Here is a 144,179-nt window from a genome sequence, read left to right on the forward strand (position 1 = left end):
AGTAGCTAAAGTTCATTTTAGTTGCAGTCTGGCTCCCTTTATGGTACAAGATTTTGCTCAGATCCAGGATTTTCTCTTGACTGAAATTTTATCACACCAAGTATTTTCAGGTAGTGGCATATCAATTGCCATTTCTTTTGAAGTACATTGAAGTACATTTGAAGTACATTGATCTTTTGATCAATTTGGTTCTGTTTTGATTTTTTTCATTGCTAGGTTTCCATCGCTTAGTCTAGCCAGAGGCTCTGCACTAGAACACTGAGAGTTGGAAAAGGTACTACCTACAGAGGCTGCATGCTCCTTTTTCTTTCTCTCACCTCTTTCCCCCCTAACTTTGTGCTTAACACATCAGTCATTTTGCTGTATTTTTTTTTTCAGTCATTGGGAAAGGAAGAAAAATGGCTGCTTAGAATATCTGTTCCTTGTGGTAACAGAGAAAACTGTATTCTTTTTTCCCCCCTCCAGCCTCCTTATAAGCTGCCTGGTTTTTCCCTTTCAAGTGGATGAGAATTAGCAATGACAGCACACCAGTAGCAGGCTATCTCAAGCAGCTGAAGTACATCATAGGTTGGTAGTGAGATGCTGAGCACAGGATTTTGATGACTGTCTCAACACAAAACCCCAAAGAACATTCCTGCTTATTGTGTGTAAAAATCTAATTTCTTGAGAGACTTAGGACACTTATTGAGAACTGCTAAATTGGAGGAACCCTTTGAATTTGTCTTACAGGAATCTTCCATGCAGTGGTAAATACGTGCCTAGTTGCAGTATATTCATTGTTCCCCAAAAAAGTAAGAGATGCTATGAATCAAGTCAGTGATGTTATCGTCTTTGTTCCTTCAGTTCATTGATATCAACCTCAGGAGATCTGGAAGGAAGCTGTTATGTATGGGAAGGGAACATAGAGCATTTCCATAACTCTCCAGGTGCACTCAGCCTAATGCAAGTGCTGAACACAAGAAGATTGGCTAATTATTTTCTTCTGGTAACACCTTCTATTAAGTTGGATTTCTATGGGATAACATTGCTATTCCCCAAATTCAAAGGCTTGAACAGTGATTTTAAATGTCTCTCTTCTCAATCCTTTGTAAACATGAAATCATTCCATGGATGACTGTCTTATAATTTTGTCTCTTTCCACTTTAATTGTGAATGGTTTAAAAAAAGTTGCTGTTTTTCAATTTTTTTTATGATATTAAATTTTTATGAGTGCATTATTAAAAAAAAAGAAAGAAAGCATGCCAAAATCAGTGGTTATAAAACTTTCCTTTCCATAAACCTGGAGTATACTTTCCCATACATAAATATGCAGTGTGCATGGGAAGAGTGGGCAGTAGTAGCAAGGCACAGGTAAAGGGAAAGTGGCAAAGGCAACTCATAACTCCTGTAACTGCAAGACCTAAAACCCTAAGAGTCCTAAGTGGGTCCCTTGGGTGCAGAGTTGGCTGCCAAGTGTCCCGTTTCTCAAAGCTGCTTCCTCCCTTGGGTGACTGTACCCATGTTTGTCTTGAGTACATCTCTGTTTCCAGCTGGATATAATGTCTCCTACTGGTTGAGAAGCCCCCTTTCAAAGTTACATGGAAGGTTGAGGGGCAGAGAAAAGAATCCACCAGGTCTTATTCCACATCTGCTCTGGGATTTGCCTGTTTTCTTCTCTCCAGAGCTTAGCTATTTAAAGCTTCCATAGGTGTATCATTAATTTGCTTGCTTTACTAACCATAATGTTCTTACTAACAGAGAAAGGTCTTCACCACCATGAAGGGGTCAATGGGTGTATATACCTCCTTGTTTCTCTTATCTGATTTTAATTTTTTTTATAATTACACCGACCGAGGGGAAGGGATCCTCCTCCTTTACACATATTAATTCTGTTTTTGTATTCTATGGTCCAATCAAACTGGTTTTCCTGTTCCTCACACATGATAATCCATCTCTCATCTCTGTGCCTTGATACTGGAATGCTCTTCCTCATGATTTGTTTTTTAGGATTCTTTACTTGAGCACCATGTTCTACAGGAAAGGATTTTTGGTCTCCCAGCTACTAGTGCTCTCCCTCCCAAAATTACCTTGAATTTTTTTTTTATATGAGGACTACATATACTTATTCTGTGTTATCTCCCTTTGTCGAGTATAAGTCCTTTTTGTGAAGGTCCTGTTTCATTTCTGTTTTTGCATTCCCAGCACTTAGCAAGTTGCTGGAATTTAATAATATGTTTGTAATTCATGGGAGAGAATTTCCAAATCAATGAGATCACAGACACATTTTGAGTATTTAAGAGATTTGCCTCCTTAGTTCTAACATCTACAAACTTCACTGAACCAAATTTATGAAACAAGTCACAAAAAGGATGCTGTATGCATTTGAAAAAAGATATGAGAAAAGAGACATTTTCTTACACTGCAAAACAATTGCAGAGTTCAAAAACTCAAAGTGAACTCCAAGTGGTGTGAAAGAAGTTTATTCTCAATTTCTGCCTCTCTGTTGCCACATAGTTCACTCAGGGTTTAACAGGGTCAGTGTCTTACATGTAGATGTTCAAATGTTTGATGGATGAATAATGACGGTTCTGAGACAGTTATATAAATCAAGTGACTAGTTATGGCAATTTGTGGAAAAACTGGGAGTGGCATATAATTTTAAATAATTTTTAACTATAAACCGGCAGCTAGGTGGCACAGAGGGGAGAGTGCTAGGCCTTGAGTCAGGAAAACTTATCTTCCTTAGTTCAAATCCTGCCTCAGACACTTACTAGCTGTGTGACCTTGGGCAAGTCCCACCTAATCTATTTTTTTTATTATTTTATTAATTTATTTTGATTTATCAATAATCACTTCCACATGCTTTTGAGTTTAAAATTTTTCTTCCCCTTCCTCCTCACCACCCTCCCCAAGATGGCACACAATCTGATATAGACTATACATTTACATTCATATTAAACATTTTCACGTTAGTGATGTTGTAAGTAAAAATTAAAACCAATAGGAGGAACCATCAGAAAGAGGAAACAAAACTCAACAGAAGAGAAAAAAAAATAGCAATTTGGCTTCCATAGTTCTTTCTTTGGGTGTGGATAGCATTTTTCATCACAAGGCCTCAGGAGATGTCTTAGATCCTTGTGTTGCCAAGAAGGGTTAAGTTTATCAATATTAGTCATCACACAACATGGCTGTTATTGTGTACAACGTTCTCTTGGTTCTGCTCATTTCACTCGGTATCAGACCATACAAGTCTTTCCAGGTTTTTCTGAAGTCAGCCTGTTCATCATTTCTTATAGCACAATAGTATTCCATCACGTTCATATACCACAACTTGCTCAGCCACTCCCCAATTGATGGGCATCCTCTCAATTTCCAATTCTTTGCCACCACAAAAAGAGCTACTATGAATATTTTTGTACATGTAGGTCCTTTTCCCGTTTGCGTGATCTCTTTGGGATATAGCCCTGGAAGTGCTATTGCTGGGTCAAAGGGTATGCACATTTTTATAGCCCTTTGGGCATAGTTCCAAATTGCTCTCCAAAATGGTTGGATCATTTCACAACGCCACCAACAATGCATCACCTAATCTATTTCAAATGATACTTCATAATGTTACTTTTGGATCAAAGATCTGCAATGCCTCCCTGTTGATTCCTATACCAGGTCCACATTATCCTTCCTGACTTTAAGGCCATTCATAATTTGGCCTCGGCCTATCAGTACCAATTTATTTTCCAATTAACATTGGAAACTACTAATCTAATCAGTTTTAGTATAATATGCTTACAAATTCTTTTCCCTCTCATCTAGAATGCCTTCTAATCCCATCTGCCTATCCATACATTAACCATCCTTAACCACCTTCTTCAAGAAGCTTTTCCTCACTTTCCTCTAGCTATACCATTTGCTAATCTGAAGTTGGTTATATTGTATGTTGGTTATTTCTTCCTAAGACTCTAGCTGCAAATATAGTCAGAAGGTGTATGGAGGTGTCAGCCTGGGTCTAGTAAGCCCAAAGGTCAAATTTATTTTAGAGCAAGGGTATTCAAGTTGGGGTCTGTGAACTTAAACAAAAATGTATTTCAATATATTTGTATTTCAATATAATTGTTTTTCTTTGTAATATTAGGTATTTTATGCATTATTTAAAAACATTATTCTGAGGTGTCCATAGGCTTCACCAGTTTGACAAGAGGATCTATGGCACAAAAAAGTTTAAGAACCTCTGCTTTAGAGGTAGGTAACTGTTATCTTAAAGGATTATCTTTATCTAGCCAATCATCCCTTTTCTATCAACATTTCCCACCTGGCTGCTCTTCTAGACTTCATCATGGTCTCCAGAAAGCTGTCATCCTTCAATAGAACACCAACTCTGAAAATCACATGTGGTCAGTACCTCTACTCTTGGAGTCCCCCCTCCATGCCTCTGATCGGAGAGGGTAGACATTAGAGAGCCCCCTTATTTGGGGTTTTCTTGGCAAAGATACTGGAGTGGTTTGCCATTTCCTTCTTCCTTGTACAGATGAGGAAACTGAGATTAGCAAAGATGAATCTTCCTGACTTCAGGCCCAGCACTCTATCCACTGCACCACCCAGCCTCTTACTTGGTCAGCTCTCCCCATCCCACATGCTCCATTATGTAGCAATACTAGCCCAGCTGCTGTTCTGAACACACAGTGTTTCATCTCCCATCCTTTGCACTGGCTGTTCCTCATGCCAGGGCGTTGCCTCTTGGAATCCCTGATTTCTTTCAAGGCTCAGGTTAATACACATCATACATAATGTATATATAATATATAATACATATCACACAGTTTGTATATAATACATGATACATATCACACATGCTGTGTATATAATATATATCACAGTATTTATATAAAATATAATACATCTCACACTGTATATATAATACAAATCACATACAGTGTGTGTGTGTAACATTTCAACAGTGTGTATATGTAATATGTAACATATTACATAGTGTGTGTATATAATATGTAATACATATCACACACAGTATATGTATGTATACACACACACACACATACATACACATAAACTATACAACGTGTGGGGCAGCTAGGTGGCAGTGGATAGAGTGCTGGCCCTGAAATCAGGAGGACCTGAGTTCAGATCCAGTTTCAGACATTTCCTAGCTGTGAGACCCTGGGATGTTACTTTACCCTGTTTGCCTCACTTTTTTCATCTGTAAAATGAGCTGGAAAAAGGAAATGGCAAACCACTCCAATATCATTGCCAAGAAGATCCCAAATGGAGTCACAAAGAATTGGATGCAACTGAAATGACTAAACAACAGCAATTACCAGGGGCAATACCTCATAGAAGCAAGCCAACATATATCAATCATTAAATGAACCTGTACCAGAGAATATGTCATTTGTGGGAAACTATTTTACTTCTTGTAACCAAAACTTAAATAATTATCTTAAGTTTTTAGTCTTTCTTGCTCAGTAGTTCTCACCAAACTACCCTATGACTGCCACAATTCATTTCATAATGTTAGATTTGCGGTTGTTTAATATTATCATTCTTTGATGTGAATAAGGATATGTTTGCTGCTTAAAATTTTTGTAACTGTAACTGTTGGCTTTCTTCTAGGAGTGCAAGTTAATTGATATTGTTGCTAGAAACTGTATATATGCATACAAGTGTGTGTGTATGTATGTATTGTCAGGATCCCCATGCCAAAACCATTCCTCTCTTTTTACTATTAGAAGACACCCTGTTTTCCAGAGCTAAGGCCCAGCAAGCAAGCTGTGCCCTGAGCTTTGCACTCATTCTCTGGATGAACTAAGCCACAGAAAAATCCCAGAATTGTTTCCATACCAGCTCCGGGTGGTCCCTCAACTTGGACTAGCACCTGTAAGATGCATGTCATCAAGGCCTGCTATGAATCAAACTTGTCTCCTCGTTACTGCTACCCCTCAGGGTCAGGGCTAGAGCTCACTGTGTAGCAATTGCTATATGTATTAAGATTGGGCCTCACTAAAGCGGGTCTCCTCCTGGAGGAGGTCCTGGCACATGTGTCTAGTTTCCCTTCTCCAAAGGAATAAAAGCTTTTTGCCTATAACCTCTGTGAGCTCTTTGTTTTTATTTTATTTCTTAGAGTTAAACTGCAGTTGTGATAACTTGTGTGAGCTCTTTAGTATTTTTAGAGTTGACAGTAGTTGTATAAACTCTGTGACTTTTTGGTCATTTGTTTTCAGACTTGACAATGCATAAGAGCAACCTTTTTACCCATGTTGAGATCTTTGTGTATTTAAAATTTATCCTTACCCACGAAATCTATGTTGGCATTTATATGTATAATCTCAAGAGAAATATTCTAAGTACCTTTATCAAAGGAACTTAGATTTCTTACTTGAGAGAAGAACCCAAGATCATCCATGTGGCAGTAGCCAGGCAATTTAGGCCAGTACTAATTGACTTCTACACTGTATATAGTTTTAATTGATTTTCATCGTCCTTTACTTTAACCCCTAAAACCAGCCAATGAAGTATCCTCCTGTTTCTTTAACTGTAACTTCATAGATAAGTGCGTCCACCTGAATCCAACAGGTCCCATAGCACTGAAATCACAGACAGTATTTTTCATTTCCCCTACATTTTGTTTGTCTAGAGCAGATCTCCAGTAGAAAGAGGACATTCCAACCTTATTCTCCCAAACCAATGTTCAAAGATCCAACAGTGTAGATTTGGAAGCTGGGGTATGAGAAGAACTTGCTTTTCCATTGATCATCCCTCTGGAGCTCCTGAAAAATGAAAGATCTCCTTGGGATACCAACCTAGTGGTAGTATTACTGGGCCAAAGGGTATGCATAGCTTTATATAGCCCTTTGGGCATAGTTCCAAATTGTTCTGCAAAATGTTGGACCAGTTCACAACTCCACCAATAGAACATTAGTGTCCCAATTTTTCTATGTCCCCTCGAACATTTGTCATTTTCTTTTTCTGTCATGTCAGCCAATCTGATAGGTGTGAGGTGGTACTTCAGAGTTGTTTTAATTTGGATTTCTCTAATCAATAGTGCCCTAATACTTGGTCAATTTTTGTGAAGATACCATGTACCACTAAGAAAAAAAGTACATTCCTTTCCATTCCCATTCCATTTTCTCCAGAGGTCTATCTTATCTAACTTTTCAAAATTCTATTCAATAGATAGCCTTTTAAGAGTTATTTTGTGAGTGGGAAGTCAGATATAGGATGATAGCCTGAGAAGATGGTAGAGTTTAGAGATGTTGTTTTCAGGATGAGGGAGAAGCGTATGTTTGAAAATTAGGGAGGGGGATGATTTAGGGGGCAAACTTCTGGACGAAGAGGGAAGTGATGGGATCAAAGGTACTTGTAGAAAGATTGACCTGGGAGAGGAGGAAAATAGGAAGGAAACAAGCATTTATTAAGTATCTACTGAGAAAGCTGATTCATTGAGGACCCCCATTCAAACTTAGTTCATTATGTTTCTATAAGGGGTAATGATTATTAGTAATTATTTAAAAATATTTATCTAGTAATACATATTTAGTTATCTAATAATAGATAAATGAATAGTGTATTAATCCATATTTCGTAAAAGTTACATAGGAATATATTCTAATAGAAGGGCCCTATAATAGGCCTCAAACTCTAATAAGTTTAGTAAGTTCACTACTTGTTTATCAGCTATGGAGCTCACTTGTGCAACCACAAGAATGCTAACAAAGATATCTCCATCCTGTTTTGTTCAAATTCCAAGACCAAACCAAGCATGGGTGGTGACATGGTATGGAAAGGCCCCCCAATATGTTCTTGGAGCATAAATATAGCTTGTACCATCTCCTCCTGCTTAACCTAAGGAGGAGCCCATCCATCTTGTGACCACCTAGTCAGTGGAGATATTTCTTGTTTCACCCAACAATCTTGGCCATTGCACTTGATTTATGGGTAAATACAAGCTCCACATAGGTGAGTGGGGTGACCAGTCCCTCTTACTTTCGAGATCTCATTAGTAAATCACTGCTCTCCTTAGTATGAAAATAACTCCATGAACACAGTTACCTGCCCTTATTTCCACTTTTATTTAATGATACCCACAAGGGTCCATAGCCAGTGTTAGGGTGAGATGTGACTGCCTTTGGCCTCCTTATATGTGATAGTTGCATTTCACAGGATACATTTCTTTCCAGTCTGTCATTACACACCGGTGTGTGATACCATGTCTGAGAAAACAGGTAATAAAGCAGGTATGATACCATATGCCTCTGGTCCCTACTGCTGGGGAGGCTTGAGGCTGGTGGATTGCTTGAGTTTGGGAGTTCTGAGCTGCAGCAGGGCTAATAGCAGATTCGCACCAAGCCTGTTACCAATAGGGTGCCTCACAGGGCAGAGGGTCACCACACTGCCTAAGGAGGGGTAAACTAACCTAGGCCAGAAAAATGGAGCAGGTTAAAGGCTTCCATGGCAATCAGTAATTGGGATCAGGTCCAAGAGCAGTTCTATACTTCCAGCCCAGGTGAGACAGAAAGTCCTAATCTTAAAAACAAAAACAAAAAACTAGATAGTACTGGTCTAATCGGCCATCTCCATTATTTAATATTCACTCAGAGTTGCTTTCTCTGAACTTCATGCCTTGATCTCTACCTTGTTCTAACTGGTGAGGAAAGGAGGAACCATCCCTCATCCCTAAAGACTTCTCAGTCTTCAGTTTGGGATCCTTTGGCATTTTCAATTGCGCTGAATCTTGCTTATGGGAACATTCCTTGACAAATAGTCAAGGTCTATATAATCTTGTCAAAACATTTTATAAGAGGGGGTCTCTTTCAGAAATATCAGGAATATGAGTGCCAAGCAAGCAAAACTTTTACAGATATATCATTTACACATATTTCTTTTGCTGAAGGTTGAGGGAATTTCCCAAGTTAGGATTTTGCCTTTGCAGCTATATTAGACACAGCAAAACTTTCTTAAGTCTTGTGGTGAAGTGGAGTATTTATGTAAAGCAAGTGTTTACAGCGTAGTAGCAATGCAAAACCAATCTGGTTAGCAGGTAAATTGTTCAGTGTAGAGTGAACTGTCACTCTTAATAAAGCCATTTAATGAAGCTGCAGCTGTGAGATTCATTTTCTTTTCAGCATAATAGATCTCAAAATAATGGCATATTTATGCAGACATATGGGACCTACATCATGGATGGGAAATAATCAGGCTTTAGTAATGTCAGGACACATTTGGCACTGACCTCGGGGGTTCAAAATCCTGGGAGCTGGCATTGAGCATGATTTGGAACAAGATTATACAATTTGGCTGCCCAGATAAAATAAGAACACATGGAAATGAATGGGCAAGATAGTCATTTCCAAAAAAGAGGAACTCATCTCTCTAGAGACAATATCTATGGAAACCCAAGAAAGAGATAGTCAATGGCCTTGGGTACCCAAGAAATCCCATTCTGCCAGTTTTGCAAGTTTTCACCTATTGAAAGATCTTTTTTTTCCTTCTTTATGCCTTTGTGGTTGCATTAGACACAGCAAATCTCTCCCAGTTGGGAAGATTATCCTCAGTAAAAGAAACATATGTAAGTGAAATATGTATATAAATATTTTGTTTGCTTGGCAGTTATATTTTTGTAATTCTTGAAAGAGACCCTTCCTATAACATAAAAAGTTTTGACAAGACTATATAGACTTTGGTTATTTGTCAAGGAACATTTCCATAAGCAAGCCACAAATCAAATAGGCAGGCCCTTCCCTTCTAACACAGGAAACCACTTTGTGCATTGAATTAAGAACATTTTATAACATCAAGCAATAAATATAAAGGGGAGGTGGGCACAAAAAGATTTTAGGAATGGAAATGAAATTTTCCCACCACAATAGGAACCCTCAAGAAGGATTTCGTGAATTGGGGGGATAACCTGTAGCTAGGTTGAGTTATTTAAACTTTCCATAACTCTCTGTCAATCTGTCGGTTACCTTCTGAGCCTTCATCAGTCATCCTAACGTGACCACTCTCTCAGTTCTGAAGCTAACTGTATTATCATGTAGTCTCTACTTCTCCCTTTCACTGTCGTGCCTCCCTTGTGAAAAGAAGATCCTTTATTGCACTACACTGTAGGTTTTAAATCATTCCATTTATTGTTCATCTGGGTAATTTTTTCTAGGGATTGAAAACAGAGTAAGGAACCAGAAAAACAATATACATGATAAAAATAAAATAAAAATGGAAACGATCAATACGAACCAAACAATCGCCACTGAATGCTATGAAATTAAAATAATCAAGTTTGGCTTCAAAGAATAGAGATCAGACTCTACCTCCCCTCACGCCGCCCCCCCCCCCGTTTTACAGATCATAGAACCCTAGATTTAGAGAATTAGAAGTAAGATCATCTAGTTCAATCCCTTTATTTAAAAGATGAGGAAATGAAGGCTGAGAGAAGTTGCTGGTGACTTGCCCAAGGTCAAAGAGACAGTAATGTCTGAGGAGGGATTTTGAACCCAGATCTCCCTGTCCACCTCACTGGACTACATAGGACTACGAGTGTGGAGCACTGAATATAAGGTCAAACTTTTTTGATGCGCTGCTTAATTTAGTTGCACTTTCCCCCTCTCCCCCCCTTCTAAATTCTCTGTTATTGAGATGGATCTCTGGAAGGAGGGAGGCATGCATTGAGAAGCGTAGGTGATGTGCAAACAAACAAACAAAAATCAATAAAATGTGTTAAAAGGAAGGCACGGGGACTGGACTTGTTATTTTATTTGTATAGGAGACTGCCTCTACCAATACAGCTCAGCACCTTCTCTGCATCTTAGTCTAAAAGGTCGCATAGAATACTGAGAGATTAAGTAACCTCCTGAGTGTCATTTAACCAGCATGAAGAGTGGAACCCTGAGCCCAGCTCTTCCTGGCTCTGAGGTGAGCTGTCTACAGCATACTGTCTCACTTAAAAAAAAAAAAGAAAAAAGAAAATTGAGAGTAAGCTCAAATGATACCATTTTGACATGCATCTTTAGGCTGGATCTGCCCATAACTGTCAACATTGTTTATCCAATTTTAGTAAATACCATGTGGCCGTGAAGTAGTACAACCTGGACAGAGATACCCATAAACATCCTTTTTCCACCATAAAATAAAGAAGAAAGACTCAGGAGCAAACATCAAGCACCAGAGCTGAACCACTACTCCCATTCTCAATTTCTCCCTCACTATCATTCTTGCTGCACTGTTTCTCATAATATAGGCTAGAATATATATCAATGTAGAGAGGTTGTACGGCATATCGGGTAAGAGTGGACTGAGAGTCAGGAAGACCTGGGTTAAAATCCTGCCTCAAGACACTTTCTGGTTGTGTAATACTGGGCAAGTTACTTAACCTGTCTCTGCCTCAGTTTCTTCACCTAAAAAAAAGAGGGTTGGACATTATGGCCTTTAACTTCCCTCCCAGCACTAAGTCTATGATGCTATCAGCTTCTTTCCCATTATATGGCTTCTCTAAATATCCTAGTGGAAGGAGAACATTGCACACAGTAACAGCAATATTGTAAGATGATCAACTATGAATGACTTAGCTATTCTCAGAAATCCAGGACAATTCCAAAGTACTCATGACGAAAAATGCTATCCATCTCCAGAGAGAAAACTGATAAAGGCTGAATGCAGATTGAAGTATACTTTTTTTAACTTCCTTTATTTTTTTCAGTTTTTTTCCCCCCATTTTGGTCTGTGTCTTCTTTCATAATACTACTAATATGGAAATATGTATTGCATGATTGCATATGCATAACCTATATCTGATTGCTTACTATCTCAGGGAAGGGGGAGACGAGATAGAAGAAAATTTGAAACTCTAAAAAAAAAGAATGTTAAAAATTATCTTTACATGTAATTGGAGAAAAAATATTATTTAAAAAAATTATCTTTGTGGAAATATTGGTGCACTTATTTGAGCTATTCATTGCAACCTGGCATTTTGGAAGCTCTCTAGGAATCTCTCATACTGAATACAAGATGCCACCTCTGCCCTCTTCCATCTCTGTTCCCCACAGTACCCCAATCTTCCTGACATTTAGTAGCATTGGTAGTTTATGTTCAGATCACTATTTCATCTAGGAATAAAGCTCTTTATCCCCAAATAGGGTGGGGACTATTTAACATACTTTGTATAGTGTATAGGTGGCACAGTGGATAGAGCACTGGGTCTGGAATCAGGAAGACCTGAGTTCAAATTGGACCTTTTACATGTACTCACTAGCTGCATGACCCTGGTTATGCTTAGATCTATTTGCTTCAGTTTCATCTTCTGTAAAATGAGCTGGAGCAGGAAATGGCAAACCACTTAGCATCCTTGCCAAGAAAACTCCAAATGGGATCACGAAGAGTTGGACACAACTGAACAACATAATACTATACAAAAGCATTTAGCAAATGCTTTAATGATTCATTATAAAATGAAACTCATTTTCAAATAGTTTCTCCAGTTGAAAAATAAGGTTCTCCTTACATAGTCAAGGATCCATTAATGAGTGACATGAAGTTCAAAACAATAGCACAATCCTTACGTGCAGGTGGGGCAGGGCTTTTCCAACTTACAGAAGTTTCCTACACAAGGAACTGGGAGTGGAAAGTTAAATAACAATATAGTATTCACATATTTGGCCAAAATAGTTTTGAAGAAAGAGCTCCCTCTTCCTTCCCTTGAGTGGGATGGAAATAGGCACTAGTACCTAAGAGATAAGAGAAGATGGATATTATAAGCATGACTCTAAAGTCAGCATCCTCTTAGCTCAGGTTTGATGCTGGGATGAAGTAAGGCACTCATGAGCCCCTGAACACTAACTGCCCTTGGGGAGCAAGGCAGTATCAGCCAGGCACTCACAGAACCCTCACCCCCACCCCACCCCACCCCTCCGTATTTGTGGGGCTCTTATCCCAACTCCACCATCTTGTGAGTCAAGAGTCCATCTCATTCCAGCCTATTGATCATGCCAAATGCTCTAAAGTCAGCACCCTCCTAGTTCAGGTTCCGTATTGGAAGGAAATGAGACACTCGTGAATCACTGAACAAAGCAGGTTTACTTTGCCCAAATCCAGCAAAGATATACAACAAGGATACAGCAGCCCCCCTCCCCTCCATCTAGAAATGAGTCTGGTCAGTCCTTAGGTAGGCTTCATGGTTTGTGCACTTTATTTGCCCTAGGCCTGGAAGTGTGTCACAGAAGCTGGAGCCAATCAGGTTTCCTGAAGGCAGGAAGCTTCACTAGGGAAGCTGGGGCTGAAGGGAGTTGGGGGGAGGTGAGAGAAGTGTGTGGGATGAAATCTATGTCAGGGTAAGAAGGGGGGGCAACTGCCCTAGCACAATAGTTTCCAAGGCCAGGGTCATCAATCCTGAGGAGCACTAAGCCGGCTTGCTGAAAGGGATTATGTGGTTGAGAATGTAAAACCCTGGAAACTTTGGAGACTATAGATTAAAAGTGAGTTGGAGCATTCTTCCCAGCAACAGCAGTAACAGCACCAGGGGAACAAGCAAACCTGAGGGAAACAGGTGACAAACAAGAACCCTCATCTTAGTGCTTTCCTCCTGAGACTACCACAAATTTATCCTGTATATAGTTTGTTTGTACAAAACTGTTTGCATGTTCTATCTCTGACCCACGTAGATTAGGAGCTCCTTGAGAGCAGGGATTGTTTTTTGCCTCTCTTTGTGACCCTGGCGGGCTCGAGGAACTTAGTAAATGCTAGTAGACTGACTGACTGATAATGCTACTCCTTCACTGAGATCCTCGGTCTATTCACTAAGTGGTGGACCATGAGTTTTCAGGGCTGGCACTGAACCCAGGGGTGGAGAGCTTATTAGAAGAGGGCTATTTCTATTGACTTTCCTGTGTTGTCATGATTTTTAACAAGCCTCTGTTGTGCTGAATGTTTGCTATCCTCAGCCCCTCCTGGGACAGTCCTTAGAATGACTTAAGTCCAATTCTGATGTTCCTAGGGGCTTAGAGCTGAGATCAGGTAGGGGATAAGCCACCAAAATTAAGAGAGCATCTCCTGAGATTCAGCCATACCTACCTCAGTTTAGAGCTGAGATGATAAGCCATGAGTTACTATTAAGGCTGGCATTCCAACATAAAAATTAGCGATTACTATTATCACATAATCATCTGTTTCAGGATGGATTATTTTCCTCCTTTGTTAGGCAGTAGCTGCAGCTTTTATCAGTAAGTTATTTTTCATACAGGTTGTTCAGAAGTTAAAACAATGAGGGGCAGCTAGGTGGCGCAGTGGATAGCGCACTGGCCCTGGATTCAGGAGGACCTGAGTTCAAATCCAGCCTCAGACACATAACACTTACTAGCTGTATGACCCTGGGCAAGTCACTTAACCCCACTGCCTAGCCCCCCCCCCCCCAAAAAAAGAAGTTAAAACAATTATACAAACTGAAGCTGTATTTTTCAAGATTGGCAAATTGACAAGGCCAAACTGGGGAAGCTTGGCACGATGTATAACAGTCACAACACAGTCCTAAGACAGTCCTAAATCACCAAACACTGAAATAAGGGGGAAAAAAGGAAAATTTAAATCAAATCTAATACTTCTAAAAAATGGCACATTTATTAAAAATAAAGACTAACAGTACTGTGCTATCATAATGGTATCAATTTCAACAAAAGTAATCACAAAAAAATCTTTCACAATGCATATTCCTCACAGAGGCAGGAGGTTCTACAGAAGTAATGAGATAATTTCAGAGGTAGCTCCCTTACAATGAGTATTCACTACAAAATGTAGTTTGATAAAACTATTTACAACTGAACCAAAATTTATGAAGGTTGTATGATGTCAACACAGCAGTATGAGACCAAAGAAGTCTGCTTAACATTTCTTAAACAGTGTCAAAGAGAAAAAAACTTCATGCTTTCTTTCAGTTGCTAGCTTTTTCACCGAGGTCAAACTCATTCTTAGTAAGCAGAGTTTTCATATCTATTCAGTACCAGAAGTCTTTGATGTCTTTTTGTGCCTGTTTATTAGCAAATGGGAAATCGTAACCGTATTCTGAAGTTCATGCTCTCACATGCCAATGTCTCTCTTCAACATGATCTTCATATGCTGTCCAACTTCTTTAAAATATAGGGTGCTATGAAGGGTGGGGAAGAAAAAGCAAAAATGAAGAATGAGATATTAAGAGTACAAGTTCCTTCATCTGATTCAGTTATTTATTCTAAGTGCTTTATGAGCAAAATATCATTGCAAGTAGACCAGGTTCATACATGTGGCATTTTTAAAAAATTAACATTTCAAAACTCCATTTAAATAAAAGTCAATGAACCTTTGTCTGAAAAGTACTCTGGCCAAAAGAGCTACCAGAATCATTTTTTCCCCTATGTTGATTAAAAATTCAACTATGCTAAATTTATCATATGCTAATAGTAAAGAAACATTTCTTAATATATTAACCATAAGATCAAGAATGATACCTACTGCTCAAAATGGGCAAAGACAGAGCAAAAGGTCAAGATTTTTTCATTCTACATACTTTAGATATTAGTCAATAATGTATCAGCTGGGAGAGCTAGGTGGCACACTGGATAAAGGCCTGAAGTCAGGAAGAACTGAGTTCAAAACTGGTCTCAGACACTTCCTAGCTATATGATCCTGGGTAAGTCAATCTGTTTGCCTCAGTTTTCCTCATCTGTAAAATGGGGATAATAACAGCACCTACCTCCCAAGGTCCTTGTGAAGATCAAATGAGATAATAATTGTAAAGCATTTATTAGCACAGTGCTTGGCACACTGTAAGCGTTATGGAAATGTTAGCTATTATTATCAGCAAGAGTTTACTAAGTGACAGCTATGAATTACACTATATGCTAAGGGATACAAAGATGAAAATGGTCCCTGCCCTCGAGGTTCTTACATTCTATCAGAGGAGACTGCATTTGCATACATAAGCATATACAAAATAAATAGAGAATAACTTCTGGGGAAGGGGAGATTCTAGTGAGGGGGCTCAGGAAAGGTTTAATGTAGAAAATGGTGCTTGGGATGAGTCTTGAAGGAAACTAGGGATTCTAGGAAGTAGAAATGATGATAGACTATGACCAGTGCAAAGGTAAAGAGATAGGTGACTGAGTGTCCAGTGGAAGGAACAGAGAGACCAAACTGGCTGGAGTGCAGAGGAGGAGAGTATTATATCACACGCCCAGTTTTGAAGGGCTGTTAATGCCAATCAGAGAAGTTTATTGGATTCTTCAAGTAACAAGAAGCCACTGGAGTTTATTTAGTAGGAAAGTTACATGGTTCTGAAAATCATTTTGGCAGCTCTGTGTGGGATGGATTGTTAAAGGGAGAAATATGAGGTAGAAGACCAATTAAGAGGCTACTGCAGTAGTCCAGGCAGCAAACGATGAGGGCTTGAACTAAGGTGGTGGCTGTGTGAATGGAGACAAGAGGAAAAATGGAACAGATGTTATAAAGGTCAAAACTACAAGATTTGGCAACTGAAAAGATAATTAAGGTGACACAGGGTTAGGAGTCAAGAATGTGCACCTGGATTACTGGAAGGATGGTGGGACTCTTAACAGAAATAGAGAAATTTGGAAGGTGTGGCTTTCGAGTGAAAGCCAATGAGTTCAATTTTACACATGTTGATTCTGAGATACCTGTCCAGTCTGAAATATCTAACAGGCAGTTGAGGACGGCGGCTGACTAGGATTGTATAAAACAATCCTATAAACAATTGTATAAACAAGAGGATCAGGGAGCTACCTGAAAGGAGATGATAATTAAATTCAAGGACATTGATGAGGCTCCTACCTGAGAGAGTGTAGAGAGAAAAGGGTCCAGGACTGAGCCATAGAGGATACCCACCAGATCAGGAAATAAGACTAAGAGAAAAAAGTCAGATGGGTAGGGGGAGAAACGAGAGATTTGTGTCATGAAATCCCAGAGTGGAAAGAGTATCCAAGAAGAGCTGGTTGGTCAAGTGTCAAATGTGGCACAGAGGTCAGGCTAATTTAGATTTAACAATTAAGAGATCAATGATAACTCTGGAGAGAGCAGTTTCAGTTGTCTGGAGGTCAGAAGCTGGATTACAAAGGGCTGATAGCTGGGTAAAGAGAGGAAGAAGAGGCAAAGCATGTAGACAGCTTTTTCTGAGTTTGGTTTTAAAAGGGGGAATGACATCGGTCAATCACTTTAGGGGTCGGTGAACCCCCCAAATAGGGGAGTTTGGGGGGATACTTTGACATGTCTGTGGGCAGCATGGAAGGAGCCAGTAGATGAGGAGGAGTGGAAGATTTAAGAGAAGTGGAGATGATCTGGGGAGGCAATCTACGGGAAAGGACAGAAGAGGATGAGATCAAGGGTACATGTATCAAAGGATTTCATTATCCTAAAAACAACACTGAGAGGTGCTATTATTTTACTACCTCCACTGCACAGATGAGGAAACTGAGGCAGACCGAGATTAAATGATTTGCTATTATTACCTACATTTTACAAATGAGAGGGAACTGAGACGAAGTTAACTTGCCATTAGTATTACCTCTATTTTACAAGGGAGGAAACTGTGAAAGAAGTTAAATGACTTGCCATTATTACCTCCATTTTACACATGAGGAAACTAAGGCAGAGGGAAAGTGACTTGCCCAAAGTCACACAGGTAAGTAAGTGACTGAGACAGCATTTAAACTCAAGTCTTTTTGACTGCCACGATCAGTATTCTCCCCAATATTAAAACAAAATAAGTATATGGACCCCAGAAATGGAAGGATTTGAAAAGGATCATGTGATCTAAACTGTGGGGTCGTGGACAGAGCCCTGGCCGTGGAACCAGACCCGCACGCCCTCGAGGAAGGGAACGAACGTCTCAGGGGCTCGGGGGGGGGGGGGGGGGCGGCATGTCACAAAAGAAACTGAGGCCCAGAAGCGACAAGAGAGCTGAACAGGTGGAGGAGCAGGGGGTGAGGGAGGGGTGCAGCGCTCTTCTCCGCTGCTGGGACCCCAAGGCCCCCCGCCGCGCGCCGAGATTCACACCGCCCCTCGCCGCGCTGCTCCTCCTGCCCCCGCCTCCCGCGGCGGCTCGCTCGTCTCGTGCTGCCCTGACCCTGACCCTGACCCCCGACCCCGCAGGCCCGCGCAGGTGGGAAAGGTCACTCACTGACGCGCAGCAGGGCCACGTAGAGGAGAAAGTTGCGGACCGAGGAGACCACATCCTCACGCATCTTGCGCTTGAGCTCCTCGGGGTCTAGCTTCGGCCCCATGTTCTCAAGCCGGAACATGCTGAGTTCGATCTGTCGGTTGCGGACAGCGTAAACCCGATCTCCGCGGCAGCTCACGCAGTCTGCCGGCTCTCCGGAAATCGCGCCCAACCCCCTTCCGGGCATTTGGACCACGCGCTGAGCTACGGGGCGGCGGCGGGGACAATACAGGTTCGGGCGATTGGAAATAACGTCATCCTGCGAATCCCAGGATGGGTGGGGTGTGCACCAAGGTGACTCGAAGTACAAGTGCAGTGTGCTTGGCGGCAGGAGCTCATGATGAAAATGCCATCTATACATATATACGTATATGTATATATGTATGTAATGATGAGGTCAAGCTAGAAGAGATCCAGCCCAACCTTGTTTTATTGTTTTAAAATTTTTGTTTATTTTTATTCTAATCCTAATAAACTACAAATAAAATGGGCGTTTCCTTATACTTAGAACAGAAAAAAAGAAACATACACAAAACTATCGATCTCTATTATATACACGTGTTTTTCTTTTAAAATATGTAACAAAGTATATAATTATATACATAATATAAATAATATATTTAACCTGTAGCTTTTAAAGCTGTTCTGCATGCCTCTGATTCTGGTTCTGTTCATTTTTCAAAAAAAGATGGCTTGCCTTCCTTTCTTCCTTCCCTCCTTCCCTCCCTCTATCCTCACTCTCTTCCTCTCGTTCTTCCCCACTGGGGGAAAAAAAAGAAGAAAGCCCTTGTACCAACTATGCATAGTCAAGCAAAACATTTCCACATTAGCCTTTTCTCAAAATGTAGGTCTTATTCTGCATCTTGAATCCATCACTCCTCTGCAAGAGGGGCAACCGTCTCATTTTGGAGAGGAAAAAATTGGAAACCTAGAAAAAGGAAATAACTTGACCAACTTCACAAGTTAGTAGGTGGCGGGTCTTGGGTTCAAATCATGCCTTTTCATCCAAATAAGTTCTCCTTCTTCTACATCACACTAAATAAAATTAATTAAGATTTATATGGCACTTTAATATATATAAAGGTTCTCAAAACCATATTATAAAAAAGGATTTTCCCCTCCAAAACTTAAATGATCTGTGATATAAGTGTAGATCAAACAGGTTTCCATAGCCATTTTAAAAACACACCAGCAAATATAATTACGTTTTATTTTCCTAAAGCAGTTTAGTGGAAGTTCATTCCTGTACATTGAAAATGACATCCCAATCATTCTGGAAGTGTGCTATCCACAGGATTACCTAATAGCAATGGTTTTGTCCCTGGTCCTATTTTTCTGCGATTTTTTTTCAGTGCCTTCAGAAGAGCTGTCTCTGCAGTACTAAGGATGCTGGGGATGGATACATATTAGTTTGGAAAAGAAATCATCCCACAATTCAGTTAATCAACAAGTATTTATGGAGTGCTGATCAGGCACTGTGCTAGGTCTTAAATTATTCTCAGGTGTGAGAGGGAATGATTGTCCTTCTGAACTACAAATCCCAGGAAACCAGTCAGTTCTTAGTTTTGATATTACTTTAGTGACTCTCTTCCTGATTTTTAAGCACATTTTTGATAGCCTCCCTCTCCTCCTGTCAAAACTGGGGGTGGGGGATCGGGAAGGAAAAGCAAAACCCTTGTAACAAACATATATATATAGACAAGCAAGGCAAATCCACTTATTGGCGTGTCTGAAAATTTATTTCTCATTCTCTACCTTGAGACCATTTTGTCATGTCTCTGTTAACAGGTGGATAGCATGCTTTATCCTAGTACCTCTGGAGCCATAATCTTTTTTTTTTTTTTTTTTGGTTAGGCAATGGGATTAAGTGACTTGCCCAGAGTCACACAGCTAGTAAGTGTTATGTGTCTGAGGCTGGATTTGAACTCAGGTCTTCCTGAATCCAGGGCTGGTGCTCTATCCACCATAATCATTTCATTGATTAAATTGCTTAAATCTTCACAATTTGTTTTTCTTTACAATGTGGTTGGTTTTGCATAAATACTTCTGGTTTTGCTCCCTTCATTCTGCATCATTTCATACAAATCTTCCCAGGTTTCCCTAAAATCATCTCTTTCATGATTAAAAAAATTCAATTGTTTTTCTTCTGAACTTAAAACACCAAACAAGAAGAGCATTTGCATTTGCAAAGCAGATCAGAAAAAGAAGATTGCATATATAACTGTATGTATTCACTACATGCAGCTTGTTTCTCCCTCTGCCTATACAACATCAATGTATATTTAAAGTTATCCTACTGTTTCCTACTGACTTTTATATTCCCTTCTCCATTAAAAAAACTGTTTCTGTATAACCTATGTCAAATTGCTTGCCTTCTTAATTAGAGGGAAAGGGAAGGAGGGAGAGAACTTGGAACTCAATATTTGAAAAAAGAATACTAAAATTGTTTTTACGTGTAATTGAGAAAAATAAAATATTAAATTGTGAAAAAATGTTTCAATGACTCTGTTTTTGTTGTTAATAGTTTTCTTGGGGCAACTAGGTGGTGCAGTGAATAAAGCTCTGACCTTGGAGTCAGGAAGACCTGAGTTCAAATCCAGCATCAGACATTTAACACTTACTAGTGTGACCCTGGGCAAGTCACTTAACCCCAATCACCACACCAAAAAGGAAAAAAAAAGTTTTCTTGGTTCTACTTTTCATCAGTTTATACAAATCTTCCCAGGTTTCTCTGCAACTTTTTGTCATTTCTATCAGTCTTAAAACAAATTGTTCAGCCATTCCCCAATTGATGAGCACCACTTTAGCTTCCAGAGTTTTGCTACAACAAATGTAACTGCTATAAATATTTTTGTATTTATGAGTCCTTTTCCCTTTTTCTTTGATTTCTTTTGGGATGTAGGTCTAGCAGTTGCATTTTCTGGGTCAAAAGGTATGCATAGTTGAATGACTGTTTGGGTATAGTTCCAAATTGTTTCCCAGAATGGTTGGACCAATTCAAAGCTTCACAACAGTGCATTAGTATGCTTGTCTTAAAGTAGCCCCTCCAACAATGATCATTTTCTTTTCTCTGCCATCTTCAATGGTTATAAAGCAGAATCTCAGAATTGTTTTAGATGTTTAATTTGCATTTTTCTTATTATTAGTGATTTGGAACATTTTTTTTTCACACGGTTATTGATAGCTTGGCTTTTCCCCCTCAAGAATTGCTTATTTATATTCGTCGGTGATTTATATCTCGAAGAATGACTATTCTTATTTATTTGTATCAATTATCAATATATATTACATCAGACCTTTATCGGAGAAATTTGATGCAAAGATTTTTACCTCCAGTTTACTATTTCCTTTCTAATTCTTACTTCACTGATTTTGTTTTTGCAAAAACATTTTAACTCTATGTAATTGAAATTGTCCATTTTATCTCCAGTGACCCTCTCCACCCTCCATTGATAAAGAATTCTTCCCTTAGCTATAGGTGTGAAAGAATTTCTTCCTTGCTCCTCCAGTTTATCTGTGATGTGATTATATTTAGGTCATGTATACATTTGGTGCTTATTATGCTATAAAATGTGATATGTTGATTCAAAACCAGTTTCAGCCAGATTGCTTTTTAGTTTCCCTGGGATCCTTGGATTTATACTTGTTGTTCAGTCATGTCTGACTCTTCGTGGCAAAGATACTGCAATGGTTTGCCATTTACTTCTCAGTGGATTAAGGAAAACAGAGGTTGAGTTAGATTTGAATTCAGGTCTTCCTGATTCCAGGCCCAGAGCTCTATCCACTAAGCCACCTAGCTGCCTCCACTATGTTCAATTGTTTTCAGACTGTATACCTACTCTGTTACATTGATCAACTTTTTTTTTTTTTTCAACCAGGACCAAGTAGTTTTGTTAATTGCTACTTTGTAGTATAGTTTGAGATATGATACTCCCAGGCTCCCCATCTTCCCAATTTTTTCATTAGTTTCCTTAAAATTTTTGACCTTTTCTTTCTCCAATGAATTCTGTTATTTTTTTCTAGATCTATAAAGAAAATCTGGTAATTTGATTATGGAACTAGTTTTAATATGGAACTTAATCTGAAAATTAACTTAGATATTCATGTCATTTTTACTATATTGGTATAGCTCAACTATGAGCAATTATGTCTCTCTAATTTTTGTTTATTTTTATTTCTATAGAGTGTTTTGTAGCTATGTTCATACATGTAATTTCTGTGAGAGTGCATGTGACTTGGTAGGTGGATTGCAAGATATATTACACATTCTATAGTTATTTTTAAAGGAATTTCTTTTGTGTGGCATCTTTCTTATGGTTTTTGATAGTAATATACAGAAAGATGGATGATTTTGGGGGGTTTATTTTATATTCCATTATTTTGCTGGATTACTTTTTTCAGTTAATTTTTATTTAAATCTTTAGAATTCTGTAAGCAAACCATTTTATCATCTATAAAAAGCAATGAACTTGTTTCCTTTTTGCCTATGCTTCTTCCTTCAATTTTATTTTGATGTGTTATTGCTATAGTAAGTATGTCTAGAGCTATTTCAAATATCGGCATGACGAACAACATCAAATAATAATAAACACAGTGGACATCTTCAACTTACTCCTAATCTTACTGGAAAGCCCTCTAGTAGTTTTCCATTGCAGATAATACTTGAGCTTGGTTATAGATATGAACTATTTATCATATTAAGGAATGATACATTAATTCCTGTGCTTTTAAATATTTTTAGTATACAGAATTATTGTATTTTATATTTAAAAACTTTTTATTGTTTTTATTGTTTTTCTATGAGTATTTGTGTATTAAATTTATAATTTTCTTAATACTGAACCAAGACTGCATTGTTGTTATAAATCTAATCTGGTTATAGTTTTTAATATATTGTTATAGTTTCTTTGCTAATATTTTATTCAATATATTTGTTAGTATTGATTAGGGATATTGGTTTATAGTTTCCTTTCTTTGCTTTGTCTCTCTCTGGTTTAATTATAAAGACCATATATGTTTCATAGAAAGAATTTGATAGGATACTTTCTAATTTCTCTAAACAATTTATATAATATTGGAATTAACTGTTTTTGAATGTATAATAAAATTCATTTGTAAATCCATTTGGTCCTGGAATTTTGTTTTTTTGTATTTCCTTAGGGAATTCCTTTGTGGCTTATTCATTTTCTCTGAGATTGGGTTATTTATATTCTCTGTTTCTTGTTCTATTAACTTGAGTATTTTATATATTTGTAAATATTCATCCATTTCACTTATCAGTTTTGCTGGACGTATAATTGGACAAATAATTGGGCAAAATAATTTCTAATAGTTTCCCTTATTTATTTTTTATTTGTTGTGAAGTCTTTTTCACTTTATTAGCAATTTGGTTTTCCTCTCTTTTTTGAGGAGGGGAGGCATCATTTAGCTAATAGTTTATTTATTGCATAAGTTTTTTTAAAGTGACTCCCAGCTTTATTAATTAAATGTTTCTCTCTCTCTCTCTCTCTCTCTCTCTCTCTCCAGTAACTTCTTTGATTCTCAGAATTTCATTTTTGGTGTTTAGTTGAGTTTTTCATTTTGTTGCTTTTCTAGAATTGTGTGTATGTGTTTCTGTGAGTGTGTAAAAGCTCCATGTTCAGTTTCTTGATCTATTCCTTTGCTTTTATTGATTTCCCCTAATGACTGCTTTGGCAGCATGCTGAAAATTTTGGTATAATGTCATTTCCTTTGATGAAATTATCTATTTCTATGATTTATTCTTTGAGCCAATTGTTCTTTAGGATTAAATTAATTAGTTTTAGGCCTGAATCCATTCTTTAGATGTCTTTTCTTGATTATAATTTTTATTGTTATATGTTCCATAAAAGCTGTGTTTAATGTTTCTACTCTCCTGCATTTGTTTATAAGGTTTTGTGCCCTAACTCACAATCAGTTTTATGAAGGTACCACTCATAGCTTAGAAATACATGTAAATGAATGTACACATGCCCACACACACACACATACACATACACACATATCCATGAAGTAATTACCAGAGATATCACATTCAACTTTTCTAAATTCTATTCACATCATTGACTTTTCTTATAATTTCATTTAGATTTGTCTAGGTCTGAAACATAGATATTGAGGTCTCTATTAATAGTTTTTCTGTCTATTTCTTCTTGTAATTTGATTAATTGTTCCTTTAAATAGTTAGATACTATGCTATTTGGTGTATGTATATTAAGTATTGCTATTAATTCATTATACATGGTGATCTTAAGCATAATATAATTTCCTTGCTTATCTTTTTTAACCATTTCTATTTTTACTGTTGCCTTGTTTGAGATTTCCTGAAGCATAATACATTCTGCTCTAGCCACTCATTTTAGCTCTGTGTGAATCCTTTTGTTTCAAGTTTAGGGTTTCTCATAAAAAATCTATTGTTGAGATCCACTTTCTTATCCATTTTATTACCATTCTCCATTTTATCAGTACCCTCATCCCAATCACACTCACAGTTTGATTGTTAATTGTATATTTTCTTCTAGTATATTACCTTATACTTTACCTTTTTTCCCCTTCCTACCTCTTTCTTTGTAAAGAAGTGTACAAAAAAAAAAAGAATATGATCAATTCTAGTGTAGTGGGAACAATATCTTAACTCACCTGCTCACATGCGAGGTAGGCTAGTTTTTCCTTAAAAAGGTATTGAGAGGCAGCTAGGTGGTGCAGTGGATAGAACACCAGCCCTGGAGTCAGGAGGATCTGAGTTCAAATTTGGCCTCAGACACTTGACATTTACTAGCTGTGTAACCCTGGAAAAGTCACTTAACCCAATTACCTAGCCAAAAAAAAAAATCAATAGAAAAGGTATTGAGATCATCCATGAGACTTAATTAGCTCAGTAGACCAAAGGCTTGCAAAGTTAAAAAAAAAATTTTATATGTAAATATATGTATAAATATATATATGTGTGTATGTATGTATATATATTCATATTTATATATATTTTAACTTAGGAAGCCTTTGATCTGCTGAGCTGATATATATATATATATATATATATATACACACACACACACATATATGTATACATAAACATACTCTTGTGTGTGTGTGTGTGTGTGTGTGTATTTCAAAGTTCACTATTGACATCCCTTCCTGTTCACTTGAATACAAAATGAGGAGCTTCAGCCAATCTCTGAAGTTTGTCTGATAGACCACTATGGATAACTCAGAAGGGAACTTTGCTCAGCTGAATCAACTCACAATGTCTTCAGTGCATAACATTACTGAATATCCTTCTCCTGCCATGGCTAAGTAAAATTCTTTTTTCTAATTGTTGAATGGCATACAAATGTCTTATTTCAGTTAAGGATTAAATACTATAACATATGTAAAGTGCTTTGCAAACCTTAAAGTACTATATAAATGCTAGCTATTACTATTATTATTTCATTCCAATGTCAAACCTAAAGCACCAGGGGATTGGTTTTCGTCAAGCCTTGCCTGTAACAACTCATCTATAATTGAAAGGGTCTGTTTCTACTCCTCTTCTCCACCTTTCTTCACCAAACTTAGACTTTCATCTCTGGTTCTTGTACTTTTTTCTCTCTTTTATGATCCACTCTGTGAAGCTGAATTTTAGTTTTGCTTATAATCATTTCCTCCCAATTCTGTCTCTTAAACTTTCCACCTGCTCCCTGTACCTGTCTGTTTTCCTATTGGGTTTGATATAGCTTCATCCACATGTGGCCTTGAGGCCACAGGTTCCCCACCCCTGGATTAATACATTAAACAACAGCAGAGTCTTGTATGATCTGATTATGATTTCTTGATACTTTTTTTGTGGTTGCTTGCAGAATTTTTTCTTTGACCTGGAGGCTCTGGTTTCTGGTTATGTCATTCCTGATTTTCAGGGTTTTTTCTTGTTTTGTTTTGTTTTGTTTTTTTCCAGATGATTGGTGGATTCTTTTTATTTGTACTTTACCCTTTTGTTCTAATAAATCTGGGCAATTTTATTTTATGACTTCTTGAAATGTGGTATAATAGTCTAGGCCTGACATGCTGGTCCCCTGCTATCAGTATGAAATTGAAATGAAATGAGACAATCCAGCTAATCACTAACAAAAAGATGTTTTCTTAGCTATTGCAGAAGGAGGATATTCAGAGCATGGAAAGGATGTTAATCTGGGATAAAGCATTGATTAAGTACAGCTTCTAGTGTTTTTCATTCTGCTAGTCTACGGTATAGGACAGGTAGATGGTACAGTGGAGAGAGTGCTGGTCTTGGAGTCAGGAAGACTCATCTTCCTGAGTTCAAATCTGGCCTCAGACACTTACTAGCTGTGTGACCCTGGGCAAATCACTTAACCCTGTTGGCCTCAGTTTCCTCATCTCTAAAATGACCTGGAGAAGGACATGGCAAACCATTCCAACATCTCTCCCAAGCAAACCCTAAATTGGGTCAAGAAGAATTAGACATGACTGAAAATGACTGAAAAAGGCAACAAGTCTATGGTCCACGTGTTTTATACCTAGGTGACTAAGAAGGAAAGAAATATGCATTTATTAAATGTCTACTGAGTGGCAGGTATTATGCTAAGTGCTTTACAAATATCATCTCATTTGATCCTCACAACAATCCTGAGAGGTAGGTACTTTTATTATCCTCATTTTGCAGTTGAGGAAACTGAGTCAGGCAGACATAAATTGACTTGCCCATTGTCACACAGCCAGGAAGTACAAAGATGGGATTTATACTAAGGTCTTCCTGACCTGATGCCCAGTGCTCCTATCCACTGTGCCACTTAGTTACATTTCCAGCTATGTCAGAGGTCCAAGCCTCAGTCCCTTGAGCCAGTCAACTTTGAAAGATACTTTACAGGAAAATTTGCAGGGGATGGTGGTAACGGTGGTAGTGTAGAATATTGATCCTACCCCATAAGGTATCTAGGTTTTTGGTTAGGCCATGCTTTTCTGGGAATCTGACGATTCTTAAAATATCTCTCCTTGCCCAGTTTCCCAGGTCAGTAGTTTTGAAACAGTAGATAACTTGCATTTTTTAAAAAAATTTTAAATCTTTTAACTTTGTTCTACTATTTATTGTTGTTGTGTGGAGTTATTGAATTCTGATTGTTCCACTCAATTTTTCAGGGAATCTATTATTTGGGTAAACTAGATATTTTCTTTCCATTTTTTCCTCTAAGAGTTTTAATTTCATTTTTAATTTCTTGCTTCATTTCTTTTAGCCATTCTTGTAGTCCTTGCGGCTGAGCCATTTCTTTTTTCCAAGTCTTTCCTTGTCCTTGTTGTGGAATTACTCTCCTCTCCTGGGTTTACCTGTTGGGCCTCTCTTAAAGCACAGTATTTCTTCACTGTATTCAGCATTTTGTTCGTTTACTCCTACTTCTAGCCTCAGTTCTTGGATTGAGACTTTGTGCCAGGACCAGGTTAAATTCATTCTGGCGTTCTTAGATGAATCAGGTAGTTCATGAGGCTTCCTATCCCATCTCTAGTTTGGACATCAATGCCACTGACGTTCTGGATGGGCTTTCTGTTCCTGGTGCTGGCATCTGTATTAGGCTTCTGGTGGTCCGCTGTGGGTCTTGGCCTTGGCCCTTCTCTTTCCCCTTCTCCTTGCACAAACTCCTGTTAAGATCTGGCTCCAATCTTTGCTGTAGCCCTAAAAGGCTCCAGTGAGTCATGAAATCATGAAGTCAGGTTTCCTACAAACCCTTTTACCTCCTCTCCCCTTCTATGAGCACCCAGGTGCTTAATGGCTCTGTCTTACTTTGTGCTTCCGAGTCTCTGAGGAAGGCATAGAAAGGCCCTGTACCTCTATGCAGTCACCTATGGGGCAGTTTCTCTCCCCTGCGTCTATTCTGACAGTCCAGGGCATCAGGTCCATGACGACCAGAGCTTGTGTGGCTTGCAGTCTTACCAGGGTGTGCCCGGGGACCAGAGCTTATGTAGGGTTCCCTGGTATGATCTTTCTCCCAGTCTCGGCTGACTTTCAGCCTAGTTATCAGGGCTTGTACTGGCTTCCCTAACCTGACCTCTCTCTCACCACTTACGTGCCTGTTTACCAGGGTAACCCTTACATCAGAATCTCAGGCTTTAGGCTTTTTTATCTGAGTTAGCACTGGCTTCTCTGTTGCTATCCTCTTTCTAACAACAACAACAGCAACACCTAACATTTATATAGCACTAACTATTTAATTCCCTGACTCAATGCAAAGAAGACCTTCCACTCCACCTTCAGTGGCTTTGGAAGAACAATTATTATTATTATTATTATTATTATTATTATTTTGCAAGGTAATTGGGGTTCAGTAACTTGCCCAGAATCACACAGGTAGTAAGTGTATAACAATCATTTTTTATAATTTTTATATCTTTTATTTTAATATCACCTTGATTTCTGAATATATCTTTCTCTCTGCACGAGAAAAGGGAAAAAAGCAGTTTGATAAAACTGATCAACATATCAACCAAGTTTGATGGTATACACAATGTTCTATACCCATAGTCTCCCATGAATATACAGAATTCTCTCCTTTCTTCTTCAGGGCTAAGCTTGATGATTGTAATTATATTGCATTCGGGTAAAGAAGAACTTCTAATTAGAGCTGTTCAAAAATAGAGTAGAACTATCTTTTTCAGAAAGGCATCACTGGATGCATTCAGGAAGATGTTGTGGAGGTGATTCCTGCATCAGGTAGGAAGTTGATACAGATACCGCTGGGTATCTGGAACTCTGTTACAGTACATTTTGGGAGATGTACATTTATAAAAGCTGTGATCTTAAGGGAGGACAAGAGTTGGAGATGAGGAGGGAAAGTATCCCAGGCATAGGTGACAGTCAATAAAAATGTATGGAGTTGGGGGTTTGAATGTCTTCTTCAAGGAACATTGTTCAAGGAATATTGTTCATTCATGTCCAACTCTTTGTGACCCTGTGCACCATAGAAAACCATGGGGTTTTCTTGGCAAAGATACCAGAGTAGGTTTGCTATTTCCATTTCCAGTGGATTAAGTCAAACAGAGGTTAAGTGACTTGCTCAGGATCACACAGTAAGTGTCTGAGGCTACACTTGAACTCAAGTCTTCCTGACTCCAAGCCCAGTACTTTATCCACTGAGCTACCTATCTGCCTAGGGGGTGAATACAATGTAAGATTGGAAAGGCAGAAGGGACCCATGTTATGAAGGACTTTGAATGCGAAATATAGGATTTTATATTTGATCTTGGAGGTAATGGGAAACTATTGGAGTTTACTGAATATAAGGGGTGACATGATCAGACCTGTATCAATTTGATGGCTGAACGAAGGACGGACTGGAGGTGGGAAAGACCTGAAGCAAGGAAACCTATTAGTTCAGAGATGAAGGGATGAAGGGATGAAAGCCTGCACCAGAGTGGAGATATTGTCAGAAAAGAGAAGAGTGTATATACAACAGATGTGAAGAAGATAAAATTGACAGATGTTAGCTTTAGCTTGGATATGGGTGGTAAGAGAGAGTAAAGAGTAAACCTGAGTGAATGGAAGGGTGGTGGTATCCTTGACAGTAACAGAAATTAAGAAGAGGAGAGAACTAGGGAGGGAAGATAATGAGTTCAGTTTGGGACATGTTGAATTTAAGATGTCTATGGTATATTCAGTTCCAGATATCTAATAATTAGTTGTAGATGTCAGTCTAGAGGCTAGGAGAGAGGTAAGGGCTAGATAAGTAGGTGTGAGATTCCTTAACCTAGGAGCAGCTAGGTGGCACAGTGGATAAAGCACCGGCCCTGGAGTCAGAAGGACCTGAGTCCAAATCTGGCCTCAGACACTTGACACTTACTAGCTGTGTGACCTTCGGCAAGTCACTTAACCCCATTGGCTGAAAAAAAAAAGAAAAAGAAAAGAGATTTCTTAGCCTAAAGATAGCAATCAAATCCATTGGAGTTGATGAGATCACCAAGCAAAATAGTATACGAAGAGAAGAGGGACCAGGCCAGAGCCCTGGGAGATGTCTGCCATTAGTGGGCATAACCTGAAGGTCTAGCAAACCAGACTGAGAAAGAAGGACCAACCAGGTAGGAGATAAATCAAGATAGCCTAATTTCACAGAAACCTAGAGGAAAGAATATCAGGGAGAAGAGAATGGTTGACAGTGTCAAAGGCTGTAGAGAAATGAAGTAGAAAGAAAATTGAGAAAAGCTCAGATTTGACAATTAAGATATCATCAGTAATTTTGAAGAGAGCCATTGAAGTTGAATACTGAAGGTAGAAGCTATACTGCAGAGAATGAAGAAGAAAGTGAGAAGAAAGGAAGTGGAGACATTAACTATAGTTGGACTTCTCAAGGAGTCTGGCCATAAAAGGGAGAAGAGATATGGGATAGCAGGGATGGACAGATTGGGTGATGGCATTTTGAAGATGAGGGAGACATGGGGGCATATTTGTAGGCAATAGGGATAGAGATTGAAGATAAAGGAGAGAATAGGGCTGATGGAAGGAGTAATAAGCTGGAGAAGTTGGGATGGAAAGGGATCACTCGGGTTTGCCTTGCTAAGGAGAAGGGCCACCTCTTCATGTGAGACAGGGATGAAGGAGAATATAGCAGCAAAAAGGGATCTGAGTGATCTGAGAAGAGGAGAAGGAAAGAGAAGAGAAGGCTCAGTGAACATCCTCAATTTTTTCAGGGAAATGTGAGACAAGGTTCTCAGCCAAGAAGGTGAGAGGAGAGGGAGCTATGAGAGATTTGAGGAGAGAAGAAAAAGTTTGAAAGGGCTGTTGTGAAGATTAGGATAGTGAGTTGATAAATGAGGTATAGTAGGGTAGCCTAGTAGCAGTGAGGGTCCAGTTGAGGTTGTATAAATTTGTAGTGGACCAAATTTGAATGCTTGAGTGATTTTCTCCACCTTTGCTCAGCAGCACATATGTTTAGGAACAAAGGCTGCAAATAGTGGGAGAGGTCCAAGGCTGAGGTTTAGCTGGGCTAAGCGGGCTAGGGATTCAAAAGAGGAGAACAGTGTAGAGCATAACTGGCTCACCAAGGTGCCAAAATGGGGAAGGAAGAAAGTGTAGACACTGTAGGAGTGATGGCCTGGGAAGGAATCAAAGCACTGAGGCATTGGAGGTCATGGTAGGGTGAAGAACAGGCAGAGGGAGAGGTAGAATGCCCCAGGCAACTCACTAGGACTCTGAGTTGAAGAACATGCACCAATTAGTATTGAAAGAGGGAGTTTCTCACTAGAAGTTCCCCACATTGTGATGAAATTAATGCCCAGTTTTTTGGGGTTTTTTTAGGCAATTGGGGTTAAGTGACTTGCCCAGGGTCACACGGCTAGTAATGCCCAGTTTTTTTTAAAAAATCATGCATAATTTTTATATGTGGAACTAATGAGAAACCTACTTCATTCAAAATAGAGTTTTTCTTTTCCAGATACAATCCACTTAGGATAAGGCTGTTTAATTCATTTTAGCCTCACATCTTATCACTTAGTAGAAAATTGTAAGCAATGAGTAAGTCTCCAGGAAAGCATCCTTCCATTTCTTCATCAGAGTGTAGAGGTCTTGGTTTCATAAAGGCTATGACAGTGGACCACAAACTCTGGCAGGAACAGCCTTCAGATGTGGGGCCATTGATGGGCTCTGTGTCTGTCATCTGATGGACAGCCTGGCTGAATTGGAGAAAGACTTGTCACAAGAGAGTTGGCTGGGGTGGTGGTGAGAGTGTAGGGTGTTTTGGCCACAGCAGTTAGTGAAACCATAGAATAACTAGGAGCAAATACAAATTCCTCTCTGCTTCAACCTTCTTTTTTTTTAATTAAAAAAAAAATTTTTTTTTTTAGGCAATTGGGGTTAAGTGACTTGCCCAGGGTCACACAGCTAGTAAGGGTCAAGTGTTTGATCTGAGGTCAGATTTCAACTCAGGTCCTCCCAACTTCAGGGCCGATGCTCTATCCACTGTGCCACCTAGCTGCCCCGCCTTTTCAACCTTCTTGCATATTATTTCCCTTCATGCACTCCAGCCAATCAAGCCATTCTTCTTGTGTGGGAACACAATCTTCCATCTCCCATCCCCCATCTCTGTGCTTTTGCACAGACTGAACCCTCTGCCTGGAACGTATTTCCTCCTCCCCTCCGCCTTTTAGAACCCCTGATTTCCTATAAAGCTTAGCTCAGATGTCATTCTGCTACATGAGATGTTTTCTGATCCTTCAGCTGCTAGTGCCTCCCTGCCTTCAAATTATTTTGCATTTGTTTTGTATATCTGACCACCAGGGGGAGGTCGTGAGCTAGTTAGTTCAGGAACTGGTACCTTTACTATGTTGCTATGGCAGGGTTGTTATAGTAACTGCACAGGTGCAGCGATACCCTCTCTTCCCCTCCTTCCCAGCCTTGGGACTTAGGTTTTGGAAAATGTTTGAAACAGCCCTAAGTCTCTCACTGAAGCTGCCAGGGCGGCTTCCCTCACTTCCCCTCCCCATAGCACTTTTCTTTATGACTTGTATTTTCCCAAAAGCAAAGGGAAAAAAGTCCAGGGTTCTGTCTTTCTATATTTTGGCCTCATTCAGTCTTCAGAATTTGTGGAAAACATCACTGACTCTGATCAGAAGTGTGCTGATTGTTACATTTTCAGTGTATTTATTCCTCAGAAATTTACAAACGTTATAAATCAGAGCTTGATTTATTGTTTTAATGATTATCTAGACTTAAAGTAATGAAGAAAAAGTTAATAATGCAGACTAAATTTAGAAGTGTGTTAAGAACAAATTTTTTCTTACAGAAATCTGGTTGTTAAATATTTACCAGCACACCCCTGCTAGCTCTGCTCCTTTGTGGCTCCAGCCCCAAGTTCAATTTTTACTAAGCAAAGAAAATATCTCTTGTCTTTGAAAGATGAAATCCTTTTTCTCTCTTTGACAAACTGCACACAAAAACCGACATCAATTTTAATGGACATCAGGATTTATAGATGCTTTTTTTTAAAGATAACTCAGACAATCAAAGTACACCTATTAGAGAAATCAAAACCTTCTCTCTTTCCTCCTCTGCCTCACCCTCTCCCCATTGCTGTGGTTCATCTGATCTCCTCAGGGAGTAAAGGTCAAAATGGAAAATTTAAGAGTTTAGTGGCAGCTCCTTCTTAAATGAACAGAAAGGGAGCAGGACAGAATTAGCCAGGCTGTGATCTCACTGGGCATTCAGCCCAATTCTTCCGCCTGCCTGCAGTTAGTTATGCCGGTCTCTGCTCCGACCAGTTTCCATTGATCTGTCAAAGCTCCTTTTGCTGAGCCTCAGCAAACAGTCCCATAGGCCAGTCTCCTCCATTCCCCCAACCAGTCCAGGATGGCCTCCCCAGCAGATACTCACAGTGGTTTTCTGGTATCCTTCCCTTTCCAGTCCAAGGTCAAGGGAAGAACCTGGAACTTGGAAATGCAAGATAACTGACTTAACCATTGAGGGTGGGGAAGTTTCCTTTCCCAAGTCTATAGAGTTACTGTTCCTCTGTGAGAGGAAACAAAGATTGGTCATATATTTTGTATATGTTTGTGTACCCATGATTGTCTGGATCCTATTGCCTGAGAGCCAGCTGTGTTATATTTTTTTTTACCTCTCCCCCAGTGTTCTCCTGTACCCTTAAGGGGGTAGGAGATGTCTGGTCTCTGCCATTGGCTCAAGCCTCCATTGATTGTGTTTGTATTGTACTGTACTGAATACAGTACAATATCCATTGATTGTATTTGCCTAATTTAAACCATGTAACAGTCGCGTTAGCTTTTTTTTTAATTAATTTATTTTAAACTTAAATACAAAAACTTACACAATGAGAAAAGAAAAAGAGATATAAATTTAAATACAAAATAGGAAAAGAAAAAAAGCATTGCCATGTGCGCAGCAGAACTTGAGAAGATTCAAAATATATAGCAACAAGTTTCCATTTCAAGAAAACCTATATAATAAATGCTATTCATTTTGTTAACAGTTGTCCATCTTTTCTTTGTTTCCTTGTAAGTTTTCTTTTGTTCTCTGCTGTACACTTTCTACTTGGTTCTTTTTTCCCTCTCCCTCCTCTCCACCCCCGCCTCCCCCAAGAAGGTACAGTTAAGCTCTGATATATATGTATATACACACATGTATACATACATATACATACACACATATGCACATAAAGATATATACATGTATATGCACATACATACATACATTTGTATACATATAGATATCCATAATCATACTCATATATAGACAAATAAATTCATATGCATCTATGCAAAACCATACTATACTTATTTGTCCTTTGTTTCTCTGAGGGTAGATAACCTCTTCCTTCACAAGTCTGAGTCTTTCCATATTTCTCTTAGTCTACCAATTCATGATTTTCTATACCATAGCAATATTCCATCCTTATACTATCTAGTTATTTCAAATAGTCTAAAACAAATATTGATCACTATGGCTGATATATAGTGCAGTTTCCCTATTTTTCTCTTGTGATTATTTTAGCTTTAACTTTGTCTAAGATCATGATTACTATCCCTGTTTTTTCTTCCCTAATAAATTCTACTCCTGATCTTTATGTTTGTGTGTATCTCTTATTTCCTATCCCTCTAGACTCCTCTACTTTACTTCTATCCGCTACCCTGCCCTCCTATTACTTAACCTACCCCCACTCCAAGGATCCCTCCCATATCCTCCCATTCCCATTAATCTAAACACCCTTCTATTACCCTCCCCCATCCTAATCCCTCACCCTCCCCTCCTTAAATCCCTCCTTTATCCTCTCCCCCTCCCTATCCCCTTAGCATTTTATCTCTTTCTGAATTTAGAAGACTTTTATATTCCTCTACCCTCTTAAACCCATTTCTGATAAAAGTAGGGTTCCAGAACTACCAGCCCTCCTCCCCCATCTAATTCCTCTGTGTCAGTTCTTCCTCTCAGAACTCATTTGTATTAAATAGTTACTACAATAATGTCTTATACATGGTAGGCATTTTATATATGTTGATTGGGTTGAATTGAATCATTTTTGTTTGTTGTTCAGTTGTGTCTACTCTTTGTCACCCCATTTGGGGTTTTCTTGGCAGAAATACTGGAGTGGTTTGCCATTTCCTACTCCAGCTTATTTTACAGATGAGGAAACTGAGGCAAATAGGGTTAAGTGACTTGACCAGGGTCACATGGCTAGTAAGTGTCTGAGGCCAGATTTGAACTCAGGAAGATGAGTCTTCTCATATAGCTGCCCTGTTGAATCATTAGGAGAGATGATTTTGCAGAACCCCAGTGCTTGTCTACCTGCAAGACACTAAGAGGGCAAAAGCTCAGAATGATGAGGTTTTAAATGGAGGTAGAGTCAGGAAGGGAGGGCATGTGTCACCCATCTCTCTGGCCATGACCTCTATTTGTGTACCTGTTCTAGCTGTTCTTTCAGAAAAAAAAAATACAGAAGGATTTGTGATAGAGAAGAAGAAAGCAAGGCTTTTTTTCTCTTCTATCTCTCTCACTTCTATCTATTGCCTTCAACTCTCTTGTTCTCCTTTTATAGTCTGAAATGTTTAGCAAGAGAAACATATACACCCTGTGACCTATTTGTCTTGGAAGGTAACAGCAAATTATGAGGAAATGTGTAAATATGTGAAGAATCCATGATTTCATCAGTGTGGGGAACTCCCAATGTGGGAGTGGAGTTCTTCCAACTATGGAACAGAGACATCAATGACTTAGCAATAAATGAATGAAAAAGCATTTATTATATGCCAAACACCAGGGATAGAAGTGAGACAGTATCTGTCCTCAAAGAGTTTACATTCTAACAGAAGACATAACACATAATGAGGGGAAGGATGTATTGGTATAGAAAGCCACAGGAATGGTGAGTGGAACCATAGGGCAGTTGATTGGCATTCTCTTTCAAATAGAAATGACACTATTTGTTTTATGAGGCAAATAGGTAGCATAGTGGATAGACCATTGGACTTGGGAGTCAGAAAGACCTGAGTTTGAATCCTGACTCAGATATTTATTAGTTGTGGGACCCTGGACAATTTAAATTCTATCAGCCTTAGTTTCTTCATCTATAAAAATAGGAATAAGGGCAGTATTTACCTCCTAGGATTGTAGTGAGGATCAAATGACATTATAACTATCTATCTATCTATCTATCTATCTAGAAATATATATGGGTATCTATATATAGATATCAATATCTATATCTATATAAAGTATATATACGTATATATTTTACTAAACTTAAAGTGATATATAAATGCCAGCTACCATTATTGTTATCATTAATATCATTATCATCATTATTATGGTTCCTAGCTCAATCAATGAAGAGGGTTGGCAGCCACCAGATGATGGTTAGACTATGAGGAGGAGAAAAGGACTGGTATGCTTGTGTTAGGCTAGATATGGTGAGCTCAGTAAATTTGTGTTCATGTACATACTAACCAATCAATACAATACCTGCTCCAGGGCTGGAATTCAGAGCAAGAAGACAGATAGGAAATTGCCTGAGGCACTGAAAATCATCAGTTTAGAGTTAGAAAGAACCTTATAAGTCATCTAATTCAACTTTCCTCATTTTACCAATGAGGTAACAGGTTCATAGATGGACAGTGATTTGCCCAAAGTCACATAGGTAATAATTGTCAGAAGTGGGATTTGAACCCAGACCCTCTGATTCTGTAGTACTTTTCTTACCTTCACTCAAATGACTTGCCAAGGGTCACACTAGTAGTAAATCAGAGTCAAGACTTAAATCCAGGTCTTCCTGACTCCAATCCAGCATTTTATCTGCAGTGCCTTTCTGAGTCTCTATAGAAAAAAAAAATCATGTATAATGTAATATTGGTGATCAGGTTATTTAGTTTCTCATTCTGGAAATAGCAACGGGTGTTATAACCTGTTTTGTTCTCTTGCAGTCCCAAAAGGGAGACTGGTAGCCCTTCTCTTCATCTCAACTTCCCACAATACTAATAAACACTAAAGGAGACAAACTTTGAAGTACATAATGATACAAAAAATGTTAACCTAGTAGACTTAGTTAATGTGATTCTAATCACTGAGGAATAATCTGTGTTTTCTAGGTCACAGATTCACAGGTAATTCACAGTCCAGGCTCAGAAAGAAGCTCACAGGAAAATTCCAATTCCTAATTCTCTCTTTTTGGCTTGTTTTGGAGCTAGTGTTGTTTATGAAACATAAAGGAGAGGAAGCTGGAGGAGAGAGCTAGGCCTAATGGGAGTAAGATTCAGATGAAACCCAACCCTTAGAGTTGACAGAGAGGCATTCTGGGTGAACATGATTATTAGCCTTTAAGTCCAACCCTTCGAGCTGATGGAATGGCATGCTGTTTAGCTGCAGTTTGGGAGTGACAGGAGGGGTGAGTGCTCTCCAGACAATGTGCGCTGGGACAGTCCTTCTTTCGATATTTCTTCACCCACCTCCAGTTGTTAATTTGGACTCAGTTGCTACCTAGCCCCACCTCTCTCCTTCATCTGTTCAATAGAAGATGAATACATGATACAGGCTCCAGATTAAGTCTCTATTTGGGCTTCATGTAGGACAAGAGACGATTGAGGCAAAGGTTAAAAAGGACAAGAAAGATCAGGAAGTGCCATCCCTTGGGATTCACACACCAGAAACCTTTCTTAAGAAAGAAAAAAAAGTCCATCTTATAATAAAGAAAGTTATTTTGTTTTCTATACCTAGTTTAGAGTGAAATAGACTGACAAAGCTCTCATTTTTAGAAAAAAAAAGTGGGAGTGGTTTGTTTTTTGTTTTTAAAGAGGATTTAAAAAATGTGGTCTCATTGACTCCAGCTTTTGCCACAATGAACTTTATCAAAGCATGTCATTTTCTGAACTGCCTGTTTTTGAATCTCTTAAAAAATTGTTTTGTGAAGAGACTTCTGGGAGCCAAGATGGCCAGAGTGAGCAGTAAATCACTGTAACTCTCCCATATTCACCACAAAACAACCATAAAATAGAGCCCCCAAACAAATCCTGGGACAACAGAACCAGCAAAAAGATGAGGTGAAACAATCTTTTAGCCCAAGAAACTTGGAAGATCAGCAAGAAAGACACATCTCACTCAGGTAAAAGGGAGCTCATTCCAGGGCAGGAAGTGTCCCAGCAAGCCAGCAGTAAGCCCCACCTCAGCAAAGCAGCGGGAGATCCTAAGCCCCAATACAGTGGAGCAGGCAAACACCAGCACCAGGACCCCCCACATGCCTCAGCATAGCCAGCGGAATGGGCAGACTTCCCGGTGGCCAGACTTCCAGTGTAGCCCTGGGGAAACGCAGAAACACTCCATTCCTTAGGGGAATTTTGATACTTGCAAGTGGCCAGAAAGAAACAATTTAAATATTGGGGGACCACAATTAGGATTACACAGGACTTAACAGCTGCAATATTAAAGGATCAGAGGTCAAGGAGCATGATATTCTGGAGGGCAAAGGAGCTTGGGCTACAACCAAGAATCACTTACCCAGCAAAATTAAACATAATACTTTAAGGGAAAAAATAGTCATTTAATGAAATAGAAGGATTTCAAGCTTACATAAGGAGAAGACCAGAAGAGAATAAAAAATTTGATCCCCAATATCAAGACCCAAGAGAAACCTAAAAAGGGAAAAGGGAAAAGAAAATATAAGGGATTCAATAGAGCTAAACTGTTTACATCCTTACATGGGAAGATGATACTTGTAACTTCTAAAAATTGAATCACTAGGAGTACAGCTAGAAGGAATATACATAGACAGAGGCTATGGGTATGAGGTGAATTTAAGGGAATGACATAAAAAATCAAGGGATGAGAAAGAGGAGTACACTGGGTACAGAAGGAAGGGAGAGGTAGAATAAAGTAAATTATTCCACATGAAGAGGTAAGAAAGACCTATTACAGTGGAGGGAAAGATGGGAGGGTGGGTGATGGGCATCAATTGAACCTTACTCTTATCAGTATTGGCTCAAAGAGGGAATAATATATATAATCAGTTGAATATAGAAATCTATCTTGCTTAACAGGAAAAGTAGGAGAGGAAGAGATTAAGTAAAGGTGTGTGTGTGGTAGGGAACTGACTGAAGAGAAGGCAGATGGAGGGAGAAGGTAGACAGAAACAAAGCACTGTCAAGAAGGGAAAGGGTGAAAGGAGAGAGAGGACAAACAGGAGGGAAAATCGGATGGGGAGAAATACACCATTAGTAATCATAACTGTGAATGTGAATGGGATGAACTCTCCCATAAAATGGAAGCATATAGCAGAGTGGGTCAAAAATCAGAATCCCACAATAGGTCATTTACAAGAAACACACTTGAAGCAGAGAGACACACACAGAGTAAAGGTAAGGGATTAGAGCAGAATCTATTATGTTTCAGCTGAAGTAAAAAAAAAGCAGGGATAGCAATCCTGATCTCAGACAAAGCAAAAGCAAAAATAGACCTAATTAAAAGATATAAAGAAGGAAACTACAATCTTGCTAAAAGGTACCATAGGCAATGAAATAATATCAATACTAAACATATATGCACAAAGCAGTATAGCATCCAAATTCTTAAAGGAAAAGTTAAGTGAATTACAGGTTCATGACCAAACAAGAGATAGAGAGCATTACAAAATGCAAAATAATTTTGATTATATTAAATTAAAAAGTTTTGGGGCAAACAAAATCAATGCAACCATTGATTGATTGGAAGGAAAGCAGAAAGATGGGAAACTTTACAGCAAGTGTCTTTGATAAAGGCCTCATTTTTCAAATATGTAAAGAACTGAGTCAAGTTTATAAGAATGTAAGTCATTCCCCAAGTAATAAATGGTCAAAAGATATGAACAGGCAGTTTTCAGATGAAGAAATCGAAGCCATCGATAGGCGTATGAAGAAGTGCTATAAATCACTTTTGATTAGAGAAATGCAAATTAAAACAACTCTGAAATACCACCTCACACCTACTAGATTGGCTAATGTTACAAAAAAGGAAAATGATAAATGTTGGCAAGAATGTGGAAAAATTGGGACACTAATGCATTGTTGGTGGAGTTGTGAACTGATCCAACCATTCGGGAGAGCAATTTGGAGCCATGCCCAAAGGGCAACCAAACTATTTTGATCAAACCCTTTGATCCAGCAATACCACTACTAGGTCTGAATCCCAAAGTGATCATTAAAAAGGGAAAAGGACCTAAATGTGCAAAAATATTTATTGCAGCCCTTTTTGTGGTAGCAAAATAACAGAAAGTGAGGGGATGCCCATCAGTTGGGGAGTGGCTGAACAAGCTGTGGAATATGAATGTAATGGGATACTATAGTGCAATAAGAATAGGCAGATTTCAGAAAAACCTGGAAAGACTTGTACAAACTGATGCAAAGTGAAATGAGCAGAACTAGGAAAACATTGTATACAGTGTCTGCCACATTGTATGATGATAAACTCTGAATTACTTAGCTCTCCTCAACAATGCAATGATCCAAGACAAGTACAAAGGACTCATGAAGGAAAATGCTATCCACATCCATATAAAAGAATTGATGGAAACTGAATGCATATTGAAGCATAACTTTTTCACATGCTTTATTCTTTTTCCTGTTTTTTCTTTTGATCTGTTTCTTCTTTCACAATTATGACTAATATGGAAATATGTATTACATGATAGCACATGTGTAACCTATATCAAATTGCCTATGATTTTCAGAAGAAAGGAGGGGAAGGAGGGGAAGGAGGGAGGGAGAATAAAAATGTCTCCATATAGAAAAGTGTCGGGTTAGTAGAGCTAGGTGTGGTGACTTGAGTGATCTTCAGACATCCACAAAGCCAGAGAGGTCCCAACTCCACATGGATAGGATTTTTTATGCTCTTAGATGACCAGGAAGCCACATCATGGGAAGCAGGAGTCAGTGAAGTCCTAGGGATAGTTTTGTCATGTTTTAGGGAAAACTGATGCCTGTTGCATCCTTGTTGCTGGAGGAGGAGGGAGCCCTGAGAGATATTGGTTCTATCATACTCTCTATCTTATGAAACATCTATTAGTGCATAAGCTGCAATAATCTTCTTGGTATTTATTATTGTTTTTGTTGTTTGCTTATGTTCATGGCACTGCAAGGTGGAATGACTAAGTATCCCACAAATTTATGTTTCTCATCGCCTTTGGACGCACCATGAAACCAACTCCACCTTCAGGTTTATTAGCCTTGACTAGGAAAACCTGTGAGCCATCCTTCTCTTAGGCTGCACCTAAGGATGAGAGAGATGAAGTAGCTCCCGTTTCATTTACAGTGAGAATGTCAGCATTGATATGATCCAGCTATTTCAATAGTCTATCAGCTTATTGGTTATTAGACTAGAGTCTCATGCCTAGTAATTAAATTATTATTTATATAAGGTCTAAAAACTATATGATTCTTAGTACCTTTGGTCCTCTTTTTCATCACTCTGCTACCACCATTACAGAAATAGAAGGACGATACACAAGAGTGGGGGGCATTTTGTATCTCCCTTTGTTTCATAGACTGCCATAACCAAAGAATTCATCACTTAGTTACCAGGCCACTGGTGAAAGCCTTTCTATGCTTAACTAAGCTGGTCCTTGAAAAGCTGTTACAGAATGTCACCAAGACTCTACTCAAAACCTTGCCAACATGGTAGGACTTCTCAGAATTTATGCTCCACTTTCGTTATCTTTGAGAGTCAAAGGTCATGCTAGGCATAGTGGTCCATGACTATAATTCCAGCTACCAAGGAGGCTAAGAATGATAGATTTCTTGAGCCTAGGAGTTCTAAGTTGAAATAGGGCTAAGTGGATTGGGTATCTGTACAGCTTGTCACAAGTATGATGAACAGGGTATCACCAGGTTGCTTAAGAAGGAATTAACTGGCCCAGTTTGGAAATTGAGTTCCAATATCAATAATAATGGGCCCATGAGTATCCCTTGTACTTCTAGCCTGGGAAATATAGGGATACCCAGGCAGAAAGAATGAGAAAGACAGAGAAAGATAGAGACAGGGAGATAGAGACTTAGATAGAGACTGAGAGACAAAATCAGAGACAAAGAGATAGAATCAAGGGTCTCCATACTGCAAAGAGGAATCAGAGCAAGACTTACATGAAGAGATTTTGCTATAAAACATTGAATTAGTAAGAATTAAATTATGATTTACACACTTCATTGCTTCAGTTTTAAAAATCCAATTGGTACGGGTTTTCTCTCCACTTGTGCAGATTGCAATTTGTCCAGACAAATTCTGTATTTTCTTTGTCCGTTTCTTTCTTAAGTCTATCATAGAGGCTCTCCTCAATGTGTGGAAGGCTGTCTTCTGTTAAAAAAAAAAATCTCAAGCTATGAAAGTGACATTTAAGCTGTCGGTTTGTTTTCCTTTGCTCTTATGATGTGACTGACTCAAATCCTTCTTCTGCCGTACAGAAATTGACATTGATGATGTCAATGAAATAGGCACTGCCTATAGAGTAAGACCTAAGTTCAAATCCCAACACTGCCACTTACTGTGGGATATTGGGCAATTCACTTGAATTTTCTGGGTCTCCATTTCCTCATCTGTGAACTTAGAGATTTGGACCAGATGACTTTTAGCATTCAGGGTTGTAGTTATAATAGTAGCCGCCAGATTCTTACTTCTAATTGCTAACATTTATTTAGCAAAAAAAAATTTGCAAAAATCTTTACATATGTTATCTAATTTGATAAGATTTTATCAACTTTTAGAGTGTATGATATTACTATGCTATGTCACTTGTCATGAGTTAGTTATCATTGGTAATACGTTAACCTAAAATCTGTCTTCTTTTTATAATCAATACTTTTTTTGATGTTGGGTTGGTCATTAGACACTATGAACATTCATATCTTTTTTAAAAAGTATTGGTTTAGTAGGGGACTAGTCCATAAGGGCTTAGTCCTAGGGGCATGTATGTTTAGGGACGCTTATGAAAGTACAAGAGGACATGAAATTGAAAGGCCAGGTTGACCATTCATTCAGTAAACATTTATCAAGCGCCTATTATGTACCAGGCATCATGTCAGGTCATACAAAAGTATTCGGTTTCCTGTCCTTTCCTTGTGGTGAAGGAAGGGCTTTCCTATTGGTTGGTGAACCAGAACAGAATTCTTTTGTACAGACAAAAGACTTCAAGAAGAGTAACTTAATCTCTTTCCTTCCTGAGTGGCAAGGTTGTTGGGGGCCTGAGTGTGGGGTGAGGGAGGGATCTCAGATGCTTTCCCCTCTGGAGCCTGCATGAAGCCACAAGCATAGCACTCTGGTATTGCTCCTGTCTCTATTCTATCTTATAAAGGAGTCTCAGAGATAGTCATGATCTTGTGAGCTTCAAAAGATTTGAAATCCTTGCTAGAATTTGTCAGCACCTGAGCCTAGTGAGGTGCTAGTGAAGACCAAGCCACCTGAGGTCTGAGGTTGGGAGTCCATGACAGAATTTGCTGGGAGTTGAGCCCAGCAAAGCATGACCTATTTGACCCAGTGAATCCTAAATTGTCAAGAGGGAGCAACTCATCCACTTGCCATGGAGAATCCAGAAGGGTCCTTGGTACAGTAAATACTTTGTAGCAACTACTTTAAGCTTGAGCCCACTTTCCCCAAGTATAGAGGTGATAGAGGGAAGAATGTGTCAATTAATCAATATTTATTAAGCACCTACTAAGTGCCAGGCACTGTGCTAAATGCTAGGGATGCAAAAAGAGGCAAAAGACAATTCCTGTCCTCAAGGAACTTCCAATCTAATGAGAGAGACAACATGCTAAAAATATATGCAAAGCAAACTATATGCAGGATAAATAGGAAATAATTAACGGAGGGAAGGCATTGAAATTAGAGGTTGGGGAAGGCTTCCTGTAGAAGGTGAGATTTTAGTTGGGATTTAAAGGAAGACAAGGAGGTTAATAGACTGAGAAGAGGAGGGAGAACATTCCAGAAAGAAAAGCCTAGAGCCAAGAGATGGAGTGCCTTGTTCATGGAACAGCCGGGAGGCCAGTATCACTGGATTGAAGAGTACTTGTCTGGGAACAAGCTGTAGGAAAACTGGAAAGGTAGGAGGGGGCTAGGTTATGAAGGGCTTTAAATACAAACAGAGCATCTTGTATTTGCTCCCAGAGGCAATAGGAAGCCACTGGAGTTTACTGGGGAGGGTGTTCATGTGTATGACATGATCAGACCTGTGCTTTAGGAAAATCACTTTAGTGGTTGAATAGAAGATGGATTGGAGTGGGGCCATTTATAAGAAATGTCCCAAAGGTGAAATTGACAACACCTTGGATACGGGGCTGAGAGATAGTGAGGAATCCAGGATGACTCCTAGGTTTTGTGCCTGAGGGACTGGAGGATGATGTTGTCCTCTGTGGTAAAAGGGAAAGGGGCAGGGGGAGGATTTAGGGGGAAGGATAATGAGTTCTGTTTTGGATATTTTGAATTTAAGATGTCTACTGGACATTCAATTTGAGATGTCTGAAAGGCAGCTGGAAATGTGAGATTGGAGGTCAGTGGAGAGATTGGGACAGGATGTGTAGATTTGAGAATCATCAGTACAGAGATGATAACTAAATCCATGGGAGATGATGAGATCACCAAGGGAAGTAACAAAGAGGGAGAAGAGAAGAAGGTCCAGGACAGAAGCCTGAGTGATACCTGTGGTTAGAGGGTGTGATCTGGAATCCAGAATCCAGAATCCAGAAGATTCAGAAAAGGAGATAGAGAAGGAATGGTCAGATAGGTAGGAAGAAAACCAGGAGAGAGTGGTTGTCCTCACACTTGTCTTTCAGCAGAACTGGCTTTCCCCTTTGTCATCTTGACTGCTAGCATGCATCTGCTTCTTCCCCTCAGATACCAGGCATAGGGGTCCCAGAGGCAGGGGGTACTGGGGAGGTGTGACTTTCAGAATTGACAGAATCTTGAAGAATGATGAGTTTCTGGAAACTATAATGTAGTCCAGGAATGCAGTTGGGTGAAAAATTATAAGATGACTGCCCCAGGCACCCTCCTTTCTATAGACAGTTGGAGGACACATTTCATGGAGAGATCAGGGTTGCCAGAGCTCTGGTTGTTTGTGGATTATCTAGGCATAAATGCTGGCACTGAAAATTCAACAACTGGCTCTCAGACCAGTATGAGTCAACTCCAGCACACCATTGGGTGGAGGGATAGGGTCAGGGACTGCCTTGGGAGCCCAAAAGAGTTTTAACTACAGCTCTTTGGATCACTTGCAATTTTGACTTTCCTGACGTCCTGGTATTGTATGATTCATAGCCAAATAGCAACATTAAAAATATACAGGTGTTTAAAAAGATGGTCTTTTGTATTTTTTCAGCAATGAACATAGTCATTTCTGTGCAGTTTTCTAAAGGCAGTTCAGTCCATTGTTCTCCTCTTATTTGAACAAATATTATTGCCCATCTGTAGGGCCTGCCTAAAGAGTGTGTGTGTGTGTGTATACATATATAAATACATACACATATATATATAAATGTACACTGAGGTGCTTGTACAGGTGCATGTCATAAACTGGTCAATATTTGTTCTTCCATTTTTTTCCATGTGGATGGTTGGATACTTGTTGTTTTTGTTGTTTTGAATGACTAGATCTCATGGAAGATGTCTTGTAATGTTCTTAGGCTGGATGCAGTTGGTACAATGTCATTTCGAAACAGATGTATCCTGAGGAAAATCTCTTCATAAATAGAGAATCCCTCTTCTATTTGGACTTTGCACAAGACATTCTCCGTGTTACTGATGAGCACTTTTTGTTAGTGTTTCCCTCTTGGGTACTTCATTTGATGATGATATGCCAAGAATCCTTGAACCAAGTTATCTCCAGGATTGACACCTTTCATGGAATCTTGTATGATTTAACATATACGTGGTAAATCCCATGTTGGAAGAAAATCTCAAAGGCTGAATTTTGCTCTCTTCTGTCAAATGCTTTTTTGTAATCAAGAAATAGTAGATATAATTGAATCTTATATTCTCTTACCTTCTCAGTTAATTATGTGACTTTAAAGGTATTTAATATAAAAAATTATCTATGAAAGTTTGCTTCCCCCCCCCTCTCTTTCTCTCTTCTTATCTCTTGCTGAGTCTCCCTAGCCTAAAAGTGCATTGGCCATTCGTGGGCCCAATCCCACAGCTGATGGGCAAGGAAGTTCTTTAGGCAGCCTGGTGGACTTCCATTCCCAGGAGCTTCTCATATTGGTACTAGACTAAGTAAGGACACTCAAACTTCAGCCTTCTTACAGCTCAGAACTCCCTTGGTCAAGCAATCCACCAAGCTCAGACTCCCCAGTAGTAGGGACTACACAGCTGTGCCACTAACTGGCACACCTATTTCCTTTTGCCATTTTAATCAAGGATACCCTCAATGCATGCATAAATTATTAAAGATTTTATAGAAACAAACAAGTAGGCATGTGAGTCAGCATATCAGTTATGAAAATAATGCTCATCCCCTGAAGCCCTACTCCATTGTCTCTTTGCATAATGGATGTCTTTATCAGCAGAGATCGAGGTCTGGAAGGACTTATCAAGCCAGAAATGCTTCATGTATGGGCCTTTTGATGGATGGTGAGCCTGTCATCTAAGAATCATCCTCGCTGAGGCTCAGAGAGGCTCACTACCAGAAGCGTGCCTAATAGGTGATTTTTTTTTCCCAAAAGCAACTCATGAAGATGTGTTATAAATGGCAACAGCAGACAGAGTCAGAGGAAGAAGTATCTACACTAAAGAAACTTCAGTGAAGTGACCATAGACTTTAATCTCTCTGGACTCCAGCTTCCTCATCTTGAGAAAGAAGATGATCTCCAAGGTCCATTATAACTCTGAAATTACATGATGCCATGAGTCTAATTCAGCTAAAATATAGTTTAATAGCACAACTACAGATCATTTAATCCTTTCAGTAAAGAACTATATCTTCACCATCGGTGATCGCAGGGTCACAGAAGCCAGAGGAGTGAACTTCTAATGTTCCTCAAAGGCCAGAGCTTTAAGATTTGCTCAATTCTCCAATGACTCTTTTGAGCAAATATTTATTCTATAGCCATAAGTGGAAGCTGATGCTAGTGTCCATTTCACTCCCAGTTCTTTGAGTACTAACCAGAAATATATTGTTGTTGTTGTTCAGTTGTTTTTGTAACATCCCATTCTTTGTGACCCCATTTGGGGTTTTCATGGCAAAGATACTGGAGTGGTTTGTCATTTCCTTCTCCAGCTCATTTTGCAGATGAGGAAACTGAGGCAAACAGGCTTAAGTGACTTGCCCAGGGTCTTACAAGTAGTAAGTGTCTGAGGCTGGGTTTGAACTCATGAAGAGGAGTCTTCTTGACTCCAGGCCTAGCATTCTATCCACTGCACACCTAGCTGCTCCATGAAAACACAAATACTATTGGATTTGAGAATTCTAGTAAATTTCTTGCCCTCAGGATATAGAATTGAAACCATATGAAACTAGGACCAATTCTTTACAAATTATTCTCAAAAATTGAGAAAGAATGCACCCTACAAGAATCCTCTTATGAAAGAAATATAGTCCTAATACCTAAGACAGGGAAAGCTAAAATACAGAAAGAAAACTATAGGCCAATATCATTAATGAATATTGACTCAAAATTTTTAGACAATCCTGTCAAATAGGCCACAATAATTTATCCACGAAATCATTCATTATGACCAAGTGGGAATTATACCAGGGCTGCAAATGTGGTTTAACACTGGGGAAACAATCAACAAACAATCAAAACAAAAACCAAAATATTGTCTCAATAGATATAGAAAAAACTTTCGACAAAGTGCATCTCTTTTTCTACTAAAAGATCCTACAAAATAAAGGTAAAGAGCGACTTTTTTAATATAATAAAAGAATCTATCTAAAACCTAAAGCAAGCATAATATATAATAGGTATACACTAGAACACTTCCCAATAAGTGTGGAAGTGAAGCAAGGATGTCCACTCTCTCCACTATTATTTGATATAGTTCTGGAAATGCTAGCAACAGTAATGACAAGAGAAAGAAAATGAAGATATAGATAGGTAAAAAGGAGATAAAATGATCCCTATTTGCTAATTATATGATAGTATACTTGGAAAATCCTAAGGAATCAGTGAAAATAATGATTGAGGCAATTAATAGCTTCAGCATAGTTGCAGGTTACAAAATAAACCCCTCAAAAATCAACAGCATTTCTAAATAATCATTAATAATAATAATGATAACAAAACCCAAGAAGCAAAAATAGAAAGGGAAATCCCACTCCAAAGAACTACAAAATTAATAAAATATCTGGGGGTCAACCTCCCAAAGCACACAAAAGACTTGTATAGATTCAATTACAAAGCACTCTTTAAAGAAATAAAGAACAACTTAAATAGTTGGAAGAATATTCAGTGCTCATGGTGAGGCTATGCCAAATAATAAAAATGAAATACTTCCAAAATTAACTTACAGTTTTAATGCCTTACCAATAGAATTACAAAGGGATACTTTATAGAACTTGATAAAATAATAACAAAATTCATTTGGAAAAATTAAAAAAAATGTAGAATATCAAGAGAAATGACAAAAAGAAGTAGAGATGAGGGGGGAATAGCACTTCCAGAGCTCAAACTATTATAAAACCACAATCATCAAAACCATTTGGTATCGGTTAGAAAAATAGATCAATGGAACAGAACAGACAAAGGAGAATTAAAAACAATGGAAACCAGTAACCCAGTGCTTGATAAAGTAGAAAACATAAATTATTGGATAAAAACTGCTAGGAAAGCAGTCTGACTTTCCATTTTAAGCCTAGACCAACATCTTATACCACACTCCACAATATATTTTATTTTTTAAAATAATATTTTATTTTTTCCCAATTACATGTAAAGACAATTTTAACAATCTTTTTTAAAATTTTGAGTCCCAAATTTTCTCCCTCCTTCTTTCATCTCCCCCCTTTCTGAGATAGTAAGCAATTTGATATAGGTTATACATGTTCAGTCATGTAAAACATATTTCTATATTAGTCATGTTGTGAAAGAAGACAGAGACGCAAAGGGGAAAAAAAGCCCATAAAAAAATAAAGTGAAAACCAGTATGCTTCGATCTGCATTCAGACTCCATCAGTCCTTTCTCTGGAGATGAATAGCGTTTTTCATCATGAGTCCTTTAGAATTGTCTTGGATTATTGTTCCACAATATATTCTAAATGGATACATTACTTTGATATTAGTGATCACACCATAAAAAAAATTAGAAGAGGCACAGATCATATACGTCTCACAGCTATGGCTAGGAGAGGTATTCTTAATCAAACAAGAGATAGAGGCAATAACAAAAGATAAAAATACATAACTTTTTTTTTACATGAAACAGAAAAGCTTTCACACAGATAAATGCACCAAGCATAAAGAGGGAAGTGATCTAATGGGGGAAAAAAATCTTTGCATCAAATTTCTGTGATTAAGTTTTGGCATCCAAGAGATAGAAACAATGTGTGTGTGTGTGTGTGTGTGTGTGTGTGTGTAATTAATAACCATTCTCCAAAAGGTAAGTGGTCAAAGGATATGAACAGACAGTTCTCAAAAGAATTGCAAAGTGTTCACAACCACGTGAAAAAAAATGCTCCACATCACTAACAATAAGACAAATACAAATCAAAACAGCCCTGAGGTTTCACCTCACACCCTGGAAATTGGCAAAGATGACAAAAAATGTAATACTTAGTGTTGGAAGGGTTGTGGGATGGTAAAATGGTATAACCATTTTGGAAAGCAATTTGGAATTATGTAATATGTATTATTACATACGGAAATATGTAATAAAGTGATTAAAATGTTCAACGCTTTGACTCAAAGACCCCTTTATTGGGCTTATACCCCAAGAAGACCTCTGATAGGAAGAAAATCACCATGTACTCTGAAATAATTATAGCAGCACTTTTTGTGGCAACAAAGAATTGGAAATAATATAGATGTCCATTGATTGGGGAATAGCCAAACAAAATATAGTACAGCTATGGTGTAAAAAATGATGTGTGATAGATACAGAGAAGCATGGAAAGATTTACATGAACTGATACAGAGTAAAGTAAGCAGAGTCACAAAAGCAATATTCATAATAATTACAACAACGTAACTGGAAAGATCAACCACATGGTAAAAAAAAATAAAAAATGACTATAATAAAATTATAAAGCTCACAAAGGACTCAAATGAAGAGATATGAAAAAACACTCCTAATCCATCCCTTCATAGAGATGGGAGGTCCACAGGTGTTGCATACCGCACATTTTCAGACTTTTTCAGTGTATTGACCAGCTGGGCTGATTTTTTTTCCTCTTTAATAAAATACCATTTGTTATATAAGATGTCTCTCTGAGAGCAAAAGGGAAGCATACACAGGATAACCAATGATGTAAGAAACAGATGACACTGATACAGACTTATTTTAAAATTTAAAAATACTTTGCAAACCTTTAAAAAAAATTATATGATATGATATGATATGATATGATCCATATTTTTATGACTTTTTGGCATTGCCAAGATATAAAATAAAATATATGAGAAAAGAAGTTAATAACCTCTAGAAGGGTATATTGATCTCACATCCTACTCTGTAACCTCTGTCTGTTTCTCAACATGGCAGGATGGGGAGGCATGCAACTACAAGCTCACCTGAAGCTAGCGTCTATTCCTAAGCTCTATTTAAAGCTTTTGAATCACATGGCACTCAATACACAGCAGCGTTAGAACCTTAGGCAGGTAACTTGCTTTTTCAGTTCAAGAGAGCCCTCCAGGCTTCTGAAACATCCAGAGAGGGTGTGGCTTCTGCTTAGGTTGAAAGCCAACTGGGGCAAAGACTGAAAGAACCGGTTGGAAAGGGACTGGCTGGATAGGAAGATGACTCTCCATTTTGGCATTAGCCAGGTGCCCTAGGACAACAGGAAGAGGAGGCTGGAGAGCACATGGAGTGGCGTGAGAAGAATGACTGGCAATTCTAGACTAGAAGCAGTCATCTGCAAAAGCAGCCTACATAGCATAAAGATGTTTAGAAATAATCCTTGGAGTTAAAGAAATCTGAGAAAGAGAAACTGCCCTCTTATGCCTCAAGAATTTGGAAAAGACCTATCAGAAGGGACGTTTTTCCTCCCCAAGAATCTTTAAGGTAATTGATACCTTATTTCATTCACCTGTGAAAAGTCTGTGTACTTTATTTCTGTGAAGCACTTATTTTTGGCTTTGGACTGAGACTACTCAAGGGTGTGTGTGTGTGTGTGTGTGTGTGTGTGTGTGTGTGTGCACGCGTGTGTGTGTTGTAGATGAAATAACAACGCTGAGGATTGGTTGGCTAGGGGAACCATCACATGAGTTGTTCTTTTTCAACTGGATAAATGAGATTCTTTGGAGTTTGAGCAATAGGTTTATATCAGTGATTATGCGTAGAAATTTAAGATCGCCTAAATCTGAATAAAATCAGTCAGGATTCCTTTTGCAGTTTATTAATCTTGAACAAACGGTAGGAGTTCTTGTCATAGTATTGAGGGAAGTCCAATGAAAAAATGTATTTATTTTTCTTTGCGTACAACTGAACATATGTCATTTGTGATCATTATCAATCATTGAAATTCCTAGTTTCCGAAGAGATCTGGAAGCATAAAGAGATGAAAAAAATAATACTCCGGTGAAGATACTGATTATGGTATGATTATGGTATATGAAGATGTTAAAGTTTCTGAGAGGCAGGTGGAAGAAAGCTTCTGCTCTTCTTCCTGGTGGAATTGGGAAAATATGGGTACAAACTGTGTCATATAGATGATTAAGATTGTGGAGTTTTGTCCATAGATTTTTTTGTCTTTGATTTGGTCATCTTTCTTTTTTTGAACTAGAGTTAACCTTCCTTTCTAGGTAGGTAACACAGTGTTCTGTGCTTGGAGTCAGGAAGATGAGTTCAAATCCAGCCTCAGGCACTCACTAGCTGTATAACCCTGGGCAAGTCACATCATCTTTGTCTGCCTCTATCTATTATACCATCTAGTAGCGTCCTAGAGTTGAGTAGGGAATACATCCATCTGGAAACTTTTTGTTGTATTAGATAGAAAAATGATGTAGAGGAAAGATTAATGGGTTTCTAGTCAGAGGACTTAGCACATTTTAGCTCTTTCATTTACTCCCTGGGTAACATTGGGTGAGTCATTACACTTCTCTGGGTCTCAGTTTCCTTATCTGTAAAATGATGGTAGCGGAATGTAGTTTGTGTTACAGTCCTTTTTCAATCATGAGGTTTTCTTGGCAAAGATAGTGGACTAGTTTGCCATTTCCTTCTCCAGCTCATTTAAGAGATGAGGAAACAAAGGCAAACAGGGTTAAGTGACTTGCCCAGGGTCATACACCTATTAAGTGTCTGAGGCTGGATTTGAACTCGTGGAGATATGTCTTCCTGACTTCAGGCCCGGTGCTCTAGCCATTGTCCCACCAGTATCTGCCCCATGGCATAGATGCATCTAAAGAGTGGAATAGATGCATCTAACATCCCTTCTAGCTCTAAATTTATGATTCTATGATCCATAAAATACCAATGACTGAATTCCAGCAAGGAGTGAATTAGCATGACTTTTGCTGGCAGTAGTACAAAAAATGGGAAGACTCATATCTTTTCTTCTCAGATGATAATGAAGCTTTAATACAAAAGACATTAGTTTGTTAGTGGTTTGGAACAGATGAGGTGATATATAAGGACAAAAATGATAGAATATGGGGACAGGATTTGTCCATGCAAAACAAAAGAAATATTGATGTCAGGTTGGTTGCTTGCCCGGGGATAGCATGCAATCATCTGCCCGTTTCAGGAGAGCAAGAAAAGGATTCTTTCCTGAAGATATTAATAATAAAAACACTCTAGTGTTTTAAAGTTTACAAGGTAGATAGAGGTAGATAGAGATTATAACATCATTTCCATTAAACCAATGATAGGAAACTGAGCCTAGGACAGGTGAAATGATTTGCCCAAGATCACAGAGATAAAAGATATATAACTAACATGGAGTGAATGGGGCTTTGCCTAAAGGACACTGAAATTTGGTGGGAGTATGCTTCTTCCCCAGGAAGGTAAGATCCTTCCTTGTAGTGACCATCATCCGTGTGCTTCACCTAAAGTTCCTTTGCTGATACATGTTGGCCAAGTAGTGCAACAACCCTCAGCATCTCACCACTGCAGCACCCTCCAGCAGGGCTTGCATGCCCCCAATTCCTCAGGGTGGGGTAAGAGATGGACTATTTCTTCAATTGGGCTATACTTCATTTTGTCTCCCAGGACAAAAAAAAATTTTTTTTGTCCCAGGTGAAAACATTCCAAGTCTGCATTAAGAATCTCTTGATTCCAAGTCAGAATAATGCTTTTTATACCTTAAAGTAGGAGCACCTAGGTGGTATAGTAGCTAGAATGCCGGGTCTGGAGTCAGGAAGACTCTTCTTCCTGAATTCACATCTAGCCTTAGACACTTACTAACTGTGTGACCCTGTGCAAGTCACTTAACCATTTGCCTCAGTTTCCTCATCTGTAAAAGGAACTGGAGAAGGAAATGGCAAGCCATTCTAATGTCTTTGCAAGTACACCCCAAATGGAGTCACAAAGAGTCAGACACAACTGAAAAAAGGCTTAACTGAATACCTTAAAGTATTATATAAATGTCAAGTATTATTATCAATGTTGTTATTAAATACAATACTCTATAACATACCATGCTTTTTTTGGATGATGATGGTGATTCTAGGACAGGTAACTGTTAGCCCAGTATTGCTTGGTTGAGGCCACAGAGACTGTTGACCTTTAACAATCCTTATCCTTTTTCTGTCCTCATAGTTTCCCTTGAGTAATTGTTGTGGGGTTGTCTGTACAGCTAAGTCATATTTAACTCGAGTTCAAATAATGTGAAATTCAGTTTTGTGCAAATTTTAAACTGATCCTAGGTTTAGTTCATGAGAACCAAAATTCAATCAATGAAACCCATGCAAGCTAGGAAAGTGTTTTCACATGCTACTATGTCGTCAGTCTACACTTGCCTGTGAGGGCAGCTAGATGGCTCAGTGGATAGAGTGCTAGTCCTGGAGTCAGGAAGACTCTTCTTATTGAGTTCAAATCTAGTCTTAGATACTTATTAGCTTTGTGACCCTGTGCAAGGCACTTAACCCTGTTTGCCTCAGTTTCCTCATCTGTAAAATGTACTGGAGAAGGAAATGAAAAACCACTGCAGTATCTTTGCCAAAGGGAATCACAAAGAATTGGACATGACTGAAAAACAACTAAAGAACACTATAACTCACCTATTATTTCATATGGATGCGATATTCTTCTGTGTGCTATATATCACCAACAGTTGTGTTCATTTTTTTTAAAAGCCACTCGGTCCGTAAGACTAGCTATGTTCCTGGTAACCCTTTTTAAAAATTGAAACAATCTTTAAGCAGTCTTTAAAGGCAGCTTTGAGTAGTGTGTATGACCTCTGGAAGTAGAAAGGACAGTCTACTGTGGATTCAAGAGATAGTTAGCCGTGGCAGTAGGGAGTTGAGTTTCCAGAGGTCTAGGGAATCTAATTGAGCAAATTATCCAGGAGAGACGTTGTGATTGGTGGGGTAGCAGAATAAGGACTCTCCAAGAAATCAAAAGGGGGCCCTGAAATGCGGGAGGTGTAAACTGCCTTGGTCACATGCGTTTCATGTGTGTATGCCTCTCTACAGATGTGTATGTATTCTCTATATCTGGCCACTCTTCCCACTGATATTGTGGAGAATATAGGACAATGTGGTGACATTGTGGACATAGTCGTAGAGTATGCTCTAGATTTACAATGGTATGTTTTGTCACCTTTTGCTTTGTGTTTCTTTGCTTAAGGGTAATCACGCTGGTGGCAATTCCTGAGCTATGTTTTTAGGAGTGTGGACCCACAAAATATCTTTAATCAATGGTAGCTCTCCCCCAGGAATTCAAAATGCAAGTGTGAGTTAGGGGTGGGGGACAAGCCAGTGGGAGTTATATATGTGTAATCAATTTTGATCACTAAGTCTGGACCCCTTAAGGAAAATTCTTCTGTTTTTCCTAGTGGTAATGACCTGATCCTGATTTGCCATCAACATTCTTCCATTCCTACAAATAAATGTACATGACTCAGATGTTTATTTGAAATTCCTTTATTCTCATATCATTGATTGGGTTCACACAGATGTTGTCCACCTTATTTTTTATACATTCTTAGATTTTAGCCATTTCTTAGGCTTTCTCAACAACTTTTGGTTTTATCCAAAGAAAGCCAATGGTTTGTAGTTATTATCTGCTTTTACTGTTGCTCCGTAAAAGATTGTCTGCTTGCTGCAAGAAGTATTTCTGCAGTTTTTTTTTTTTACCTTTTATCGTGTGATTTTAGAAAGTCAATCAATCTTCCTCCTTTTTCAGAAGTGCTAATCTTCCTATAGGTGTGGTAGACCTTGTATTTGTTAATAACTGTACAGGTTTTTGCTAGGATAATTTCTGATTCTGTTATGGTCTATTTTACACTTCTGAAAGTATAACTCTAAGTCTGCCATTACATAGGTGTTTATTGCTTTAAATGTCTTCCCATTCAACTTTGATTTCTGGGTGACAGTAAGTCTCTTAATGTCTTCAGCCCAGCCTTCCCTTTGATATCTTTATTAGGCTTGATGAGTCTTGCCCAGAGGAGACCAACTCATTTGTAGGTACCTCTTTAAACTAGTTCAATGTGACCTCCAGATTCAAGCTTGGAGTCTTTAGTCTCTGTCTTTCCTTCGATTATGTTAAAACTTTTACACATCTCAAATCCAAATGACATTTTGATATATTTGGAGAAAGATTTCATGAGATGAAGGAGATGTTTTATGTGTTTTTCAGTGGAGCCCTATTTAACTCAATACTGTGCTGTCTCCACCGCTGGAATGATCTTTTACTCCTCTATCTGTATCCCCAGTGCTTAGCATAGCGTTTTGCACGTAATAGGCACTTAGTAAAATTTCTTCCCTGTTCAAAACAGAATTCAGCTTTTCCCCGAAACTTTGCCTCTCGAGCATCCCTATTTCTGTTAAGAGCTCTATCTTCCAGTCACCTGGGTTTGAATCCTCAGTCATCCTCAGCTCTTCCTTTCCCTCCTCCCTTGCTGCCAATCAGTCGCCAAGTCAATTCTACCTGCACAATACTCCGCTTTGTTCTACCAAACCACCTCCTGGGTCAGGTCATTACAGTTCACCTGCCCTGTTGAAATAGCCTTCCAATTAGTTTTCCTACCTCCAGTCTAATCTGTTCCCTTCTAATCCATCCTCCTCACAGCTGCCAAATTGATATTCCTAAAGCAAAGATCTGACTGTGCCATTATTGTGCATAAGAATTCCCAGTGGCTTGTCTCTAGAATAAAATACAAATCTATTTGGCATTTTAAAGTCTTACTTCACAATCTGGCTCCAGTTTCCCTTCCAGGCTTTCTTCCACATTATTCTCCTTCATATGCTCTGTATTGCAGCCAAACTGGCCTATTTGTTGTGACGTCAACATGATATTTCATTTCCTGACTTTGCAGAGGCCACTTGAAATGTTCTCCTTCCTCACTTCTGCCTCCCGGTTTCCTTGACCTCTTTCAGAGTTTAGTTCAGGTATTACCTTCTACAGGAAGTGTGTTCTGATCTCAGTCAGTCAAGCTTTGCCCCAACTAAAATTACTTTACATCTATTTTGTGTTTCATGTTCTGTAGATGTGTTGTTTCTCTTCCGTCCCTCCCCCCATCCCCGCCCTGATCTAAGTTTTTTGAGGAGAGGGACTTTGTTATTTATCCTTTGTTCTCAAAGAAGACTAATGACATCAGAAGGGTGATGTCTTGAATTGCAAGTGAACTGTATTTAAGTGAGCTGTGCAAAGTCATCAGACTCTCTCTCTCCACCAGAGTCATCAGAGTCCAGTGGCAAGATGTAAGTCACAACGACTGGCAATGGCCCAGAATACGATAGACTTTCACTCCTTTCTTTTCTCTTTCTATCCCCACCGACTGCCTAACAAAGTACCAAACAGTAGGTACTTAATAAATGTTTAATGAATAAATGGATGAAATGTAGATATCTCCCTGTGAAGAAACTCCTTCTGCCACCACAGACGATTCTGCAACATCTAGTTCCAAGGAATTTACAGTGGGAAAATCAAATAATTTGTACAGGTTCACTCCAGTACTTGTCAGAGGCAGAACACAGACTGACCTCCATATTCTTATTTGGAAAAGCATTTTTAAAAAATATTTCCTTTTTTCCAATTACATGTAAAAACAATTTTTAACGTTAGCTTTTTTTTTTAAATTTTGAGTTCCAAATTCTCTCCCTTCCTACCTCCCCTCCCCTCTCATTGAGAAAGCAAGTATATATAGGTTATACATATTGAGTCATGCAAAACATATTTCCATATAAGTCATGGTATGAAAGAAAACACAGACCCCCTCAAAAAAAAACAACAAGAAAAATAAAGAAAGTAAAAAATAGTGTACTTTGATTGACATTCAGGTTCCACTGGTTCTTTCTCTGGAGATGGATAGCATTTTTCATCATGAGTCCTTTGGAATTGTCTTGAATCATTGCATTGTTGAGAATAACTAAGCCATTCACAGTTGCTTATCGTACAATATTACTGTTACTGTGTACAGTGTTCTCCTGGTTCTGCTCACTTCACTTTGCATCAATTCATGTAAGTCTTTCCAGGTTTTTCTATTCTGCTCATCATTACTTACAGTACAATAGTAATCCATTACAATCATATACCACAACTTGTTCAGCCATTCCGCAGTTGATGGGCATCCCCTCAGTTTCCAATTCTTTGCTACCACAAAAAGAACTGCTATAAATATTTATGTACATATAAGTCCTTTCCCTTTTCCTTTGATCTCTTTTGAATACAGACCCAGTAATGGTATTGCTGGGTTAAAGGATATGCATATTTTTTTAGCCCTTTGGGCATAGTTCCAAATTGTTCTCCAGAATAGTTGGATCAGTTCACAACTTTACCAGTAGTGCATTAGGGTCCCCATTTCCCAACATCTTCTCCAACATTTGTCATTTGCCTTTTCTGTCATATTAGCCAATCTGATAGGTGTGAGGTGGTACCTCTGAGTTGTTTTAATTTGCATGTCTCTAATGAATAGTGATTTAGGGCATTTTTTCATATGATTATAGGTAGCTTTGATTTCTTTATCTAAAAACTGCCTATTCATATCCTTTGACAATTTATCAATTGGGGAATGACTTGTATTCTTATAAATTTGACTCAATTCTCTATATATTTGAGAAATGAAGCCATTATCAGAGACACTTGCTGTAAAGATTGTTTCTCAGTTTTCTGTTTTCCTTCTAATCTTGGTTGTGGAAAAATATTTTCAATTTCGGTGGTCTCATTTAAAGATGACTCAGGTTATCATTGGTGGTATATTTCCATTTCCTTCTTCAAAGTTCACCAATACAGTCCAAATATGCTGCTGCTTCTGCTGCTACTGCCAACTCTTTCATGGGCTTTTAAGTCATTCCTTCCTGTAAAACTGGCTTCCATAGCCACTGCACAGAGTCTGGATACTGTTGTTGTATCTTTAAGAGAGAATAGTATCTTCTAAGAGGCAGTTTAATCTTCATCTGTAGGCTGCTAACAGGACTGGAGAGAGACTTTCTGAGGTACAAAGGACAGAGAACTTTCCTGAGGGACTGGGTGAGTTAACTGTAGAGGAGAAAGAGTCTGAAAAGACATTTCATGACAGAACTGAGGTAAACTCTTACTCTATAGAGATAATATCCTAAAGGGAATTCTTGAGAGATTTTGCCATTCTGAGAGAAAGGAATTGTTGGACAGAAATGCTGGCTGCTGTCATTGATGGTTAGGGGTGACTCTGGCTGTGATTTTTCTCACTTTTTATTTCTCTCTGATCCTCAGTTTTCTTATTTTTAAATTGGAGATAATAAGACCGTAGAACTTATTTTAAAGGTTTCTTGCTAGGATCAATTTACTTACATATATGACATAGATAGACTATATACATGTATGTATACATAAAATATATATATTATGTACAGTGTCTTAAGAGGTGATACAATAGACAGAGTGCTGGACCTGGAGTCAGGAAGACATAAGTTCAAATCCAGCCTCAGACACTGAATAGTAGTGTGACCCTTGTGACACTGGGTATCACATCTGTCTGCCTCAGTTCTCTCATCTGTAAAATGAGGATGGTAATAGTGCTTACTTTCCTGTAAAAATGTGATAATATATGCAAAGTGTTTTGCCAACTTTAAAGCACTATATAAATGCTAGCTTTTATCATTATTATTATTACTTGGAAATAAAATTTAAATATATGAAGATGATTTGTAAACATAAAGCACACTTCAATGTTAGCTAGTATAGAGTGGGTTCTCCTTAAATATCTTTGATTGGTTGATTGAAATTATTTTAAATAAGCAAGGCATCATGTGATAATCTTGGAAATCTTGTGCTTCACAAAGATTTTGTTGAAATAGTATTTGTTATAGAGACTCAGTGGTTTCAAATACAATCCTCTTTTTCTGTTTTTCCTTGATTATTGAAATGTTAATGTTTGTCAATGTTTGTCAAGTTTGTAATAAAAAAGTTGGGGGGAAAAGAAATTAGATTTATTGTACTGGACACATTTGGGTCTCAATTTTTCTCTCTCTGAACACAAACACACACAAGGCACACACATATGTATATATGTGTGTGTGTACATACACACATATGTATGTATTTATATGTATGTAGTTGTTGAGTCATTTTTAGTTGTGTCCAACTCTTCATGACCCCATTTGGGATTTTCCTGGCAAAAATACTGGATGATTTGCCATTTCCTTCTCCAGCTCATCTGAGGCAAACAGGGTTAAGTGATTTACCCAGGGACATGCAGCTAGTAAATATTTAAGGCAATATTTGTACTTGGGTTTTCCTGACTCCAGGCCCAGCATTCTATCCACTCTGCCACCTAGCTGTCCATTTATATGTATATAAATGTAAAATACACACATGTGTATACATGTAGATATTGTGTACTATGCACTCATGCAATGTCCCAAAAGTTTTAATACAGTTTTAAGTTATTAAAGATTTAAACTGCACTAAGACTTTTGGGACACCTTCCATGTGCACATACAAACACACATATATATGTAATATATATGTATACATAATATAAAAGATATATATATATGTCGTGTTTACGGCAAATACCTTGTAAACCTTAAAGCACTACACAATGTCAATTATGATTATTGTTATGGTTATCTTTTTATATGTAGGTATGCAGAGTTTCTACTGGCTACTTTTATTTCTTGGCCATTATGTATGGCAGCATCTTACATTTGGAATCCCTTCCCCTGACCTTTTTCTTTAAATACATTATCATTTTTTCCAGGCACCAGTAAAGGGGCCAGGAAATATATCCTTGACTGATTTTTGGAGGCAGATGCTATGTCTTATTCTTTCTTCAATCATTAAAGTGTGACATATTGGGGAATAAGGAGGTTGAGAAGAACTTACTATGCCAATGTTACAGAGTCAACTGTTGGTTATTTAAGAACTTTTTATGGTTTATATATGCTCATTTATTTATTCATCATAAGTTCATTCCACCCCCTTGCTTCTCATTCTTCCTCTCATAACCTGTTCAGGTTCTATTTCTTTTCTTTTTTTTTTAGGATATGTAACCACTTACCTTTAGAATTCCTGCCCCAGGGCAATGCCAACCTAATGGTGAAGGCACATTTTATCTAGCTGGCTCCAGAGCTAACAAAACTTCACCCCAACCATCTTCTTGCCGTCCTCCCTGAATGTACCTCCCTCTCTTTTTGACCTCTTTTGGGTCTTTGACCTTTTTAGGGAAGGTATTCAAATCAACTCCAACAATGCTTCTGGGAAGGATTGTCAATAGACTCCCCATTCCAGCCCAAAATACCTTTCCCTGACCATCACTCCCCCGTATGTATTGTTCCTTCTTATTAGAATGTAAGCAAACTCCTTGAGCTCAGAGACTGCCTGGCATATACTAAGTACTTAATAAATGCTTTTTCATTCATATTGTAGTCCAAATAACCCTGGATTTAGAGTCAGAAGACTTAGGAATCATAAGTCTACCACTTACCTGATATGTGATCTTGGACAAGTCACTAATTCTTTCCAAACTTCAATTTCCTCATCTTTAAATGGGAATACAGTTATCCCTTCCACATCAAGACTTTCCTCATCGAGATTTAGATATATCAAAGGTCAGCAGAAGAAATCAAATGGGAATTTTGGGGGAGTTTTGACACAAAAAGGCCAGCAGACAACACAGAAAAAGTTTAGAAACTAAAAAATGCATAAAATATGTGTACAGTATTGTATAATATCAATATATTTTATTTTTTAATAGCATAATAATTCAGATTTCTTCTCTGGTATGAAGGGAGGGCCAAAAAATTTTACACAAATTTTTCAAATCATGGGGGCATAGTGCCCCTAACCCCCATGATGTGGAAGGTACAACTATAATACTTATTCTACATGTCTCAGAGGGTTGTTGGATGAAATGAAATAATGTATGCAAATCTCTTTGCAACTTTGAAGTGCTATATGAATGTGAGATGTTACTATAATAGTAATAATAATAATAATTACTATTATACATATTGACAACTTTTCACTGTCTTAGTGAACAATCTTTCTGAGGTGCTGTGGCCAAAAAAAATGGTGGCCAACCTTCTTTCTGATGAACTTCTCTGAATAACAACTTACATTAATACAGTACTTTAAATTTTGCAAAGGGCTTTACATACACTACATATTTCATTTGGTCCTCACAACCCTGCGAGTTAGGTACTATTATTATCTCCATTTTACAGTTGAAGAAACTGAAACTCAGAAAAAAATAAGTGATTGATGATGGTACAGTGGAAAGACTAAGAGAGCCTAGATTCAAATCTAACCTCTAATGTTTCACTTCCTTGGACTTCAATTCCTTTATCTGTAAAGGAAGAGGTTGCACTCGGTAGCCTCTAACGACCCTTCCAACACCAGATTTAGGATCCTGATGCTATAATTTTCCCCAGTTCATTCATCTTCTTAGTGTCTGAGAAAGGATTTGAACCAGGTTTACCAGACATTGAACACTGTGATCCACTGATCCACACAAGGCAGATTTATTATAAAGGAATGTAAGGAGTAATAAAACTCATCACTTTAACTTTCTAACTTTCTAGCTTTTCTAGCAAAAGATGTAGAGATAGTGGTATGTAGAAGGTTGAAACTAGTGACTGAAATGGGATTGATGGGTGGTAATTAAGTCATTCTGGAATCCATTGACAAAGGTGGCTTTGAATTTCTTTGGAGAGTTGTTACAGTATTAGCAAAAGCAATATATCTGGAAATGAGACAGTCTCATTACTGTTCATTCCTTTTGTGTTCCAGCTCTCTTCGGGTACCTAGGGACCTCAGGTTTAAGTGGCTGCTCTTGATAAATGAGTCTAGTGGTAAGGACAAGAAAAGGGTGGGTCAGACTAGACTGCCTCCAGAAAGTAATCTAGGTTATAACCACAACCATAATCCTTCACATTTATCTAATCTCTTGTAGTTTTTTTTTTTTTTTTAAGGAACACTGGGCAGTTTTTTCTACCTATTCTTTTTTTTCAATTTTTTTGCATTCTTTTTTTTTTATTCCAAGTTCCAAATTCTTTCCCTTGATCTACCCTCTCCCCTACCCACTGAGAAGACAGAGTAGTATGATATCAATTGTACATGTGAAATCATGCAAAACAAATTTTCATATTAGCCATGTCACAAAAAAGGCAAGAAAAATAAAGTGAGAAAATTATATTTCATTTTGCACTCAGAATTCATCAGTTCTTTCTCAGGAAGTAGATAGCATTTTTTCATCCTAAGTCCTTCAAAATTGTCTTGGATCATTGTTTTGATCAGACTAGTGAAGTCTTTCACTCCCTTATAGTTTTCAAAGAGCCTTTTCATATATTAATTCATTCGAGCTTGAGTTGGAGGCATGGTAGTAATTATCACCTCCATTTTACAGAGCAAAGAAACTGGGGCTCTAACAGTGATTTGCCCAAGTCATAGTTAGCTGAGCAGAGAATCATAGAATCTGAGTTGAAAGAGACTTCAGAGGTCATCCTTTCCAACCTGTACCTGAAGCATAAATCATACTTAAACATATTTAAAGACTTCCGGGGATAGGGAACTCACTATGTTGAAGTAGCCACTGCTCTAGTTATTCAAAAATTCTTTTCTTATATGAAGTAAAAAATCAGCCTCCCTATAACTTTGGCTCTCTGGACCAAAAACCCCAAATCTAATACCTCTTCTCCATGGCAACTTTTAAAATAGTTGAAGACAATTATCATGTTCCCTCTAAGTCTTCACTTTTCTAAGCTAAACATCCTCAGTTTCTCCAACTAACCTCCAGAGATATATTCAGGCCCCTTCTCATACTCATTGCTCCCTCTTTGGATATGTTCTAACTTGTCATCGATGCACAGGTTTAGAGATGAAAATGACCTTAAGACCATTTAGGACAACCCTCCGTGCCATTTTTACAGCTAGGGAAACAGAGCCAGAGCCAGAGCATTCACCAAAGTAGTAGCATCAGAATCTGATCCCAGGTCCTTTGACAACAAAATCCATTCTTCCCTTCAGTGTATCTTGTTTTTCCTAAGATACAGCACCCAGGACTGAACACAGTACTCCAGATGGGAATAATGATAACTCATAGTTCTATTATACTCTATGGTTCAGAAGCTTTTCTCTTCAGCTGGGTGGTGTGTAACCAGAAAGACCTGAGTTCAAATCCTACCTCAGACACTTAGATAGCTCTGTGATCATGAACAAGTTACTAACTTCTCTTTGCTTAACTTTCCTCATCTGTAAAATGAGGCTTGTAATCGGGATAGTGGTGAAAACCAAATGAAATAATATATGTAAATCACTTGGCAAATCTTGAAGTACTATATACATGCTATCTATTATTATTATGTAAAGCGTTTTGCAAATCTGAAATAATTATGTAGATGCTGGCTATTATTATTATTAATTCTTCACAACCCTATAATTGCAAATATTATTTGCAGCAAGAATGATAATAAGGATATCAAGATATCTCTTCAGGACTCTCACTTCCCTCAATCTGGACACCATGCTTCCAGTATTGCATTGAAAGGCATTGTATTTGGAAGCCAGTTTTGGGTTTGGTGAGCCCTTGGGTCAAGACCTGCCTCTGACCTCTCCTGGCTTAGTGAGGCTAAGCAAATCCCTTAACTCATCTGAGTATCCTAGGTGACTGTAAGCCTACACACTAAAGAACTGTATGCATGAGTGGATGGATAATTCACTGGGAATTCCCCACAGCAATGAAATCACAGGTCTAGCCAAAAAGGAAAATAGAGAGAAGATTGAATTAGCCTCAAGTTTAAGGTCTCATTGCTTACACATATTGAGCTGGCAGGGCAGCAAGACCTCTGTGACTCAGTCAATATGTGAGTCCAGGTTTTCAGATTCTTGGTCCAGGTCCTTTCCCTTCTACCATGACTGTCCTCAGAGGATGATGATGATGATGATAATGCTAGCTGACACTTATATAGGGCTTTGAGTTTTATAAAAATTATATTGAGTTTTATAAAAATTGAGTTTTATAAAAATAATATACATTATCTAATTTGATGAGATTGTAATCAAACATGACTCAAGACTAAATAAAATACTACATTAACTAATTAATATAGATGGAGAGTGAGTTGGAGCTAGGACTAAACTCTGGAAGAGATGAGGCTATATTGCAATTGAGAAACTATGTAGTACTTTCAATGATCCCAAGCTGATCATTTTTGCAAAAGTTTACCTTTTTGAGACCAGTATATACCTAGTGTTGTTCCACAGCTAAGAAGCGCAATAATTAACATGTATATAACACTTTAAAGTTTGTAAAATGCTTTACAAATATTATCTCATTTTATCTGCACCACGACCCTGGAAGTTAAGTGCTATTATTAACCCCATTTAACAGGAGAGAAAATGGAGGCAGATGACAGTTAAGTGACTTGCTCAGGGTCACTGGCCTCCACTATAAAAACTCTTCCTTGCATGCCTCTTTTATGTGAGAACATTTTTTCCCTTCCCCCTTCTCCCAGTGCACCCCTCTTTCTCACCCCTTCATTTTTTTTTTTGGAGATCATTCCAACATAACCTTCTAACTACCCTAATAATGATAAAGTTCTTCAGAGTTACATATATCATCTTTCCAGGCCAGTGGGTGTTACAGACCTCTCCTGCAAATGTCTTAGGTTTTCCTAGGCTAGACAAACGTCCTACCCTACCTTTAATTGGCTCTGCCACTCCAAAATTTTATTTGAGGCATTATTTTAAAGTTGTTTCGAGTGAAATATTGAGAAAGTTCCCCTGGGTTGTTGAATCCACCATCTTGGTCTCCCCCACCCCCATCTGAAAAGAGATTATCAAAAAAGGTTAGAGACTTCTGCCTTAGAGTAATCAGCAATTCTAAAGGGAATTATTAATACAAACCAATTGTTGACCCTGAGGATAAGCTTATTAAGGGAGATTTATTCTTACCTCTGTTTCTTTGCAGGAATAGTGAAATACGGAGGTAGACCACAGTATATAATATCAGATTTTTTTTTCTATATGATGGTTAGTTTTACTAAACTTTTTCCCCTCTTTTTTTATCCTTTGCCATGGAGGATGATTCTCTTGGAGAGGAAGGAAGATGTGATTTGTTTCCCTATGGAAAATGTAGGTGATAAAAAAGATAGCAATAAAATTTTATTATTTAAAACAGTGTGCTCTTAAGAGCTGTCTGTCTGCTTTAAATGTTAATTGACCTTAGGCAAACAGGCAGGAATGCTCAGCTCTTAGATAATTTTATTTTTGTTCCTGGTTCCTGTAATTATAGCTGTCTCATTTGGAGTCAATTAAGAAGACTGACAGCCCTATTTCATCCTCATTCTCTGTTAACAAAGTCATTGTTCTTGTTTTCATTTCTTGCAGCTTTTTTCTAACACAAAGACTAGTCAAATAGTGACTTAATATAGGGGGTTTTTTGGGGGGGTGTTCATAAATGAGCTTCAGAGCCCAAGAGATTCTCCACCCTCCTTTACATCCATAGAACACCTCATTTGTACCTGTCTCATGACACTTATAATACACTGCCATATATTATAGTAATTTTTTTTGTTTTGTCTCCCCTACCTACTGTCTTATGTCCTGATAAAGAGCCTGGTGTAGAAGAAAGAGTGCTCAATTTGTGCCAGTCAATAAGTATTTGAGTGCCTACTATGTGTCAGGCACTATCCTAAATGCTGGGGATTCAAAGAAGGGCAAAAGATTGTCTCTGCTTTCAAGGAGCTCACAGTCTGATGGAGGAGACAATGCGTTAACAACTACATACAAATAAGATTACATATATATATATATATATATATATATGATAAATTAGAGATAATCAACAGAGGGAAGGCACTAGATTTAAGAGGGGTTGAGAAAGGCCTTTGGTAGAAGGTGAGATTTTTGCTGGGACTTGAAAGAAGCCCAGGAAGCCAGGAAGCGGAGATGAGGAGGAAGAGCATTCCAGGAATGGGGAACCGCCAGTGCAGGTGCCCACAGTCAGGAGACCTGCATTTGAATCTTGGCTCTGATACTTAGCTGTGTCACCACAAGCAAATCACTTACCCTCTCTGAGTTTCAGTTTCTTCATCTGTAAAAGAAGGCTGATAATTATAATTGCCCCATAGGGTTGTTGTAAGTAAAGCACTTTGTACACCTTAAAATATTAGGTAAATGTGAACTATGATTGATATAACCTCCTTGAGGGCAGAAACCATATTTTACTCATCTTTCTATCCCTCAACCACTAAACAGTTGATTTACAGGGTATTTTAATGAATGAATGAATAAAATGAGGCTAGTCATCTCTCCAAAGCCTTTTCAAGTAGAAGCAAAGTTAGGAGAGATAAGCTTACTTTTAATATTTTGGCACTGGAATTCAGAGATAGAAAAGATGAAACAGCTATTGTGTAATTTTCAGAAATACTAAAGTGGCATTTGCCATACTTGAAAAGTTATTCGTATGCAAGATCACTTTAAGGTAAAGTAAGGTATGGGGTTCTATAGTCTTATTAGCTGTACTGTTCACACTCACTGTGCTTATAAGGTATCAGCTGACTAATATATTTAAAATCCATTGGAGTGTTTTTGAAAACATACCTGTCATTTGCTTTGGCTCAGAGAGTGAAAAAAATGTTTCCAAATCTATCTCAAGTGGCAGTAAACTTACTTTGTTTATGAGATGAAAGTGCCCATGTGTTTAGGCATGTCCTAGTCAAAATACGGGGTGAGGTTTGTCACCAGATCCCTACATTTCATTTTTAATATATTTCTCCACATGTGTTGATGCCACATGTATGTAATAAATTTTTTTCCACAAATAAGTCTAGTAATGTCAAATAACAGTAAAAAATGATGAGTTTTATACAGGATATATCAAAGCTAACCACAAGTACAATCTTAAAAAATTATTCTTTTCCCTTTCCTATCAATCTATCTCCTCCCCTGTATGCATTAATTTGTTATAATATAGCTATAATAATAATATATTTAATTGATTAAAACCCTATCTCTACTAGATGTCCTGTTAAAAAGGATCTGACAAACTATTCTAAATTCAGGAGTTTAAGATCAATAATGTTTACTGTGGGGAATTTTCCAACAGTATTTGCACTCAGAAAAACCTGGCAACACTGAACTGATGTAAAGTGAAGTGATCAGAACAAGGAGAACAACGTACACAATAATAGCAACATTGTGTGACTAGCTTTGATAAAATTAGCTCTTCTCAGCAATACAAAGATCCTAGACAATTCTGAAGGACTTATGATGAAAAATGCTATCTACCTCCAGAAAAGGAACTGATGGGATTTGAATGCAGAATAGAGCATACTACTTTTTTGGTTTGGTTTTTTTTTTTTTGGTGTTTTTTTTTGGTGTTTTAATGTGACTTATATGGGAATAAGTTTTGCATGACTGCACATGTATAACCTATATAAAATTGCTTACCTTCTCAATGAGGGGAGAGCAGAGGGAAGGAGGGAGGGAGAGAATTTGGAACTCCAAATTTAATTAAAAAAAACTAATGTTAAAAATTGTTTTCATGTGTAATTGGAAAAAATATTTAGTTAAAGAAAAACAGTATTTGTACTTTGCTAAAATACCCAAGGACCTCTGATTTAATTAGCATAGTTGATATGGGAACTCCCTTCACCACCAGCAGCAACCTTTCAATAACTTGGTAAATAAGTCCTAGGAGGTTTCTTAAGACACATATATGCCCAATATATATACCACATATAGTCAGTGCCAAAAGTAATTTGAATCCAGACTTTCCTCATCCCAAGTGTAGAACTTTATTGACTATGCCTTACTGCCTCCATAGTTTTATTTTAGCAGGGAGAAATGTCTTAGTCCCAAAGGAATGCAGCTGTTTTTGGGTAGGGACTAGCTCATTTTTGCCTCAGTATCCCTAGCATCTAGCATTATGCTTTATACGTGTAACCCCACATACTACCTAGATACTGTTCCTTGCCAAGGAGAGAGGTACATGACTGTGGGTTAGATTGGACTCCTTCAATTTATTCCATGAACAAGTAGAAGGGGGATTGTTTCTTAAAGGGATAGGTTGCCTTTCTCCCTGCCCTGAAAGAGACTAAAAAGTTCTCAAAGCTGGATGTGAATCCTGGAAATTGTAATCCTGGATAGATAGCATTGTTTTCTCCCTGCCTTGGGAGAAGAACTATTCTAAGAGTGAGCTCTATAACTCTTGGGATAATGACTGCTAGATGAAGTGGCTAGGCACAAATTCAGTTTTTAGTTTGGAAAGGAGCATTGCCATGGTAGCGCTGGTGGTGGCGGCACTTGCTGGCTATATCTATGCTTGCTAGAGAGCATGAGACTGGAGCAGAGGAGAGTAGTGATAGCAATAACAATTGAAGAGAGAGACAGAGTCTAGCTTCTAGATGTTGCAGGTTTGACTTCAGTGGCCCATCTTCTATTCATGAGGGAACAATTCTGCAAGGGTAGTGAGGATGGAATGATAATGCTGTCAGTGGCATCTCCTTTGGGATCAACATAGGGATAGTGAAGGTTAACTGCTTTCCCAGTAACTCACCATCAGGTGCTTTCTACACTATTTTCTCTACTTCTTTAAGCCGTTTATATTTCCTAACTTTAATTTTATATACAAACCTATGTTTGATCATTACTGCTTTGTGATATGGGTCTGTATGTTAATTGAAAGTAATGGGTAGTGCAAGGGAGGATGCCAGTTACCAGCAAGGAATGCACAGAGTTTAAATAAGGCAGAAGTCTGCACTTTCATCCAAAATACCCAATGTTTTATTCTGAGTCTGAGCTGTAATTATGAGAGACTTTTGTGGTTTTGATTTATATTGACAATCTTAATAAGTTCCTAAAGAGCAGAGATAGATGTTCTACATGAATTGGGGCCACGTTCACATGTAGCTGAGTGCAGGAACCTCAGGAAACCTCTGGTCTCTGTATGAGGGTCTGGGTAGAGTTGCGGATGTAGGAAAGGTCACACCTATGGGGCTTCCTAGTGGGAGGAGAGAAGTATGATCTAGAAAGTATTTGGTTGGCCCACTTACCTGATGGGAGAGGGGAGTCAGAAGAGTGAGCCTCTTATTTTCATTTCACTTTCTACTCTAAACTGCCAGAACCTTGTTAGATAATGACATCTCCAAGTATTTGTTGAATTCAATGCACCTATCAATAAAGTTCAATAAAGGAGACCTTTAAAGATAGAGATCTTTCCAGTATTTCTCAAATTATATCATGTAAGTAGTTAGCCTTGCTAAACACCACATTTTAGCTTAACTCTGGTCAAATGAATCCTTTTAAGGCTATCAGCCGCATGGTGGCATCACTGGAAACCAGCCTTACGATCTCTGTTATCTCTGTTTAAAGGACTAACTTTCAAAACCATTGCTTTTAAACACACACACACACAGATATACATATGTATATAAACTCATAATTGGAATTTCATAGGTTTTCCAAAGCACAAAATCAGCCATCAAGGTTGACTTAAATATGATTGCAACTGAAGTCCCAATTAATGGTAGGCTTCTCTTATGCTATCCAGTAATAGCTCTCTGGAAAGATTCTTCATTCATAAATCCCCCATTCTCTACTCCTTTAAGATAGTGTCTGGGGAAGAGATGGCCCTTCTGTTTGCCAAGGTCAGTTTCTTCTCTTGATAATATTATCTCCTATATGCTTCAGCATCTTGCCCCCACAATTATCTCCTCTCTCTGATTTTCATTCCCTCCTTATTGGTTGCCTCTCTTCCAGTTATTTATAAATGTGTTTAAGTCTCCCCTATTCTTAAAAAAAAACCCAACAACATTTGGCCCTGACATTCCCTCAAGCTGTCACCCTATAATCTCTCTTCCTCTTTACAATCAAATTAGAAAAAGTTGTTTATACTTCTTGTCTTTGCTTCTCCACTTCTTTCAATTGGACTTTGAACTTCGTCACTCAACTGATCTCATTCCAAAGTTACCAATTAGTCAATTAGTAGCTAATTACTAATTAATTAAATTACCCAATAGTCCTCATCCACCTTGACTTCTCTATAAAATTTGACACTGTTGACTGCCCCCTATTTCTGGACGTTTTTCCATTCTGGAATAACAGTGTTCTCTCTTGGTTTTCTTACGACTTGTGTGACTACTCTCAGTCTCATTTGTTAGACCATTATCCGTGTTTTGTTTTATCTGTGTGGATGTCACCCAAGTCTCTGCCTTAGACCATCTTCTCTGTCTCTTTGTGATCATTAGCTTCCATGGTTTCAACTGTCTTTCTATGAAGAAGATTCCCAGATTTATATCCAGCCTTAGTCTCTTCTGAACTCCACTTCCACACCACCAGCTCTCTGATGAACATTTCCAACTGGATGTGCTATAGGTCTCTTAAACTCAATATGTCCAAAACTGAACTCATTGTTTCCCTGTCAAATCTTTCCCTTTTCCTAACTTCCCCATTTCTGAACACACCATTATCCTTCTATTTGCGGATCAGGTTTATGGACTCAGAGTCATCCTTAATTTCTTTCTTTTTCCATCTCCTTCGCTCCCCCCCAATTAGCTGACAATTCTTGTCAATTTTACCTCCACAATACATCTAGCATCTCTCCTCTTTTCTTTCTCACATAGCTCTGCTACTACTTCAGACCCTCATCACCATTTACTTAGACTATTGGTCTTTGTGTTTTCAGTCTCTTCCCTCGCCATCCTCTTCACATCCACAAAATTAGTATTCCTAAAGGTTTTTGTCATTCTCCTGTTGAAATAGTCCAGTGGCTTCCTTTTGTCTCTGGGATCAAATGCAAACTCCTCTGTTGGGCATTTAAAGCCCTTCATAATATGGCCAGTTCACCTTTCCAGACTTATTACACATTACTCTTCCACATACAGTCTATATTCCAATCAGACTGGTCTAAATGCTGATCCTTGCACATGATTTTCTGTTTCCATTCTCTGTGCCTTCGCATAGACTTGCCCCTCCTCCACCCCAATTTCTTGGAGTATAGTCCATCTTCACCTCTGCCATAGAATCCTAAGCTTCCTTGAAGGCTCAGCCTAAGTGCCATCTCCAATTTGCTTCCCTTCCTGATTCCTTCAGGTGCTGGTGCCTTTCCCCACCCCTCAAAATTACTTTGCATTAAATTTGTATCCGTTTTCTGTATCTATGCTTGTTTCCCTTCAATAGAATACAAATTCCTTGAGGGTAGGGATTTTTCATTTTTATCTTTAAATACTCAATACCAAGTTCAGTGCCTGGCACTTAATATAGTAGGTACATAATAAATGCTTATTGAATGACTGGATGAATAAATGAATGCATGGATGAAATCTTGTCAGCCCATCTCTTAGCTAGTAGTAACTGTTCCTAACTGACCCATTCATTTTTGAGTGCTAGAAATGATAAGAAATAGCTGTCTTTAGATTGATAGCATCATTCCTACTGTGATTCAGCCACATGCTTTAAACAGAGTTTCAGAGATAGCTGAATGTATTTCTAAATCCAATCACTCTAAATAAACATACTGCAACAGCACCATTATGACAAATTGAAAGCATGAAAGACATGAGAAGAACTAACAGGAAATAGAGAAAGAACGTTATTATAAGGTTGTGGGGTATATAAACATCAGTGTCCAGTTCAGATTTCTGTTGAGCTGACCCCTTTAAGAAGTCTAAGAAAGCTGAATCACCATTATAAGGAAATGGTTTACTGGAAAACCTCTGTTGTCAATTTTCCTAGAACCCTCAGATTTACAGAGCCTCCCCAGTCTTATATAGGGTGGGTTCCAAGCTGTTCCTAGCAGAGTGAGGATCTGGGTTCTATAGTTGCAGACATCACGAAGGAAAAAATGAGTCAGATGTCAGAAAGAGTACTGGTAGCAGTAGATTGACAGTCCAATGGTAGTCCAGTCTACGAATAGTCCAATGGTAGGCCAATGAACCCGATGTGTATACTACAAATAAGTCAGATGGGGAGAGAGTAGCGATGTGCAACAGAGATAAAATCAAATCAACATTTATTAAACACTTACACTGTATGAAGCATTGTATCAGGCTGGGGTAGAGAAATGTAATAGAATGGATTCCATTCTATTCTATACAGTTTGGATACAAGATATCCCTGTCCTCATGGATCTAGTAACAGGTAGCTTCGTGACCATGATGAAAACTTCACAGTAAGTTCATCAGGGAGGAACAAAGCAAAGTGCTATGTGATGTCTTAAGGAAATTCCAAGAGCAGTAAACTAAAACCAGTCTGAAACTGGCAAAGCTATTGGCCAAACAGTTCAGCCATGGCATGGGGGCATTTTCATTGCTGGATGGATGTTTTAACGTAGATCCCCTTTTGTTAGTTATCTGTGCTTCAGCATCTTTCGGAATCCCACTTTGACTTGTGTCTGATGCTTTATTTTATCTTGTCTTTATCCCTTATTGTCTCTTTTAATCCTTAAGTTGACCGACCTTTGTCCTTCTTGACATCTGATCCTGATTACACTCACTTTGCCATTATCAGTATCTGGGATCTGCCATTTGTGCCACCACAAGCAAGTCACGCAGCCTCTTTGGATCTTGGCTTTCTCATCTGTGAAATGAGCGCATTGGATTAGAAGATCTCTTCGCCATGTCCATTCGGTTCTAAATGCTGTGACTGTGTATTTATATTCTTGGCACAGGCCAATGAGTGTCTTGAGTTCTGGCTCCAGTGCTTTCCCTCTGCTTCTGATCCACCTGAAAACTACTCCCATCTAGTGGTGAGTCAGGTACCGATATATTTTTAATGCAATTATTCAGCATTATTGTGTTTAGATTTTTTAAATGACCATTACATATATATATATATACATATATATACATATATATATACACATATATATACATATGTAAAATCATCTTCTTAAAAGTGACATTGTGAAAAAGATAATGAAGATTAAATGGAAACATACTTAACACAAAGGGCCCTCATACATAAGAACATATATTTACATATAAAATATCATGTGCAATATTTCACAGAATCACAAAATCTTGACATTGGAAAAAACCAACACTTAACACTGTTTCTAGCACAAAGTAAGCACTTAATAAATGTTTATTGGTTGAATAACTGACCTCAAAGATAACTAGAAGGTCACCCATCCCTGAACATGAATCCATCTTACATTATCCCCAAGAAGTAGTCATTCAGTCTCAGTTTGAAGACCTCTAGTGATTTAGAGCTCACTAAACCCTGATTCATTCAACTTTTGAACTACTCCAGTTGGTAGGAACTTTTTCTTTACATCATCATTATGCTACTCTGTAACTTCTGCCCTTTTCTCCCAGTCCTCCCCTTATCTGAAGTTCTCAGTGATGCAGTGGATTGAGTGCCAGGCCTGAAGTCAAGAAGACCTGATTTCAAATCTGCCCTCAGACACTTACTAGCTATGTGACTCTGGGCAAGTCACTTAACCCCAATTGTCTCAGTTCCTCATCTGTACAATTATCTGGAGAAGAAAATGGCAAACCACTCCAGTATCCAGTATTAAAACCCTAAATGGGTCACAAAAAGTCAGATATGACTGAAATTATTAGACAACAACAACAAACTCATATTCCTGCTAAGCCTTATCATCTTCTGGCTATATATCCCTAGTTCCTTTAACCAGTCCTAGTACAGCATGGTTTCTAGTTCCCTTCCCATCCTAGTCAGCATTTTCTAGATATGCTCCAACTTGTCACTGTCTTTCCTAAATGTGACCCTCAGAACTAAACAGTATACCCCAAATAGATTCTGAAAAAGGCAAAGAACATCACAACAGCCTAAAGGGGGAGGACAACAAACAAAAGGAAACAGAAAAGCAGGTGATGAGGAGTAGGCAGGCAGGTCCCTGGTTTGAGGGCATGATGGAAAGTCCAAAGAAGCACAGCCATGCGGGAAACCAAGGGAAAGCTGGCCTGGGTACACTCTATAGTCTGCTCAACATGGCAAGGTTGGTACTCCAGAATAAGACCTACAGCAAACGTCTCAGCAGTGCTGCCGAGCAAGCATCTAAATGTCTTTGAGTGACAGGATCTACATCAATTACTATGACATGAATGCCCACTTTCACCTTGGCCTGATTGTAGCAGCACAATCTTGGGAGGTCACACAGAAGGAGCCTTCCCCTTTTAGCTTGAATTCAATCAAAGGAACTTCATTCCATGATTCTTGTACAGTTGGGAAGCAAAATAGTTTAGGATGGGAAAAAAAGGAACACAAGCATAACTCATTTTATTGTGCTTTGCTTTATTGCGCTTTGCAGATATTGTGTTTTTTTACACATTGAAGGTTTGTGGCAACCCTGGGTCAAGCAAGTCTATCAGCACAATTTTTCTAATAGTATGTGCTTACATTGTGTCTCTGTGTCACATTTTGGTAATTCTCACAATATTTCAGACTTTTTCATTGTTATATCTGTTATGGTGATCCGTGATCGGTGATCTTTGATGTTACTATTGTAATTGCTTTGGGGTGCCACAAACCAAGCCCATAAGATGGTGAACTTAATGGATAAGTGTTGTATGTGTTCGGTTTGCTCCTCCAATTGGGTGGTTCCCATCTCTCTCCATATGTTCTGGCTTCCCTATGCCCTGAGACATAACAATATTGAAATTAGGCCAATCGATAATCCTACAATGGCCTCTAAGTATTCAAGTGCAAGGAAGAGTCAATTCATGGGGCAGACTTCATGGTCCTATTTTAAGAAATTGCCACAGCCACCCCAACCTTCAGTAACCACCACCCTGATCAGTCAGCAGCCATCAACATGGAGGCAAGACCTTCCACCTCTAAAAAATATGACTTACTGAAGGCTCAGATGATGGTCAGCATTTTAGCAATAAAGTATTTTAATTAAGGTATATACATTGGGTTTTTTTAGACATAATGCTATTGTACACTTAATAGACTACAGTATAGTGTAAACAAACTTTTATATGCACTGGGAAACCAAAAAAATTAATGTGACTCACTTTATTGTGATACTCACTTTATTGCAGGGGTCTGGAACTGAACCTGCAGTATCTCCAAGGTATGCCTGTATAAGTCTATGGACTTACACTGTTTTAGTAAAGTCATGTGACACAGACTGCAAACATTATATCATACTGGACTGATGTAGCTGTATCTAGGGTAGTGGTCAGAGGGCAAGAGGAGGACCCAAGGTAATACAGGAATGACATTGTGGAGACGCAGGCTATGAGTGAACTTGGACTTTCTTGAGGAAATACTGCGGAGCAAAGGGCCTAGGGCACTGTGCCACCCTCTTTCCTTAAGAAAGAATCTTTTCTGGACTGAGGCATGTGGTTAGATAAGTGTTAGTCCTGGGAGAGCTTGGCCTCTAATAAGGGAAGGGATATCCCTTTTACTTTTACACTTCAGTTCATTAAACCATGTTCTTCTTCAGCCCCAGGGTCAAATAATAATAAACTCAGGTTAAGGCTCCTGTCTACAATTTCCCAAAAGGGAAGGGTAGAAAGGTGTTCAGTATCTTATGTAAATCAGATATTTAATTCCTACATACAAAAGATGTGCTAAAAGACACAAAAGACTCATGGTGGTCATTGACAGAAAGACAAAATAAGATTCAATGACCTAACTTAACTACAATTATACTCTTTTGAGAGGCTGATACTTAATCCTCAGTTTGTGGCTTTGCTGATTGGGAATTTTAAATTTCACCTCAACTCTGCACTGTTCATACAACTCCTGGTCTGTATCTGCTGGTAAAATAGCCAGTCTTGAGCCAATTCCCTTATTGGCTCTCTCAATTCCCCCGCCTCTACTCACTGGACTTGGGACTTCCAGGCATCTCCACCTCATAATATAATGATGTTTGGTCACCTGCTCAGGAAAGGAAACCCAAAGTAGAAAAGCCATCCAGGAGCCCAAGACACAAACGCATCAAGTTGAGTTCATGTCCTATCTGGGACTGGGGGATGGAATCTAGAGCTCACTTCTTATCATATGAGAGAGTTAAAGCAAGAGACCTCACCAGAAATTATTTCTTCTTTTAATCAATACAATACTCTACTTTACTACAGCTGCCATATAAAGTGAAAACCAAGGGACCACTCAGTATTTGCTATGTCATATCAAAATGCCAGCTAGGTGGTGCAGTGAATAGAGTGATGGGCCTGGAAGTCAGGAAGACTCATCTTCCTGACTTCAAATCTGGTCTCAGACACTTACTAGCGACGTGACCCTTGGTAAGCCACTTAACCCTTTTGCCTCAGTTTCTTCATCTGTCAAATGAGTTGGAGAAGGAAATGGCAAACTGCTCCAGTGTCTTTGCCAAGAAACCCCAAAAAGGGTCATGAAGAGTCAAACAAAATTGTAAAACAATTCAACAACAACAAATCAAAATACCAATGGCTTTTACTGCTAGCTCACCATAGGGGTGAAGCAAGTAGGGAGTTCATTATCCCAAATGCTGAGTCTGCCATGTGGTCAGCTAGAAGCAAGAAGGAATATATCTGCACATGCTCTGTTCTACTTAGATTACACATACATTTCTACATATCTGTATCAAGCAATTTGGTATAATATTTCCATAAAATCTTAATTAATCTGTAATGCCACTGAAACAATATCATTAGCTCCATAACAATATATAAAGGGTGGAAAGGAAAGGAACGTAAAGAGAGAGGAAGATATAGAAGTTTTAATATACTAGAGCAAAATACTATCATATAAATAGCAATTTTAAAAATAAATGAAATTCTTAGAAATGCATGAAATTTGGGGTTCAAAATGCATGCCTTTAGTTTCGAGCAGCATTGATAACATCAGTGGTTAGCACTGCGACATCACTTAGTGAAGATGATGTGGTTTTCTCCTCTCTAGCTTTTGGATTAATGTATTTAAAATTTTCCTCTAGATAATTGTTGATGTCTCCATGTGTCATTTCAATCTAATTGCTGTGAATTTGGGGTTTCCACAGAAAGCTTTTTCCTGTGAGGCTGTGCGCACCATTCCTCAGAGCACATAATCTCTCTTTTGTTCACTTGATAATTGATGAGGCAGCAGCTGGACCAGCATGAGATGTTACTGTAAAATAAAAAGACACTTGAATTCAGGACAAAAGACAATATAAATACATTAGTCTTTGGGGAAATGTCTGAACAGAAACTGCTCTGACAAATGAAGCGAAGGGGAGGGGAAGGTTGCAGAAGAAGAGAAGGAGAAGAAAAGAGGAAAAATAGATTTTGGTTTCATTGACTCATATAATGTTAGAGCTGAAATGACCTTGGAGGTCATCTTAGAACATGCTTCTCATTTTAGAAATGGGAAATGAGAGACAGTCTACGATAGCTATCAAAATAATAACAAATCTGATGCCCTTATTTCATTAATAAACCAAATAATCCAAGCACTTTGTTGTCAGTAGTATTTATAACAGCATGGAAGTGACTTAGAGTCTTAGTAACTATGTTACCTGAGCTAAAGCTCTGGCAGATGACTCTGAAGGAGTGAGGATGATGACTTTGCAGTTGTCAGTAGTATTTATAACAGCATGGAAGTGACTTAGAGTCTTAGTAACTATGTCACCTGAGCTAAAGCTCTGGCAGATGACTCTGAAGGAGTGAGGATGATGACTTTGCACAGCTCTGCCTCACTTAAATCCAGTTCACTCACAAGTCAAGACATCTCACTTCTGATGTCCTTGCTCCTCTATGAAAACAAAGGATGAACAACAATAAAGCTCTGACAGTTCTTAAGTCAGAAAGTCTTTGAGTTTGAGCCCACTAACTGACTGTGTGTCTGTTACCCAAGGAACCGTCTAGCTCAATGGTGTCAGACTCAAAAAGAAATGCCAGGCCTCTAATCCCTTCATAAGGATCTGTGGGCTACATATTGACTTAGGGTTTTTTAAATAGTATTTTATTTTTTATTCCCAATTACATGTAAAAATAATTTTTAACATTTGTTTTTTTAAAATTAAATTTTAAAATTTTGAGTTCCAAATTCTCTCCCTCCCTCTTCCCTGAGATGGTAAGTGATTAGGTTATTCATGTGCAATAATGGGAAGCATATTTCTATATTTCTATAGTTTTAAAATGTAATGTTATCTATATTTTGCTATATGTTTATTTATTTTGTCAAATAATTCCCTATTACCTTTTAATCTGGTTCAAGTAGCACCTGGGAGGATTGTGGGTGGGTTTGACACCTTTGGTCTAGCTAACCCAATTCAATCCAATTCAACGGTCATTTGTTAAGTGCTTACATTATAGAGGTAAATGTGGCAAAGTGAATAAAGAGCTGGCTTCCATCTCAGGAAGATTTGGGTTCACATCCTTCCTCTTTTAGGGGCATTTTTGTCCTCCATACCTGGAGTGCTCTCCCTCCCCATGCCTGCTTCCTGTCTTCCCGGGTTTCCTTTGAGCACCAACTAAAATCCCATCTTTTACAGGAAGCCTTTTCTGATTCCTTTTAATTAGAGTGCCTTCCCTCTGTTGATTATTTCCAATTTATCCTGTCTGTGACTTGTTGGTACATAGTTATTTGCAAGTTATCGCCATTTGACTGGGTGCTTCTTGAGAGCAGAGATTGTCTTTTATTTTTCTTTGTATGCCCAGAGCTAAGCATAGCTCCTGGAACATAGTGTGTGCTTAATAATGTTTATTGACTGACTGACTGACTGGCTGACTGGTACAGTGGAAAAGATTTGGAGCTGGAGTTGAGAACTGAGTCCAGAGTCCACCTCTACCACTTTCTACATGTGTGACCTTAGGCAAGTCATTAATCTTGCTGGGCTTCAATTTCTCCAACTGTAAAATAAATGATTTAGACTAGATGACCTTAAAGATCCTTTCCCTCTCTAATTCTGTGATCCAACAGTCTTAGGAATTACTGGTTGTGTAACAGTGGGCAAGTTCCTTAACTTCCCAGGCACCTCTCCAAGACTAATTTGCAGAACAGTTTCTGATCTACATTTGTAGAGGGAATTTCCTCAACAGGATTCTTTCTACCCCATTGGGCATTACTGATCCGAATCAATAACCAGAATGTAAAACACTGGGGATACAAAAACAAAACAATAATATCAGTTCCTGCCCTCAGGGAACTTACATTCTACTGAAGGTTGATGGCTGGTATCCAAATAAGTATATTTGAAGGGCCAGTGCCAGGCCTGGAGTCAGGAAGACTCAACTTCCTGAGTTCAAATTTGGTTTCAGACACTTACTAGCTGTGTGACTCTGGGCAAATCACTTAACTCTGTTTGCCTCAGTTTCCTCATCTGTAAAATGAGCTGAAGAAGGAAACAGCAAACCGTTCCAGTATCTTTGCCAAGAAAACCCCAAATGGGGTCATGAAGAGTCAAACTCAACTGAAATTACTGAACAACAAAGAAATAGGAAGATCAGAATAAACTTCCTGTAGAAGGTGACCTTGAGTTGAGACATGAGGGAAGCTAGGGATTCTAAGAAAAATGGAGACTGGAGGTCTTTTCAAGCATGGGGGTCATCCTGGGCAATAAAGCCAAAAGGCAGGAGATAGAATGCCAAGGTTAGTGCAATTAGGTAAGCCAATGTGGCAGAAATGTAGAATATGTGAAGGAGAGTAATATGAAATAAATTTGGAAGATAAGCTAGTACCAGATTCTGAAGGACTTTAAAAGTCAAGCTAAAAAATGATTAACCTATAATAGAGCAGAGGTTCCCAAATTTTCTCCCTTCCATGCCCTTAATGTCTCAGTGATTTTTTTCACAGTGCCCCTAGGCCAAAAGAAACCCCTAACAGTTCTGTTCATTAACTAACTAGTTAGATCCAAACAACTTAATACGTTCTTATGTCTTGACAACTTAGTAGACAATTGAAAAAATAATAGACATAAATTGAAAGAAAAAATACTTTTATTTAATTTTTAAATAACCACCATTATTTCCTAATGGGATATGTGTGTCTATTGGGCACTGTACAACTTCTCAAACCTTGGGATCAGATTGGACACTGCTACCCTCATTTCGTATTCCACATTGACTTTTGATCAACATTTGCTTTATAAAGCTTTGTGACCTTGGGCAAGTCATTTGACCTCTGTTTGCTTCAGTTTCTTCATTATAAAATGGAAATTAATAAAAAGAACCTTCCTCTCAGGGTTGTTGAGGGGATCAAACGAGATAATAATTGTAAAGTGCTTAGCACAGAATCTGGCACAAAATAAGCTGTTTTAACTGTGTTTCAAACATTCAAGGTCATCAAAAGGAATGTAAAGTGATCTAATGTGGAAACCATGAACTACCTCAAGCTAGTATTTCCAGTGGTGTCTAACAGATATCCAGTATCTTCTTTCCCTTGAAAATTTAAAGCATCCTATGGCACCTTTTTGAGTTTGCAGTGAAGTCCTGGGGTGATGGCGCAGAGTTTAGGAACCAAGGTCCTGGAGGCCACTGAATATTCTTTTTTTTTCTCACTGTAGCATAGGGGAAATAGTTACTCAATGAATAGAGTTACCAGGTTTCATGATAAATAAAAGTAGGGTTTGTTTGGGTTTTTTGCTTGTATCATGATAATTATATTTGTATGTGTATACACATATATTATTCCCCCCATTAAAGTTTAAAAAGTTTAAAAAAGTTAAAGTTAAAGCAATTTTTTAACTTTTTTTAAAAAAGTTTTGAGTTCCAAACTCTGTCCCTTCTTCTTCCCTCACTTTCTCCCCTCCCCCTTCCCTGAGATGGTAAGCAATCGATATAGGTTATACATGTACAATCATGTAAAATATTTCCATTTTAGTCAGTTTGTACAAGAAGTCTCAAAATTTTTTTAAAAAAAAAGAATGAAAGAAAGTGAAAAACATCATGCTTCAGCCTGTATTTAAACAATATCAGTTATTTCTCTGAAGGTGGATAGTAGGCTTCATCATGAGTCCTTTGAGATTTCTTGGAATATTATATTGCTGGTAATTGCTAAGTCATTCACAATTCTTCATCATATAATATTGCTGTTACTGTGTATAACATTCTCCTGGTTCTGTTCACTTCACTTTGCATGAGTTCATGTAAGTCTTTCCAGGTTTTTTTCTGAAATCAACCTGCTTGTCATTTCTTACAGCACAACAATTTTCCATTACAATCATATACCACAGCTTGTTCAGCCATTCCCCAATTTATGGGCATCCCTTCAATTTCCAATTCTTAGTCACCATAAAAAAGCTGCTACAAATATTTTTGTAGCAATAGGTCCTTTTTCCTTTTTTGGATATCTTTGGGATATAGACCTAGTAGCCACTGAATATTCTTGAGCAGTAGAAATGACATGATTTTGTTTTAGGAAACTTATTTGGGCAGCAGCGTGTAACTAACAGAGAGGCTGATCGACAGAAGATTTGCAAATAGGTGATGAATATTGTATGTACAGCAACTAACAAAGTCTTTATAAAGGCAAGGAATCTGTGGTCTGAGCTGATGGCGATAAATTTAGTGTATGAGGAGTCCTCAGAGATCATGTTATCTAACCCTCTGATTTTAAAGATGAGGAAAGTGAGGTTTAGCGATGAAATCATAGGTCCTTGAAGTATTCAAAAGAGACTTTTTTTATAGCTTTAGAGTGTCTTACATTGGATTGAGAGTGTTTCCATGGCATATATGCCCATAATTGATGCGATGAGAAGAAACTTAGGAGCACACCAAGTGAATTAAGGTGAGAGCCATTCTTAAAACTCATCCTGATTTCTTAGTTGTTTAGCTACTATCTGAAATCCTATGGTATGCACAACTCAGCTAAAATGAAGATTGATTGAGGTCCTCTAGATTTAACCTACCTCCCTAGGATACACTCTAGAAATGCTATGTGTGGTTTATAAATGTGGCTGTTATTTATAGAAACAGAAAGCTAGACCTAGAAGAGATTTTAAAGATGACTTAGTTTAAAAACCTTTTGTTTTATAGGTGAGGAAACCAAGACTTAGGAGGCTTAGATGATTTTTCTAGGGATTATTTTACTGTGTCATTTTTCAGTCATGTCTGACTCTCCATAAACCCATTTGGGGTTTTTTGCCAAAGATGCTAGAGTGGTTTGCCATTTCCTTCTCCAGCTCATTTTACAGATGAGGAAACTGAGGCAAACAGGGTTAGGTGATTTGTCCAAAGCCACACAGCTAATAAGTAAGCGTCTGAGGCCAGATCTGAACTCAGGAAGATAGATGAGTCTTCCTGACTTCAGATCTGACACTCTATCCACTGCACCACCTAGCTGCTATTTTTAGGGATACTCAGCTGTTGAAGGTCAGAATCAGTGATTTTCCTATTGCTTCTCTTGGACTGAGGTTGCCTTACTTCATTCTCTTACAGAGTTTCAACTTCTCCCATACCAGGATAATTCTGAAATAAGTTCTTTGGTTTTCTTTTTTTTTCTTTTTTTAACTGATTTTGTTTTGTTTTGTATTAACTGATAACAAAAGGATAACATTGGAGCGGGCGAAGAGATACAGTGAGCTCTGGCTTTGGGTGATAAAATAACAAGAGGAAGTTTTATGTGGTCAAAGTTTTTAAGCATCAGCTTCAGTATATGACCTTCCAGTGTATAGCCTGAATTAATTTCTTTAAGTATTGACTGATTTGACCTCCTTGCTAACCAAGGGACACTCAAAAGTTTTCTCTAGCATAACAATTTAAAAGCATCAATTCTGGGGGCTCAGCTTTCCTTACAGTCCAACTCTCACAGCCATACATTGCTACTAGAAAAATTATAGCTTTGACTATACCGAACTGAAAGACAGCTTTGGTCTTCAGCACACATGCAGATTGAACTTGGCCTTTGTCTTCCTAACATCTGCCTATTCATTGACCCCATTCTTTTCATTTTTATTCCCAAATCAGAAAATTTGACTTCAAATCTTGCCTTCTATTATTGACTATTCATGTGGAGTTGGGTAATCTAATTACTTCTCTCTGGAAAACCTGGAAAGACTTATATGAATTGATGCAAAGTGAAGTGGGCAGAACATTGTACACAGTAATAGTAGTATTTATTATAGGATGATCAACTGAGAATGACTTAGCTCTTCTCAGCAATACAATGATCCAAGACAATTCTGAAAGATTTATGATGAAAAATGCTATCCATCTCCAGAGAAAGAGCTGATGGAGTCTGAATGCAGATCAAAGCATATTTTTTATTTTATTTTTCTTTTCTTTTTTTTCTGTATTTTCTTTTGCAACAGGCTACTATGGAAATATGTTTTGCTTGACTGCACAAGTATAGTTTATATTAAATTGCTTGCCATATCAATAAGGAGGGTAAGGAGGAAGAGAGATAATTTGAAACTCAAAAATTTTTAATGAATATTAAAAATTGTTTTACATGTAATTGAAATATATATATATAATTTTTCCAAAAAATTATTTCTCATTGGGTTTCAGTTTCCCTATTTTTAAAATGAAAGAGTTGGACTCCAAGTTGTCTTTTACTTCTAGCTCTTATAATAATAATAATTAACATTTGGGTGATAATATCTTGCTTGTGAAAATATGTCTGATTCTGGTTACTTCATTCTCTGTCTGTTCATAGAAGTTTTTCCATATGTCTTAGAAATCTTCTATTTCCTCATTTCTTACAGTACAATAGTACTCTATCACAATCTATACCACAACATATTTAGCCATTCATGAATTCATAGGCATCCCCTTAGTTTCCAATTTTTTGCCACCACAATGTTGCATGTACTTTTAAATGAAGTCATTGTATTATTAATTTTACTTAACTTTTATTTCATGAGACACCTCTCACAAAGTAATATAATGTAAAAACAAAACAAAGGAATAAAACTTTGAAAAGTCTGGGAATCTTCATCATCATTATTATGGTTATTCATTATCAACATCATTAATAATTATTATTATAACTGAACATATCACTTTATATAAATTATCTTATTTGACCATACACCAATCTTTTAAGAGAGGTACTATAGGTATTATTATCCTTATTTTACAGATGAGGAAACAGAGGCTAGGTCACGCAGTGAATAGAGCACTGACCCTGAAGTCAGGAGGACTTGAGTTCAAATCTGGCCTCAAACCAAACACTTGACAACTACTAGCTGTGTGACCCTGGGCAAATCACTTAACCCCAATTGCCTAAAAAAAAAAAAGAATAGGGGACTTGAAAGAAGTCTGAGAAGCCAGCAGGAGGAAATGAGGAGTGAGAATCTTCCGTTGGGGAAACAGCCAGTGAAAATGGCCAGACAAATGCCCAGAGAAAATGCCTGTTTTACCATCCTGTCAATTTATAATGATCTCACAGCCCACTAAAACACTTAGATAGTTTTCAGATAAGCTACTGTCCAGACACACCTCTCCCAGCTTGTACCTGTGAAATTGAATTTTGACCATAGGTATAGAACTTTATATTTATCCCTACTATTAAATTTCATCTTAGGATCATAGCAAAAGCAGGGGAGTTGAACAAGGCCTATGTAAATCTTCCCTTCCTGATGCTGACCAGGTGTGCTAACTCAGCATTTGTATCCTGAGTACCTTTCTATTCCCACTTTTGGGCAGGGCCTAGTCATCAGTCATAACCCAAGTCTTAAGCAATTCTTGCTCTCATGGTTCCAAGGTGAAAAATAGAATGAGCCAAAGAATTAATGTGAGAAAAGGGAGTCTAACCCTTCTCTTTAAAGTCTAGCATCCTTCTGGAAGGACCCATGGGTCTACAGCAGATAGTCTACTAAGTGGAAAGGAGATGAGTGTGGTATGAGTATGAGTATAGCATGAGTGTAGTATGAGTAGTCCACTGGGCCCAATAGCAGTTCTTAGAACAGAATCATGGATTTTGATGTAAAAGGAACCTTAGAAGTCATCTAGTGCAACAATGAATAAACCGAGGCTCAGCAAAGTTGTGACATACTCAAAGTCACACAGGTGATGACAAAAGCAAGATTCGAACTGGATTCCTCTGACTCCAGACTGAGTGTTCTTTCCACTGTAGTACACTAAACAACATTCTGGCTGGCAGACATCTTTTTATATTTCTGAACCCTGAGTGTCAGTCTCTTAACTTCATGTCATTTGTAAATTTTGTAAATATGTCATCTCTGCCTTCATGTGTTAATTAGTATCAGTGTAAAATATTGAATAAAATATTGGCAGATAAGATTCAATAATATAAAAAACTATTAATTTTGATTGATTAAATTTTATACCAGGAATTCAAGGATAGTTCAATATCAGGGAAATAATTAGTGTAATTGATGATATCCATTAGAAAATTCATAAAATAATATTATTTTATCAATTGAAGCAGAAAAGACCTCTGATTAAAATTTTTTAAACTTACACATTACAATAAATACCAAGTGGAGCAATTATCTAAATATTTTTTTAATTTTAAAATATAAGAAAATTAAATGATATACTTAACACAGCCATGGAAAGGAAAATTCTTTTTTATTGAACAAATAGAAGATAATCATAGCAGACAATAAAGAGAGATTTAAAAATCGAAAGTATTCACAGCCAAAACCAATTCATAAAAAAGGAATAGAAAAGAGATTTTGGGAAAAAATCTTTAAAATATTTGATCAAAATATGGCAAAACACAGATGGTATAGTGAATATAAGACCACCTCGGATTCAAAAGGATCTGGATTCAGTTTGGCCTCTGACACACACAGTATGATGCTAGGCAAATTACTTATTTAACCTCTTAGTACCATTGTCAATTCTGTAAGATTACTGAAAGATATACTGTTCAGTAAGTAATAGTTACTCACAAAGTATTTCTTATTCCCTGAAATTACAGGTCCAGTTAAAAAAAAGTAAATCAAAAAATGTAATTTTTCCCCATTTGGCAAAAAAATATGAATAGGCAGCTCATGGAAAGAGGAATAGACATTATTAATAACAACATAAAATTATTCAAAGGGCAGCTAAGTGGTGAAGTGGATAGAGTGCTAGGCCTGGAGGCAGGAAGAGTCATCTTACCGAGTTCAAACCCAGTGTCAGACTCTTACTAGCTGTGTGACCCTGGGCAAGTCACTTCACCCTGTTTGCCTCAGCTTCCTCATCTGTAAAATGAGCTGGAGAAGGAAATGGCAAACCACTCCAGTATCTTTACCAAGAAAACCCTAAATGAGTCATGAAGAATCAGACATGACTGAAAAGACAACTGAACAATAACAAAAAGTAATTCAAACTCTCTAATAATCAAAGAAATGTAAATTAAAATAATACTGAGGTACTAAATTATACCCATTATACTGACAAAAGTGGCCTAAAATGATAAAATTCAATGTTGATGGAATTGTGGCAAAAAAAGATCACAATTATTACTCTCAGTTGGAGCTATGAATTGCTATCATATTTGGGAAAGTGAAATGACAATAGCGCCTACCTCACAGAGTGGTGATGAGGATCCAATGAGGTAATATTTGTAAAGTGCTTTGCATAGTACCTAACAAATAGTAGGCACTTCATAAATGCCTGTTTCCTTCCTTCCTATACCTTTTAACACACATATTCTACCACTAGCTCTATTTTTAAAGATGTTATGGAAAAGGAAAAAAAACTTTTCTAAGACATTTATATTCGTGGCAAGGGAATGGTAAGGGTATGGTTAGTGGAGTGAGCCTTGGCTTTGGAATGGGAAGACCTGGATTTATATCCCAGCTTTATTGTAAGCTTCTTTAGGGCAGGGACTGTCTTTTGCTACTTTTTGTAACTCTAATGCTTAGCACAATGCCTACCCCATAGTAGATGTTTAATAAATGTTTATTGACTGACTATGTTAGACACTTGACCTCCCTCATCTGTAAAAGAAGAGAGATTGTTCTAGAAGGTTTCAAATGTCCCTTCAAACTCTAAATCTTATGATCCTACTATGTGATGTTTATTCATAATATTGAAAAAGAAATCCCAAACTGGAATCAATTTATGCCCAGCATTTGAATGTATGATGGGTGGTGTAGAGTGTGAGCACTAGGCTTGTGAGAAGCAATGCTTCCGAAGGTTAGATCCACCTCAACCTTATTTATAACCTGGCTTTCTGCCATCCATGGAGAGCATCAGGGTGTCATGTCATTCAGGGGCTGGCAAACTACAGCTCTGGTTGCCCTTCAATTTTTGCACATCTCTCAGCTAAAAATCGCATTTACATTTTAAAATAAAGTTTTATTGTTTTATTTAAAATGTAAAAACAATTTTTAGCATCTGCCCTACCAAAACAGATGTTGGGCCAGTTGCATAGTAATTGACTGGGGCTTATTCACTGATGAACTAAAACAGTAGGGAATGTAGTATGTAATATGGCCACCAGGTGGCACTACCCTGGATGAATCGGAAGATAATCAGGTGTCCAAGTTTTGCTCAAAGTCTGCAGTCTTCCACATTGCTCACCAGATAGGGCTCCAACTCCATGCCAGCTACCTACTCCTCACTCCCTCTTACTGATGTCTCCTGAACCTGAAATGGAAAGAAAAAAAAAGCTCACATAGAAGAAAAATAGGTCAGGGAGGGGTATGGAAGCAAGTTGTTGTTCAATCATGTTCAGCTCCTTGAGACCCCATTTGGCAGATACTGGAGTAGTTTGCCATTTCCTTCTCCAGCTCATTTTACAGATGAGGAACTGAGGTAAATAGGGTTAAGTGACTTGCCCAGAGTCACACAGTTATTATTAATGTCTGAGGCCACATTAGAACTCAGGTCCTCCTGACTCCAGGGCAGGTGCTCTATCCACTGTGCCACCTAGCTGCCTCACTTTTTTTCCTATTTTCTTAAGGTTAATAGGTACATATCTAACAGTGGGGTGTATGTAATAGGAGGTGTTGGGCTAAGTGAACAGAAGGCTGGTCACTCCACTTTCTGACTTCCACCCTTGTGTTGGAGTTATGTGTCTTGCCTAGTGCCTCCCTTCAAGCTTGACTTTCTGTCCAGTCAATGCCCTCAGCTCCCTCTTGTTCAATGGGAAGAAGAAATGACCAAGGTGTTTTCCTCAGAAATTATAGTTGCCAATTTGTTCACAACCCTGGTTCCCTCCCCACCCCCACCTTCCACCTTTTGAGTGTTCATCCAAACCTGTCCAGATCTACATTGTTCCCTGCTTTTGGGAAGCTATACAATATGAGTCACTGAAGTGTCGTCCCTGTTTTGTACAGTTCTGAGGCCCCATGGTGCCAGGAAAGGTCTCAGCAGTAACAAGATCTATTTCTCATTCTGTACAACTTACCCCCCCCCCTTTGCCTCTTTCTCAGCTGACTCTTAGCAATGAAAGATATATAGGTCAGAAATGGTTAATGAACAGGTTAACCACAGCCTTATCTTAATACTGGTTTAAAAGACAAGTTAAATAAGAATTTAAATAGACTTTTGTAATCCCAGTCTTAAAGCAAGTATACGCTGGCCCAGAAACGGAGAGGGAAGAAGGGAAATCAAACCCTCTTCTTGTATGAGTCCCTCCAAGTAAAAAATCAAAATCTGGCCAGACATGTGTCGTGGTCCTGGAGTCCAGCTCTGGTGAACTTATCACTATATTTCTGCCCCGCTTCTGGGTGACATGGTTTGGCTGTCCCAGGTTCTTGTTCCTCTATTCTGGCTTTCTGGTGAGGCTGCTGTGGGGCCCTAGAAGCTGTTCTTACATATTGATCAAGTATAGTTGGTGGGAATCTGTACTCCCTCCTCCTCAACATCTCTGCTTTTACTTTCTCTGTTGGGGGTCGCCTGGGATATAGCAACAGTAGTAATAGTAGCAGCCCTCCACATCCTCATCCCCCCACCCTGCTCTTTGATCTCACTTCTCTCACAAGGCTTTTCTTTCTCCTCCTTCCTTAAGGCAACTAGTTGATTCAGTGAATACAGCACAGGGCCTGGAGTCAGGAAAACCTGAGTTCAAATCTCGTCTCAGACACTTGACACTTACTAGCCGTGTGACCCTGGGCAAGTCACTCAACTCCGTTGCCTAGCCAAAAAAAAAAAAAATAGAAAAAAAAACCTCTTCTGTTAGTGTGACCCTGAGCAAGTCACTTAATCCTGTTTTCCTCAGTTTTCTTATTTGCAAAATGAGCTAGAGAAGGAAATGGCAAACCACTCTAATATCTTTGTTGAGAAACCCTCAAATAGGGTCACAAAGAGTCAGATACAACTGAACAACTTCCTTAGGAATGGGAGCAGCTGAGTACTCCAGGGGGTCAATAGAAGAACTTAGGAGAATTTCCTAACCTATTCGAGTGCATTGGTTTCCATTGTCCTGTTGAACATTAAAAAAAATAAATTGGAAATATTTGCGATTTATTGTTTTAGGTAAAATTGTAAGTCACATGAAAAAATGAACTCTTTTTCTTAGCTGTTATAAATTAATGTAGCACAAAGGTTTTTCCCAGAAGGGCAACAAGACTGAATTTAGCCATAGATGCCATGGAGAGAAACATTTATGTTTAATAAATGTATGTAACTTTCAGACCCTAGACAGTAATTCCCTTCGTCCTGGTTCATTCTAGAACTCATGAATGGTATGAACCTAGAGATGGGACAGTGAAGGGACTGCTACTACTTCTATCTATGATGATTATATTTTCCTCAGGGAAAAAAAAGAGGGAGAACAGCAAAAGGAGCCACTTTGACCCAAAGAACAGCACCTCTTTACTTTTGCTTACAGGAGCCCTTGGCTGACACTGAAGAATGGAGGCCGTAATGGGTGGGACATTGGGCTTGGAGTTAGGAAGACCTGGGTTTAAATCCTGACTCAGACCCTTACCAATTGTGTGGCCTTGAGCAATTGACTTAGCATCTCTTTGCCTCAGTTTCCTTGAATGTAAAATGAGGGCTTTGAACTGGTCTAAGACCCCTTCTAGTTATATATGATCCTATGATTCAAATGTTGAAACAAATGCTTTGCTAGCTTACTGGGTTCTTACTGTAGGTATTACTGAAATGGCAAGGTAGAGAAATTGAGAGCAAATATGATGATTTGCACTGCGGTAGTGTCCTAACCTTTCGTCCTTGACAAAAGCTATTGAAACCACTGTGTTTAAGCAGGATAAGTCCTGCAATCTTTGATGCTGTGTGTAAAACTTGTCTCTCATAACATTATGGCCATGGAACAACAGAAATGTGAAGAATGCATGAATGGAAATGGTATGGATTAGCCAATATTTGTTTATTTATTTCTAAAATTAAATTTTGTCTTTATGAAGATCTGCCTTCTCTCCTTCCCACCCCTCCTACCTCATTGTGAAAGCAAAAAGCAAACCAACTCTGCCACAAAAAAAAAAGGTCTGTTAAAAAAAAATGTGTAGTCAGGCCAAACAAATTCCTTTATTGGTTATGTCCCCCACAAAAGCTTTAATAATTTAAAACAGTACTAAGACTTTTGGGACATTCTGATCTGTACTCTGGATCCATAACTTCTCTATCAGGGAATGGATACCATTATTTCATCATTTGTCTTGGCAATTGTGGTTGGTCATTGGGTGGATCAGAGTTCCTAAGTCTTTCAGAGTTGTTTGCCTTTACAACATTGCAATTATTGTAGAAATTGTTTTCCTGGTTCTGCTCCCTTTGCTCTGTATTAGTTCATACACGTCTTCTCAGGTTTCTCTGAGATCACCCCCTTCACCATTTCTTGTAGTACAATGGTATTCCATACTATATTCACATACCATATGCCATATTCACATACTATAACTTGTTCAACCATTCCTTAAATTGATAGATGTCCCCTCAGTTTTTAAGTCTTTGCCACTACAAAAAGAGCTTTGCTACTGTTTTTGGAGTTGATTCTATTGTTATCTCATCAACCACAACAGTGAAATTAACATGCCTAGACTTTACCACTTGCTGTAATAACATATGACTGTAATCCAGATCCTACCCTATCAAGATAGGAGAAGGGCATCCAAGTGATTCCATGTTAGCTATTGTCACTATTATTGTTATTTTCTCATCTTTATAAAATAAGAATGTTCTATTGAATTCAACAAAGAGATTAAGTAACTGTCACGGGTAAGGCTCTTTGCTAGGGAATACAAATTATATTAGGTTAAGGAAACCAGAGTACTGACTGGAATGGAGTGGGGTGAAAGCAACCCCTATGAGCAATATAGTCCTAGTGATTCTCCACACTGGAACCACCCATAGGCAGCAGATATAGGCAGGGAGAGATTGAATTTCCAAGTTAGTATTTTCAATTCTGGTCCATTCTACTACTTTGTAGAGCTGAGGCTCTTGAAAGGAGAAAAAGGTAGGGAGGCAAGTGAGGCCTCTTTGTGGCACAGCACTGTGGTAAGAAGAGTGTGTGTGTGTGTGTGTGTGTGTGTGTGTGTGTGTATGTCTGTGTGTGTCTGCATGTGTAAGAGGAGGCATCGTTGTTCCTGGGTGGTTTTATTTTCTATGTACCTCTGTATGCCTTTGTGTTATGTGTGCTGCCTGGAAAAGTGTTGTGTGACAGGCTGTATTGTGAATTGCCTGATGTCTTGGGCATAGGGAACACTGAAGGGTCTGGCACTGATGATTCTCTGTCACAAAGTCAATGACAGCTACTTCTTAGACACCTTCTGAACCCATGCCAGGTACACATATACAGATAAGAGGCTGTGGGGTCTTGACATGCATGCATTGAGGTCATCCCCCAGTGGAGACATGTGGAAGGAGCCAACTGGCTTCCATAAGGTGTTTTCTATAGTAGATCACATCCAGTAGAATGTAAACTACTTGAAGGCAGGAATTGTCTCACTTTTGCATTTGTGTTTCCAGTGCCTAACATAGCACTCAGCACAGTTCCTGGCACATAACATGCTGTTCAGTAGTTTCAGTCACGTCCAATTATTTGTGACCTTACTTAGGGTTTTATGGCAAAAATACTGGAGCAGTTTGCCATTTCCTTGGGAAACTGAGGCAAATAGGGTGAAGTGACTTGCCCAGGGTCACACCGCTAGTAAGTTTCTGAGGCTAGATTTAAACTAAGGCCTTCCTAACTCCATGCCAGGTGCTCTATCCACTGGGCCACCTAGGCTTCCCTGCTTGGCACATAATAAGGGCTTAGTAAATGCTAGTTGACTAACAGATATAGTAGGCACCTAAAAAACGTTTATTGATTTTCTTCTTAATATATTTTTACTTCTTTTGTTAATATTTTCCAATTACATGTAAAAAAAATTTTAACATTCACTTAAAAAAATTTAGTTCCAAATTCTTTTCTACCCCTTCCTTACCCCTTGAGAAGGCAAGAAATATGACATCAATCATACATGCATAATCATGCAAAATTTGCCTTGTTGCAAAAAAAAAAATACACACAAAAATCCCAAGAAAAATCAAGTTTAAAAAGTACACTTCAACCTGTGCTCAGAGTTCATTCGTTCTCTCTATGGCATTTTTCATCATGTGTCTGTTGGAATTGGATTGGATTGTTGTCTTGATCAGAGTGGCCAAGTCTTTCACAGCTGACCATCAGACAATATTGCTGTTACCATGTACAATGTTCTCCTGGCTCTGCTCACTTCACTTTGCATTAGTTCACATAAATCTTTCCAGGTTAAGAAACACTTATTGATTTATCTGTATTGTAACACTGTGAGGATGCAGAGAATACAAATTCTGAGAAGTACAGACAATGTAAGATCCCACTGTGCTTATTGTTCATTGATTTTAGGAAACGATTTGACATGATACAGCAAAGGTCAACATTAAAGGCCCTTCTCAGACAAGGTATGTCTCACATATGTAAGAACTATATGAGATTCTAGGAGGGACATAACCATAGAGAACACTTTGCTCAGTCATTTGCTAAGGGTTGACAAAATGAGGCATTAAATAGCCCTGTACCTAGGTCACACAAATTGTAATTAAGGAATTTTTATTTAAGAACATGCATTTTTTCAAAGAATGTGTAAGATCTAAAAGAATCAATCAATTGATCAATATTTACTAAGCATCTACTATGTGCCAGGCACTGTGCTAAGCACTGGGGATTCAAAAAGAGGCAAGAGATAGTTTCTGCTGTCAAGGTACTTATAATCTAAGATTGTGGTTGGTAACAAGAAGTTCAGGTATAGCTATAAAGTGGTGATAAGAGAAGCTTGGCAAATAATTTCACTTGGGTCTTCCTTACTTCAGGCCCAGCGCTCTATCTACTGTGCCACTCCGCTGCCCTCTTGTCAGCATTACCAATAACTAATATTTATACAGCCCTTTGTGGTTTACCATGTGTTTTCCTCACTATAAACCTTTGGGTATTATTGTCCTCATTTTGTAAATGAGGAAACTGAGCTTTAGAGAGATGAAACAATTTGCCTACTGTTACACCTGCTGTGTGTTGGAAGCAGGGTTTAAATGTACGCCTTCTGATCCCAAAGAAAGAATAATCATTTTATTCCAGGGAGGAGCAGTGCTCTTTCCACTACAACATGTACAGGAAATTGGTAGGAAGGAAGAGCAGGAATGTTCCTTATCAGATTATTTCTTATTCTAGGATGTTGGGTTTTTTTTCTCTAAATCAAGAATTATTAAAAAAATAAATCAGAAAGAAAATGTTTGATATTCTTCATTTCTTTTTGGACAGTTAGGTGGTACAGAGGATAGAGTGCTGGACCTGGAGTCAGGAAGATTCATCTTCCCGAGTTCACATCTGGCCTTAGACACTTACTACTTTCCTTTTAATATGTATGTTTATATGTATGTGTGTATATGTATGTATGTATGTATATATGTATATAGGCATGTATGTGCGGGTATATGTGTATATGTATACCTATAGATGTATAGATGTATATTATATCTATATATACAATATAGAAAGAGACAATATGCAAACAAATAAATAAATATGTATATGGCAAGAAAGTTCTCACTTTGTGTAAATTCACATTAAGCAAATTTGACTTTATGTAAAGAATTGCAAAAGAAATCCACATTCCCAAAAAACACATATATTAAATTTACTGTACAGTACTGTGCTCTCTCTCTCTCTCTATCTCTCTCTCTCTCCACTCCTGCCCCTCCCCTCCCTCAGCACCTCCCACCCTACCCCCACCAAAAAAACCTCAAAAAACTTTAAGGAAAAAACCCTCCAGGTGAAAGCAGAATAATGGATGCCTGGAGAGTCTGGCCACTTGAGACCTTTGCTGCTGCTCCGTCCGAATGTCCAGCATTTCATCCCTGCACACTTGGGTGCACGCCTGTCCCCAGACCCCATATGCTGCCTGTTCTCTCCTGTCTGTGTCCATGTTCAGCCCCCATGTTCGTCCTCCCTCCTCACCCCCTCATGTCAGTCTTCCTCTCAGTTCAGGCCAGGCCAGACATATTCCTCCTCTTGCCCTCACTTCTCTGTCCCCAGCCCCCACATGTCCTTGAACCATGGGGGAACTCCCTCCCTCCACTGGCATGCCCTGCTTCCTTCCTCTCTTTCTCTCTTCCCTCCACGGGCAAATTTGCATTAGGTAAAACTCACTGTAAGTAGAGGTCTGCAGAGTGGCTCACTTAGGTGAACTGAAAATTACCTACATGTAGATATAAATGTATGTGTTTGTGCATATGTATATGAATATAGAGAGAAATATCTACATCTTTAGATATGTAATTTTTCAATGTTGTCTCCCTTATTAGAATGTGAGCTCCATAAGGGCAAAGACCACGCTTTTGCCTTTTTTTCATCTCTGGTGCTTAGCACAGTACCTAGAACACAGTAAATAATTAAAACTTGTAAACTGACCGTTGTCCTATTAACAATCAGCAAGTAGACTTAATTACTTGTTAGCAAAGGCATTTACTGAGATGACATAGTAGGAACAATTGGTACAAAACATCCTGCCCCTCCCCCACCCCAAATCTGGGTTCACTTTCTCCAAATACACACAGAGTCCACGGGAAGAGTAGGCTCAAGCTTAAAGTATGTCAGCAACACGGTAAAAGGTATGTAGGATACGCGTGTGGCAGAGGGTAGCTCACGATCCCTGGCCTTTCTGTATCTGTAGCGTTCTCAGGCAGCGCCCCCCAGGTGGAGCTCTCTGCTGGGCTACGTTCTGGATGTGCTGTGACTTCATTTATTAAAGTGGGGTTTGTAATGGGGTCATGGAACGTCTTTCCTTAAAAAAATAATGAAATAATCCCTCTTCAATAGGAGTTCACATTCCAATGGAGGAGATAACAAGTTTATATATATATATATATATATATATATATATTTATATATGTATATATAGACACACACACATACACACATATGTATATATGTATATATATACATAATATATGTGAGTGTGTATGTATACATATGTGTACATATACACACAGAATAAATACAAATAAGTGCAAGATAATTAGGGATGCAGGGTCCTAGCAGTTGGGGAGAGCAGGAAAGGCTCAAATATGAGTCCATCATGTGACATGGCAACCAAGAAAGCTAATATAATTTTCATAGCTTCCTTGAGAGGTATGTCATGAAGAAATAAGATAGTGATAGTCTATTGTACCCTATCTTGGTCAGGCTTCATCTGGAGTACTGTGTTCCATTTTGGGTATTCCATTTTAGGAAGAACACTGATAATCCAGAGAGTCTCCAGAGCAGGGAACTCTCTGCCCAATAGGATTATTGGCCTCCATAAGAGAATGAGCTGAAGGAACTGGGGATGAAGGAACTAGAGAATACTTAGGGGTTATCATCATGGTCTTCAAGTATTTGTAGAGCTGTAGAAAATGGATTAGACTTCTGCTTGACCCCAGAGCACAAAACCAGGAACAAAGAAAAGTTGCAAAGAGGCAAATTTAGATTTTACATAAGGAAAAACTTGCTAACGATTAGATCTCTGTTAAAGTAGTATGAACTACCTTCAGAGGTAGAAGTTTCTTCTTTGTAGGAGGTCTTTTTTTTAATATAATAAATTTATTCATTTATTTTTGGTTTTCAACATTTACTTGCAAAAGATTTTGAGTTCCAAATGTCTCCCCATCTCTCCCTTCCCCCCCAACCCAAGACAGCATGTAGGTCTTTTTTAAAAATAGATTTTTATTGCTATCTTTTGTTTTTTATATCACCTAGATTTCCCCCTGGATCCAGAAGAGGATACCTTATGACAAAGGAGTCATCCTTTATAACAAAGAAAGAAAGAAAAAGAGAGAGAAAGAAAGAAAGAAAGAAAGAAAGAAAGAAAGAAAGAAAGAAAGAAAGAAAGAAAGAAAGAAAGAAAGAAAGAAAGAAAGGAAGGAAGGAAGGAAGGAAGGAAGGAAGGAAGGAAGGAAGGAAGGAAGAAAGGAAGGAAGAGGAAAGGAAAAGTTTCAGTAAAATTGATTAAAACATCAAGAAAGTTTGACATTATATGCAATGCTCCACACTTGTGGATCCCAACCTTTGTAAAGGAGTGGGAGGAGCTGTCTTCTCATATATCTTCTTTAAAACCAAGCTTGTTCTTGATAATTTCACAACGTTCAGTTTGATTGTTTTATAGTTCTTGTTCTTTCCATATATGTTGTTTCAGTCATTGTGTACAGTGTTTTCCTGGTTGTGCTTACTTTATTTTGCATCAGTTCATGTAAGTCTTTCCATACTTCTCTGTATTCATCATAGTCATCATGTCTTACAACACAGTAAATTCCATTATATTCATATGCCACAGTTTGTTTAGCTGTTTCCCAGTCAATGGGCATCCACTTTCCCCCCCTAATTTTTGCTGTCACAAAAAGTGTTGTTATAAATATTTTAGTGTATAAGGAGTCTTCCTTTTGACTGATGATCCTCTTAGGGCGTATGCTTAGCAGTAGAATCTCTGGGTCAAAGGATATGGACACTTTATATGCATAATTCCAAATAGCTTTGCTGGAGGTCTTTTAAGAAAAAGCTAGGTGAGTAATTTCCAGGTACACTGTAGAGGGAATTCATTTTTTACATATGGATTTGAATAGATTGCCTCTGGTATCCCTTTGAATGCTGAGATCTTGTGATGCTTTGATTGCATAATTGGCATTAGCAAGAATGGGGTTTTTTTTTTGTTTTTTAGAAAAAACACAGAAAAAGGGGTAAAATAGTCACTATCTTTGTTCATATAGACAGTACTATATTTTGTCCCTAAGGGATAATAATAAAATAAAAAATATATAAATAATCTAAAAATTGGCCTTTTGTTTACTAGAAAACATTCCACAGACTTTATTAAGGACACAAAATGGAATAAATTTAAAAGCAGAGCCCATCAGAAATTCTTGTCCCAAGAGGAAATTAAGGGATGAAACATTTTGTTGTTGCACTGGCTCTGAAATCCTAATGCCCTGCAGTAACTTGCCCCTGATTTGTTCATCAAAACAATCGATATACTGCTTAATAGCATTTCAGACTCTCTGCAAAACACTATCTTTTTTTCACTATCCATTTGGGCAATTATTTCAGCTTCTCACTCTTTAAATCTTCTTTGTGCTTGGCCCCAAGAAAAGTTGAGAAAACGTACCTCCCTTCCCTCTCTGCAAAGGCAGGAAACTATGGGTGTGGAAAATTGCACATACTGTCAGACAGCATTGATTTGTTTATTGGCTTTGATTTCATCTTCTGAATACTGCCTGTTCATATTCTTTGACCAGCAGAACTGCTTTTAAAAAGTCTTCTTTTAAAAGGAATTCTTTGTTACAAGGGATGACTTGCTGGGGAGGGGATAGGGATACATTCAGAAATGAAGATGACGTAAAAACAAAAGATGTAACAAATATAAAAGAATAACAAATGAGTGTATAAGATATAACAATATATAGAGAAGACTGTATGATATAAAAGATACAAAAACAAAAGATATGACAAATAATAAGAAATGTAACAAAAACAAAGCCATGACAAATGACAAAAATAACACATGAAGGGTAAAGCATTTCTTAAGGGCTTGCATGTGCAAGGCATTGTGCTAAGAGCTGGGTTGTGCTAAGAGCAAGACAGTTCCTGTCCTCAAGAAGCTTCTAGTCTAAGGGAGGAAGGCAGTACATAAAAGGAAAGGTAGGGGAGAGGAATGGTACATTCTGGTGGACGTGGTTTGGAAATGATCTTTAAGTGATTGAGGAGGGTTGGGACCCAGAGTCAGACTCCAGGTGATTCCAATTCGAGCAGATTGAGGAGGCTAGCTGTAATGTTGGCAGTATGGTCTATGTGACTGGGAAGCAAATTAAGAAATTTTTTTTAATTTTAAAAAGAAAATAAACCTTTTGGAACATTTACATAGAGAAAAGGATCACACAACCAGAGATTTAGAATTGGAAAGGACCTTATGGGCCATCTGGTGCAACCCCCTCGTTTTCCAGTTGAAGAAAAGTAATCTAATAGGATTAAGTGAGTTGTCCAAGATGACACAGAGAGGGTAAACAGTGGAGCTGGGATTTGAACCCAGGGCCTCTGACTCTAGTTTTAGCACTCTCCACACTGCACCATGATGCTAAAAAGTCAAAGATTATTTCAATACCTGCTCTCATCCTGTGTGAGAGGAAGAGTAAAAGTGAAATGAATTAGAAGTGGAAAAAATGGAATGTCTGGTATACAAAATTACCAGCACCTTCCTAAGATGTAGTTAGATAGCCTGATATATTGGAAAGAGCCCAGAACTCAGAGTCAAAAGACCTGGGTTCTAGTTCTGACTTTCACACTTATTAGCTGTGTGACATGTGCCTCAATTTTCTCATCTGTAAAATGGTGACATCTACCTTACCTATGTCAAAAGATTTGTTTTATTAGGTTCACATGAAATAATGAATATGAAAGTGTTTTGACAACTATAAAAGTGAGTTAATACTGTTCATAGATACATGCTGTATAATATGTTTTACAGTTGCTATAACAAAGTCTTTTAGTTGCCAAAACTAATAAACAGCCTGGTATTGTGGGGAAAAGATTGGATTTGGAGTCAAAAAACCTAGATTTGAATCTCATTTCTACTACAGATTACCTGTGTGACCTTGAGCAAATTACTTATTCTCTTTGGACCTCAGTTCCCTCCTCTGTAAAATGAAGGAGTTGTATTAGATTACCTTTAAGGTCCCTTCTAGCCCTAAATCTGTCATCCTAAACCCTTTTAGTCAAGACTTAATATGACTGACCTCATCCTGAGTTCTGCTACAGATTGAATTAATTTATGAAGATGTTACAGGGTATTTAATTTTTTACATTTAAAAAAATCATTTTATTGCTCTAATAAAAGTGCCTAATGAAAATTATATAAGAAATGAGGAAATTTTTCATTTTTATACTGGGCTCTGAGCTCTTGGGAAGAAATAGGTTACATTCAGCCTCTCATTCTTCCTTTGGTCCAGGTTTAAAAGTGAGTTTTGTATTATCTTTTTCATCTGCACCCTGAGAATTTCCCCTCCATAAAGAGCTTCCGTACATGCTGATGGGAGTCCTGCCCACAGATGAGGTAAGAGAAAAACAGTGAGTCAGTTACTCCGAGCACACTGATGCCCCAAACAAGGGTCATTGAACGAGGAAAGAGAGGCACCCAAGCAGCACCAGCTGCCCTGTCAGTTTGGAGAACTAAAAGTGGGACAAGTGGATGGTCCCCAAAGGGCTTCTCTGAGGGTTTCAATAAAAAGGAGCTGAAATCTGTGGCCACCATCACAGCCTCTTTAAGGGAATAATTTTCACTGGAATGATTTTGGTTTCTCCCTGCCCTCCCCCATCCTCTTTGAGGCAAAGACACTTAAGTTTTATACAGGGTGTCTCAAAAGTTTGGTAAAGTTTTAAGCGTTAATAGCTTTTAAAAGGCTACATGGTTAAATGTTACTAGAGTGTTAGTCACTAGGGCCTAAAAATGGGGGAAATAGCCAATGGGGGCTCAAACCAATAGCAGAGGAAAGGGATCCGTTCAAACCCTTTTGAGTTTCCTGAGAACAGTGAGCAGGGCCCTGACAGAACGGGGCCAAGGTGTGTATGGTACATCGAGAATTCTCTTTATAATACTTCTTCACATGATAAGAGTTTAAAAAAAAAAAAGTCCTCTCAGGAAGAAAGTCCCTTAGTCCTTGCTCTCTCAGTCACTGTCCAGTCTTCAGAATTAACAGCCTCTCTGGAAGCTTTTACTTTACTCAGTAGACATTGGGTAGTCACTGAAGGCTTTTGAATAGGAAAACTTTAAGCTTTAACAGCTTAAACTGCCTTAAGACTTTTGGGACATCCTGTCCACGCAGATATTGTTTGTTCCCTCAGCACCTTCATCCTTATCTGGTTGGACTTAGGCTTTGCAGTGCTACAAGCTATGACTCTAACCCTTGGCTGATTGGGGCAAGGATGTGGGTAAGGGACTCTTGAATCGTGATCACAGTTATCTGGAGTATGGGTTCTTAACCTGTCTGGGGTCTGAGAACTTCTTGTTTTGTTTTGTTTTTTAGTTTTGATAACTGTATTTCAATATCATTGGCTACCTTTGTCACCCAACATATCTTATTTTATGCATTTTTAAACACTATTTTGAGTACCGGTCCATATATTTCACCAGATTACCAAAAGGATCCATGACATCCTAAAAGGTTAAGAAATACTGTCCTAAAAGCATCATAGTGTCATGGATAGAGGGCCAGCTTTGGAGTCAGGAAATTATAGATTTTAATCTGTGTGACTGTTCAAAAGTCACTCAATCTCCTAGTTCCCCCCCCCCAAAGCAATTGCCTAAAACTTTAATTTGCAGAATTGTCAATCTGCATTGATGGAGGGAGTTTCTATATTAGGAATTCCTTTCACTGATAAAATCAAAGGTTCAGATCCAAAATAATAATTGTTATTGTAATGAATCACATTTATACAGCTCTTTGTCATCTAACATTGCCAACTACATACTGCTGCATGTCCTGGAGACATCTCAAATTCAAAACATGTTCTATGCAGAATTAATTGCTTTTCCCCCAAAGTTTTCCCATTCCTAATGTCTCTATTTATTTTTGACGGCACCAGCATCTTTCCAATCTCCCTGGTTTGAAGCCTTGAAATCAAACTCATCCCTTCCCTTTCTTTCTACTTCCCCACTATTCAATCAGTGACCAAGTCTCTCTAATTCTACCTTCTTGTCTCTCACAATCATTATATTCTCTCCCCTCACAAAGCCCTTACCCTAATTTATTCCCTCATCACTTGGACTATTATAATAGCTTTCTAATTGTTTATCCTGCCTTTAGATCCCCTTTTTAATTCCTCCCCCACACTGTTGCTAAATTGATATTCCTAAAGCACAGGTTGGATCATGTTATCCCCTAGCTCAAGAAGTTTCAATAGCTCCCTTTTGCCTCTAGGAGAGTACACACTTTTCTGTTTGTTCTGTAAAGCCCTTTACATTTGAACTTTAGCCTACCTTTCTAGGCTTATTGAACTCTCTTTCATGCACTCTAAACTCCAGCCAAACTGGCCTATTTTCTGTTGTTGTTCTGTCATTTCAGTCGTTTCTGGCTGTTTGTGACCCCATTTGGGGTTTTCTTGGCAAAGATACTGGAGTGGTTTGCCATTTCCTTCTCATTTTTCAAATGAGGAAACTTAGGCAAACTTGGTTAAGTAGCTTGCCTGAGGTCACACAGCTAATAAGTGTCTGAGGCCAGATTTGAACTCAGGTCTTCCTGATTAGAGGCCTCGTACTCTCTCCACTACACCACCTACCTGCCCAATGCTAATTGGTTAAAAAAAAAATGGGGCAAAGAGCTGATCAGGGCTCAAGCTAATAGCAGAGGAAAGAGACTCTCCTCCCAATCTTCTTCAAGGTGTCTGAAAACAGCAAGCAGGGAGATAGATGTAAGGAGTGGGGCAAGGGTGTGCATGTTGCATCAAGAATTTCCTTTACAATTTTTCTTCACATGAAAAGAGTTAAAAAAAAAAAAACCAGTCTCCTTAAGAAAGAAAGTCCCTTAGCCCTTCCTTTCTGCCTTCTTACGGTCACTTTCCAGTCTTCAGAATTAACAGCCTCTCTGGAAGCTTTTACTTTTATTCAGTAGACATTGGGTAGTCAATGAAAGCTTTTGAGTAGAGAAGTTACATGATCAAATGGTGTATTAGAAAGATGACTTGGACAATAGCACAAAGCATGCATTGGAGAGGGGATAGAATGGCCCAGAAAGACAAGGGAATTCTCAACTCAAGTAGCTATTTTGGGATGTTTTATTTTATGTTGAGGGTTGAAACTAGCCAGTCTCTCAGGTTAATGCTAGATATCAGCTTGCTGTGGTAATGCTGACTAGCAGTTGGTCAAAGGTAGCACGAAAGTTGTGTTTCTGTGTGATCAAAACGATTCACAGGTGAACCACACATATTCATCCTGTTTCTACCCCAGAAATCATGACACCTACCTGCCAGTTTTATGGTTCATCAGCTTCTCTACCACCCTCTCCATCCATCTCATTCTTTTGTCTTCTCTTCCTCTCACCCCTCTTAATATCCCTGTCTTTCCTGGTTAAGGACCTTGTAAAGTGGGGATTCCCTGATTTTTCTGACTGCAATCCTGCCCCTTGAGTCAGAGATAGGTCTTTCTAATCCGTTCTTTCCAGTTAGATTGAGAACATATGTAAACAACTTTGGAAACTTCAAAGTGTTATATAAATGCTAACTATTACCAAGGCATCAGTTTTCCTCAACTCTAGGGACAGTACTTAGTCCTGAAAGGTGCAGTGAGACTAGAGAAGGGAGGAAACCCTTTCAAAGATCTGAACAGAAACAAGGAAAACAGGTTCTAGTTGATGAAACCTTAAACAGTAGCTCTCAACAGCCGCTCTCTCTCTCTCTCTCTCTCCCTCCCTCCCTCTCCTTCCCTTCCTCACTTTCTCTCTCTCCCTCTCTCTTTCTCCCTCCCTTCCTCTCTCTTTTCTCTCTGTCTCTCTGTCTCCCTTCCTTCCCTCCCTCACTTTCTCTTTCCTCCTTCCTCTCTTTCTCCCTCCCTCTCTCTTTTCTCTCTATCATCTCTCTCCCTCTCTATCTCTGTCTCTGTCTCTGTCTCTTTCTGTCTGTCCGTCTGTCTCTATCTCTCTGTTTCAGTCTGTCTGTCTCTGTCTCTCTCTTTTTTTCTCTCCCTCTCCCTCTCCCTCTTTCTGTGTCTCTCTCTTTTTGTCTTCTCTCTCTCTCTCGTCTGTCTGTCTCTCCCTCTCTCTCTGTCTCTCTCTGTCTCTCTGTCTCTGTCTCTCCCTCTCTCTGTCTCTCTCTCTCCTTCCTTTCTCCCACCCACTCACAATTTTCAAATTTAATTCCTTATGCTGCTTTAAGTTAGAGACCAATAGTTCCTTCAGGGAGCTGACACTTTCAGTTAGCAAACAAAAGCTATCAGCAATTCAGTAATTGAACTAGAGTTTATTGTCCACTAAGCACCAGACACTTTGAGTGGTTTTGGAGATAAAAAGACAAAAACAAAACAATCCCTGCCTTCGAGGTATATTCTATCCCACCCACTCACTTACCTATTTTTGCCCTACAGGTAACTCAGAGCTTCTCAAACCTGGCAGAACTGCTCAGAACTGCTCAGAGCATAATAGCATGTCCAGAAGCAAAGGAGTAACCGGGACTCAGAGAAATCAGCAGAGAACAAGCAGAGTCCTGGGCAGGCCAGGAGCCACAGCAAGTTATTAGTACAGACATCTGAGGAAGCACCAAACCTGAAGCAAAGTCAAGTTCACTTGACTTTGGTATGCATTGTTATTAGTGGTGTCTGCCAAATGCCTAACTCCACTAGTAACAATGGTACAGATATGAAAGAAAAGATAATCACTGTGGTCAAATTTACGTAATTTAAAACAGTGCTGAGAAGAGGCATGGGGCCAAGCAGGTCATTAGACTGTGAGCTCTTTGAGAGCAGGAACTGGTTTTTGATTACCTTTCTTTGTATCCTCAGTACTTAGGACAATGCTAGCACATAGTCGGTGTTTTATAAATGTGCCTTGACTTGACAGGTGACAGGGAAGATGGCTCACCAACAGTAGCCTGGGGAATCATTTTGAAGCTAGATTATAAAACTGAGAGCTGGTTTCTGGCTGAGGACAGTTTGCTGGCCCCTCTTGATGAAGTAATCTGACTTGGTTCAGGGGCAAGAAAAGGCTTCTTCCTGCCCCCCACCTCCCCTAATATAATTTTAGTGGCAACATTATTTATAATCCTAGGAAACAAAAATGTTTACTCAGTAAAAATGCTTACTCAGTAAGCAAACATTTCTGTAGCTACTGGACATTTCTGAGAAATAAAGTCAGAAAGTATGAGTCCAGAGGACCATTTTAAAGATCTCCATGAGAATTAATTAATTGACTGAGAATTGCTCTCCCCCCACCTTTTACACCAGTAAACAGAACCTCTTCTACATTCTTTGAGAAAAGATTGAGGTGCACAGTAGTTTGCTCATTAAATCACACTGCCTGGAAGTGGGTGCTGGATAAGTGTTAGTGGACATAAGCTTAATTTAACTTAAGATGGAGGCTCATCTAAAGGAGGGGGGGGGTCCCCATAAATAAGTTTCTGAGCTGATCTGAAAATATTTGGCTTGTAGGCCCACAATTTAAATGTTTCTTGCTTGTTAGTTAAATGTAATGATTTTCCCATATAGAACCATAACTAGAAATTCTGGCATCTAGGACAAAGGGGATAGGTGGGTCTGGTGGTAGAAGATTGCAACCAAGGGAGAGACCATAGGAATGGTGTAAAGTTGAGCTGGGTCTGGAGGAACTCACCTGCTGGGTGTGGAAAAGCTTTGAGGATCCCCCCTTCAGGGTATACAAACTTTCACTTTTATTGTAGGATAGTGGAGAGAGGCTTTTCTGTGATTAATGGTTGGGTACAGTCATGGTAGAGGCAGCTAAGTGCCTCAGTGGATAGAGCATTGGGCCTGGAGTCAGGAAGACCTGAGTTCAAATGTGGCCTCGGACTCTTACTAACTGTGTGATCCTGGGCTAGTCGTTTTGCCTCTTTTTGCCTTAATTCACTGAAGAAGGAAATGGCAAACCACTTTAGTGTCTTTGCCAAGAAGACCATACTGTCCATGGGGTCACAAAGAGTCAGACATAACTGAACGACAATTACAACAGCTATCAGGGTTGGGGAGGTAGGGAATATCCCTCAGGAAGTTTGGCCAGTGCTCTTTTAATGCCGTCAATATCTGTCAACCTACCCCTAATCCCCCCAACTCTCCTCACCAATGAGAAAGAGCAGCAGGAGTGGCAAGATTTTGCCTCACTTTGAGACATAGAAAGACCGTGCAGCAAACAGGACAAAAACTAGCCCAAGAAAGGAAGCAGGTACAGCTGTGATGGACAGGGACTGGCTTGGGACCAGTGGCAGCAATGAGACTGTACCCCATTTTATTCTCAGCTCTTTGTCACCTACTGCTATGAATATTTTGGTGTAAATTAGATCTTTATTTTTTTCTCTTACTTTTTGGAGTAAATTCTCAGTAGTGAGATCATCAGGTCAAAAGGTATGGATAATTTAGTCGCTTTTTTGTTGCATGTTTTCAAATTGATATACAGAATGGTTAGACCAATGCATAGATAGCCCCACTAACACTGAGTTATTTTGTGCAGCTTCCTACAACTTCTTCATCATTTACATTTACATTGTTATTGTCTTTTACCTGTTTGCTAAGTGTGAAGTTAAGTCTTGGAATTGTTTTAGTTTATATTTCACTTACTATTAGTGGTTAGGAGCACATTTTCATATGACCATTTATAATTTGCAATTGAAAAAGTTAATTCTGAACTTAACCCCTCAAAACGAGCATTTCCATATAGACTGCAAACCCCACAAAAAGAATCACATATAGGAACCATAGATCTCTATTCCATGCCGATTGCTTGAAAAAAAAAAAGAAAGAAAGAAAAGCAGGGGGCAGCTAGGTGGCTCAGTGGATAGAGCACTGGCCTTGAAGTCAGGATAGACCTGAGTTCAAATCCGACCTCAGACCAAACACTTGACACTTACTAGCTGTGTGACCCTGGGCAAGTCACTTAACTCCAATTGCCTAAAAAAAATTTTTTAAAGCATATAATAAATCCTACATATTAACATTTAAAACTGTCCTGTTTGTCTGCATTTCTTTCTGAACTTCTTCTGTCTGTTTTTGTATATTTTAAAAAATGTTTAAATGGCCTTTTTCTGGTTTATCACTATTACTCTCCCCACTCCAATCTCTTACCCCCATCTTCCACTCCCTACAAAATTAAAAACCGAGAGGGAGAAAAAATAACCTGGGTAGCAAATAAGCATAGTTAAGCAAAACACGTCTGTATAGCGGCCATGTCCAAAAAGTATGTTTCTTCCCGCTCCTTCAGTTTACAATTTCTCTTTCAGGAGGTAGGTAGTACATTTCATTATGTGTCCTCTGGAGATATGGTTGGTCATTGCATTGATCAGAGTTCTTAAGTCTTTGAAAAACTTTTTGTTTACAATGTTATCAGTGTATCCATTGTCCTAGTTCTGCTCACTTCATTCTTCATCTGTTCATACTATTCAGGATTCTCTGATATTTGAAATGATATTTCATCATTTATTATGGCAAAATAATGTTCCATTGTATTCAAAGATCATAATTTGCTCAGCAATTCCCCAGTATCAGTTCAAGGCACTTCTTTACATTCTAACTCTTTTCTTTTTCCTTATAATCTCCCTTTCTTGTACTTCAGTTTCCCTTGACCTACCCCGTCAGGTTGCTATGGTAACCCTATGTATCTTGGGGAAGATTCCTCTTATTGAAGCTATTCTGAAAATCTTGCCTTCTGCTTTACTTTGATGTTGGAAGTTGGGATACCAGAAGGGATGTATTTTGTAGCATAAATATTGTACTTCTACTAGGTTGTGCTAGGAGAAAAGGAAAGGAATGCTTTATAGTGGTCATGGTTTTCATACCTTAATGAAAAGGCATAAAAACTTCTTCCTCCCTGGCAAGTTCACTTGAAAGGGCCTAGCTGATAAAATGAACAGAGCTATAAACTTTGGAGCAAAATCTTTACTCAAGTTAAATGTGAAATGAATCATTCTCAAAACTTAAAATTGTTGAAGCTCTGAGATTTGTTTGTAAATGGGATTTGTTTGTAAATGGGATGTTCTATCAGAATGTTAATGTAATTAATTAATTAATGTAATAACATTAATGTAATGTTAAAGATATTATGAGCAAAGGTTAGGGTAGAGCAAGAAAATGCCCCATGAACTTAGATAAGTGCTTTGGTTATAAGCCTTAGTCTTTCTCTTTTTGGAAAATCATATTCAAATATTTCCTCTCCTTTAAAGTAGTTACAGCATAGTCATGTGTGATCCTGATTGTGGTTCCTTGAACCCTTCCTTTCTGGATACCCACAGTATTTTATTTTTCTTTTACATAGAAGCTCTGGATTTGGGCTGTGAAATTCTTGAAAGTTTTCATTTGCAGGATTCTTTCAAAAGGTGACGTATATATATACTTTCTTTCTTTCTTTCTTTCTTTCTTTCTTCCTTCCTTCCTTCCTTCTTCTCTCTCTCTCTCTTCTCTTTATCATCTGTCTCTCTTTTCTCTTTATCATCTCTCTCTCTCTTTTCTCTTTATCATCTCTCTCTCTTTTCTCTTTATCCTCTCTCTCTCTCTCTCTCTCTCTCTCTCTCTCTCTCTCTCTCTCTCACTCTCTGTCTCTCTCTGGTTCGAATAGATCTAGGCTGCTTTATGGTCTGGGGCTTCTCTTAACTCATGCTATTTCTTCATCACATTCAGAATTTTCTTCTGTTTTCTCATATCTCTAGTCTTATTTTCTAGGGTGGAGCTTTGTGCTACAGCCAGGCTCAGCCCCTCCCTATGCTTTTGGATGGGGTTAGGCAGGGGGCTAGGTAGGCCCTTCCCCCTGGTCCTGTTACCTCTGCAGTTTGAATGTCACACTTCTGGATGAGGAGGCTGTCATAAATCTTAGCTTTTGCCTTCTTCTTCTGGTAGTCCAATATGAGTGTTGTTCTGTCTCTGACTCTGTCTCTTTCTCCTTTTACAATCCACAACAGGGAGTTGACCCTGTCTCCTGCTGTTGCACTGGAAGGCCCTGACTGGATGTCAAAGCACTCGGTCTCAGGCCTCCTGGAAGGCTCCCTATTGTGGGTCCCCCAGGCACTTTTCTTGGCAGTCACCCACTGACTCCTCCTATAGCTCTGGCAGAAGCCCTAGCTTCAGGCCTCTTGGAGGGCTCTGAGGTGAACCTACACTGCCTGGCTCTGTCTCCTAGTGCAGAGAACTTCAAGGGGCTGGCTGCATCCCCCGCTGTGGCCCCAAGAGGCCAAAGCCAAGATCCTGTTGGCTTCAGGACCTGTTTACCAGAGATTAGGTAGGTTTCAGGTTCCCCTTGCATACCTCCCTCAAAGCATACCCAGGCTTCTAATAATAATAATAATAACAATAGCTAACATTTAAATAGTATTCATTACATGCCAGGCACTGTGCTAAGCACTTTACAATTATTATTTTATCTGCTTTTCACAACAACTCTGAGAGGTAGGTATTAGTATCATCCCCACTTTACAGATGAAGAAGCTGAGGCAAACAGAGCTTAAGCATCTTGCCCAGGATCACACCATTTGAGGCCAGATTTGAACTCAGGGCTTCCTGACTCCAGGCCCAGTGCACCAAATAGTTGCTGTCCATATCATTAATGTTCTCCCTTTTACATTGTTAGAGTTACTGTGTATATTATTTTCCTTAATCTGCTTACTTATGAACTTATATACTTTTGAACTTATACAGTTATAACTGATATACTTACGAATTCTTCTTCCTCAGTACATATGAGTCTTCCTTTATTTCTCTGAATCCTTCATATTTATCATTTCTTGTGGTACAATAATATTCCATTATATTAATGTATCTCAATTTCTTTAGTTATTTCCCCAAATTCAAATAGCTGCTTCTGCCTGTTGTTATTGTAATGTAGTGTATATACAGTCCCTCTCCTAGGGTCATTGTTACTCCATCACCCCTTGGGGTTCTCAGTTACTATGAGGGGTTTGTGAGCAGTATCTCCTCTTGTATTGAGCTCCCCAGTGTCTCCATGTGGAGAGATGCCAGTATAGGCACTCTAGGTGTATACCATTCAGGCAATCAGTCAATAAACATTGACCCAGAGTCTACTATGTACCAGGCACTATGCTATGCACAAAAAGAGGCAAAAGACAGTCTTTACCCTCAAGGAACTCATAATTTAATGGGGGAGACAATAAGCAAACAAATATGTATAAATAAACTATTTACAAGATAAAGAGGGAATAATTAAAAGAGGGAAGGCCTTAAAATAAAGAGGGGTGAGAAAAGGTGCCAGATCCCTATTACAAAAGAATCGTAGATTTTAAACTGGAAGAAAGTTAGTACAATCTTTTCATTTTGCAGATCAGAAAACTGAGGCCTAGAGAAACTAAGTAACTTGCCTAAGGTCACACTGGAAGTCAACTGAAGAGCTAGGATGCGAACCAGTTTAGGGCTCTTTCCACTGTAACACAATAATTTCTCACCGAAAAGAAGTATGCTGTGAGTCAGGGATTGAAACATGCATCGAACTGTACCTTCCAGACTCTGAGCTCAGAGCCTGAGGATTTTTCTCTGGCTTCACATCCTGATCTTAACTGCTTTGGTTGACGAAAGAGTTTAATGTAATTATACTGATAGATGTCAGGGAAGACATACTGCTGATCCTGATGTGTAATCTCCTAAAATTCTGTGTCTAGAGCTTTTAGCCTCAATTAACTCCACAGAAGATAATGGAGGACCATTAAAGCCCTTTCATTTTGAGTACACACAGTTATCCAGACACATTTCTTTTGTTCATTGCTGAGATGCTTCTTGGGAAAATCTGATTCTGAGCAAAGATCCCTGGATTAGAGATTGATAGATATGAGTGGTTAAAATGTTTTCCTGACTGATATAGACTTTAAAAATAAAAGAAATAATACTAGGTAGCACATTTCATACCAGGCCTGCTTTTATCTAAGTCACATTCAAGGAGTGCCTAAACAATATTTTCCTAGTGTAATTTTTCCTTTCTCCTCCCTTGTGTACAGGCTAAGTCCTGGCTTACAGAAATCCTGTCGGCTCTTTGTTTTTTGTTTATCTTTATTTTTAATTTTTATTTATCTTTTGTCTTTAATTTTAATTCATTTAGTTTTATTTTAAAATAATTTTATTGATATTTTCTGTTGCTTACATCATCACAGTTATGCTGAGTATACTTCCCCCTCCCAGTGAGCCATACCATATGGCAAATAGTATTTTTTTAGAGAAGGGGAAAAATCAGTACAACTGATCAATACATTGAGAAACTCCAAAAACATGTGCAGTGTGTAACACCTGTGAACCTTCTACCTCCATGAAAGGGTAGGTTGGGGGTGTCTTCTCATATCTCTTCATTCAAGTCTTACTTGATCTTTATAATTTTGTTACATTTACTTTTGATTTTTTTGGTGTGCAGTTGTTCTTTCCATTTACATTGTTGTAATTACTGTGAATATTGTTTTCTTGACTCTGCTTATGTCACTCTGTATCAGTTAATACAGATCTTAACAGGCTTCTCTGTATTTATAACACACGTCATTCCTTACAGCACAACAATATTCCATTACATTCATGTACCACAATTTGTTTAGCCATTCTCCAATTAAAATCCCACCCATTCTTTAAAATTCAAATGCTTCCTCCTCCATGAAGCCTTCTCAGATCTTGACAGCCACATGTGATTCCCCCCTCCTTTGAGTTATCGTTATCAGGGATAACTCTCCCCAGTGCAGGTATAGCTTGCGAAGGGAGGAGGTGACTGTGAACAAGTTCTAGGAAGTAGGAAGGCTGCTGGTGTATAAGTGGTTTCATGGAGCCAAAGACCAGCCATTACTTGGTATCAGTCCAGGCCGCAATCTGAGTTCAAATCCAGTCTCAGACACTTACTAGCTGTGCGACTCCAGGCAAGTTTCTGAACCTCCTAGTGCCTAAGTTTCCTTATTTATAAAATGAGGATAATAGTAGCACTTTCCTCCCAAAGTTGTTGTGAGGATCAAATGAGATAATACATGTAAAGCACTTTGTAAACCTTAAAAGTTCTATATAAATGCTATTACTATTATTTTTACTGAGCCTATATAGATTTATAAGTAGGAAGAGCAAATGAACGGTAATGAAACTGTGATATCAGATCCAATTTAGCACTGCCTGAGTTAATGTAAGTTGAACTTGATCCCAGTTTCTGTCCTCAGTTCAAGATTTTTGTTGGCCATGGCAAGAGCCAGTGATTACATTTCCACCCATCGGACAGCAGGACACATTGGCCTTCCTTGGGGAGTGTCAGTTAGACTTGGTTAATGGAAAATTGGGAGCGCTTACACTTGATTGGATGATGTCCTTGATGGAAGAAGAGTGAGGCCTACTGGGAAAGCACAATTAGCATTTTGAACAGTTTTGGACAATGTTTTATTACCCACACAGAACACAAGATACTCTAGTTTTGATGTCAGATACACTACAGAGAGAGAAAATATTGCTCTAGTATAGTAGTCATTCAATATGCATTTATGAAAGCTTAAATATGAAAAAGAGAATATTGTTTGAGTGTATTAATTAATAAACATTTATAAATGCTTAACTATGAATATATTACTGATATCCATAATAACATTTAATGCTGTGTTAATAAATGCTTGTTGTTGTTGAATTGATAAATGCACACTATATGGGGCCTTTGGGGAAGAATAGCACCTCTGGTGTGAGGGCTTACCAAACCCTTTCCAGGGCTGCTCATCTACCTCTGGTATCCACCTTCACCTAGCTTTCACCTGTGACTTCAAGAAGCTGTAACATGCACAATGGCCACACCCCAGTAAAACTATCTCTGCAGATGGAATAAACCATATTGGGGGTAATGGAGGGTAATCTCATTTGTTGGTGAGATGGGGGGGGTGTCTAGCCCCAAGCATGTGAAGACTTCCCCTGGCAGAATGGGGAGATGAAAACAATGTGTTCCAATGGCCATGAAGGTGTCTGAAGCAGGCACTATGGAGTGCTTAAAACCCAGTCAGACATGGAAGACACCAAGGTTATCAATTGCATCCCAGGCTATCACCAGTAGTCTTGACTTTTGTTTTGCCACTGGACTTCCATGACTAGAAGAAAGGGCAAGGCTGATGACTCTGTGCAACTCTGCCTCACTTAAATACCATTCATATTCAAGTCAAGATATCATCCCGGGGTGACCAGCTTCTCCAAAAACGAAGGGGCAGCAACAACAACCTACTACAAGCTGGGAGCTGTAAATTGTGCCTGGGATGGAAACTAAGGAAAAAGGCAGTCCCTGCCCTTGAGGAGCTTATAGTCTACTAGGTGGATACAACATGTATACACATATATAAATACAAGATACATAAACAAAAGTTATTTTTAGGTACAGTGGGAGTGGATTCTAACAACTAGATGAATGAAGGAAGGCCTTTCTGAGGTGACATTTGAGATGAGTTATTGGGGAATCTAGGTGTGCCAAAAGATGTATATAAAAAAGGGAAAGAATTCTGGGTATTAGTTTGTCTTTTATCCTAGAGGCGAAAGGGAGACATTGAGTTAATTCTATGGTTTTAAAATTTTTTTATGCATTTAAAAACATCATTCTGAGAATTCTGTAGACTTCACCAAACTACCAAAGGGGTCCATGACACATAAAAGGTTAAGAACCCTTACTAAAACTCTCTGGAAGAGAAGGACCAGGAGAGAACCCTGGGGTACATCCACACATGTGGAATAAGACACAGGTGCTGATCTTGCAAAAGAGACTGAGAAGATGGATAGGAAAATGACAATTAAACGCTAAGAAAACAGAACAAAATGAAACAAAACTCACGGGAGGGAGAGTATCCAGAATGAAGGGGGTAATTAATAGCATCAAACACTATAAAGAGTACTGAGAAAATGTCATTGGATTTTCATATAAAGATATCATTGGTGACCTTGGAGAGAGGTGAGTTTTACCAGTATCCAAGTGAGTTTCAGCGATTATAAGTTATTTGGGGCTAGAACAGGGGTGGGGAACCTGCAGCCTGGAAGCCACATGTGGCCTTCTAGGTCCTTGGTTGCAACCTTTTGACTGAGTCCAAGTTTTACAGAACAAATCCTTTTATGAAGGGGATTTCTTCTGTGAAGTGTGGATTCAAAGGACTGCATTTGTAGACCTAAAGGGCCATATGTGGCCTTAAGGCCTCAGGTTCCCCACCCCTGGGTTAGGAGGAATTGGTGCTAATTAAGGGCATCTGGCCGTAGTATCCTTTAAGATGCAGCTCAATCATCTTCTTCTTGGAGTCTTTCCTGATTTTCCCATCTGCTAGTGCTCTCCCTCCAAAACTACCTTGGATTTAACTCGTTTGTACGTATTTGTATAGGGCAGCTAGGTGACGCAATGGATAGAACGTCAGGCCTGAAGTCAGGAAGACTCATCTTCCTGAGTTCAAATCTGGCCTCAGACACTTACTAGCTGTGTGACCCTGGGCAAGTCACTTAACCCTGCTTGCCTCATCTGTAAATGATCTGGAGAAGGAAATGGCAAAACCACTCCTAGTATTTTTGCTAAGAAAACCCCAAATGGGGTTGTGAAGAGTCAGATGCAACTGAAGAAAAAAACACCAAAACCCCAATATATTTGTATTTATTTTACATAAAGGTGTCTGAAAAGTCTTGGTGTGATTTGAAGCTATTAAAAACTGGGAGAGGGGCAGTAGGTGGCACAGTGGGTAGGGATCTGGCCTTGGAATCAGGAGGAACTGAGTTCAAATCTGGCCTCAAACACTTGACACTTACTAACTGTGTGACCCTGGGCAAGTCACTTAACCCTGATTGCCTCACCAAAAAGCAAAAAATAAATAAATCAATAAATAAACAAAACCTAGGAGAAAGCTCGCCTGATACAACTCAGATAGGCTAGACTGGACCTAATAGGTAGGAATGGTCAGGGGTACAAGAGGCAGGGAGATTTGTTAGGAAGGTGTAGCAATAGCCCATATAGCTAGAGGTAATGAGAAGCCTGGACTACAGAGATGTCAGTGAAAATGATTAGCACTGGATCAGCCAGAAAGAAATGATAGAGGTAGAATTGACAGGATTTGATGACTTGATGAGATACAAAAGAGAAAGATGTAAAAAATGACATCAAACTTATGGACCTGGGTAAATAGTAGTACTGTTAACAGATATAGGGAAGTCTAGAAGAGACACATGCTTGGGAAGAAAGATGATTAGCTAAAAGCTTTGAAGCTGTTTTCCTGTGTGAGAACAGAGGAAATCATCCCCTCATTTGTAGGACAATTACACCCACTTCCACCCTGGGATGGGATTGGATAAATGGATTATTTTTAATGCTAGGTAGTGCAGAGGATAGAGCCCTAGACTTGAATTCAAATCCTGAGTTCAAATCCTGCCTCAGACACTTACTAATGGTATGACCCTGAACAAGTGAGTGACTTTGGCCTATCTGCCCCAGTTTCCTCATCTGTAAAATAAGGGAAATAGTAATAGCATCTACTTCCCAAGTTGTTGTGAAGCTAAAATGAGATACCAGGAAGTGCTTTGAAAATCTTAAAGCACTATATAAATGCTAGTTATTATTAATGTATTAATATGACAGAGGGTATGGGTGGGTTAGGCGTGCCCCTAGTGGTGCTGTCAGAGTTATATCTAACCACACCCAGCTCCTTCCTCTGCTTTCTCATGTCTGCAGAGTGCTTCATAATCAATGAGTTAATTAATTAAATAACCAACCATCTGCATATGTCTGTTGGACATGATTTTGCCCCCAGGCGGTGCTACCCCTTGAGCCATCATTCAGGTGATTACAAAAAGGCGGACGGTGCTCGTGACCCGGCTTTTACCAATGGTTACAGCTCAGCCTCAGTGCTCACCAGAGTGCTTTGGGAGCACAAAAATAACCCACCTCCCCTTGAAACAGCCCACTCTTTCCCCCAGGCACCAGCCACTTCAGGCCCCGGGTTCTTTATAGATGTAGGTCTAGGGTAAGACCTGAATATGTCAAGAAACAACAAAAATGGGAAACTCTTGCTCATCTCTGCTGTCAAGTGCCCTTCTCTATTTTGGGAGGGTCCACCCTTCTGATTCATACAACTTACTTTTTTTTTTTCCTTAATGGCTACATGATTTATTGAATCACGGTAAGATAACCATCAAACATCAGCATAGCTAAACAAAACAAAACTGTAAAGAAGGGGTAGAATAAGAAGCCATAATGAAACTGTTGTACAAAATGGACTCCCTATCAGTTGGTAGAGGGGATGAAAGAAAAAGGAAAGGATCTGGCAAATTGTAGAACTTGAGATTTCCTCGGCAGTGGTCCTGAGGAAATTAGGGTAGAGTTTCACAGGTTCTTGAAATTTGCCAAGGTTTGCCTCAGCAAATGTTTGAGGGAGCGCTGCTTGCTGTAGGTAGCCTCCAGCTGGCCTCTTCTCAGCAGGGGTTCATGGGAGGCTCATCTCAGCAGACTCAGATTAGCTCTGGTCGGCTCCATTTCCACTGCACTGTTTCTCACGCGCTCTAGGCTTTCACGACTCCAGTGCTCTGCATGGGTTCCATAGTTCTCCAGCAGTGGTCCCAGTTTTCATTTTGCTCCACCTGGCTCATCTGTATGCAGCATGTGCCCAACCCCCTCCTCCCATTCTCTTCCCTTTAGCTTCTCAGAAGGGAAGCCCAACATAGAGTCTGTTTTCTGTCCTGTGCCTGCAGCAGAAGTCTCTTCAACAGCAGAGAAAATGGCAACCGAAGTATTCTGGAAAATGAGTTCCCCCACAGTTCCAACCTTCTCTGTGGGCCTCTCTGTTCCATTAGCGCCAGTCATTTCCAGGAGGCATTAGAAAAGCCACGTTACATCAAGAACCTGGATCTTAATTGCCATCGGAGGGAGTCTCTTTCTATTGAATGTTTCAAATGAATCGTCTAAGACTTGAACCAAACATTTCACTTCAAATATTGTTCAGCATTAAAGTCACACATTCTCCCAACAGTTCTTCATCCTTTTACATACTGGCTGGTTTTGGCTACAGGGGTTAGGAAACAGAACTTGGCACAGACTTCCTGTGCTGGCCTTGTTTTGCCGTTTTACTGCAGTTCTAACTGTAGTCACAATGCCAAGCTCATATTTTAAGAAGATAAAATCTTGCCTTTGCCACTTCCTGCCAATATGATCTTGGGCAATCAATCAACAAGCATTTATTAAGTGCCTACTATGTACCAGGCACTTTGCTTAGGACTGGGGAGGCAAGTATAAAGGAGAAAACAATCCCTGCTTTTAAGGAGCTTACATTCTAACGCAGAAGACAAGTGCATATATAAATACACAGTGTATCCAAAAAAATCTTTAGGGAAGTTTGAAGCTTTAATAGTTTCAAATAGCTTAAAATTTTTCTAAAACTTTGGGACACTCTGTATATAGCAAAAATACAAATATATACAAACTAGTTAAATAATACTTTGGGAAGGAGGACACTAGCAGATGGGAAAATCAGGAAAGACCCCATGAAGAAGATAGTGTTTGAGCTGCATTTTAAAGAAAGAGAGGGTCTCTCTGAGACAGAAGTAAGGAGAGAGTATGTTACAGGCATGTTGGACAATGACAAGGAAATAGAAGAACAAATATTGCGTGTGAGGAAGGAGAGAAGACTGGATATTATGGTGTAGGAGGGGTAGTGATGTCCAAGGATGGTGGAAAGATAGATTGGGGCAGGTTGCATAGGGCTTTAAAAACTAAACAGGAATTTATATTTTATTCAAGAGGCAATAGGAAGCCTCTGAAGTTGGTTCAGAAGAGGAGTCATGGGGCAGCTAGGTGGTGCAGTGGATAGAGCACCAGCCCTGAAGTCAGGAGGACCTAAATTCAAATCCAACCTTGGACCAAATACTTGGCGCTTACTAGCTGTGTGACCCTGGGCAAGTCACTTAACCCCAATTGCCAAAAAAAGAGAGAAAAGGAGTCACATTACCAGATTTATATTTAACGAAAATTACTTTGGAAAAGTAATTTTTTTAAAAATTGGCAGTGCATAGGATGGACTAGAGTGAGGAGATAACTGAGGCAGGGAGACTGATTAGGAAGTTGTTGCAATTATCTGGGCAAGAGGTAATGAGAGGATCAAACTAAGGTGGTAGTTGTGTGAGTGAAGACAAATCTGATATAGGAGATATTGTTGGGGTAGAAATGAAAAGATTTGGCAACTGACTTGATTTGTTGGGTGAAGGAGAGTGAGGAGTCCATAATAATCCTGAAGTTACAAACCTTGGGGACTAAAGAAGTGGTGATATCTTCAACAGAAATAGGGAAGTTTGGAAAAGGGGAGGATTGGGGAAGAAAGATAATGAGTTCAGATTTGGACAACCTGGAGCTGTATATTTAGATCTGGGACTCATTTGCATAGAGATGATTAAACCCACAGAAACCGAAGAAATCAAGTGAGATAGAGAGGGAGAAGAGAAGAGTGCCTAGGACAGACCCTCTGGAAATACCCTCAGTTAGAGGCATGTTGTGGATGACAAAGTAACAAAGGAGACTGAGAAAGAGTGGTCAGAAATGTAGGATAAAAAGGAATTTTCAGGAAGACCTAGAGTTGAAATAGTATCCAGGAGGAAAGGGTGGCCAAGAATGTAAATGCAGCAGAGAGGTAAAGGAGGATGAGGACTGAGAAAAGACCATCAGATCTGGCCATTAGGATTTCATTGGTAACTTTGGAAAGAGCATTTTAGTTGAGTGATGGGACTGGAAGCTAGATTGCAGAAGATTGAGGAATGAGTGAAAAACATGGAAAGACTTGCATGAAATAATGAAGAGCGAAATGAGTAGAACCAAGAGAACATTGTATAATACAGTAATAGCAATATTGTTTTAAGAACTACTTTGAACAAATACGTGATTTTGACTATTATAAATACCCAAATTAACTATAGAGAGCATATGAGGATGCTATCTGCATCCAGAGAAAGAACTGATAAATAGAAGTATGTATAGAATAATTTTACATATATACTTATTTACGTCAAATGGTAGCCATCTCTAGGGAGAGTAGGGGGAGAGAAGAAAAAAAGGAAAAAAAGAAATGTTCATGATAATTTTGTTGCATAATTGAAAGGAATAGCAAGTTGTGCATAGTAGATTTGCAGTGTCATGTGCAATCATCTTTTTAATTGTACTAGGCTATGGAAACGCTTGTTGTATTTCTTAAAAAATTCAGAATAAAATACATGACTGAAAAAGAAAAATTGAGGAGTAAGTTGTCAGTTGAGGAAAGGAAATAAAAGCAGCAAGTACAAACAGTTTTTTTCTAGGAGTTTTTCTAAGAAAGGGAGGAGAGATACAGCACAATAAACTGAGAGGATGGCAGGGTCCAGTTCAGATCTCTTAAGGACAGAGGAGACTTGGATATTTTTGAAGGTGGAAAAGAACTAGTTGATGGTTCAATTGAAATGGAATATTCAATGGAAGAATAGAGGGTTCAATCTGCTGGGAAAGACAGAAAGCGATGGTATTGAGTGCAGATATAGAGGGGATGGCCTTGCCAAGGAGAAGGGCCATCTCTTTGTCAAAAACTAGCCAAAAGGAGGAGACAGTGGGAGAGGATGTCAAGGGATTTTGAAAAGAAAGAGAATGGGAATGAAAGGTACTCATTAAATGGCATCACTTTTTTCAATGTAGTAAAAATCAACCTGGGCAACTAAGTGGCACAATGGGAGAACGTCGGGTCTGGAGTCAGGAAGACTCATCTTTGTGAGTTCAAGTCTGGCCTCCGACATTTATGAGCTGTGTGACCCTGGGCAAGTCACTTAACCCTGTTTGCCTCAGTTTCCTCATCTGTAAAATGAGGTAAAGGAAATGGTAAACCATTGCAGGATCTTTGCCAAGAAAACTCCAAAATAGGGTCACAAAGAGTCAATCACAACTGAAAAATGACTGAACAACAACAACAAGTCAACCTCTCTCAGTCTGTTTCCTCATCTGTAAAATTAGGGTACTATTATGTTCCGTTCTAGGAACCATAGTATAAGAAAGATGTGGATAAGCTGAAGAGTGTGCAGAAGAAGGCAGCTAGTATGATGGAAAGCTTTGAGTCTATATCATGTGGGGACAGATTGAAGGCATGTTTAGCCTAGAAAAGAGAAGACTCAGTGAAACATGATAGCTGTCTTCAAGAATTCAAAGATCTATTGTATAGAAGAAGGACTAGGCTTGTTCTGATTGGCGCCAGCGGGCAGAACCACGAACAATGGGCAGATGTATCAAAGAGGCAAATCTAGGCTTGTTGTCAGGAAGTGCTTCCTAATGATTAGTCCCAAAGTGGAATGGGCTACCTCGAGAGGTGGTGGGTGCCCCTTCCTTGGAGGTCTTTAAGTGGAGGCCAGATGACCTCTTGTCACCTGTGTTACGGAGATTCCTTTTGGGAATGAGTTGGCCCTGACAGCCATTAAGGTTCCTTCCAACTCTCAGATTCTGTGATTCCATAAATAATTTGAGTATATTTCATTAAGGCAGCTAGCTGGAGCAGTGGCTAGAGCACTGTGCCTGGAATCTGGAAGACTCCTCTTCATGAGTTCAAATCCAGGCTCAGACACTTACTAGCTGTGTGACCCTGGGCAAGTCACTTAACCCTGTTTGCCTCAGATTCCTCATCTGTAAAATGAGCTGGAAAAGGAAGTAGCAAACCACTCCAGTATCTTCGCCAAGAAAACATCAAATGGGGCCAAGAAAAGTTTGAAATGACTGAACAGCAAATTTCATTAAATCATTGCAGTAAATCTTTCCTCTCATATGCTCTTAGTTCATCCTAGGGGTAGAAATGCTATCTTGGAACTAATGTTTTAGGAAATCCAGGCCTAACAGCTATGTCCTCCTTCCCCCACCTTCCACCAAAATAGACATTTTACTGTTCTGGGCCTCAATCTCTTCCTCTATGATACAGAGAAAACAGTGGCCTTTCTTCCTCATGAAAAGTGATGGTTTTGCTAAGTCTTGTAAGTTCCTTAGTTGGTCAAGTCCTGCACTTCCTTAGGGTAAGATTCGTTATTTTTATTAGTCAGATGCCAGATGCCAGCCCACACCAGGCTTGTCTGAGTTTGGGACAGTTCATACTGTTGGAAATATTGGTTAACTGTCCTGTGTAATGCCCCTCTGTCATGTGTAGGAAAACCCCCACTAGATAAGGACAAGGCAAATTCATTAACGCCAACCGGGTTAGATCTGAAGTCAATTCTAAATCCTACCAGTAGGCAGAACATAGCAGTACTGTCCAGAGAGATGTGTCTAGAGGAAAGGGTACTTGCATCACAGCCTGGTAAATTGCTTATTAAATTAAAGTAAATTGAATCATAGAATATTAGATCTGGAAAACTCCTAAATGGTGAACACTCATGACTTTGAAGCATGATGCAATGGAAAGAACACTGGCTTTGGAATACAAGGACCCAAGTTTCAATCCTACCTCTGACACCACCTGTGTAACCTTGGGCAAGTCACCCTTTCTGTGTCATGGTTTTGTCATCCATAAAATAAGGGAATTTGTCTAGATGAGCTTTGAGACTTATTCCAGCTCTGGGTCTGTGTTAGGATAGGCTTGTTTGACTCTAACAACAATTCTGTATGGTAGGTACCGTTATTATCGTTATATTTATAGATGAGGAGCCTGAGGCTCAGAGAGTAGTTCACACAGTTAGCATCTGAGGTGGGATTCGAACCCATATCTTCTTGTCTCCAAGTCTAGCACTCTATCTGTAGTGACATGCTAACTTCCTGGAGGACACTTCAAGCATGCACAATTTAATTGCTTGGAGTACTCAAAATAATAATAACAATAATAAAAATAGCAACTAACATTTATACAATTCTTTAAGGTTTGCAAGGCATTTTCCATATATTATCTCATTTTATACTCAAAACAACTCTGAGAGGTAGGTGCTATCATTATCCCCATTTTACAGTTGAGGGACCTGAGGCAAAGAGAGGTTAAGTGGCTTTCCCAGAGTCATGCAGCTAACCAGTGTCTGAGATTGGATTTGAACTCAGGACTTTATGACTCTGGGCAGAGCAACTAGAGGTACAGTAGATAGAGTACTGGGTGGGGCATCAGAAAGACTCATCTTCCTGGGTTTACATCTGGCACTAGATACCTACTAATTGTGTGACCCTGGGCAAGTCACTTCACCCTGTTTGCCTCAGTTTCCTCATTTGTAAAATGAACTGGAGAAGGAAATGGCAAACCACTTCAGTATCTTTGCTAAGAAAACCCCAAATGGAGTCATGAAGAGTCAGACACAACTGAAAACTTCATGACCCCAGGTCCACTGTGCCACATACAGATGCAGATTACAACCCTTTTATGACTTAGTAGATGGCTGTATAAAGCTTCGAAGTCTGAAAAAACTCTGAACCTATGTCAATCTGATGGTAATCCTCATACTTTGAGCATTACATAGGCTACAAAGCTAACTTTGCTAGCATGATCCTCAGTTGACAGACACATAGTCCATCACTAGGCCTATACTCAAAGCCATCTGAAGCAGAATTTGAACCCAGATCTTCCTGATTCCATGTCCAGCACTCTATCAACCATACTTACCAGATTAAAATGTAATTGGAAAATATTTAACAAAATAAATAAAAATACAATGTCCTGTTGATCATGTTAATTTGTGGTTTTCTAAGTCAATATGAGATGTCAGGGATCTACCACTAGCCTGAATAGGACTTTTTTCAGTCTTTTTCAGTCTTGTTCAACTGTTCCTGACCCCATCTGAGGTTTTCTTGGCAAAGATACTGGAGTAGTTTGCCATTTCCCTCTCCAGTTCATTTTATAGATGAGGAAACTGAGGCAAACAGAGTGAAGTGACTTGCCCAGGGTTACACAGCTAACGTCTGAGGCTGGGTTTGAAGGAGGAAAGATGGGTCCTTCTCATAGGAAGGATGTTAATGGATTAGAATCAAAGAGTCATACAATGATGATGTTTTGCATTGAACGATCTGCCTACCAAAGTTTGACTTACATAGTGAAATCTCAGATGATTCACTGATAACATATACTTTGTGATGTAGTGGTCTTGAATTCATAGACCTGGGCTCAAGTCAGACACTAGCTGTGGTTAGTCTTAACCTGAGCCCTCTTCAGTTTCCTCACTTATAATATGGGGATAATACTATTTATACAACCCAAATCACAAAGTTGTTGTGAACAAAGTGTTTTGTAAACTTTAAGCTGCTGTTTAAAGTATGTTATCATCACTACTTGTTGTTGTTGTTGTTAGACATTCTATACTTTGAGAGAGCCATGATTTCATTGATGTGAATACTTCCTCTCCAAGTGCAGATGGTAACCTAGACCTACTTTTTCACTTTGTTCAACTCTTATCTACTTATTTGCAGGAGGCCTTCTAGTATATTATTTTATATTTAATGGATACTAATGTAACACTTAGGCTGTTCATTTGTTATGCCTTGCTCTTTTGATATGATTAATCCTTCACTTTCCTGGCCATCACATGTCCTTAATGGTGTCTTTTATGTAACTTCTTATTTGCAAGTCATCAGTGGTGATATGCTAAAGTCTACTTATTCCTACGATGAATTTTTCCATTGTCCCTATGGGTCATCCATACTTAATTATCTAGAGACTGTGATATGCCATGATTCACATTCACGTTCACACTCACCAAAAGAATATTGGTATTAAAAAGATAGATTTTTATGTCAGTGAACTTTTGGGAGGCCATCAAAAGTATTTTACAGTTTCTCAAATATGATCCAGCTCAATCTCCTCCTCTTATTCTATTCTGATGGCCCAGCTCATTGTCCATCTGGATTACTTTTCCAAATATGAATTCTTATGAATTAACGCAATCAGATGCCCATCAACTGTGTTTCATGGTGTGGGAAATATACCTTCTTCATCCATTTAGTTTTTCTAGTGTGAATTTGTAGACCAATTTCTTCTGTGTGTAGCTGTTTTCCATTTAATGCTGGATTCACATAGATCAAAGACTCATTATCAAGGGATGTTTTGTATAATAACTATCCCTCCTGGTTTGATTCACCTCCAATTTCCTGGGAACTTTCAAAAGTTACCTAAATTTGGTTTGTACCAATAAGATGAAATGCTATTTCTGTTCTCTGTTAGTATATACTAAAATAGTAAAAATATTTCATCATCAGAGAATTAAAAAGTAAAGCAGTAGAAAACCCTAGTTCACCAACCCTAAATAGTTACAATATCATACATAATTCTCATCAGAGCAGTCTAGTGGATCAATGTCTCTAAGACTTACCTTTGAAATACTGAAAGGTCTCTTGGCACATATCCCTGATGTTATTGTTTGAAGACTTCTGCTAGTATCATACTCTTCCAGATCATTTCCATCGTTTGAAACCATATTTTCTTTTTCCATAGGGTTTCAGGAATATGCCAGAATTCCTGAGTTTGAGGTCCCTAAATTACTGTCTCAAATGCTTCCTCATTCAAAACCTAGAGTCCTTCTCCCACGGTCTCCCCATGACAAAAAATCACATAGCACTGCAGGCACATAGTTTCATAGGAAATAAAGCCTTGGGAATTGCTTCCAACGAATGATTGTCTCTGGAGCCAGGCATTCTGGGAAATATAATACAACAGAAAATATTAGTTATGGCTCCGCTTTGGCCATGCTCATTATATTCATGTCTGTAGACCTCATTATAGAGACCCTATAGTGTTCCAAGATTTGGAGCAATAACATAGTTTTCGGACCAGATCTTGAGATTTCATGAGTCTAGGGAACTCTCGGTGGGAAAATCTCCTTTAGCAATGCAGATCAGCAACTGTTTTGTAACTGAGACTCTTAGAAACTGATGATAAAACACATCTCTCACTTCTTGGAAGAGAGGTGAGGGACGGAGGTGCAGAAATAGGCACACATTTTTAGATATAGACAATGTATTGTCTTGTTTTGCCTGAATATGCACTTTTGTTACAACAGAGGGTATTATGTGAGTTAGTGATTAATTACTTCCCAAAGGGCTTCAATTAAACATTAAAAAAAATACAAAAGATAACAAAAAGTTCAGAAAGGGACACAAACAGATGACAATTTTTTTACTACCTTCTTAAACTTAATATACACCTTACTAAAATATTCTATAAAATGGAAATTCCTCTTTTTTAAATCCTCTTTTTTACACTGTTTATACATTGCAATATTTGTGTTTAAGTTCCTAATTTTTAAAAATTTAAATATAGTCACAGAGCTGCCTGAAGGCGTTAAGATTTTAAGCGACTTGACCAGGCTCACAATACACTTGTAAGAGGTAGTATTTGAAGGTCTTCCTGCCTCTAGCCACTACACCACACTGCCTCTCAACACAATGTCCTCCACAAAAAGGGACCTCTGGAGACAGTCTGTACTTTGCACAAAATCAGGATATTAGTTACATAATATTATGTTTATTTGGGGGCAGTTAGGTGGCACAGTGCATAGAGTACCAGGCTTGAAGTCAGGAAGACTCATCTTCCTGAGTTCAAATCCGGCTTCAGACGCTTACTAGCTGTTTGACCTTGGAGAAGTCACTTCACCCTGTTTGCCTCAGTTTTCTCATCTGTAAAATAAGCTGGAGAAGTAAATGGCAAACTACTTCAGGATCTTTGCCAAGAAAACTCCAAATGGGGTTATGAAGAGTTGGACACAACCGAACAACAACAAAAATTATGTTTATTTAGCTGTTGCAGTGCTTGATTGTTTGGATGTTGGTCAAGTATATTTTTTCTTCCACAGGCATATATATAGGTAGAGGAAATGATACCTGTATAAAACAGATTACCCAGGCAGTGACAGCAGCCTCTACATCTTTCAGTGAATTCTAATGGAGAAAACTAGAACTCACTTTAAACATAGCTGAGGGTAGAGCCCAACAGAGACACTGAAACTACCTTGCAATGGACCTGCCTCCCCTCTCTGCCACCGCCCTTCAGGCTGACAAAGACCTATAGATACTTGGGGCAGAGATGTATGGGACACAGTCCAGCAGAAGAAACACCCCCTCCCTAATCCTCCTCTGCCCCATGAAGGGAAGGCTTAGAGGCTTTATGTGCCCTTAAAGCAGACTTCTTCTCCAATAAGGAAAGGAAAGGAGACAGTGTGAAAGAGATGCATTTGGAGCTATTTCCATCTCCCAAGTGATCCCACTGTAGGCATAGACTAGAATTCCCACTGGGACTGCACTAATGGACACATTAGAATCAGCTGATGGTGCCATATGCCCTGGAATGTTCTTACACTGAAATCCAAGGAAAATAGCAACAATTTTTAGACTATTATGTGAAATCTAGCATGACTTCAGTATATGGTAAAACACCTCACTGTACTGTGGGTCTACCAATAATCCTATTAGTTGTCATGTCACCTAAGTACATAATGATGTGTGTTTTAAGGGAGAAAGTTTATATTGCCTCTCTAAACCAGTAACTTCTGTTTTATTTATGTGGAGGAAACTAGTCCTCTCAAATTGCTAAAGATTAGGTTTATAGAATATATTTTATGAGCTTTCTTGCTGCTGGGTTGCGTTCTAATCATCTTACTGTACTCTGACTCTTTTCCATGGGCTAAAGTTGTTCCTAGATAATGAAAAAGCATAGTTTTCTTTGGTGCCATCTATAGGTGACCATCTGTCTTTATATGAGGAGCCAGCTTGCCTTTATGGTGATTTCAGCGTTCTTCTCTAAGGAAGGAGCACACTCTCTGAATCAGTCTCTGTTAGAAACAAAACAAAACATCCAAACTGGGGATGAGGATGAGCAGATTTAAAAGCCTTGTTTGAGAGCTGTGGAAGCTTAAACAAGTTGTTTGGCCTCTCTAAGGCTCATTTTCTTCATTTTTTGACAAGAAAATGGTAGTGTTTGAACTATACCGTCTGGGTTGACAGTGTTTGAACTTCACTGAGAATCTAATTCAGATGCAGCAGAGAGCTGGTCTTTGAGTCAGTAAGATGTGTTGTTAGTGACATCAGGAAAGTTGCTTAACTTCTTAGGCATGTAAGGAGACAACGAGCATTTATTAAGTGCTTACTGTGTGCTCTGTGTTAAGCACCAAGGATATAAATACACTTTAAAAACAAGAAAATTCCTGCCCTCAAGGAGCTTATATTATCATGGGGGAAGGCATCACATAGAAGGGAATTAAAAAGAGGAAGGGCAGGGGAGAGAGGGCCAAGGGAGGGAACAGAAGACAAAATTCAAAGAGTAAGAAGCACAGTTAGGATGTGACTGAAACAATGCTTCCCTGGGCCCATCCCCAAAATGGAGGCCCTGGGAGGAGATCACCACTGAGAGAAGGACGCCAGAATGGCAAAGGGATGTTTTAGGCTGAAAAGGTCCCAACTGCTGAGGAAAGGTCCGGAGTGACAAGGCAGTTGAGGAATGGTTGCCAAGTCAGGAGAGGGAAATGTATCCCAGAAAACTTTTTCTCTTTCTTTCTTTCTTTCTTTCTTTCTTTCTTTCTTTCTTTCTTTCTTTCTTTCCTTCCTCCCTTTCTTTCTTTTGGTAGTCAGGGTTAAGTGACTTGCCCAGGGTCACACAGCTAGTAAGATCTGAAGTAGGATTTGAATTCGGGTCCCCATGACTCCAGGCCCTGCGCTCAATCTACTTCACTATCTAGCTGCCCCTCTCAGACAACTTTCTAAGACAGTGAGAGTCAGAGAAGCTGCCAGTCTGTATTACCAAACGAAATTCCTCACCAGGAGCTTCATACAGCAATGAAATCACAGGTCCAGGTTAAACAAAAACCCCAAGTTGTATGTAAGCTATTGTGAACCAAATTATATCTTTAAAATATTTGTTAAATGAATGAACAAATACAAGAATGAATGTGTGGACAAACAAATGACTGATCAAATGGAAAAACTTTAAAATAAAAAAATTACAGTACAAAATAAAAATAAGTAGATTATGGGGAAAATATGATAGTTTTCTTTAAAATTTTAAGGAAGAAGACTTATTTGGTATAGCTCCAAAAGGCAGAACCAAAGCCAATGAATGGAATAAAGTAATTTAAAATTTTTTTTTTATTCATTTTGAACTTAAATATAAAAAGACAAAAAAAATTTCCATCTACACAGCACAATATAAAGAGTGGATTCATTGTATAAACATGAATTTCCATTTCAGATTGTTTACTTTTTTCTTGCAAAAATTATGTACTAAATCCCACACATTGTTTTCAAAATTACCCTGTTTTTCTGTGTTTCCTTCTAAGTTCTGTTTTATTCTCTGCTGTGTACTTTTTTTTCTCCCTCCCTCCCCATCCCACCTTAGAGAAGGCTACAATTAAACACACACACACACACACACACACACACATATGTAAAACCATACTATACATACTTCTATTTATAGGTTATTTTTCTGGAGGTGGATAGCATCTTCCTTCATAGATTCTTTATAGTTGGTTTGAGTATGATATTCAAGATGAATTAATCATTCGGTTGTTCTTAGGACAAATTTTTTTTTTACTATATATAATATTCACTTGATACTCCACATTTCACTTTTAATTGTTTCATGGAAGTCTTTCCATGTTTTTCTAAACTCAACCAGCTCATCATTTCTCATAGCACAACAGAATTCCATCAGAATTTTTAATTTTTAACTATCAGAACTATTAAAAATATAATGGACTGCCTTGGTAAGCAATGGAGGTCCCTATTATTAAAGGTATACATACAAAAGCTGGACAACTGCCCACAATGGATACTGCAAAGACAATTCCTAAATTGGATGGAAGGTTGGACTAGGAGACCCCAAGAGTTCCTTCCAACTTGAAGATTCTGTGAATTGAGATTTAGGGAGTTTAATAATACTAAGTAGATATTGAAAGACATTGAAATTGTAGAAAGTATTTTATAACAATTACCTTGTAAAGGAGGAAATACAAGTATTATCATCCCCATTATACAGATGAGGTACCCAAGGATACACAGCAAATAATTGTTAGAGGCAGTCTTCAAATCAGGTCTCGATCAATTCTAAGTCAGTCAGCCAGTCAGTACTTTAAGCTGAAATCATTTTCTACTCTTCCATATTGTCACATCCCTACATGAGGGATTAGAGGATGGGAAAGTAATACAGTATGAATTTTGGGAATTCTCTCATAGTCTCCTGACCTGCAACATCATGGAGTCAACTAGGCCTTCTCTATGTGGTAGAGGAGTTGAACCACAGATGAAAGGGTGAGAAACATGGGAAGGGGAAAGTTCAGAGCCAGTTTTAAGGAATTTAGGGGAGAATACCTGGTTTGGAGAGCTATCAGACAATCAACAAGTGTTTATTAAGCCTGTACTAGGTAGTAGGCACTGTGGTAGGATCTAAGCATACAAAGAGAAAAATTAAAACCTCCCTGCCTTAAAAAAGCTTACATTCGATCAGAGTAAACAACACGTACACATATGCCTACAAAATATGTACTGAGTAAATACAAAGCAATTTGGGAGCAAAAAAGAAAAACATTTCAGGGATCAAGTAGGAGGAAGGAGTCCAGGAAAATTTCACATAGGAAATAGCATTTGAGTTGAGTTTTCAAGGGCTCTAGGGAATTCTAAGAGAGAAAGTGAGGCAGGACTGCATCCTAGGCATGGGGAACTGCCTCTGGAAATGGACTGTTACAGACTGGAAATGGAATATTATATGTGGGTAAGAGCAAGAAGGTCAATTTGGCTATGATACAGAGTACATGAAGAGATATAAGTACAGTAAACCTGGAAAGATAGGCTGGAGCCAGACTGTGAAGGGTTTTCAATACAAAATAGAAGTGTTTGTCTTTTACCTTAAAAGCATTAAGTAACCCTTAGAGTTTTTAAGCAGTAGAGTGATATAGTCAGACACTTAGAAATATCAGTTTGTTATCTATGTGGAGGAAGGATTGGGAAGGAGAAAGACTTGGATCTGGAAGACCACTTAAATTTCCTCAGTGGGAGAGTTGTACCAGCCTTGTAGTGAGCTTTTAGGGCATCTTGAAATGTATAGCTATCCCTTCCACATTGCGGGGGTTAGGGGCACAACACTCCTGTGATCTGGAAAATCTGTGTGAAATTTTTTGGCCATCCCTTCATACCAGAAAAGAAGTCTGAATTATTATGATATTAAAAGATAAAATATGTTGATATTATACAATTCTATACATAGAATTTATGCATTTCTGAGTTTTAAACTTTTTCAGTGTCATCTGCTGGCTTTTGCAAGTCATCTACAGCTTCCGCAAAACTCCCCAAAATTTCCCATTTAATTTCTCATGCTGACCCACAATATATTAAAACGATGACGAGAAAAGTTGCAACGTGGAAGGGATAACTGTGCTGAAGTCCAGTATTGGAAAGGGCATAGATTGTCTGGACTAAAGTTCATTGGGAATCCCCTGAGTTAATAATAACGACAATAATGACGATGATAATTGACACTTACATAGTGTTTTAAAGTTCTCAAAGTGCTTTATGTATGTTTTATCATTTGAGTCTTACAGCCTGGCAAGCTAGGTGCTATAGGTTTTATTAGTCACATTTCATAGATTAGGAAACTGACATTCAAGGAATAAAGTGATTTTCCTGTGGTCCTCCCATGTAAATTAGTCTTGTAAAAATTGTTCCCAACTTTTGTACCACCATATACTTGAAATCAAGACATAAAATCAGCGCATTGAGTAACAGTTTTAAATTCCTAGTTTCATAGAAGAGCAGAGAATATGATTAGATATGGTGAAAGAATTCTAAATAGGAAAGGAATAGGTTGGAGAAAGCCAATAGTTATGTTCTACCATAAAGAAGCTCAGAGTCTTTGGCTAGCAAAATGTAATAGGAGAGTAGAAATAAAGACACAGTGATGCCAGAAAGAATATGAAAAGAAAGCAAGTTTCCATGTAACAGAGCTTGACTCTCTGAGGATTTCTCTTCATGGGGTTGGTACATGAAGACTACGTGCTTTATGGCTTCTTAAAAAGGCTGATTTCCCTGCAATCAGAACATAGAGTGGAAGTAATTAAAAATGTAGGGGCAGCTAAGTGGTGCAGTGGGTAGAGCGCCAACTCTGGAATCAGAAAGACTCACTTTCCTAAGTTCAAATCTGATCTCAGACACTTACTAGCTATGTGACCCTGGGCAAGTCACGTAACCTTATTTGCCTCAGTTTCCTCATTTGTAAAGTGAGCTGGAGAAGAAAATCACAAACCACTCCAGTATCTTTGCCAAGAAAACCCCAAATAGGATCACAAGTCAGACACCCACTGAACAACAATTCAAAAAGTAAATATGAATGTTTTTTGTAATTTTTTTGGCGTACTGCTTTAAATTTTTTTAAAAGTAGGAACAGATGGTCATTTAGGAAGGTGCACAAAGAAAACAAAGACAAACAGCATTTTAAATATTCCGAAGACAATTGTTGTCCCTTTACTAAAAATAAAGATAATAGACTTTTAGTGAACACTTCGCTTCTTTTAATCAAAAGTTGGTAATAAGTTGGATTCTTTGTCTTTCAGAAGTTATCAGTGAAATTCTACCTTTTGTCCTAAATTCTTACGTTATTTGGCTTCCAATTTCATTACTCAATGAAACTGCTGTCACCAAAGTTACCTATGATCTCTTAGTTTTCAAATCTAAAGGCCTTTTCTCAGTTTCCATCTTTCTTGACCTCACTGCTGCCTGTGACACTGTTGATCACTTTTCTCTTCCTGGACACTTTTCCCTCTCTGGATGGTTTTTCTGACACTGTTATCTTTTGTTTCTCTTCTACCTGTCTGACTTTTCTATCTTGATCTCCTTTACTGGTTCACCATCCTTATAATGCCCACTAACAGTGGATATATCCCAACATTCTGCCCTGGACCCTCTTCCACTTTCTTTCTGTATTTTCTCTCTATTTCAGTGTTCTCATCAGTATCCATAGGTTTCATTATCTTCTCTAAACAGAAGATTCATACAGCTAGGCAGGGGTGTGATGGAGCCGACCACTTTTAGAAGCGATGGTTAAATTTTCCATGTGAGCATTTATACCTCAGAAATCAGCAAATTCTACAAATCAGGATTTGATTTACTGTTTTGTTGACTGTCTAGACTTAGGTGGAAAAAATGTTAATGTAGATTCATCTTAAAATTGTGTCAGATATTCATTTTTTCCCTGGAGAGCCAGTTGTTAAAAATTTACTAACAAATCCGTTGTTCCTCTCCAGAGCTACAATCTCACATCACCAACTACCTTACCTGTTGGACAGTTTGAACTAGATACTTCATAAACATCTCAAACTCAATATGTCCAAAACTGAATTCAATATCTTCTCTTTAAATTGTGGTTCAAGCCTATCCCCAGAGAGCAGGTGGAAAGAGCCCCCAAAAGCATAGAAAGAGGCCTAACCCAGTCAATCATTCCTGGCTGGGCCCAATGACTCAGATCCCACTAGTTTCTGCTCCATTTGTGCCATTTTGTGCATCTTGGGAGTGAGAAAAGGGCTCCTTGCTTACCTCACACTTTTTCTTCATGGCTAGCCAAGGATTTTATAAGCCCTTGAAAATGGATGTGCAGTATATGTGGTATATGACCAATCTTTACTAACCAGGTTATTAAACTAAACAGAACAACTCATTCTCTAATTTAGCATAAACAGTTTATATTTAAATTACCATTTTTCTTAAAGTCAATTCTATTAAAATGATTTATTAAGAAACCATTCATTCATTCAAAATCATTTATTAAATACATATTATGCATAATGTACTGTGCAAGGTGTTCATTATCTAATTTCTCAGTATCTGGTATGCAGACTATTGGTATGGGGCACCCAGCAGACTACATTACACCTACACTGATTCCTCCAGCTTTCTTTTGTGTACCTGTTTTGTAGAGTTAATACCCTTTGATTGCCCTCGTCACACCTTTGTCTTGACAGACTATTTACTGATGTACCTTTCCTCTTTGATCTCTTTAACTACAAGTATCTAAGCCTTAGATTTGGCTTCATAAGCTCCTGGCCTTTGTTCTTGTCTATTAATTGGCTATTTTAAATATTTGGAAGTATAGATGAGCTTCAGAGCTCATTTAAATCAAACCCTTCAATTTATAGACAAGGAAACTGAGGACCAGGCAGGCTAAGTGATTTGCTCAGTGACATATAAGTAGTAAACATCAGAGGGAGTATTTGAACAAGGGTCACCTGATTCCAAAGCTGGTGTTTTATTGTTGTTTAGTTGTGTCCCACTCTTCATGACCCCATTTGGGTTTTTTTTGGGCAAAGACACTGGAGTGGTTTGCCATTTCCTTCTCCAGCTCATTTTACCCATGAGGAAACTGAGGCAAACAGGGTTAAGTGACTTGCCCAGGGTCACCCAGCTAGTAAGTATTTGAGGCTAGATTTGAACTCAGGAAGACTCATCTTCCTGACTTCATTCCCAGCACTCGATTCACTGTGCCACCTAGCTGCCCTGAAGCTAGTGTACTTTTCACTATATGTATCTATCTATATACACATATATATTATATTTATATATATGTATATATATATTGCACATTTAAGGTGATCTATAATATTAATGCCTGTGGTATATATCACAAATCTACTAATTCTTCCCATCCATGCAATTCCTGTCTGTGTGTTTCCATAAATCCTCGATAGAGGCTCCACCTAATGACATGGAGATCTTTTATGGGACCACTTTTTCTATATTTCAAAACTTTTCTCAAGAGTAAGAGAGAATAATTGATAGATAAGCTTTTTGTATATTACTAACAAATTCCAGAATACAGAAAAATAAATCCCGTGCAAAACAAATGCATGCATAAAATATCTCTCCGATTTTTCCTACATAGAATCGTCAAATTGATTTTCCTAAAATATAATGTCAACCAACTCCCTGCTCCAAAACATTCAATAGCTCCCCATTGCCTCTAGAATAAAATACAAAGTCTTCAGTCTGGTATTAAAAAATCCCCGCAATCTAACTTTCACCAACCTTTGTAATCTTATTTCATATTGTTAACTTTCACATACTCTCTTTTCCAGACAAACTCACCTGTTAGCTCCTCCCCATATGTGACATTCCATCTTTATGTCAGGTTGCTTGCACTCTCCTTTTAGATATTACTTTGTATTATTTTCTATATATTTTGTATTGATTTATGTAATGTATTGCCCAGGGGACCTCTCTCACAAGTCTCTGACAGTCCTATTGCACTGATTCATTCTGGGCTAAATGCCCTGACTCCAAATACCTATTTGTCAAGTTTTGCTCACTGGTTCATTGTCCTCACCAAAGTTTATATAAAGTTTATGTCTAGGATCTCACCTAAAGTGGGTAACAGGATCCTTTCTAGAAAAGATACTTTATGTACAATCTAGGTATTAGATATCAGATAACCATTTCTTTCCTCTATCATAGTAATTACTTATGACACAAAAAAATTCATATCAACACATACAAAAACACATAAAACATCTCAGTCCCCCCCTCCCACCTCTTCCTCCTCTTCCTTCCTATTTCTTTCTCTCCCTCATTGAGGTGAGACTCTCTCCTTAATGGTGGAGATCAATCCTCCAAGAGGGGTCGGGTGGAGGAGAGGAGAGGCTGAAGTCGGCGACAGTGATGGAGAGGAGAGCTCCAGTCTCTTCACGTCTCTTCATCTGGTTCTGCAGGTGCTTATGGTGCTTATGGTGCTTCTGGCACCACTGCTTTCCAGTTCGCAGAGAAAAGATGGAAGATGCCAACTGCACTTCAGGTTGCCGAAGGAAAAGAGCCTGGGGAGAAGCTCTTCTCTATTTCCCTCTCACCAATTCCACCTCTGCCTCTCATGCAGGAGGTGGGCAATGATTTCCACTAATAAAGGTTACATATAGTATACAAATATACTATATGTAAAATACATATAGTAGACACACATGCTATATGTACTTTACTTGTAGCATATATGTATGTGTGTGTGTAAATATCTATATCTAATTGGCAGAAGTGTGGAAATACAGAGACAAGACATTATGAATCTGAACAGACCTCCCTCTCCCTTTGGCCATTTGCAATCCTGGAACTCCCTTAACTTCCCAATATCCCAAGTAATGCTAAACCTCGCCTGGAAGTTTCAGAAAAGGTACTAATCAGCACTGGTGGAGGAAATTTTTCACGAGGAGCATGAGTTTTTGCTCTCCTGCTTGATTTGTGTCACCAGCAAGTCAACAAGCATTTATTAAGTGCCTACTATGTGCCAGGCACTGTGCTAAGTGCTGAGGGTACAAAAAAGGCAAAAAAAAAAGTCCCAACTCCTTAAGAACATAGTCTTATGGGGGAGACAACACATCAATAACAATGTACAAACAAAAATCTATACAAGAGGGGCAGGTAGGTGGTGCAGTGGATAGAGCACTGGCCCTGAAGTCAGGATGACCTGAATTCAAATCCGGCCTCAGACCAAACACTTGACACTTATTAGCTGTGTGACCCTGGGCAAGTCACTTAACCCCAATTGCCTAAAAACAAAACAAAACAAAACAAAATCTATACAAGAAAAGGTGGAGATCATCAATTGGCAAAGGCATTTGCAGCTAGGCTACACAGTGGATAGAGTACCAGGCCTGAATCAGGAAGACTCATCTTCATGAGTTCAAATCTGGCCCCAGACACTTACTCCCTGTGTGACCCTGGGCAAGTCACTTAACTTTGATTGCCTCAGTTTCCTTATCTGTAAAATGAGCTGGAGAAGGAAATGGCAAAGCACTCCAGTATCTTTGCCAAGAAAATCCCAAATGGAGTCACAAAGAATTGGACACGATTCAAAATGATTGAATAACACTCACATTAAGGAAGACCGGGAAAGGCTTCTGGTACATGTAATTTTAGCTGGGACTTGAAGGAAGCCAGGAAAGCCAGGAGATGGAGATAAGAAGGAAGAGAATTCCAATCATGAGGGACAGCCAGTGAAAATGTATAGAATTGGGGGAGCTAGGTGGTGCAGTGGATAGAGCACCAGCCCTGAAGTCAGGAGAACCTGAGTTCAAATCCAGCCTCAGACCAAACACTTGACACTTACTAGCTGTGTGACCCTGGGCAAGTCACTTAACCCCAATTGCCTAAAAAGAAAAAAAAAGAAAGAAAATGCATAGAATTAATAGATACGGTGTTTGGTTTGAGGCCAGTGTCTCCACATTGCAGAGAACTTTGTGGGGAGTAAGGTATAATAGGACTGGAAAGGTCAGAAGGGCTTTGAATATCAAACAGTAGCTTTTATATTTGATCCCAAAAGTTTGATTTTACATTTGATCCTGGAGCCACGTTTATTGAACTGGGGGTGGGAGGTGACATGGTCAGATCCAGGACATTAAAATTACTGAATATTAAGATATGTGTTTACATATTTTTAAGTACTGTGAAATTTTTCATGATATTTCTCCATTTCATCTTTTTTTAAATGGAGTTTTGGGTGTAAACTGTAATCATCTTCATAGTGATTTGTTGTGAATAGCATAAGATGAGACAATAAAATGTTCCATTAAATGATTTCTTGTTGCCTTTGGGTGTACAGTGGAACCAACGTTCTTTGTCCCTCTGAGGAGAGCTTGTTAGCTATCCTTGCATTTAGCAACAACTTATTTATGCCTTATGATTTCACTAATAATTAAAATATCAATATGGATGTGGTTCATCTCCTATAATAGGGTGCCAATTAGTGGGTCATTGGACAAAGATAGCAAATTAATAGTACTAACAGTTATTTAAATTAATGCTTATTGACTTGTCTAAGAATTATGTATGTGATTGGCTATGACATCATTAAAACTGCCAATTGACTAGTGTTACAAACTAAATGCTTTTCCACTTTCTAATTAAAAACTAGAGTAGTACATACAAAAAAAAATTGTATTACTTTTTATTTATTTGAATCTTATGGAATGGAATTGTCTTGTGGAAGAAAAGAAATTTGTGCCAAATCACTCCTATAGGTAAAATAATTTTCAAATTTGAAGTATTAATCTGTAACAATAGAAATGAAATCTGAAAGAATTAGACGTGCCAAGCAGATATTTTTAAAGAAAAATCAGTGTTATTGGCTATAAGCCTTATTGGGGTGCAAATAAGATTAATATATATATATATATATAATAAGGCTAGTTTTTATCTAAAACATTTGGTTGGCAAATAGTATTTATTTAAATAAGGAACTTTTATCTGAAATGTCCTTGGTTTGATACCTTAATGGATTTGTGATTTCACTGATGTGGTAATTCCTTTTATGATGCAGATGATATCCCCTTTCACGTTGTCCATTATATCTTTCCATAAAACCCCCATAGAGGATATTTGAGGCCATCTATGAATTGTTTTAATATATTGGAGGTATCAATATACTATTCAAACTATATGTTCTCTCTCATTCTCATTACATGATTTGGTTGCCTCCTTTTAGATCCTTCTTAAATGTAATATTATTTATGGGAAACAATTTTTTGAAGTATTATTTACTTCTAACTGAAGAGATTAAGGAATGAAAAAAAGATCTACATGTGCAAAAATATCTCTAGTGGCTATTTTTGTGGTGCAGAGAACTAGAAACTAAGGGTACGCCCTTCAATAGGGCAGTGACTAAAAATTAATAGTATATGAATATAATTGATTTGTGCTATAAGAAATGATGAAAGGGAATGTTTCAGAGAAATCTGTGAAGTTTTACATGAAATGATATAGAGTGAAGTGAGCAGAACTAGGAGAAAAAATTATAGACTAACAACTACATTGTAAGGACAAACAACTTTGAAAGACTTAAAAACTCTAATCAATTCAATGACCAATCAAGTGACCTACCTCCTGACAGAGATGATGGACTCAAGATGGAGAAGGAGACATACATTTTTTTTAGGCAATTGGGGTTAAGTGACTTGCCCAGGGTCACACAGCTAGTGAGTGTCAAGTGTTCAGTCTGAGGCCAGATTTGAACTCAGCTCCTCCTAATTTCAGGGCCAGTGCTCTATCCACTGCACTACCTAGCTGCCCCTGAGACATACATTTTTGAACATAGCCAATGAGCAATTTTTTTTTTGCTGAACTATGCCTTTTTCTTATAAGAGCTTTGTTCTTCTTTTTATCTTTCTCAATGGGGTAGAGGAGGTAGGAGGGAGAGAAAAGAATATTTATTAACTGAGAAAAAAGAAATATTATTTATGGGAAATACATTTAAGATCCATCTGGCAGGAATTATCATCATGATGCATGGAGTATTTCCATTATGACCAATCACATAGTTTTTTTTTTTTTAGAGAGACATCTGATGGGGACAGGACAGGACAAAGTTATAATATGATCAATTTCAGTTCTGTTCTTTATTAGTACCAGATTTTTTAATGTTGCCCTTATACACAGAAAGAATCTTCAAAATGACAAGAAAAACCAGATAAGAAAAGTTGTTTATAGTGAAATGATGATGGTTAAACTATTTTTGATAACCTAAGTATTATCTCCACATTTTAAAAGAGATGATTAGAATTTAACTGTAAGTCAGTGCAGCTTTAGAACTCTTGGATTTAAAACCAGAGGACAAAAATATAAATGATCATAGATCTATTCTCACACCAGCCTGGCTAACAAAATAGGTGTTCTAACAAGATGGAAAAAATGAGAGGTTGTAAAATAATTCATCTCCTCATTTCCCCTACCATTAATAGATAAAATCTCCTTCAATTTAAAAAATAAGTAATTAAAAATTACTTATGAGAGTATCTAAAGACCTTCAAAACAAAATAGTATCTCAGGTAAGGAAAGGTCAAGAAAATGAAAAAGCAGATATTATGGGCTAAAGATCCTAGAGAGAAGTCACCAAAAGGATAAAATAACAAATTAACTTCAACAATTACCCAAGAAATGAAGCTGGACCTAGTAAAAGACACATTAAATTAGAGAATAAACATGGCAACCAGAAAATGAAAGAGGATCCAATGTCAGTAAAGAGAGACTTGTCATTTGTAATGAGAGAATTAGACCAAGACAATAGTAGAAATAGAACAAAGCAAATTGAGAGCAAAAGTCACCAAATGGAGAAAATTGTCCCCCCCCAAAATTGAATAAAGGAATGGAATCAAGAGAAAACAAAACATTCTCAGACTGGAAAGTAAATTGGGGAAGGTGGCAGAATGTGCAACAAAATAATATCAAAGACAACTCATCTGGGAAAGGCTTGAAAACTTGAGAAGCAATGAGAGAAATAAGAAACAAAGTTCAGAGAAAAATACAGGAAGAAATATAAGCTATCAAAAATCATACAAAAAAGTCATTAAAATCACTAATGATAAAAGAAATGCAGATTAAAACAACTCTAAGAGATGACCTCATAGCCATCAAAATGACACATTGGAAAAGATGAAAAAAGTCAATTCTGCTGGAGCTTGGAATTAACCCAACCATTCTGGAAAAGAATTTAGAATTGTGTGAGAAAAGTTAATAAACTGTTCATACTTTTTGATACAGAAATCCCACCCCAAAAAGCATAAGAAAGAAAAGGTCCTATATATACAAAAAGAAATTTCACAAAATCATTATTTATAATAGCAAGAAGCTGGAAATAAATGTATAACACTGGATGGGGGAAAGGGTTGACTCAGTAAATGGTGGCATATGAATACTTAATTGTTGTGATGGATCTGTGATCTTGTTAATGTGTATTCCAAGCGGGGGACATCCTGGAACCAGCTTGAACATGCTCCCAAAAGCCATTTGTTAAACTTCCAGTGTGAGCATTATTAATACCTCAAAAATGAGCAAATACTACAAATTAAGGCTTCATTTATTATTTTGTAGATTGTCCAGACTTAAGAAAATGATGGAGAAAATGTTAATAATACAAATTAAACTTTAGAGTGGGTCATACATGCATTTTTTTCTCCTCTACAGGACTAGTGGTTAAACATTTATCAGTGTACCTCTGTTACCAACCCTTCCATACTTTCTCATCCTTTTTGATTCTTGTCCATGTCCTTCCAAAAATCTCCCACAGGGACTCTCCCTAATGTGCTGGAGGAAGAGGGAGGATCTTTTCTTTTATCTACTCCCATTATGGGAATATGAACAGAACACTCAATCCTATCAGTTATTCTTAGATTTTGCTGTATGACAGGCTCACTTCCCTTTCTGGTCAACTCTCTCTGAAGAAATCCTTTAGGTTGTTTCTCCTTGATAATTTGTAATTCATTATTGATAATATGCTTATACTCACCATATGCTTTCCTATTTCCCTTTGGGTGACCTACAACTTTCATTCTTTAGACACTATGGTATTCCAAGACTTAGAATCATACAGCATGCCTGAAAGATTATTTATGTTGGAAAAAATGAGTTTTTGCCAGGGAGAAAATTGGGGTAATTTAAGATCACTGCACAATGTCCCAAATTCAATCTAGCTTGCTCTTTTCTGCCTATTCAATTCTAGGACCATTGTCCATCTGGAATGTCTATCTGAGAACCATATACTAACTAACCAGCTTTATGTCTAGTCTATCCAAATGTATATCATAGTCTAGGCAATTGCATTTATCATCTACTGGGTTTTTCCTGTGTATACTGTTAGTTTGAATTCTTTTGAGTGATCATGGCTTTGGTTTTGGAGGCTCTGCAATGTTTAAGGGCTTGCTGAAACTAGTTCAATGTCATCTATAAATATTAGCATCTGGAGGACCTCATCATCTATAGGCCATTTGGATTGTGTGTTGGAAATCCAACAGTGGTGACCATCTTTGGTGAAAAAAACATTTCCCTGTATTATGGCTGACTCAATATTTAATAATGAATTGGTTGTTAAACAGTATTTTCTCTGTTGTTATGTTTTTCAAGGAATTGTCAAAGAAAAATATTACTATTATATTATGCATTTTAAGTAAAGTCTGTCAGAAGCTTTTTTATTAATTTAACATTATTCTAAATCCAAACATTGTTCTGCTTGGAGAGAAATGTTCAAACTGGCATAGTTCCTTTATGGCTCTCTGACATCTCTCTAACACAAGACATTTTGCAGAAACATTTACTTAGGAATCGTGTACAAGGAAAATGTCACAATATGAAAAAATACTGTTTTGGGCTAACATTCTACCTCTAAAAGAATAATAGTCATTTAAGCTTTCAGGAAATGCCCATAAATAATCATTCTCCTAAGACTTCTCATTCTTTTTGATGAGTCTCCTTAAGGAGCCCCCAGCCGCTGGTTATATGGGACCTGAAATAAGGTAAATCAAAGGTACCTTTCTAAGACGGGGAAAGAGAATACTATTACCCTTAGGTAGGTCATAATTCAAATCTCTTCTGGGTAAATAGAAGGCAATGATCTTAATTATACCTGTGGTATTTCTTGTTCTAAGATTGGTCACCAACTTTAATCCATTTTCCAGGGCCTTAAGTTTTTATTCTTGTTCTGTATAATTTCCTAAAAGAAAGGTTTAGGCTTGAGAGCAGGGTAAGTCTGGAAATGAAAAATACTTATTTCTTAGTATTTTCAGTTACACTAAAAAGGAGGTTCTTCATGTGTTGTGCAGAAGCTTGTATGATTTTGGAATATTTATGCAAAACACCTTGTTGGAAAAGAACTTAAATAGTCAATAAGTAATCAACAGTCAATAAATATTTATTAAATGCCTGTTATGTGCCAACCACTGTGCTAAGCACTGGGGATACAAAAACATAAGGAAAAGAAAGACAGTCCCTGCCTTCAGGGAGTTTACAAGCTAGTAGGGGAGGACAACACACAAAAGAGTCTGAAAGTGGGAGTGGAGAGGAAAAGAAAGGTAGGTTAAAGGTACTTGGCCAAAGACCATGGTGGAGAACTCAAAGAAGTCCAAAATGAGTGCAGGTGGAGAAGTAAAAAAACAATAAACACAGTGAGACCTTGTATTCCATAGACCATTCAATCCATTGTGTGACTGTAAAGATACTATAGAATATCTTTTTGAAAATCCTGTATGATCATTTCTCAAGCTTCCATTAAAAATACCCTTGCTGTGTTTGTAGATTACTTAAGAGTATTTTAGAGATGGACAAAAGTCATATGGGTCAGTAGTTACTGGTATTTTCTTGTTTGCCTTTTCAAAATAATAAGGTCCATGACTTTTTTCAAGTGTTTCCAAGTGTTCTTCTCTTTCAGATAGCTTTTATAACATTTTCTTTTGAACTAGGAACTTAACCAACATCAACAAGTATGAACATTTCAATATACAAAGAACAGAAAATAGGATTGCATATGATACTATGAACTTTGGTTATTGTTTATTCCTTTAGAAGAGTTGCATGTAAAATTTAACTCTGTAGTTTCAAAACTGCCCTACTTTCCTAAGTACCTTCTGAATTTCTTTCTACTCTTTTCTTTGTATTTTTAAAATGTTTTGTAGATGTTCTTTTCTTTCTTTCTTTCTTTCTTTTTCATTACTATCACTACTTACCAAATCACTTCCACCCTAAATGCAAGCCCTTCCTTGTAAACAATATAAGTATAGTCAACCAAAACAAATCAACACAGTGGCCATGTATAGAAATGTTTGTTTTTAGTATATTTCTACAACCTCTTTGCTAATAATTTGTTCAACGTTTTTAAATTGATACTTATTAGAGATATTGTTCTTTCTCTACTTCATCTCTCCCTGGTTTGGATATCAGTACTATATTTATCTTATGGAAAGAGTTTGTTAAGATTCTATTGGGACAACAGAATTTTTAGCTCAGGTCTCTTGCTGCCACTGTGCTAAGAAAAACTGTTCCAGACTCCACTGTTTGCTTGAAGCAAACAGGTCACTGATATAACCTGCTACAGTCTGAAAAATCAAGCCTGGGACACAAACTTCAGTTCCAGTTTTGACCAATTAGTTCCTTGGCCTTTCTGATGCCAGCATCTTTATCTTCCACTTCTGTTGTTTGTTTCCTTACTTCCCCTCTTCAGCTCCCTGTAAAAATTTCATTGTACTCATTCTGCTTATGCATTCACATTCTACGTGAGGTTGCTGAAATTGGTGTTCTGGATTCACTGACTTTATGTTTGGTGAAACCTGCACTCTGAGGATAATAAAACTGCAGAAACTATCTCTATGTTGTTGACTCAGTGATTGACAGCAAGATCTAATCAATGGACCTTTGGATAATTTTTATCACACTATCTTTTTCTGCTTTTATAATTTATGAATATTGGCTTAATTATTCTTTGAATGTTTGTAGAATTCACTTGTAAATCCAGCTGGGCCTGAGGTTAATTTTTATTTTTATTTTTTGGAGGGGAGCAGGTGTTCATTTATGGCTTGTTGAATTTCATTTTCTGAGATTTTAATCTAAATTCTCTGTTTCTTATTCTATTAGTCTTGGTATTTTAAATATTCATGTATTTCATTAATCAGTTTTGGTGGCATATATTTGGGTAAAATAGCTTCTAACAATTTATTTCTTCTTCCTCTATCATGAACTTTCTTTTTTTTTTTTTTTGCTTTGGTAATTTGGTTTTCCACGTGCACTCTCTCTCCAAGTTAGGTAGTGGCTTATTCATTATGCTAGCTCACCCCCCAAAAAAAACCAACAACCTAGTTTCAAGCTCCTAGTTTTCCCAATTCTAGGGGGATGGTTCCTTTTGTTTTCAATTTTTAAGAGGCAACATGATGCTGTTGAAAAAATTTTCTTATCCATTTGACTAGCTAATGCCAATAAACCAGCACAAATCAGAGATAGATTTTACTGCAGTTTTACATTTTACACTTAGTATGTGACACACCCCAGCAGCAGTTGATAGAAATGTGTGCCTGATAAATGGGGCAGATGACATTTGTATATTCTTCCCTCCAAAACTACAGGAGCCAGAACAAAAGAGAAGATATGAAGAAAAAGAAATTGAAGGAATTAGAATAGACAAAGAGGAAACAAAGCTATCATTCTTTGCAGATGATATGATGATATACTTAGGGAATCCTAGAGAATCAAGTAAAAAACTACTTGAAATAATAAACAAATTTAACGAAGTTACAGGATATAAAATAAACCCACATAAATCATCAGCATTTTTATATATTACTAACAAAGGCCAACAGCAAGAGATAGAAAGAGAAATTCCATTTAACATTACTCTAGCCATTTTAAAATATTTGAGAGTCTACCGTCCAAAATAAACCCAGGAACTATATGAACCTAATTACAAAACACTTTTCGTACAAATACTTGAAAAAACATCAGATGCTCATGGGTAGGCCAAGTTAATATAATAAAAATGACAATTCTACCTAAATTAATTTACTTATTCAGCACCATACCAATCAAACTACCAAAAATTATTTTATAGAGCTAGAAAAAACAATAACAAAATTCATCTGGAAGAAAAAAAAGTCCAGAATATCAAGGGAAATAATGAAAAGAAATGCAAAGGATGGTGGCCTCACTGTACCAGATCTTAAATTGTATTGTAAAGCAGAAATCATCAAAGCTACTTGGTACTGGC

General features: G+C 38.3%; 1 protein-coding gene and 1 long non-coding RNA gene across 2 annotated transcripts; one reads left to right on the forward strand and one right to left on the reverse strand.

Annotated features, from left to right (window-relative positions):
- Positions 1–14,402: 14,402 nt before the first annotated feature.
- TOMM5 (translocase of outer mitochondrial membrane 5) lies at positions 14,403–18,342 on the reverse strand. Its single transcript, XM_027859098.1, has 2 exons — positions 18,134–18,342; positions 14,403–15,109 (listed from the first exon to the last, which is right to left on the reverse strand). The coding sequence occupies exons 1-2, from the start codon at positions 18,252–18,254 to the stop codon at positions 15,075–15,077; spliced, it is 156 nt and encodes a 51-aa protein (XP_027714899.1). The 5' UTR covers positions 18,255–18,342; the 3' UTR covers positions 14,403–15,074.
- A 32,701-nt stretch (positions 18,343–51,043) lies between these two features.
- On the forward strand, positions 51,044–105,637 carry LOC114040896. The gene is made up of 3 exons (XR_003568851.1): positions 51,044–51,326; positions 100,070–100,173; positions 104,194–105,637. It is a non-coding gene; the product is annotated as an uncharacterized LOC114040896 (long non-coding RNA).
- The last annotated feature ends 38,542 nt before the right edge of the window (positions 105,638–144,179 follow it).

Source organism: Vombatus ursinus, unplaced genomic scaffold, assembly GCF_900497805.2.
Source record: "Vombatus ursinus unplaced genomic scaffold, bare-nosed wombat genome assembly UNPS02014158.1, whole genome shotgun sequence".
Lineage (NCBI taxonomy): Eukaryota > Metazoa > Chordata > Mammalia > Diprotodontia > Vombatidae > Vombatus > Vombatus ursinus.

Bases quoted from the DNA above. Each gene is read 5' to 3' on its own strand.
- TOMM5 (XM_027859098.1), bottom strand. From the start codon at position 18,254: ATGTTCCGGCTTGAGAACATGGGGCCGAAGCTAGACCCCGAGGAGCTC. The intron at 15,110-18,133 runs GTGAGTGACCTT...CACCCTTCATAG, and splicing joins CGTGGCCCTGCTGCGCGTCA to CACCCTATATTTTAAAGAAG.